This window comes from Coffea arabica, chromosome 1c (genome assembly GCF_036785885.1).
Source record: "Coffea arabica cultivar ET-39 chromosome 1c, Coffea Arabica ET-39 HiFi, whole genome shotgun sequence".
NCBI lineage: Eukaryota > Viridiplantae > Streptophyta > Magnoliopsida > Gentianales > Rubiaceae > Coffea > Coffea arabica.
The window spans coordinates 5317573-5461751 of record NC_092310.1 but is presented as its reverse complement, the minus strand read 5'-3'; the positions used below and the strand labels follow the sequence as shown (position 1 = coordinate 5461751).

General features: G+C 35.0%; 3 protein-coding genes and 2 long non-coding RNA genes across 31 annotated transcripts; 3 read left to right on the top strand and 2 right to left on the bottom strand.

Annotated features, from left to right (window-relative positions):
• The first annotated feature begins 43703 nt into the window (after window positions 1-43703).
• On the top strand, window positions 43704-87893 carry LOC113708559 (callose synthase 9-like). 2 transcript variants are annotated; one of them, XM_027231067.2, is made up of 52 exons: window positions 43704-43922; window positions 44550-44754; window positions 47900-47997; window positions 48636-48799; window positions 49710-49833; window positions 51028-51138; window positions 51218-51343; window positions 54367-54456; window positions 55665-55762; window positions 55890-56007; window positions 56243-56368; window positions 57712-57788; window positions 57862-57940; window positions 59402-59524; window positions 61177-61279; window positions 62092-62215; window positions 62332-62521; window positions 62621-62673; window positions 64911-64971; window positions 65061-65142; window positions 65460-65509; window positions 66463-66549; window positions 66666-66751; window positions 66832-66856; window positions 68927-69021; window positions 69114-69195; window positions 69303-69475; window positions 70316-70436; window positions 71893-71990; window positions 72083-72173; window positions 72248-72408; window positions 72491-72600; window positions 74019-74153; window positions 75071-75139; window positions 75218-75395; window positions 75662-75776; window positions 76684-76803; window positions 77766-77881; window positions 77965-78048; window positions 78153-78265; window positions 79720-79772; window positions 79854-80030; window positions 81359-81406; window positions 81756-81914; window positions 82489-82602; window positions 82684-82772; window positions 82882-83040; window positions 83121-83223; window positions 84325-84444; window positions 86073-86123; window positions 86204-86386; window positions 87450-87893. In XM_027231067.2, the coding sequence occupies exons 2-52, from the start codon at window positions 44553-44555 to the stop codon at window positions 87684-87686; spliced, it is 5751 nt and encodes a 1916-aa protein (XP_027086868.2). In that variant the 5' UTR covers window positions 43704-43922; window positions 44550-44552; the 3' UTR covers window positions 87687-87893. The 2 variants fall into 2 exon arrangements, with proteins under 2 accessions (XP_027086868.2, XP_071908299.1); XM_072052198.1 differs by lacking the exon at window positions 82489-82602.
• Window positions 87894-90354: 2461 nt separating this feature from the next.
• Window positions 90355-94984, top strand: LOC113707757 (uncharacterized). 23 transcript variants are annotated; one of them, XM_072051720.1, is made up of 6 exons: window positions 90355-90859; window positions 90989-92448; window positions 93050-93114; window positions 94049-94108; window positions 94184-94266; window positions 94382-94984. In XM_072051720.1, the coding sequence occupies exons 1-3, from the start codon at window positions 90746-90748 to the stop codon at window positions 93087-93089; spliced, it is 1614 nt and encodes a 537-aa protein (XP_071907821.1). In that variant the 5' UTR covers window positions 90355-90745; the 3' UTR covers window positions 93090-93114; window positions 94049-94108; window positions 94184-94266; window positions 94382-94984. The 23 variants fall into 23 exon arrangements, with proteins under 23 accessions (XP_071907821.1, XP_071907773.1, XP_027086062.1 ...); XM_072051672.1 differs by having other exon boundaries at window positions 94180-94266; XM_027230261.2 differs by having other exon boundaries at window positions 94049-94266; window positions 94382-94488; window positions 94661-94984.
• Window positions 94985-97850: 2866 nt separating this feature from the next.
• LOC140006154 (uncharacterized) lies at window positions 97851-99017 on the bottom strand. The gene is made up of 2 exons (XR_011813799.1): window positions 98618-99017; window positions 97851-98186 (listed from the first exon to the last, which is right to left on the bottom strand). It is a non-coding gene; the product is annotated as an uncharacterized lncRNA (long non-coding RNA).
• A 19330-nt stretch (window positions 99018-118347) lies between these two features.
• On the bottom strand, window positions 118348-122019 carry LOC113707673 (DEAD-box ATP-dependent RNA helicase 41-like). 4 transcript variants are annotated; one of them, XM_027229991.2, is made up of 4 exons: window positions 121881-122019; window positions 121590-121672; window positions 119384-121001; window positions 118348-119076 (listed from the first exon to the last, which is right to left on the bottom strand). In XM_027229991.2, exons 2-3 carry the CDS (start codon window positions 121627-121629, stop codon window positions 119449-119451), a joined length of 1593 nt encoding a protein of 530 aa, XP_027085792.2. In that variant the 5' UTR covers window positions 121630-121672; window positions 121881-122019; the 3' UTR covers window positions 118348-119076; window positions 119384-119448. The 4 variants fall into 4 exon arrangements, with proteins under 4 accessions (XP_027085792.2, XP_071907339.1, XP_071907313.1 ...); XM_072051238.1 differs by having other exon boundaries at window positions 121831-121968; XM_072051212.1 differs by having other exon boundaries at window positions 121748-121961.
• Window positions 122020-130439: 8420 nt separating this feature from the next.
• On the top strand, window positions 130440-131088 carry LOC140006153 (uncharacterized). The gene is made up of 2 exons (XR_011813798.1): window positions 130440-130587; window positions 130672-131088. It is a non-coding gene; the product is annotated as an uncharacterized lncRNA (long non-coding RNA).
• Window positions 131089-144179: the final 13091 nt, after the last annotated feature.

The following is a 144179-nucleotide window of genomic DNA, read 5'->3' as shown; positions in this document are numbered from 1 at the left end:
ATTTCAAAAAAAATATTTGAAGTAAAAGTTTTTTATATATACTACTATAGTCAAAGTTTTCAAAAATACCTCAAACAACAGGTAATTCAAACGGAGCCTCATTTATCGAGTCTTTCTACATTTTTAAAAATCAGTTTCAAGAAATTCATTAAGTTTTGCTGTATTGTAACACAAAAAGGATGTAAAAGGGTAATATTTTAAGACGTCTTTAACTACTATTGATCTCCTTCATCAGCATTTATGAATACTATTACCAAATTAGTAGAGACAATTACGTATAAATAAATTGGTAAGGTTTATATATGGAACATCATTTAAACCTTTTACGTAGATTGTATGATATTTCAATGCATGAGGATGTCTCAAATGACTTTATTAACCTTTTAGCAAGTTTTCATTATTACATTATTAACCTTATAGTGACTTTATGGTCTTAAAATTTGTCTAAAGAAGCTGCCTTTATTACAAACTTAATCAATCATTACCTGCTCAAATTACGGAATCAATGGGAGTTAGTGGCCTTTGCCTTTACCAGAGTAACCTCCGTCTACTCGAATTCTTGTCATTAATTTAAAATTTCTCAGGATCAAAATTATGCAGCTTATTAAATTAGCATTTTTGCTTGTTCAGCCACTCATCTTCTCTATTTTGCAATAGTGGTTGTTTTCTTGAGGCAATCCATTTCTTTAGTTATCTGCAATAAATCATTTATGTTTTTATTTCTTTCAAGCAATTTGTAACTTTAATAGTTGTAAATATTATCATGGTGGTTCAATGTTTGAATTAAGTTGTTCGTGTTAGATTTCTAAAATTGAAAAATTAAAGAATTGGAATTGTCAAGTCATCCATAACTTTTTATTTTATTTTTGTGTTAATTTTAGTTGCATTGAGATGTCCATGTTAGATTTCTAAAATCAAAGAATTGATTCTATTTTAGTTTTAGTTGCAGGTTCGATACGGTAATAATCTTATTCATCAGTTGTAATTTTTTTTAAATCAAGATATACGTCAGCTTTATTAAAGTCAATAATACCACTTTTTTTATGTGGATATTGATTGGAATTGTTTTTCTATCTCTTTAATTATGTGGTTTAAATGGAATAAATTAGTGTGCAAAATATGTTCATATGAAATAACTTCATGTATATCAATCTGTTCTTGATTTAAATTTAAATCTTGTTAGATATGTCGAGTTTCTTTATATGGATATTGTTTGGTTTGGCTACTATTATACTTATGGTTTTGTAACAATTTAGAGTTTTTTCTGTATAAATTAAAGTGACATAGAAAAGAAATTGTATTCCAATATGTTGCTGTAATGGCAGAACATTACAAATTTAGAATGCTTCTATTATGGAATTCTTTTAACTGCATTTTTTTCTTCTGCAAGTAGGTTTAAGTTTCAGTTCATGACATCTTTGTCTTGTAATATGCTACTTAAGGTATGTAACAGGTCTCTTTATGAGTTTTTAAACAAGGTTGTATTGGAAATGCTCAGAAGCTTTTATTTTTTGTATTCTTTTGTTCTTGGAAAGAAGACAATTCACTTACTGCTATTGAAGATCAGAGAATTAATATATATCACTAAATTCTGTGCTATAATTCTCGTGCAACAAGGTATACAAAAGCAAAAACTATAGGTAAGCATCAGATTTGAAAGAAAACAAAAAAGGGATTTTTTTTTTGTAGGATTGCTATTTTAGGATTTTTTTTTTTGTAGGAAAATGTTCTGTAGCGACTTGATGTATATGAGATGAAAAAGTGATTGAAAAATGTGTTCATGAAAAATGTAAAAATATTTTGGCAAAAAATCACAATCCAAACATGGTGTTGAGTCATGTTGGCTAGTTGAGCATCATTGCCACATGTTTGGTAGTTTTAGCATGGTTTGAAATTTCTCATATCAGTTGTGGTAAAAATGTTAAGATACAGAAGATTAGCTGGAAGAAAATTTGTATTAGGATTGAAGATTTCTCATTTTTCTATTTATAGAAATAAAATTTCTTATTTTTAGAAGTAGTTAGTAATGAAACTTGTTTGATATTTCAAAGTTTTAATAAAGAAATTTTAAGTTCATATTTTGTGACTTCATAGGACTCTCTACAAGTATACAACCTTTATTTGGTATCTTTTGTCGAAAGTTTTCTTTGAATTTGATTGAATTTTACCTTGCTAAAATTGTTATACATGTTGACTTTATATACTTTTTTCCATGCTGATGATATATCATCAATATGAAATTAAAGTCTAAGGTTCTATATCAACAACAATTTTGATAACATTTCCTTTATTTTGTAAGAGATAACTTTTTGTAAACAAATCCAAAAGGCAAAATTATATTACAATTAATGTATTTACATGTATCCACTCTCGCACATTGTACGGGCTTTAACCCTAGTATTATACATAGAAACTCCATTTTATTGTCTACTATTAGTCATCTTTCTTTTTTTCTAGTAGAGGACAGGTGGGATCTTTTACTTCTATTTTTTTTTTTTTCAGTAGACGAATGGCAGAATTTAAGAAGTGAGGAAGAGATAGGGGAATTCGAACTCAAAACCTTTACGTTCTGAGATCTCAACTTTAACCACTAGATCAAAACTTTCTCAACTACTGTTAATCACTTATAACTTGGTATATGTTGTCAAGTAAACCACATTCAACTTTCTTAAGTTTCAGAATAATAGAAAGAGCTCATTTGATTTTGTAGATAATTTGAATTCCCTTAAAATAATGTAGATTCACAAAGTAGTTTATAATGTATATTTGACATGGTCTCACTTTCTTGGAAGAACGTGCAATTATTTGCATTTAAGAACTCTGGCTAGTGGTAGCCACTTTTCTATTTGCTATGGTCACAACCAATATTATTTTTAACTAATCTACCTTTTTGTCTTGAAAGATCACATAATATCTCAATCTTTAATTAATCTTAGTGAAAAATTAGTCCATTTTTTCCCTATTTGTGATTAAATTAGAGTTACTAGTGACTCTAGACCTAATAGAATGGTCGCCTTAAATATTTCCTACATAGGTTCTTTCAATTATTTTCATAGTCATTTGCCAGAAGGATTGTCTCATTTTCATCACATAAGTTTTATGGCTTTAACCTACAACAATTCATGGGAGAAATTTTATGATGATTTGATTTTTTTGACAGACTTTAAAAGTTGTGCCTGAGAAACAATTCTTTTAGTGGTATTCTTCCTGTTTCTCTTTTTAATTTATCAAATGCTGGATTTAACTTGCACATTCAGATCTAATGCACAATTACTTTGGTGAAAAGATTTTTAAGATTCGTAATCTTTCTAAATTTGAGGAGTTGGATAAAATATCTACAATCTTTAAAAATCCTTACATACGAGTTTATTGATTTCACAAGGAGCTAATCTTGCAATCTTTGAGCCGACACATGCCACAATCTTCCAAATCTAAAAGAGTTTCATCTATTTTAGAATCAGTTAAATGACCAATTATTATCAGGTTCATCAGTAATCAGAATTTTCAAGCCTCGAAAGTATTATTGTTGGCTATATACCTAAAGAAGTTGGGGACTTCAACATGCTTCAGATGCTATATCTTGGCATTAATATTTTAAAGGTTACTTTACTTATTCTTTATTCATTGTTATATGTGAATTTTATTGATTAATACCAAAAAACACATACACACGCACACATATATGTGTGTGTGTGTGTGAAACAATTGAGAAATATTACTTAGAAAAGTATTATAATACAACTATTTAAAGGTAAAAAAATGACAAGTATTTCTTTCTATTTTTTAAGATAATAGCTAGTATATTTTTTGAATTGACTCATTTGCCGCTCTAAATAATAGTTAGTGTGTTTGGGTAGAGTATTATTTGAAATATTATTTAGAATAATTAATTTTTGAAGATGTAATGTATATGAGATAAAAAAGATAGTTGGGTATATAAAAAGATGAATTGAGAAATGTGCTTATAATGCAAATGAAATATTATTTGGATAGAGTACTAACATAAGTCAATATTAATTAGTCAAGCTTCTACTATGTTGCCGATGTGTGATATAGGCAAGGTGTAAATACTAAATCAAATAACATAAAAGGTAGAACTTGTTATATTTGTTATGCAAATAGAACACAGAGAGGGGTTAAAAACTGCATGCTAAACATAGCAAATTAGATTTTTATAAAAAGTTAGGTAGCTCCTATTAAACTTTGCATATGATCTAAAGTTAAAAGAAGAGGACATCAATTAAACAAATGTTGACAAAAACCTTAAAATTTAAGGGGCCAAGACGACGAAAATTTGTCATTTAGATCATCCATCATGTTAGAAAATTGGTTTAATTACTTTTAGTCAAATTTTTTATTTTGTATTAAAGTAACTAATTTTCTAATTGAGTTTAGTTACTTGAAATAGTACTCGAGAAATTTTTTATTTGTATGAGTTTAGAAATTATAAATTATTTCCTATTTCGTATGAGATTAGAAATTAGCAGTTATTTCCTATTATTACTTGAATGTTAGCCAAGTAATGTAGCTTATGAATAGATGGAGTTGGCATACTGCAAGATGGCACACAAGGGCGACATGTAGCCTTATACATAAGGTGAGAGAGGGTTCTTGGTAGATGAGAGATAGTATATAAGGGTTGTACTTGGGTTCAAGTTGTATTCTTGTATCGAGTTTTCTTCTCATAATAAAAAACGAATTTTCTCTCTGTGAACGTAGGCTCAATGATGGAGTCGAATCACGTTAAATTTTGTGTGTTATTTATCTTTCATGTTCATGGCTTGTTTGTTATTAAATTATTGTATGTTTGATGTCTCAATAGTCATTTTATCCGTACTTGAATCCAAACACATCATACTTATTTATCATAAAGTAATAGCCTCAAATCCTGATATTGTTAGGATAACGGTGAAGAAGTATGGAACGGATCAATTAAAATCTCAAAGCAATTGGGATGACATACGACATAATAAATCTTGTTACACTTAAACAAACTTGTAATAAGAGATATTGTAATTACTTTTTAATATTTGAGAAATATCCAATTAACTGGAAATTTTAGAAGAGTGAATAGTTAACAAAGTATTTTTTTTCACTTAGGCACTTCTTTTACATAAAAAGATGGTATTGCAAATGGATATTAAACCATCTTTAGCTAGTCAAATTATTTGGAAAATATTTTCAAAAAATTAAGTTAAATTTAAAAAAGATGGATTGTAACTAATAAATCGAAGTCAAATTCAAGTAGGATGGCTCATTTAAGGATAATTAGGTTTTAAAAAATAAGAATATTATGTAAATATAGAAAGACCTGTAGCTTTTAGTTTGAATTACATATATTAATTTTTGGTATGTAACTTACACAAAAAATAAGAATGTACAATATGAATTATGCAATCTAGGGCTTATTTGGCAAATGAGTTTTTTGCCAAATTTTTCTCCAGTAAGTTTTTTAACAATATTTCTTATATTAACTTCAAAAAACTTAGAATTTTTAAAATACACATCTCAAAATACCCAAAAAAAAAAAATTTTCCTCCTTTCCTTTCTTTTTCTTCCTTTCCCCTACCTGAACTTACCTTCATCATTGCCGACATCGATACTAGCACCTCCATCACTGTCGACACCGACGACTGGCACCAACAGTTTCTTTTTTTTTTTTTCTACTTTCCCTTTCTCCCTCATCTCTCTCTCTTCTCTTTCCCCTCTTCTCCTTCTCTATCTTTTCTCTTCATCCTTTCTTTCTTTCCTCATCCTCCTCTCTCTCTCTCTCCCTCTACTCCTCTCCTTTCCCTTACCTTGCCACCCTTCCCTCCCCTGCCCTCCTCTCCTCTCCCTAACCTTGCCACCCTTCTACTCCCCCTCCCTTCTGATCGCATGACCAAGGAGAAGGGGAAGGGAAAGGAGGTGGAAGAAGAAAGATGGAGGAGGAGGAGAGGAAGGAAGAGAGAGAGGAAGGAGGAAAAGGAGAAGGAGGGAGGAGAGAGAGAGGAAAAAAAGAAAAGACTGTTAGCGTTAGTTGCCAACCGCTGGTAGTGGGGAGGAAGGGAATAGGCAGAACAATAGTAGGGTGTGGGAGAACAAGAAAAGGAAAAAGAAAAAAAAAAGAGGAAAGTTTTGCACAACTAAAAAAAAATTTTCTACAAATTTTACAGTAAATTACAATAAAATTTTATAGAAATACCCAAAAAAGTTACTTACCAAATAGGGTTCTATTTTGCATGAATGCTTTCGCAGCCTCACAGAGGAACTTAGATTCTCTTGAAAATAATAAAAAGCTAAAGAATATTCCCTTTTCTATTTGATTACAATAAACATTGAATTTGTTTTGAACATGTTGTTAGTAGTTCAATAAATTACCTGAATATGACGTAGTCAAATATCAATTGTACAACACTAATCATACTTTTCGTGATTCATTTTTCTTCTTGATTTGGAAAAAAAGAGTCTTATAAAAAAAGATAAATTATCCGTTATTACATAGTTCCTGTTAAATTTATTTCAATTTCTCATTATTTCTATCCTTTTATGCTTCTATTTTAACAGAATTATTTAAACTTATATCTATATATCATAAAAGAGTATAAAAATGAGAAGTATATGTTATAACTAGTGATGTTGGTCCCGAACGGGCACTTTAGTAGGTAGAGTTGATAGTTTGAATTAGAATTTTATTGATATGAAAATAGGTGCAATGGATTGGAATTGTGGAATATTCGATATACGTGGAGAATTTGAACATATAAGTTTATGTTTTACTTTAGAATAGAATTGTGGAGCAAATAATCCGGATGGCCACTAAACTTTTACAATCGTCGAATGTTGGCCACAAAACTATTAAAACTCTAGTTTTGGTCACTGAAATGTCAAAAGTTAAAACTCAAGGCCATTCTATTAGATTTAGTCATTAAGTATGCAGATCTGATTGCCCGTGTGATTCTCAAGACAAAACAAACAATTTAGGAAGTTGAAAAGAGTGCATGTACAACTTCTTTCTCTCTTATGCATCTGGTTCTTCGTCTTTCTTTTATTTTTTCTTAAACCCAAATATCAAACCTTAAACATTTGAGAAAAGAAGAAAAACGAAACAACAAAGTGAATGGAGGGATTGAGAGACAACAGTAAGGGTTGATGAACAAGATTTTCATTTCCTGGAATGAGGGATTGGGTGATTAGACCAAGAGGCTTTGATCCTTACAGAGTGTATCATAAAGTTTTAAAATCCCTAACTTTGAATAATATATGTATAGCTATTAGTGTTAATTAAGAGTTATAGGAAGATGATTATTGTTTAGTTATGGTGGTCCAGAGTAGATTGTCCCTTTCCTGTATGGTCCTACCTTTTACCGCTGTTTTGGCTTTTTGGAATAAAGTATACAAGTATATATAGCATATTGATGAAAGTATACGTCAATGCTAGCTTAAGGGTTTAAATAATAATTAATTCATTCATTATGGATTTATTAGGGTTGACTGAAATTTTTCTAACTAATCGCATATCATGCAGTGCCAAATTCTTCTCTTTTCACCATACGGATGTATCATGGGATAAATTCAATTAGGAAAATTACAGATACATTAATGGGCATATAGATTATGTTGATCTGTGTAATGTTGAAACAATGTTTGTGCATGAAATAAGCTACATGGTGGATAAATTAGGGCATTATAAATGTATGATGTATTACTATCTTGAGCCTGGAAAAGATTTCTGAAGTGGGTTGAAGGAATTATCTACTGATAAAGCCATTAATGCATTTTGCAACTGGGCTTATAAACATACTAACATGGAAATGTTCTGTGACCAAAAGACAAAGAAAGAAATCAAGAGGATGGCAATGAAGTCCCTTCCTTCTAATCTGGAATTGATTAAAAAACCCAAAGTGACCATTGAGGAACTTGATAAAAATAGAAATGTTATTAGGGAAAGTAGCCTTGAACCTAGTGGCATTGACAAGATTATTTGACAAGAAAGATGCTAGGAACTGTTCGAGAGAGAATGCCTTCAATAATAGGGATGATGGGGATGAAAATGATAGAGGAAATGTAGATGGGCAAGTGGAGACCAATACTGATTCGGATGGAGACTGTGATCGCTTTAGTAATGACAGGAATTTTTATAGAGATGAAGAAATGTTGGAAGAATTGATTGTTAGGGGTCCAAAATCTGGTGTAGATCACGAGGCATTCGATTCTTCTAATGCAGAGCAACCTAGATCTTCAAATATAGATAAAGAGTAGTATCCCATTTCTAATGATAATTCACAACAGCTAGGATCAGTTGCAGATGAACAATGCTCACAATGGCAACCAACAGGGGTGGATCAATGGTCACAACAATCAGGAATTTGAACAGCAGCAGCACCTTGAGACAAATGAAGAAGAACCTATACATTTGGGAACTGGAAACTAGCAACCTCGGAGGAAGAAGTAAGTTAGAGGGAGAAGAAACACCTCTACAGCACATACTAAAGAGGTAGACCCCCAACGTAGCTGATGTCCATGCATTAGAGGAAGATACAGTGGTGACAGAGTTGCATAGTGATGCTAGCTCCTCGGAAGAAGAGAACAATGATGATTGGAAGAATAGGTGTGTTGACTTCAATCCGAAAAGAGATCTGAAAGACCCTAATTTTGAGTTTCACATGTGAATGAAGTTTGAGCCAGCTGAGCAGCTAAGATTAGCTATAACTGTAAGAACCTATTCCATCATGAAAGGAAAACCAGTGAAGCCATAAACAAATGAAAAAAAAAAGGTTTGGAGCAAAATGTAAGACTCCTAGCCAATCGTTTGTTTATGCATCAGTTGAGACTGCTCTTAGGACAGATGATTTGGTTGTTAAGACCATGAATAATGAGCACACAAACTATAACCATACAAGGAAGAACAAGAATATTTCTGCTAAGTGGCTTGCAAACAAGTACATAGAGAGGTTTAGATGCAATGTTGATATGCCTCCAAGGTTGTTGAGACAAACAGTTGATGATGACTTCAAAGCTGAAATTTCAAAATGGATGGCATACAATGCAAGGGCAATAGATAGAAAGGAGATTCAAGGGACTGCAAAGCAGTAATATAAGGACATATGGAGATATTGTGCAGAAATTAAGAAGACACACCCATATACCACAATGAAAGTCATGTTTATCCTTTTAGATAGCCTGGTTGCAACCCAAAGTTCATGAGACTGTAATGCTATTTGGGACCACTAAAACACGACCTTAAGGACGGTTATAGGTCCATTATTAGGGTTGATAGATATCATATAAAGGCCTAGTATCATGGTCAACTGTTGACTGCTATTGGAGCAGACCCCAAAAATGGATGGTAGCCCATTGCTTGGGCAGTAGTTGAGAGAGAAGCAATTGAATAATGGAGATGGTTTTTTGAGCTGCCAAAGAATGATTTAGAGATTGAAAATGGATACAGCTACACCTTTATTTCTGACCAGTAGAATGTATTAACTCTATTCTTTTCTACATGTACTATATATAATCTAAATCGGTTTACTAAGGGACTTTGTTTTGGTAACTGTATGGGGGCTTGATTGAGCATTGTCTGAGGTGTTACCTAATAGTGAGCACAGGTATTGTGTGCAGCACCTATATAATAACTTTAAGAAGAAACATCCTAGACTTGCCTTGAAGACAAAACTGTGGAACATTGCAGCAAGCACCACTGAAGAATTACACAAGAAAGCACTCGAGGATCTTGAAAATTTTGACAAAGAAGTATATGAATGCGTGAAGAAAGCCCAGTATATAGGGGCTTGATTGAGCATTGTCTGAGGTGTTACCTAATAGTGAGCACAGGTATTGTGTGCAGCACCTGTATAATAACTTTAAGAAGAAACATCCTAGACTTGCCTTAAAGACAAAACTGGGGAACATTGTAGCAAGCACCACTGAAGAATTACACAAGAAAGCACTCGAGGATCTTGAAAATTTTGACAAAGAAGTATATGAATGCGTGAAGAAAGCGCCACATCCCAACCATTGGTGTAAGACTTTTGTTTAGAACATATTCGATGTGATATGTTGGTTAACAATCTATGTGAGAGTTTTAATCGTTATATTCTTGGAGTTAGGTAGCAGTCAATTATCTTGTGGTTCTATTTGGATTCAAGAGTTTTTTAAAAATTAGTTTTTCAAATATTATAAAAATTTTTAAAAAGTAGTCTAAATTTTTTTTTTATGTTTAAAAAAATTTCAAAATATAATCTAAAAACTCTTTTTTTTTAACCCCAGTGGGTCTTAACTTTTATTAGAAAATGAGAAGGTTATAAGAGTAAGAACAGGCCAAAAGATGGAGTAAGCGGGAAAAACGGTAATCAAGCCCTAACGGGCACTATAAAAACTCTTCTATTCTTAAATATTCCAAAATATTTTCTAAAAATATCCCAAAATATACTAAAAAAACTCTATTACAGTAAAATTTTTAAAAACACCTCCAAAAATAACTAATCCATATGGAGCCTGTGGATGATATTTTTGAGTCCATTAGGGTATTTCTGATGAAGAGAATACAGACAAGAAGAATTACAATGCAGAAGTTTGAGTTGCTCATTGACCCACTAACTCGAAAGATAATTGATGATAGAGTGATAGAATCAAGGCAGTGAAGGACCATTTGGAATACTATTGATAGATACCAAGTTAGAGGACCAAGAGGGGCCAGTTTGCTGTTTATTTAATATGCAAACCATGAGACCTATCAGGTATTCGTTGTTGCCTTGCTATTGTAGCAATTCATAGAAATAATGGTGACCCTGATAAAGAAGTTTATGACCACTACAGCAAAGATCTATTTTTTAAAATTTATGACAATGTTTTGTATCCAATCAATGGACAAATCATGTGGCCTGAAATTGATGAGATGGATCTTGACCCACCAGAAAAGATTATGAACCCGGCAAACCTAAAAAGGCCAAGAGAAGAGATCCAATTGAAACTGAAAAGAGTAGAAATACGTTGCAGAGAAGGATAGTCATCTATTGCAGAAAATGTGGTATCGTAGGCCATAATGCAGCTAGTTGCAAGGTGCACCAGCAAAATAATCTGTAGTAGCAACAACAAGGTAGCAGGGAGGTAGAAACTAAGCATCAACAATACTAGCAGCAGACCCAGGAGCAAAATTAGCAACAGAACTAGCAGCAGTAGTAGCACAATCACTAGCAATAGCAGAAAAATCAGTAGCAGCAGCAACGGCGGCACCAATACTAGCACTAGCAACAGGAGGTTTAGTAGCAGAATGAAGAAATTTTATGAGACCAACAACAAATAAGTCGAAGGGCTTGTCAACCCAAAAAATATAGGAAGAGAAAATTAACAAATATGAAAAAAGGTTGGATCAATGCAAATTATGCATATTTAGGTAAAAAAAAATCCCCTTTCATAGTGAAAATTTGGAGAAGAAGATGGAGTAAAGAAATAGCTACGAGAGGAGGAACTTCAGCTGCATGTGCTAGAGAACAACCAAGAGCCAAAAAAGGATCAAGATCTGGAAATGGAAGAGGAAATACAATTAGAGGTGGATTGGGACAAAATTGAACTACATTTTGCTTTCTTTGTCTTATTTGTTTTGGGTTTAAAGAACAATATAAGTAACCTTTTTTTTGATCTGTGGATCTATTAGGAATATGGTCCATCTGTACAAACAATTTATTTTATCTATTTTGTTGGAGATTAGTCTATATTAATTGACTTGTCTGAGATTGCTCTTATATCCTTGTCATTACAAAAATTAGCAGCGTTGGAATGTGTTGTTTGAAGTCTTTTTAACAACAAATTATATTTAATTCCACATGAACAAGTCAAGTTTTATATATCATATAAATAGTTGAAGGTACAAAAGTGGACTTATTAAGCCATATGCCCTATCAATATGTTGCCACTACATCCAATACATCTTCATTCTTCAATGATTTTCAATGACCCCAACAATTTGCAGCATGCCACCAGATTTATCTATTTTTCTAATAAACTTTGCTAAGACCACTATTAGCTAAGACAACAATGCACATCGAATAAGTCTCTTATTGGCTAATCTGTACTTGTAAATTTTAGTTTCAAGTGGTTTCATTTTGGCCTCCAATGTTGTAGCTTTTGCTTCCCACTTTCTTGCAACTTTTCAAATTCAGCCATTTTTGTCTCCATTCTATTAATCTTTCTTAGCAGACCTAGTATAATCACGGTAGATTGAGCGCACATTTCATTATCTATCCAATCCTAATAACCATATTCATCCTTCAAAAACAAACAAATTCGTTATGTTTCTTACATAATAATAAATTAAACATCTAGAAAGATATTACAAACCGGAACCAAACATGTATGAAGTGGCGATACTATTCGAGTATGCCAAGCAAAATCTCAAAAGATCAAGTTATAAAATTTTTCATGGTTCACCAAACTTCTCGACTAAACCCTTACCGGTTTGAGTTATGAGATTAGCCAATGAGTTGGAGCGTCCCCACAAGTATAAGTGGTCAATGAGACAATGTTCCAATCGACTTAGAATCGATCGTAGCACTGAGTCAAGATAAGTGGTACCTCCCACCCCAAATAAGGCGTGATACATCTAACCGCTCAGTGCTCACAAGTTATTTGGGGTGATACATCTAACCGCTCAGTGCTCACAAGTTATTTGGGGTGATACATCTAACCGCTCAGTGCTCACGAGTTAAAACAAGTCAAGTACAAGTGCAAGTCATATATTCATTTAACAAGTATCATTTAATCACAAGAAAGAGAGGACGAGAGCGATAAAGTACACCCTCGCTTCTGCAAGTTCACGTATCATATATCACTTGTACAAATATCAATTTAATCACATTAACATTAAACATGCACTTGACACTCACCACAAGTCAAGGGCAAAACAAGAGCAAAACGAGAAGTCAGACGAGCTCTTCAGCGTTCTCGTGACCACTTGAGACTTGCACAATCACAATTACCCAGGTGCTCGACCAAGGTTAATAAGAAAGACATTCTCGCTACCCACTCTCAAGGTCACAAGTTCGAGTCAAGTTAAAGAAACTTTTCTCACCAAATCATAGAAATAATGTTCAAAGAGAGTTCAAAGGTCGTTTTTGGATTCAAATCATGGTAAATAATTCCAATTCCAAAAGAAATACCACTTTCACTTTTGGCACGAAAATTGAGAAAAAAGGGTAGATGGTTCCCATCTCTCAAACTTCAAATCTCATGTCTAAACTTTGGAATATAAAGGGTATTTACGTTTTCCAAACTAATGGAGTCAAAACTCCTCCGAAACTCCACCCATTTTCAAAGTAAATGTCAAGGTTAAGAGTTCCAAGATTCGAGTATAAAACTAGTAAAATTCTCCATGTATTATTCAAGTTAAAACGCTCCCTTTTTAGAATTCAAACTCATGAAAATCGAGAGCATAAGGCTAGGGGTTGAAATCCATTTCTCAAGTATGAAAAGGGGTGCCATCAACTAAGAAAGTTAAACAACCAAAAAATGCATCAAGAGAGGTTTAACTCTTTGGAAACCAAGATTCAAAATGAAAGTTTAAAGTTCAAAAGTGACCTTGTGTCCAACCATGAAATTAAACTTAAAACGGACTACAATCTCAAAGGAAGCTTGAAAATGTTTAAAAGAGTACTTTTGTTGAAGCCAGAAAATTTCCAATTTGGTGCGACACTACTTGGAAAAATCGTATCTCGAGTTTTGAAAATCCAAAAATTAAAAATTTTATACTGTTGGAAACTAGATTCAATGGAATAAAACTTTCTAGAAGACATTTTTCTCAGACTCCAAATTGAAATCATTCAAATTTTAGTTCAAAATCACTGTTCTAGACAGGATAGAGCAAAACAGGCTTTCAATTTCAGCAATGTTTGGAAATTTGGCTAAATTCGTAGAAATAGAATCAGCCCATGAAATTTATATGACTATAGAAATCCAAATCTAGTTTCAAATTCAATAAACGGTACTCAATTCGGATCTTGCTACTCGAAGATACAACAGTTTCAAGAAAACTGAATTTTGGAACCTGTTGCACGAAATTTCCAATTTTGAATGCTTGACCGAGTTTCAAAATCTGGTTATAACTAAAGCTACACAACTCAAAATTTAGCGTGGTTTACGGCGTTAAAAATTAGATTCAAAATGCTACAAATCATTAGAAGGAACTGTCTTAAAATTCATTTTACAAGATAGGCAAAATTGAGTTACAAACTGCAGTTAGGACTGTTTCTCGGATGAAAACAGTGAGAAAATTCAGTTATTTTTGCCAATTCACTACGGCTCATAGGAAATGAATTAAGAGGTGCATTTTAAACCAACAAAAAGATCTCGGAATCTAGTTTCAGATACCATAAACGACACTTGATTTCAACTCCCAGACAAAAAATTATGACCCAAAACGTGAGCACTGGTCGGGTCTCCTGGTCAGAAAATTTTCTAGATTTCTTCCTCACTTAAACCCTACTTTAACTCAATCAATTGTAAAGCTTTTTGGGGAGATATTTAACACACATAAACATCATCATATAACAACCATTATAGCACCAAAACAACAACAAAATTCGAAATTAACATGAGGGTTTCATCCAGCCAAAATTCTGATAGCAAGAATTCTTCATCTTCTAGTTTTCTTTTCCAACTTTCCAACTAAAACTAAACCATATCTTCTAAAAATAAGCATGAAACAAGCAAGTAAACATACAAAATCCTTAAGGCCACTGCCTATAAAGTCACCTCAAGTCCTCTACTTAATATCAAGGTTCTTGTGAACCCATCAATAACCCAACAACTAACTAACTATAACTAACTAACTACTAATAGTTAAGAGGAAAAAGATGAGAACTTGGAGGATTACCTTTGCTTCCAAGAATAAAGAACAACCACTAGTATATAAGTTCTTAAATCACCAAAGTTTCTTCCTTGTTCAAGTCACCTTCCAAGCTTGTATGAAGAACCAAGAAAAGAAACAAATTTGGAGAGTCTTCTTAAACGAAAATGGAAGACAAGGGAGCGGAAATTTTGTCGGGAAATGAGGGAGGGGGAGTCGGCCAAGGGAGAGAGGAGGAAGAAAGGTTTTGGGTGGTGGTTGGGTGATTTGATTGAGTGACAAGAAGAATGACATAAAGGTGTTTTTGGTGCCCAAACGTCTGTAAGCACAAATTTTGTTGCCTAAAATAAAAGACAAGAAAACTTGCACAAGTATCAAATTGATTAAATCAAATAATAAGCAGGTTACAATCTCTGAAAATTCTTAAATCAAAGAAATTAATCCCCTGATTCTTTTTTTCGAATAGCTTCAATTGAAGGGCCGAAAAGACTTGTTCTCCAATTGAAAGGATGTTTCCTACAATTTCGGCGTAGAAAACAATTGATTTGATGATGGCGTCAAACACTTGGAACTTCAAGTCTTCAACACCGATAGCAGGAGGATTTGTTCGACTTGATTTGGACTTGGATTTGAGGAAGAAAGCTCTTGAGGGAATTTGACAGAGTTTCTCCGGATGTTAGGGATTTTTCTATCCCTTTGCCTTGAGGGAAGACCTCTATTTATAACCAAAATATATAGGTTAGGTCTTCAAGAAAACCCTCAGAATCTTCCTGCATTTTGGATCACTTGTTATCCAAGAAATCCATTTAACTTGGGCTTGAATATTGGGCCAACCCAAATAGTCCATTGTGAATTTAATAAATCAATTAAATCACTCTAACTTAAACGGACATTATGGATTTAATTTGATTTAATAGCCCATATAATATTGGCCCGATTTGCCAGTCCAAAATATGATGGACTTCTATAATTTAATTTAATTTAATCAAGATCGATTTAGTATAAATAAATCTTGACTAAAATAAATTAAATAAATTTTATTTGTCTACAAATGCCCCCACTTCAAGACTCAATTGAAAGCTTGCTTGTCAAAGATTGAAATTGAGACTTGAAGTATTTGATGATGACTTTTTTTTTTTTTTTAATAAAAGGAGGCTGATTTCCCTTGAATCACGTGTGGTCTACACCAAGGTGCAATGTGTAGGATCATTACCCAAGTGATTACAATGAATCTGTTGCTTGCAATTAGTCTCGTGAAACTTCTATGACCATTGCACCGCCCAACATCCAATAATCAAAGGATGGCTATCACTTTGTTCGGTGGAATACTTATCATGAAACTTCCACCTTAGAGAGCCGAGACGTGGTGCAAGGATTAGGAAATGTCTTCACACTTCGGCACTCAGAATTATATGCGGCAGACTTGCTAAATCGAACCGATAATTTCCAATTCGCATCTCAGCTAATTGGAAGTTACTCGAATTTAGCAGCTTTCCAAGTTCATGATCTTGTTATAATCAGCCCTTGCAAATTCCAGCCGGCCATTGGTACCTTGCATGAGGTTTCAAACCAGGAAGCAAAATCGATGGCTGCCGAATCCTGTAGCTTCCAAATTGGAATTGATTTCTTAAGCTTGATTTAAAGAAGCACAATTGCCGAAACTTGTAGCTTCCAATTGATTCATGTATAGAATCATACTGCCGTGGCTTCAATGCTTTAAAGAATCACGAGCCCACTTTCCCTTTTATTTGCAATTGATTCCTAGAGAATTAGAAACACACCACTTTCAATCATTTCCCTTTTTTTTTTTCATGATGCATCAATTCGGCAGGTACTAAATTGCGCACTTGCAATGAATTGATAATTGCCAAAACCAACCACCAAGCGATGAAGAATTAGGCAATCTTCTTGGACATTGGACTGCTCACATTCCTTATGACCTTTAATTGCTTCCAAGACCATGTGCCAATCAAAATTGGTCTACTGCCTAGACCGAACATTCAACCAAGCACCATTATAGCAAACTAACAACTGCTAAAATCAACTTGTAAACAATTGGAAGCTATCAACTAGCCGGCTTTTGGAAACCAATTCCGTGATACTCAATTCCCGCAATTTCCAAATGAACTTTGATTTCCTTTTTTTTTTATTGCATGGCTTGAGCTCTATAAAAGAAACCAATGGGATCCCTTACGGCTTCAAGTACAACTAAACAATAAGATCCCTTACGGTTTGAGCACTCTAATTTCTCCTTGCGGCTTCAAATATAGCTAAACGAATCGCAGCATCGTGGGGAGAGAAAAATTCTCTACACCTCCGAGGTAATCGTTGAGCCTTCCTTTAGTTTCGATTTCATTTTTTTTTTTCAGCTTAACATTCACACAATGCTTGCCAAATTTGCTGTGTTGTTCATCACATATTACCAAAGAATCGATAGCTTTCTTGCTAGCTGCCTAGACATATTGCATGTCACAATCTTTTGTTCTCATTGGTGCTGCAGATTTGATTTTTTTTTTTCTTTACGCTTGATACTGCTGCAGGAAAATTGCATGCGTCCTTCAAGTATTTCAAGTACTTGCCGAATAGCTCCAAGTAACTCGGGTTGCAAGCACCAAGACGTTAGCCTTCACCACAAGTAGGCCTCGCATTACTCAGGTATCACCCATCTTCACTCCTGCTTAAATGTTGAGTCTTTATAACTCACTTTGCCGAATCGGAATTTGCCGAATTGAGCCGTGAACCAAACTGAAATTTTGTCTTCCAGTGAGACTAGGCGACAGTTTGTTGCCTCAAATTAAGCGGACAAACTTTCATGAAATAATCAATGATTGCTATGCTTGTAGGATTGAAATTTTCAAACTCGGGTTTTATTAGTGTCCCCAAATTGTTGACATCTGAATGCTCTTTTGAAATTTAATGGGCATAGATTAACAATTGAATTCCGGGCCAAGAAACCTGAAGCTCTGTACTCTCTTGCATGCAAAGTGCACGCGTTTTCTTTCCGTTGCTGCATACCATGGCCTTCTTTATTCATGGCCAGGTCCATATTGCTTCTTTATTTAAATTGCAATTGAAGTTATTTGCATGCAATTTTGCTGATGTTAATTGGTTAGAGCAACACATGCCCCGCGCCACGTTTTTTTCTTGAATGTCCCCTCTTAGGAAGCAAGGCAAAATTTTGTTCTTGATGGACTTCCTTCTTTTTTTTTTTTTTTTTTTTTTTCAAGTTGCAGCTGACATTGGCACTTCTTACTGGAGCAAATTCACGTCCCAATTGTGTCTACAATTTTAGGACCATAGCTCTTGGACTTCAAAACGCTAAGGTAATTCACATACCTTATGGCATTTATTTCTTGTCAATGTCATTTTCCCCTCCTTTTTTTTTTCTTTTTGCCTTTTTTTTTTAAGGGATGATCTCAAAGAGATTTTTTTCTCTTTCTTTTTTTTTTTTCCTCTTTTTTTTTTTTTTTCAGGTTGCATCTCGTGCTCATACCTTTCATTTGAAGCAAATTGGTGCTCTAATTTTGTCCACAATTTGAGGACCACAGCTCTTGGAATTCACAACACCAGGGTAATTTGCATACTCCATGACCTTTACTTCTTGTCAATACCTTTTTTTTTTTTTTTTTTTATGAAGGGGAGGATCCATCATTACAACATACACAGTGGACACAAAATTTGAAGAAGGCGCAACCGCAAACTCCCACGAGAGCCATGTTATGGCTTGAGGAGTACATGAAGAAGGTGTGGCCAAAATTTGAAGAAGGCGCAACCGCAAACTCCCACGAGAGCCTATTATGGCTTGAGGAATACATGAAGGAGATGGCGCAGCCAAAATTTGAAGAAGGTGCAACCGCAAACTCCCACGAAAGCCTATTATGGCTTGAGGAGTACATGAAGGAGATGCCGCAGCCAAAATTTGAAGAAGGCGCAACCGCAAACTCCCACGAGAGCCTATTATGGCTTGAGGAGTACATGATGGAGATGGCGCAACCAAAATTTGAAGAAGGTGCAACCGCAAACTCCCACGAGAGCCTATTATGGCTTGAGGAGTACATGAAGGGGATATGATTACCCACTTCAATAAAAACTCACCCAAAATTCAAGAAGCCTTTTACTGTTTTCGACCATGTCATTTTAACCAAACTTTCCTTTTTTCTTGCTTTTGTTGCAGGTTAGTCTTGATACAATGGTGGTATTCAAGGAAGTCATATCTTCAAACGAAAAGCATCTCCTTATCGCTGATAGTGATGGTGACTCTGGTGACAAAGGAACAAAATTATTGGTGCATCCCCCCATACAAGGAACTTACTCTGGTAAGTGGCCTTCTCACCAGTACCCAGAATTGAAGGACTGGTCACTTGAACTTTCTCAGGATGACGGCACGAAAGTCCACTCCTTGAGATCCCTTATTCACAGTAAGGAGCCAAGGACAACTCCCTTTCAGACCCTTGGCAGGCGGATCATAGACGGAGATGCACACTGGGGTCCTTCCTTGAGACTCAATGGTGCATTTGGTTACATCGAGAATTACTGGGAGTGGTTGGAGGATATCCTTGGCAGAAGCAAACAAGTGCTCCGTGAAAATTACTTGTTTGACGCCTTATATGCTTCACTTTTCACATATGACAGGAATCCCCATGTACTTAGGGCATTCTGCGAGGCGTGGTGTTCGGATACTAATACCTTGCATACATCTGTCGGGGAATTGTCTCTCTCACTTTGGGACTTGCACAAGTTAGGAGGACTTCCAATCATTGGGGGTATCTATGAAGAGGTAATTCCATGCGCGGAGGAGTTGACTGGAATAAATAAAAAGAAATTAAGGCATATTCCACAAAGCTGTGAGTATTTGTTCGCAGCCTTACATCATCTTCAACATGGAGAATCCAACAAAGCTGGAGTTTCTGCTGCCCAATGGATTAAGTTCTGGTTTAAAGGCAAAAGCAGGTACTCAAAGCCAAAGCAGAGAAGGATAAAGAGGGCATCTCGTGCTCAAGCGACCCAAAATCCGGATGGCGAAATTGGACAACCACGCAAATTTTCAAGTCAAGACAATGGCGTATTTGACACCATCGGAGTTAAACTTCACTTGCGGGAAGAGACCTATCTTGCAGCATTTATATCTTGCTGGCTCTGTGTCTTTGCTTTACCTGATGAGGACCTCCATTATATTAGACCATCTACTTTTAAAATGGCTAGTATGATGGCTGCCGGTCGTAAGACTTGCCTTGCTGTTCCTGTCCTGCTAAACATATACCGTGGGCTTGATAAAATTTCAAACTCAGCTACCCCAGGGTGTGCACGCGTGGCTTTTCCGGTGCACTATGTATATGCTTGGTTAGCGAGTTATTTCTCCACCCATTATTCGACTCCCAATACCATGCCTGGACCCACCATGACCAACTTTTCTGGAGAGGGTAGTGCACGATATTTTGATGAAAATAGTGCTCGCGACCTCATTCATCAGGGAGACAAAGCAACTTGGGGAATCACTTCTCTTGTGAAGAATCGCAATGAACTTTTTATTGACAATGGCAAATTAGTGAATCTCGAACTAAGTTATTTTGTAAGCGCATGCTCAAATTACTTAGTTTCGCATGTTGAAGGGGATTTCCTTGTTGAGCCATACAGTCCATACAGATTCGCGCGACAATTCGGATTTTATCAAGTTCCTCCACAGGAACTCGGAGCAGATGTTCGTTCCACAAGTCATGACTTGAGTCGAATACTCTGGCGCACTGCCATTCGCAATAAAACAGAGTCAAAGGTACTTTTCCCTAGCTATCCCTTGAATGCTAGCAAATACACATCTTCGGGCTTTCGGACATGGTGGGCTATGGTGCATGATGATCATCTCCTCAAAGGGCGTGACGCTTTGATTAAGAGTGTCCAATCAAATGGGGAGCAGAAGAAGTCGAAAGGGAAGGAACTTGCAAATCTGAACAATGCTTCCAAGGTTGGCAATAGTCTTGAGATGAAGCAAAAGACTATGAGAAGCGAGAAGGAGATTTTGACGAGTTCAAACAACAAGACTACTTCCCCTGAAAACCTTACTCCTAATGAAGGATTTTCGAAGGGTACTTCATTTCATCTTCCTTCAAACATTGTGGAAGCTGTTGATCATGATTCTTGCAATTCACATGAGATGAAGAGGAGCGAACCTTTTAATGAGGAGGATGAGCAATCCACCAGTACGGACCAGCATTGGAAGCGCAAGAAGTCCAAGGTAATAACTCTCCCCTTGGATGACATTGGTTTAGATCCTAAAGAACTTTTTAAAGACATTCCAGATATATCCGTGCCCGGTATAAGCCGTGCCAATATTGTAAGGACCCACCTTGCCTTCTTTAATCTAGCATTTGAAATTTGCTTGTTAACTTCATATTCATGATTTGTCTCACAACGTTTTTCCCTACGGTTGGATGATCAAGACTTGATCTTCATTGATGATGGAGAACCAAGTCAAGTATCAGTTGAAGGACCTACTGCATTTGAACTTTTGGCCAAACAAGTGGTCAGTTCTACCCAAAAAAAGGATGCAAGTGAGAACTCCAAAAAGGCAGTAGAGGATGAAAATGTGATTCAGCAGGTCATACCACAGCAGGCGGAGCATATGACTCCATCGGCCAAAAGGAAACTCAAAATTTTTGATCCACCGTCGTGGCCAAGGGCACCCCAAGTGTCTGAATTTTGCCCCCAAAGCGTGATCTCAACATGCCGTCGAGACTATATCCAAATGTTGTGGAATAACTTGAGGGTGATGATATCTCAAACAGCCTTAGAGCGCATGCCTGCACTTGAAATGAAAGCCAACGAAATCATGGAGGAAATGCAAAGCTTCAATGCCGCGGATATCTCAAATTTGCAAGGCCTTTTAAAAGCTTTCTTTGCAAATGCAACTCGTTACGTTGCAGTGAAATCTTCTCTCTCAAATAAAATTTCAGCTGAATCATATGATGAGTTGCTTTCTACGGCTACCCAATATCTTAGAGACGCTCAGAGTAAGGAGAGACAACAGGCGGAGAAGATCTCAACACACATGTTGAAGCTTAAGGAGATTGATCGCGAGGAAGTGGAGTTGAGGAAGCGACTTGAGTTCTTGGATACTCACAGGAAGGAGACGCTTTCACTGCTACGAGAAGAGCAAGATGAGCTTACCCGAGTGCAAGGCGTGATGGTCGACTTACAAAATGAAGTTCGAAAGATTGAGAATTCTCCACCCCTACTTGCTGAGGAGAGTCAAACTTTGGACAAAATGCAAGCATTACTTGAAAACAACCGAAAGGAGCTGTCGTCATTTGAATTCTAGGAATAGTCGCCATCTTTTGTTTTGTTTCAAATTTCATCTCTTGTTAATTACTCAAAGCGTACAGCTATGAGTACAAGCACTTCGTAATGAAACTTTTTTTTTTTTTCCTTTTCGTCACATTCTTGCAGACGTTCTCGTCTTTACTTGCTCTCCCGATAGTCACCATTTTAGGTTATCAACCATAGTATGAACAATTCTATCTTTGCATAATTTTGAATACACTTGAAAAGGTAATTATCCAAATAATTTGGTAATCTGAATAATACACTTTCAAGTATATGCCACAAAATAATTTGAACTGTTCTAAAGATGAATGTTCTTTTTTTTTTTTTCAAAAGAATCATTCGAACAAAGACTTTAGTTTTATAGGGTTGTAACTGAACTTAGAAGTTGTCCTCTAAGCTGCCTACGTATCCCCAAAAGAGAATCAAGTCACACGTAGTTCCTACCATTCACAGTTTAAACTCTTGCGGGTCAGGAGTATCCTTTTGTTTACCACCTTAGATTTGGTGGAGTGTTTCAGCAGTTTAACCACGTGCTACACTATTGGTGGTTGTTATCCACAGTTTTAGCTCATGCGGGTCTGGAGCAACAGGCAGTTTAGACTCATGCGTCGTGGAGTACTTCATTTTTTTTTTTATGGCATGTATAGCTTCATGAATTTTCCATTTATAGGACCAACTTTCACGCCATCTTTGTCCACCAATTTGTACGCACCATTCGTATAGACTTCTCGAACAATGTATGGCCCATCCCATTTAGAGACGAATTTGTCTTTAGTGCGATGAGTCATAACTATTGGCCTTCGAACGGCAAGTACCATGTCCCCGACTTGAAAGGAACGACGTCGAACTTTTTTATTAAAAGCTCTAGAGAGACGGGCTTGATAGCACTCCAGATTTTGTTGTGCCTCCAATCTCTTTTCATCCAAAGCTTCCAATTCTTCAAGGCGCAGGCGAACATTTTCTTCCTCCGTGAGCCCTTCTTGAATAGCAATTCTCAAAGAAGGAATTTGTTGCTCAAGGGGCAGAACAGCTTCTACACCATAGACTAAGGCATATGGTGTGGCTTGCGTTGGAGTTCGATATGTGGTGCGGTAAGCCCAAAGAGTTTCGCCTATCTTTTCGTGCCAATCTTTCTTTGATTTGGTCACACTTTCTTCAACAAGTTGCACAAGGTTTTGTTAAATGCCTCGGCGAGACCATTGGCGGGGGCATTATACATGGAGGACTTGCGTTGCTTGAGATTAAATTTCTCACATAACTTATCCATCAAACCATTGGAGAAGGATTTTCCATTATCAGTTATAATGTACCGGGGAACTCCATAACGGTAAATAATATTCACACGAATAAAATTCACCACATCTTCTTTTCTAACTTGCTTGAGCGGTATGGCTTCAACCCATTTAGAAAAGTAGTCGGTCGCAGCCAATATATATAAGTGTTGACCGGACGACTTTGGTAATGGCCCCACAACATCAAGACCCCAAGCATCGAAAGGCCAAGAAGCAACGGTCGGGTGTAACGGCTCAGGTGGTTGATGAATGTAATTTGCATGAAACTGGCAAGCTTGACATCTTTGAGCATATTCTATGCAATCTTTGACCATAGTAGGCCAATAGTAGCCCATCCTTTTAATCCGAAAGTGCAACTTGGGACCAGACTGGTGAGCTCCACATATTCCAGAATGTGCCTCGTGCATCGCCTGATATGCCTCGTCTTCGCTCAAACAGCGCAACAGTACACCTTCAAATGATCTTCGGTACAGTGTGTCCTTGTACAAGATAAAACGAGGGGCACGGCGACGGATGTCAGTTCTCCTACGTTGCTCCTCAGGTAATTTTTGACACTTGAGATAATCAACGAGGGGTTGTCTCCAATCTTCTTTGTCAATTTCATAGGTTGAGACCACATGAGCGTCGTCTCCTTCAATACCTTCATCATCAATTAGTGATGGGACTACCCACTTTTGGCATACACGAACTTGTATCTCATGATCCGGCATGGCAAGTGAAAAGGCTAGCACAGCTAATGCATCAGCTTGCTTATTTTCCCTTCTAGGAACATGCTTAATACTTGCACCTCCAAGCCGCTTCATAAGTCGCGTTGCATATTTGTGAAACGGAATTAATTCGGACTTTTTGACTTCATAACTCCCCAAGAGTTGGTTGACCACCAATAGAGAATCACCATAGATTTGAATGTCCAACTGTTCCATGTCGACAGCTATTTCAAGTCCGAGTATGAGCGCTTGGTACTCAACGACATTGTTTGAACAATGTTGACTTAGAGTAAAGGAGTATAGCAATATCCCTCCATCAGGAGTTATGAATACAATCCCTGCTCCAACTCCATGACGATGAGCCGCACCATCAAAATACATCTTCCATGGTGGACGAATCTCAATAAGGAGTACATCCTCATCTGGTAGGTCATCACTTAGTTCCCATTCAGCAGGTATAGGGTGATCAGCAAGAAAATCTGCCAGAACTTGTCCTTTCACAGCTTTTTGAGGCACATAAATAATCTCAAACTGTTGTAGCTGAAGATACCATCTAGCTAGACGGTCAGACAGCACTGGCCTGCTCATCACATATTTTATAGGATTCGCCTTGGAAATGAGCCTCACACTATGCGCTTGAAAGTAGTGCTTTAACTTCTGTATTACAAAAATAAGGGCTAAACACAACTTTTCAATTGGCGAGTAATTCAGTTCGTTGGGGGTCATCATTCTGCTTAAATAATAAAGTGCAACCTCCTTTCCTTCATTATTTTCTTGAGCGAGCAATGCCCCCACTGACCGTTCTTGGGCAGCAATATAAAGGAGTAATGGCTTTCCATGAATAGGTGCAGCCAACACAGGTGCTTTCATAAGATAAGACTTAATGCTATTGAATGCATTACTACATGCCTCATCCCATTGAAACGGCACATCTTTCTTCATCAAACGACTAAATGGTTGACACCTTCCTGCTAAATTTGAGATAAATCTCCTCAGATAAGCTAATCGCCCTTGAAGACTTTTCAATTCATGAATGTCACGAGGTTCAGGCATCCTCAATATAGCATCAATTTTGGCCTGATCAATTTCAATGCCTCGATGGCGAACCACAAAACCAAGAAATTTCCCCGACGTGACTCCAAATGCACACTTGAGAGGGTTCATTTTGAGTTGATACCTTCTCAACCGATCGAAAACTTGTCTCAAATCCTCCAAGTGATTACTCCTTTTCTTTGATTTCACAACTAAATCGTCCACATAACACTCGATATTCTTATGAAGCATGTCATCAAAGATACTTTGCATTGCTCTTTGATATGTGGCACCAGCATTTTTGAGACCAAAGGGCATCATTTTATAACAATAAATACCCTTAGGAGTACGAAATGCAGTGAGCTCCTCATCCTCCGGTGCCAATCGAATTTGATTATATCCAGAAGAGCCATCCATAAATGACAGAACTTCATGCCCAATAGTTGCATCAATCATGAGTTCAGTGATCGGTAAAGGAAAGTCATCTTTGGGACAAGCATTGTTAACATCCCTGAAATCGACGCAGATGCGGATTTGTCCATTTTTCTTTCGCACAGGCACGATACTCGAAATCCATGTGGGATATTTAACTTCCCGAATAAACCCGGCTTCAATGAGTTTATTGACTTCCATTTCGATCAACGGAATCAAATCAGGTCTAAATCGCCGCTGTGCTTGCTTCACAGGTCGAACTCCCTTTTTAACAGCCAAATGGTGGACGGCCACTTTTGGATCTAAACCCGGCATTTCTTTATAAGTCCATGCAAAAACATCTTGATATTCCTGCAAGAGTTCAATATATGCCTTCTCTTCGTCAGGACTCAATGAAGCACTTATGTATATTGGACGCGGGTCCTCTGAAGTACCAAGATTGATCTCCTTTAGATCATCCACCGTAGCCTTAACACCTTCCTCCAATTCAGGTGGAGCGTCTTCAGCATCATCATCTTCTTCAGGCGAGTCACCGTCAATTATGGTTATATGATTACATGAAGCAACACTCTCTTCATCATTCTCTTTTGGTCTTGTATACACCACGGTATGCTCCCTGACCCTCAATTCAGTCCCACACTTTATTACAAGGTCTGTGCATCTTCTCATTCTCGAAGGAATGATGCTACCAAATTTATGAGGACAATCAGAAGGTTCTTCAAGATTTTGCAATGACTTTGCCATTTTTCCTTTACTCTTATGAGAGTTTTGAGATTTTTGTCTTTTTTGTGGCCCTAATCTCTTAAAGACTGATACCCGTGGAATTTTATTCTCCTTTTCATGAAAAGCTTGAGATTTACCAACTATTTGAGAAGACTCATCCTCTACAGCAATATATTGGCTACTAACTCTATTGATCTTGATGCGGATTGGTGTAGGAGAGGAGTAGCCAAGGCCAAATTTGGGATTTTCAACGGCGTATCCCTTTTCCTTCAACATCTTTTGGGTAGGATTCAACCCATGAATCATGTCACTGGTAGATTGACGGGATAAAACATTTAACACCGCAGATTCTTTGAGATCGTATCCAGCCTTAGCGAGAAGCTTATAAGCGATAGGATCAAAACCTTCTTTAGTTCTTGACTTTGGTATGGCGTCTTGTTCAACTTCAGATTTTTTGCTTAAAAAGTTAGACATTTTAAGTTGAGAAGATGACGCCCTTTTTGTATCAAGATGAGCTATCGGAAGAGTCAAATCTTTTAGAGTTTCATGCTGAATTGCAGGTGACTGTCCATGTTCCACTCTTGATTTGGGAGGGCAGCGAAAGACAACTGATTCATTGTTTGGCAATGAAACATCAGTTTCTTCATGAATTTCCTCTTTTGATTTCGAAGTCATCACTTTCTCCCCTTTTGCATTTGGAGATTCGGGGTTCTGGATTTTATACTCAAATAGAGGTTGTTCAGTTTTATCCTTCGCAATGTGCCTTTTGATGTAAAATTTGGCATCTGCGATGTATGCTTCCGCCTCAGTGAAAGGATTATCATCAGCTTTCACACTTCTTGCCACCCCGTTTTGACAGTACTTGAAGCATTGATGAAGAGTTGAAGGTACAACTCCATTTTCATGAATCCAGGGCCTCCCCAACAATACATTGTATGTTGTTTTAGCATCTATCACATACAACAGTGCTCTGGACGTCATGTCATCAATGACTATCTCCAAATTTAGTGATCCAAGAGCTCTTTGCCCTCCTTGATTGAAGCCTTGAATCATCAGTCGGCTATTGGAGAGTTCATCAACCGGGGTACCAAGCTCCTTCAGAGTTTTTAAAGGGAGAATATTGACTGCGGAACCTCCATCTATCAACATTCTATTCACTTTTTGCTCCTTTGCATAACCGGTCACAAACAAAGGACGGTTATGCGGTGTTGACCCAAGCAACAAGTCTTCACTAGTAAAAGTGATACTTGTGACATTCACCTCTTCATTGCTGGTAGGCACACGACCTTTTTCATTGCCAATGGACGCACGGGCCATCTCACAGAGAGATTCGCGAGCATTATCTTTTTGTTCCTCGATATGATCTACTCGCGTTGTGTGACTTGCGACCACATCAACATCAAAGAATTCTTTTGGCAAAAATTCTTTTAAAGTGATAGGAGTTCGCGACTTTTGCTTGAAGATTCGACCTCCTTGAAGATTACGACAGTCATTAGTTTTCTTCATGTCCTTCTCTTTTTTCTTCCAGGTCACCATACTTCTTGTTAAAACCTTGCTCGCCTTACTGGATGGATAAGACTTTCTCCTCCTTCTTCGCGTGACTAGAGTCCACCCTTCATCATCCACATCAGGCTGTAGCGCCTTTTCATCTTCATATACATGTTCCTGAAGAGTTGAATGAGTACCTTCTTGTTTGATTTCTATAGGATCAAGTGATCCAAATTGAATTATTGGCAATACAGGCACCATGACCCTTTTATCCTCCATGGACTGCAGGGAACCAATGGACGTTTGATTCACACTCGCCTTGTCTTCTTCAAGGAGAATTTTTCCTTGTCTTGCCAACTCCATTACTTTGTCTTTGAAGACAAAGCATTTTTGAATGGGATGCCCGACCAATCGGTGATACTTACAGTAATTTGGATCGCCAGTATTCCTAGCTTCATCGGGTCGCTTCATCTCAGGAAGCGTGATCAAGTTTATACTTAACAGATCATCAAACATACCAGAGACATCAGAATCAAGAAAAGGGTATTCCTTATCCTGCATCTCCTTGAGAGTTGGTTTCCTCTTTCCTTGTTCTTGATGTGCATTGATCTTGTTGTCTTCTCTCCCGGCAGTTTTGGGAACAACCTTAAAGGGCATTACACTCGTAGCCATAGCCTCCTTCTTTTCATTTTTAAATGGTGGCTTGCCCCCTTTCCTCGCTTCTTGTCTCTCTTTGGCCTTGTGAGGGTCAGGAACTGGCGGTTCTTGTCCATCAAGATTAATCTCCAACTTATGGGCTTTTGTGGACAATTCATCAAATGTTTCTGGTTGTACACCTTGTAAGATGTATCTAAGTCCCCAGTGCATACCTTGAATGCACATCTCGATCGCAGAAGATTCAGAAATACGATCTTTGCAATTTAAGCTTAGATTCCTCCAACGGTCGATAAAATCAATGATAGGTTCACTCTTCCATTGACGTGTATTAGAGAGCTCAGTCATGCTGACAGTTCTCTTTGTGCTATAGAAGCGACTAAGGAATTCATGCTCTAGCTGCTCCCAACTGTCAATGGTTCCAGACTCCAGATCCGTGTACCAATCAAAGGCATTACCCTTCAGCGAGCGAACAAACTGCTTAACGAGCAAGTCACCATCAGTGCCCGCATTGTTACAAGTTTCCACGAAGTGTGCTATATGTTGCTTAGGGTTGCCCTTGCCATCAAATTGTTGAAATTTTGGAGGTTGATACCCCACAGGCATTTTCAAACTTTCCACTCTGGCGGTATAAGGTTTGGTGTAACCGCTATATGACTTGGCACTTCCACCAATTTTGTCCTTGATGGTGCCTTCGATAAACTCCTTCAAATTATCAACATGAATAGTGCCATCGGGGGAGATTGAAAATTCCTTCGTGACTTGTGACTTCGTATCCTCTTTCTCCTTCTCCCTTGATGATGAGTCACCTTCATCTTGCACTTTGGATTTCTGTTTGGACGTACTAAGGCTATTTTCGCCTATATTTTCCACCATAGTCATTAATTTGACTATTTTGGCATCTTGACTTTGCGCATGCACTACTAGCCCTTCGACAATTTTGACTAGATTTGAAATCTGATCTTCCACTGTGGTGGTGTTAGTCATCATGACGGGCATCACCACGGAGGCAGCCGAATCACCTGGGCTATCAATGGATTCATCATTGGCTCCTTTCTTGTTGGGAAGCATCTTGAGGTTTGCTTCTTCAGTCACAACGTTCGCCTTGGCCTTCTCTGCTAACTTCTTGGCCTTACTCCTTGTCAGAGGTGCAGTATACTGCGTCTCTTGAGTGGTTGAGACATCAGCAACTAAACCTTCGAGAGAAAAGTTCACCTTCTTGAACTCCATTGAATTTTGAGACTGGTAAGTTGTTGGAAGAAAAGAGATGAGAGGCAGAGATTGTCCCACTGGGCGTGCCAGAAATTTGTAAGCACAAATTTTGTTGCCTAAAATAAAAGACAAGAAAACTTGCACAAGTATCAAATTGATTAAATCAAATAATAAGCAGGTTACAATCTCTGAAAATTCTTAAATCAAAGAAATTAATCCCCTGATTCTTTTTTTCGAATAGCTTCAATTGAAGGGCCGAAAAGACTTGTTCTCCAATTGAAAGGATGTTTCCTACAATTTCGGCGTAGAAAACAATTGATTTGATGATGGCGTCAAACACTTGGAACTTCAAGTCTTCAACACCGATAGCAGGAGGATTTGTTCGACTTGATTTGGACTTGGATTTAAGGAAGAAAGCTCTTGAGGGAATTTGACAGAGTTTCTCCGGATGTTAGGGATTTTTCTATCCCTTTGCCTTGAGGGAAGACCTCTATTTATAGCCAAAATATGTAGGTTAGGTCTTCAAGAAAACCCTCAGAATCTTCCTACATTTTGGATCACTTGTTATCCAAGAAATCCATTTAACTTGGGTTTGAATATTGGGCCAACCCAAATAGTCCATTGTGAATTTAATAAATCAATTAAATCACTCTAACTTAAACGGACATTATGGATTTAATTTGATTTAATAGCCCATATAATATTGGCCCGATTTGCCAGTCCAAAATATGATGGACTTCTATAATTTAATTTAATTTAATCAAGATCGATTTAGTATAAATAAATCTTGACTAAAATAAATTAAATAAATTTTATTTGTCTACAACGTCAACAATCGATTAGTGAGCAATTAATGCTCCAAATTGAGTTTAATTTAACTCACTCACCTCTAATTCCTCAGTTAACTTTTCTTAGTCTACTATTGATCATTCTTAATTCTCCAAGATTGATGTACTCTTGGATCGAATTTGCCTTGAAAAACGTGCATTCACTATTTCTCGCTAAACAAGTCGCAGAAAAATTAAATTCTCTAACGAAACGTTTTAAAAATATAAATGAAATATTGTTCCATACAAATGGATTTAAAATGGATGAAATAAATTATTTGGAGTAAACGGATAAATAAATAATTTAAAAAAGCTAAAAAATAAAATAAAAGTAAGAAAAATAAAAATTCGGGTCCTCACAAAAAATTAGATATGTATCATTTGAATTTGTGCCATTTGTCACATGGGCAACCAAAGTTTTGACCAAGAATCCAAATGAATTAGTCTTTCTTCTTCTTGGAAGACCAAGTCAAATCCATTTTCTCTACTACTTCTTCCAACCGTGAGGGAGAGAAAAGAGTTGAGGAGCCTTCTTGACCTTTCCTATAGCTCAACCGAGAGAGAGAGAGAGAGAGAGAAGAAATGAGCAAAAGTCTTCCCTTGTCTTGCCTCTACTCCAGCAGAAGGAAAATTCAAGAGAAAACCAAGAAATTTCTCTTGTCTTGCTTCCACACCAGCTGAGAGGAACTAGAAAGAGAAAATTAAAAGACAGCTTGAGTCTTGCTTCTATTTCCAGCTTGCTTGACCTCTTCTAGCTTGTTTTAAACGTAACATGACTTGAAAACTTCATTTCTTTTCATATACTTTAGAGGGGCTTTGATGTATGTTTGGTTGAGATTGAATTGAAGAAGAAACTGGTAGTAGAAACTTGTTTTATAGCTAGAAATTTTTCAACTTGGACCAAACTAGAGATGACCTTTCTTTTCCAGATTTTGGCTCTTGTTTTGCTGCAAGTTTGTAGGGAATGAGTTATTCCTTTGATAGATAAAGCTTTAACTCCTTTGATAGATAAAGCTTGACAGAAATATGGCATGTATGCAAGGTTTTTGGCTGCTTAAATTTTTAGGAGGAAGGTGAGAGAGTCGAGCTGTGAATTTTCAGCACTTAGTTGCAGCTTTTGTTGAGTTTTGCTACGAAATACTTGATTAATACCTCACTTTATATTATAAACATGTTATTGTGTGATTTATGGATGAAAGTAAGTAAGAAAGGTATTGCATTTGGTGTTTTTAAACAAGTGAAAGGTTGAAATTTCGGATGACAACCACCCCTGGATAGGTTTAGTAAAATGATCATAACTTAGTGTATAAAAATCAAAATTGGGTGCGGTCAATTGCATTTGAAACTAGACTCAGAAATCTTTCTAATGGTATAAAATTTGGATTGTGGTTCATTTTATACATATACTAGAAAATCAGTAAAGTTGACTGAAAATTCTGCTTTGCACAAGTAAAAACTGGAATGTTGTAGTAGATTGCGGCTTAATCTAGACCAATTTATGAACTGAATCTGTTTGAGGAGTCTTCTGATGATTGTTAGTGCTTCAAGTCTAGTTTTGAATGGGGTAAGTCTTATAATTTTTTGACATTTGTAACTCAAGTTATGATTTTTCAAACAAGCGGTGCTTGTTGAAAATTTTTCCCCAGGAGACTCTGAGCAATTTTGGGAAACCTGTTATATCTTGGTGCAGAAAAATTCGAATTGAGTCTTGTTTATTGCATTTGAAACTATACTCATAGATCTTTTAATTGTGTAAAATTCATGGTTTGGTTCACTTTCTATAAATACTAGCAAAAATTTCAAAGTAGGCTAAAAATCTAAGATTGTCTTATTTTTGCACTTAGTTGAGCAGTGAATTGAGGTTGAGATTTGACTAATTTATGGGTTGAATTTTATGAATGTGTCTTCTAGAGAGATGCAGTCTCTTGAATCTATTTTCTAATGGTATAAGATTTATGATTTTTGGAAGTACGAAACTCAAATTATGACTTTTCCAAGAGCGTTACAAAAACTGAAATTTTTCTTATGAAATGACAAAAAAAGCTTGGAAGGGTCTTGGAATCATTTTTTGGTTTTTAAACCTAACTTTCTCGATTACTTCCACTCCATTTCATACTTGGATCTTGGATTTATTATGTATATGAGTTTTCTCTCGACTTGAACAAGAAAACTTGACGTTTTGGATCAAGAACTAGAGGTTTAAATCTTGAAAGTTATTAGCCGTTCTAAATGTGTTTTCAGTGGTGAACTCTCATGGTTCACTCAAGCACCAAATTTGATCTCAAAATTTGGAAGTGATAATTTTGCATTTTAAAAATGAAATGAGGAGTTTTTCTTGAACCTTGTTTGATGGAAATTTTGGAAGGTTTGGCTGAATCTTGGATCGGAATTTGTCTCATTCTCTCTATCTTTAAAGTAAAATTTTACTCAACATAGCTTGCTAATCAATTGCTCTCGAATGTGCTTTTAAAAGGAGCAACAAGTTGAATTAAAAAGGGGTGAAAAGTGGAGCGTCTTGCCAAGAGATTTGTGAAAAAATTTCACTTGCTTGATGTTTAAAACTTGGAGGATTTGTTGGTGTCTTTGCTAAGAAATAAATGGTGATTTTGGTGAAGTTTTGACTTCATAAGTTTTAGTAAACTTGAACACTCATTTATATATCAAAACTTGGGCAAAAGATTAGGAGTTAAGGCAGTGAAAGTGGTTTTCCCTCCCACGTGTGTTTTGTTAAACTCTTGAGCAGTTTGCTAACTTTTGAATCGAAAACTCTTGCCACATTTTGACTTACAAATGGAGCACTTTTGAATCTTCCCTTGAGTGTTATGTTAGTAGTTAAGTGAAGAGAGTTTCTCCTTGAATTTGACAAGAAATTGAGCATGCTTGAATGAAGGGTTAAGGGAAAATTGTTTGGCCTTGGTTGAACGATTATAGGTAATCGTTGATTGTATATGTCTCAAGTATTCAAGAGGAATTCGAGGGAAACTCTGAGGAGAACTTGTGGAATCTTTCTCTTGTCTTGCTTACTTGACTATTGGTGAGTGTCAAGTACATGTTTTTTGATATCTTGATTTAAATGATACATGTTGCGACGTGTTATGTATTTGAATATTGAATTTAATGAGGTGAGGGTGTACTTTATCACACTCATCCTCTCCTTCTTGGATGATCATGTACTTGCTTGAATTTGATTGACTTGTAAGTGCTGCGCGACAGCATGTACTACACTCAATTCGAGTGGGAGGTGCCTCTTATTCCGTCTCAATATCATTATTTTGATTAAGTCGATTAGAGAGTTATCTCATCGACCCTAGTGCTGAGCGATAGCATGTACTATACTCAATCCGAATGGGAGGTGCTTCTTATCCCGTCTCAGTACCTTTATCTTGATTAAGTCGATTGGAAAGTTATCTCATCGACCATACTTGTTCTTGCGTGGGTATACTTGAGTATTACCAAAATTCTTATGGATGTTTGGGCCCAGTAAAGGATAAAACGGTGGATTGGGATTCTTGTCAAGTGAATTCTACAGACTTGTTACTTGTGTGGTTGGCGGAGTGTCAACAAAAGAAAATGATACCCAAGATCGTGAATTGGCAAGTTTGTGGATTAGCTCCTGAGAGTTCCTGTATCCTCTTAATGAACGTGATTTAGTTCTTTTGTGGTTTTATGTGAAACTATTATTGTTATTCTGTACATGTGCTACTTGAGTTGATTTATGGTACTTGCTTTACTGCTTGCTTGCTTTCTTGGCCTCACTGAGCGTGCGCTCATCCCTTTAAATTTGTTATTCCTTAACAGAAATTTGAAGTGAAGAATTGGCAGCGCTAGACTAGCTAGCTTTTGTTTAGAGCTAGTGTAATTCCCTGAGTGACTTTTGGATATTTGGAAGTGTAGATTCCATTTGAATTTGAAATATTATGGCTGTAATAGTTAACACTATTGCCTTAGGATTGTGGATGTTGTTATCCAAGTACTTTCTTGGTTTTAAAAAATTGTTTGATTTGAAAATCTTGATTGGGTTCGAGTAAGTACATCAATTCTGACGAGAGTTGGGCAGGCGCCCCACTAAACCCTCTGGTTAGCCTTAGGGGGCGGTGGGGGCGTCACATAGTAGCCATCCAAATAATTGGCTCTAGAATTATGGAGTGTTTGACGTATGTAGAGAATCGGCGTATATAGGTGTACTTTTTTTATTTTAGTCCCTTATATACTAGTTTTATCTTCTAACTTATAAATCACATATGCACCTTTTGTCTTCATGTAAGCACTGTAAATGTTAGTGCTTCTAGTGTTAGTTGCCTACTGTTCATTTGAGTATCGTATTTTTTATTACTACTAAAATTGGAACTATAAAAAGCACCATTGCATCCAACTCTTGAGTTTGTATCCTGGGTTATATATATGAGGTAAAAAGTTGTAGTAGCTTTCGAACTTTTATCCATGTAAAGTTTTAGTTCTCAAACAATTACTAAGAAACTTTTGATTCTCGATCTAAGTGTAAACCATTGGTTCTTCTATCAATTTCATCCATTATATATGACAGGAACACCATGATGTGTGACACATGAGAAAAAAAACAAAGGCAATCTAGTCCTGGTCAAACAAATTTTTTTTCTTCTTAATTTTATCACTAATATTTGTTTATTACATTTTTCCTATAAAACTAAGAGGAGCAAAACTTTAGTGGGTCGAAGTGTAAAATTGAAATATATCATTTTCTCAACCACTCCTCTAATTTGTAACTGCTTCACAATTATAAAGAATAACACCATCATAGGTTCCGTTTGATAAAACTGAATCTGAATTCTGAAGTTTGAATTCTGAATTTTAAATATTAAAACAATTAATTTGCTGAATTTTAAGCACTGAAAAGAAATATATGAATGTCTGAATTTTAATACTAACCCTATTTATACTGTTTGATAAATGTTTATAACTGAATGCTTAATAAATTAAATTTGACAATTTTGCCCTTATATCATTTCATCCAAAAAAGAAATAGAACCTATGATTTAATTAACTAAAAATGTTAGGTATGAAAATGACAATATTTATTTTTAAATCAGATTAATATAAAAGATGAAATATATTATATGAGAAGTATGCAGAAGATGTGAAAATCATTCAAAAGGGAGAAAAGAGAAATAGAAAATCATTAGATAGAAAATATTAGATTGTTTAATTATATAAGAATTTTGAACACAATTAACAAACAAGAATAAATTTGGTAGATAAGATAAGATAAATAAAGTAATTTTATTGATTCTTATCAGAATTAAGCATTCGATTAGGATTTTTGTGCTAAACAAATACACATAAGTTCAGCACTATTTAACAAGTTCAGCATATGGATTTTCATTTATTAAACATTCAAAAGATCTGAATTTCTAAAAAAGTTCAGATTCATCATTTTATTATGTTATCAAACAGACCCATAATCCAAAAAGTCAATAAATATAAGAGAGTGGTATTCTAAGAAAAACAAAAAGACCCAAACAACACTCCTGAATCTACGTTTAACTTCAGGTAGGATTCAAATAATTCCCACTGATAAAGGAATCAAAATGGTTTTTTTTTTAAAAAAAAAAGGCAACTTGATCCTTGATGTTGCCTATTGTTACCAAATACATATCTTCAACATTGTTGCAAAGATTATTCTGCAAACTACAATCAGACTGTGAAAAAACAAAAAATTAAAAAAACTTATAAAGGAAAAAGAAGAAAAAAGAAATTAGAAGACCGGAAAGAATTGATGCAAACCTTTCTAGAGATTATAATCGAGATGTCCGCCTTTATTGTGCTTTGCAACCTCTTTAAAAACAAACTTTAGGATCAGTCATTACATCCAAAGATTAGGAGTCTCACATAAAATGGATAGCCCAGAAAGATTAGGTAGTAAGGGTTTTTATTACCTTTTAGTCAGTAAGTATTTTTGGATGGACTAGATTGCCCTTGATTTTTTTCTCGTGCATTGCAAGTGATGATGTTTTCATCACACATAATGGCTAAAATTAATAGAAGAACCAATAGTTTGCACTTTCGATAGATCAGGGGGCTAAAAGTATTCTAATAGTTGTTTGAGGGTTAAAACTTTTCATGGAAACAAATTTGAGTTGTTTGAGTTGTAACATTCAAACTTAAAAAGGATTAATGTGTTGTTACTTTCTTTATTCTTGCTTTTATTCTCTTCCATTCTTTAATGTTTAATATGATTTTTATAGTCATCGATTTTACAATAATTAGAAATTGTTCAATAGAAGCGTGGTGAGTTTTGAAGATAAATTCTTGCTTAAATAAGAGATTTTGCTATTACTTGTGCATATTTTGTTTTAATTTCAAGTATTTACTTGAAATTTATGTCATTCAAGACAAAGTAGCTATAGCGTATGACTTGACAGCCTTAGAGTACAAAGGTCCTAATGCAATAACCAACTTTGATATAAGTAGATATGCTGACAAGGTGAAGACACTCCAAGAAATGCAATGAGAAAATCCTAAATCCTCCACTAAAAAACAAGTGAATGAGCCATTAAGAACAAGTACAAGAGGAAAAATTAGTGGTTGAGCTAAACGTTCCAAATATAGCCACTATTGAGTTTGAGTCACAAGATGACTTTAGGCAACATCTACAAGAGGAAAAACTAGTGATTGAATAAAAAGTTTCAATCATAGCTACTACTATGTCAAAAAAAATTGTCGTGATGGACCCTACTAATGAGCATGAGAATCCTATTGAGTCAATAATGTATTTGAAATTGACATTGATTTGTTGTAACGAGGGATGAGAAAGAGTCATAAGCAACCACTTCTCCTTTTCAGTCACCATCATCATCAATCACATCTGCTGGTAGCACCATTTAATCTACTTCATTGGTTTAGCAGTTTAAAAATCTAGAGCCATTCTTAATCAATATCAGAGTTGTTGTATCATTGTGAAAGCTTCGATTTTATCTTAGGAATAATTGCAGAAACCCTGAGGTTTCTGACACTTGCACTGACTTTCCCTGTGGTTTGAAAAATTGCACTGACTTCTCCTGTTACTAATCCTTTGCAAATTCAGTCCAAACGATTAAAATATTATTTTAGGGAGTGAAATTAGAATTTTGTACTAGATTTATCCTTTGTACTACATGTCCAATGAATGATAAAGTACTACAAATCAATTAACAATTAATAAACTTTAAGGGGTATAGTTTATGGACAAATACGCATTACCTATTTAAAGTACCGGTTCTTTATGTGTATTTTACTTTCAAACATTTAATTTATGATAAATATATCAATGTTTGTAAGTAAAATTCAAAAAGTATTACAGTAATATTCTTACAAAAAGAAAATCGGTAGGTTATCTATTTAATATAAAATAAATATTTTTTAAAAAAAGAAATGACCCATAAAGTATTAATTTTTTATGACTTTCATCCATTAGATAAGTAAAGTTGCTTCTTTATGGGCATTTTATTCTGAATTATTTAATTTATGTTAAATATATAAATATTTGTAACTAAAATTGAAAAAGTGTTACATTAATATTTTTACGGAAGGAAAATTGATAGGTTTTGTATTTAATAAAAATTAAATATTTGAGACTTTGTCATTCATTGGATATGTAGCACAAAGGGCAAATCTGGTACAAAATTCTAATTTCACTCTTTAAAACAATATTTTAATCGTTTGAATTGAATTTGCAAAGAATTAGTAAGTTCAGGGGAGATCAGTGCAATTTTTCAAACCATAAGGGAGGTCAATGCAAGTGTCAGAAACCTCAGGGGAGGTTTTTGCAATTATCCTTTTATCTTATGATTTGACACAGACTGATAGATAAATATAGCATGTCCTCCTTAGTTTATGCTTTTCAGATACATAAGGGATAGAATGACAGTTGTTGACTATGTTTTTAACTTTCTCTAACAATATATGAGGTGTATGAATTAGGTTTGTTGGAGTTATTTTTCAAAAATTTTATTGTAACATTGTGTATAAGAAAATTGTACTGTAATTGTTTGTTGGGGTGTTTTTAAAATTTAAAATTTTATTAGAATTTTCTTAAAATAAAATAACCCACCACTGCCACCCCTCCTCCCTTCCTCCATTAACTACCACAATAGCTGTATTTTGCAACTAGAACCATCCAAAAATGAAAATTGAAGAATGAATGAAAGAACACTACATGGACAGAACTGGCACCACCAAAGATGTAATAGCGGATGAGATTATCGTGGACCCAACTCTTAGTAGCCTTAAGAGATGAGTTCAAGCAATGAAACATAAAATTGGGAATGCCAATGGTATGCAAATATTAGAGCCCCGTAAGAGCCTGAAGGACATATGGGTCAGTATCAAACAACTTCACTTTAGTGACATTATTGGCCTTCAACAGTTGCACTAGATGCGCAGATGGTAGACGGTGCGACGCCAAGGTGTCCCAAGTAACCTCCTTTTGGTTGCGACTTGCAAGTCGCAACTAGATCTTAGATTTGGTCGTGATTGGAAATGAGGGAGAGGAAAGGGGTTTGGTGGGAGGAAGGGAAGGAAGGGAAGAAAGGAGAGGAAGAGAGAGGAGGAAGGGGTGGCAGTGGTGTTAGAGGAGGAGAGGGCGATGATATGTAATGGTGTAGAAGAGGTTTGGTTGGAGGAAGGGAAGAAAGGGAAAAAAAGAGAGGAAGAGGGAGAAGGAAGGGATGGCAATGGCATTGGAGGAGGAGGGAGGCAATGGTGTGTGATGGTGTATATTAGTGGTAAGTGGTGAGTAATAGAAGATAGAAGTTGTAGTTTATTTTATTTGTTGTATTTAAAATATTATATGGATTAAATGTTTTTGAAATTATTTTTGTTTATGTGTTACTGTAATATTGCAGTTGAAAAACTTGTTTCTGAAAAATAGTCAAATCCAAACAGAGCCATAGGTTCCAAAAAAAAAAAAAAAGAATTTGTTTGATTTTGTGCCTCCATAGATCAACTTCATGGTTTCAGCAGTAGAACAGTAGATGTATGCTTTTTGATCATAATAATTGTATTTGGATGGAAGATTATTTAGAAAAATTATTTGGAACAATACCATTATATTTTTTGTGATGTGATATATATAAGAACAATTGTAAATTGTGCTTAAGCTTAAGATTTGGATTGCTAAGGTGGAGGGAAAACCTTAAGTTGATCGTATCTCAAAGTTCTTCGTATCTCTTACATAACTTCTCAGATCTACCTATCTAAAACACTGATTTGCTTCTTCTGAACAACTAATCGAGCTTTTTCTTATCACCCATTTTTTCTTTTCATCCTTTGATTGTTGGCAAAAAATTATTGGGATTTACATTCGGCCAAAGTTCAAGAGACATGTGAACTAAAATCAGGCCTACCACATGTTTGACAAAATGTCTAAGTGAAAACAAAACTTTTCCTCCGTTATCCGCACCTGAAGTGTCAACTGCCACAACTGCCCAGCGGATCACCTCACACCTGCCGCTCGCTATTGACTACGACACCACTCCCAATAACGTCTCCAAGTGCAAGAAAACTGTTTGAATAAATGTCCCTAATTTAGAGGGATTACATAGAGTTTGTGCTTCTCTATGACCGGAGCGGCTACGACGCCCGATCTGCCCTTAAGGGTGGCAAGAAAACCTCCTGTGGTGAAGTCTTTTGCTGCTACTTTAACAGGCAATGCAACTGCTTCGTCATGCAATGGCATTATTCCGGATTTTGGCCAGCTTTCAACCTTTTGTGGGGAGCCGGCACTTTTGATATCTCGCGAAGAAATTTTAACTCTTTCTAAACCATTTAAGAATTTTTTTGTGGGCAGGTTTGCATATAGCAGGCCTCCTATGGAGCTTATCAGAAAATTTCTTGTTTCGTTTGGATTGAAAGGGGATTGCCCAGTCGGTTTATTAGATAACAATCATGTGCTTTTTCGGCCATATCTGGAAGAGGATTACATGCGTCTTTTTGTCCGAAGATCATGGTTCGTCCAGAATTCTCCCATGACCATCTCCAAATGGACTATCTATTTCAAGGCAGATCATAAAGCATCAATTGCTCCTATATGGGTATCTTTTCCTGAGCTTCCTCTTCCGTCCTTTAATATGAAGTATTTGAATAAGATGCATCGCTCCTTAGGAGGCCATTGAAGGTTGATGCTGCAACTTCAGATTTTCATAGGTCATCCGTAGCTAGAGTGTTAATAGAGTTAGATGTATCGAAGGCGCCTACTCGACGTATTTGGATCGGTGATGACTCTAAGAGTGCATGGCAAAATACTGATTATGAGTTTTGGCCAGAATTCTGCCATCATTGTGCAAAGATTGGGCATACTCAAGATCAATGTTTTAAAAAAATCCTATTCTTCATCCTTTGAAGGCTGACAGAACAGTAAACAATCGTGAACCAGCACAGATTTATGCTCCAAAGAAGGTTAAGTCAGGTGTGACAGTCGAGACTCATGTTCAGACAATTCCGGAGGCTGCCATTTTAGGGAATAATTCGTATTTTGTTTTGGATACTATTAATCCTGATGATCTCCAACCGAATATTGGGCAAATTCATAAGGAAGAAGCTGCAAAGTCTACTATTGTCGCAGATCAGGTTGTGGAGCCGGAGCATGGAGTAGATGTGAGGCTGCAGACTTCGATTTCGAATCCACTTCATGATAGGGAATTCGCTGATCCAGAGTTTGAGGATGACCATTCTATTCAACCAGCAAATGGCGCATCCAGAGAGGCTGCATCGAAAGAGAAGGCGATGGAGACTGGCGACTCCTCATAGCAAAGTACTGGAATTACATCTGTTGTGGCAAACGGTACGCTCGCGAAGGTAGACCAAATTCATGATCCACGTGATGTTGTGTCAGTTGGAGACACACCCTTTGTGGGTACAAGTACAAGAACAGAAACAAAATCCTCTATGCCTTAAAAGCCACATATTAAAGATGTGCCACAATTTAAAAATGTGTTCGAAGAGTTTAAATGGAAGAAAATACATGGTAAGATCCCCCTCATGTATCAAAAGCCTTTTCGTCATTCAAGAACAATATGCAAGGATGACAAAAATGAAAAAAAAAAAGATGATTCACAACGCGATAAAAGACAGAGATCAAGACCAAAACCTAGTTCACGAGCAATTTACCCAAGTTATTTCAAAGAAAGTGAGGAAGCAGCTCTCAAAAATAGGTAAAACAATGCAAACACATCAAGATGTTAAACCAAATTTCCATGCTCACTCAAAATCCCACAAATGGTGGGGCACCTTCATGTGGATGATTTCTTTCAATTCATCTGTTATGTGTTTAGAATAGCAGTTTTTTCCATATGTGCGTATTACCTTAGCTATCTCTTTTACTTTAATAGAAGTCAGGTTTGGCCCCCCTCAAATTCGCCGTACTCTTTCTCTATATAAATAAATTAAGGGATAGCATCCCGACCAATTTGGGGTTGTGCCAAAAAAAAAAAATTCAAGCTAAATAATATTCGAAAATATTTTTTTTGGCAAATCATTCTATATGCCTCTAAAACAAAAATATACCAAGTTAAAAGAGTGGTATCAAGAAAAAAATTGACACCGCACAAGAAACTTGCAAAGAAAAAACTGACATCACATAAAGAGAGAGCCATCAAGCAACATTGACAACTAAACAAAGGACTCGTAGACTGAGTGAGTCCTAGTAATGTAGCATTAGCAAATCACCAATCTTTCCTCATATCAATACCATCTGCTATGCAAATATAATACACACATCTAAAACTGCATAATCTTTTTGCTTGTACATCTATCTGAAGTAGATACTAACATATCATAGTTAATTGGAACTCCTTATGTCATATTCCCTTACTAATATTGAAGTACTAAAAATATATGGCTCCATTTAATATTTTTTGTAACTACATGGACAACATTATAGTCTATGTTACTAATGTTTGTCTATAAACACCTAGCACACTATTTACACTAATGTCAAATGCACACTCAATATGTGTGTGATGAGCAATCTAGAGTTTTGAGTTGAGAAAACATAGCAAATCAACTATTCAATTTGATGTAATATCTAAGGAAGAAAAATGAAAAAATGAATTAAAAAAAAAGATGTACCTTATTGTTAGCACTATTTACACTAATGTCAAATGCACACTCAATATGTGTGTGATGAGCAATCTAGAGTTTTGAGTTGAGAAAACATAGCAAATCAACTATTCAATTTGATGTAATATCTAAGGAAGAAAAATGAAAAAATGAATTAAAAAAAAAGATGTACCTTATTGTTAGTGAAGGAAATCTACAATCAAACACAAAGTTATTGTATGCAACAATAAAAGCATGAAAATCTTATCGTAAGAGAAGTTTTTTATTGAAATGGAGGGGTTGAATGAGAAAGTTTAGTAGTTTGTAGTTGTGTAGGAGGAGGAGTAAAGGGAATAAACATGATACATTAGTTATTGGGTAATATTGAAAGTGGAGTTTGTACGATGTACGTGATTGCGTGACATTAAAAGGGAAATTTATATGACACGTGATTATTGAACAGTTATCACTGGGATAAACATGAAATAATATGAGAAGAGTAAACATGAAATGATATATAGCGATATTGGATTGTTTATCCCAAGTGCCGCTCCTTTAGCAATATATATTGTATAGATAATTTGGACTAGGTTAAACAATTTCAACCTGGACTAATAAATAATTGGCAACCTCACATAATGTACAAGGTCCTACAACTATGATTTCAAAATTTATCACATATTGCAACAATGTCAAATAATTAGAAAGTGAATATTTACCTTAGCTTTTTAATTGTCATCATTTAAGCCTTTTTTTTTTCTCATTTATCAAAAGTGAAAATCCTTTTGCCAAAATCTTGTACCATAATAAATTTTTTTTTGGGTAAAATTTAAAAAGTTCCACATGGTTACTCCATTCATCATAGTTTTCTTTTTTCAAGCTTCAAAAGATAACAAAATAAATACATAAAAAAAGAGAAAAAAATTCAAAGACAGAAGACGTTTTCATTTCCAGCAAAACGAGCTTCCTTTACCGCGTCTACCGGCTCTACCCAAATCAAAGCTCAAAACACACATAAAAATAAAAAGAAAAATTCTAACAGGAGCCAATCATCACTAGCCACGTTATCTTCGGTTGTACCCGGTAAAGCCGGTCAACCATCTTTCCTTCTTCCAATTAAGATATCATAAAATTGAATCCTAGATTCGTGTCCCCTGACCCCTTCACTTTCCCCATTTTCAAACCCCTCCTCCAAAATTTCCCCCACATTTCCCATCCCAAATCTTCTCATTTCAACTTTATATAAATCTAGGGTTTATCTATACCCTTCCCTAGATTCCAGGTGCATATATATATACACAGCTCGCAATTTTACGTATAATTATCCACACAGCTCCTCTGATTTTCCTGCGAGATCTCCGATTCGGTGAGCTTGCACTTCTTCTGTGTAATTACGCATATTTCTTGTTTTAGAAAATTTTCAGTTTCTTTATTGTTCGAACTGGGTAATTTGTGCGTCGAAATATATGCTTGAAATTTGATGAATTTTTTGTAAAATTTATCTACTGGTTGTCAAGTGGTGTAATTTTGGTCTGGAAATTCAGGAAAAGTGGAACGTTATTTTGATTTTTTCCATTTAATTATTGGTTTTTGTTTTGGTTCTGCTAGAAGCAGAGCTTACCTCAAGTGTATTGTAACCTTGTTCGAGTTCACTTAGTTTTTTCATCTATGTTGTAGTGTTTATAGTTGGTATTACAAAATTCAAGTGAGAATTTCGGTGTTGCTGCTTAAAGAAATATTAAAAATGTACATTTAATATATTTGCCTCCTAAAGTATGATTGTAGTTATTTGGTCGTGTGTTTCTGTTTGTCTATTTCTGCTCGACTAATTTGAAATTCTGAGAATCTTCTTGAGCTTGAATGCTTGAAAAGACTAGTTAATTCTCTTTGATTTTTTAATGTGTTTTTTAGGCTTCTGCTAGTGGTTTCTTAGAATAGTCTAGAATGAATGAGTTATGTGATTTTTGAGTTGCTTATTTTCTGTTCAATTTAGGAGATGTCTCGAGCTGAGGAGTTGTGGGAGCGGTTGGTGCGTGCAGCACTACGGAGACAAAGGAGTGGTGCAGATGCATATGGTCGGGTGGATGGTGGCATTGCTGCAAATGTCCCATCATCTCTTGCAAATAACAGGGACATAGATGACATTTTAAGAGCTGCCGATGAGATTCAAGATCAAGATCCTAATGTTGCAAGAATCTGTGAGTGTTTTCCATCTGTGTGTGCATGTCAATTTGCATTCCCTTTTAATTCTTAACAGTGAAATTTTGATGGTGATTGATAATTAGCAAACAAAGTGTTGCAGTGGCATTGTTACTGATAGACTGAAGTACAGGCTGATATATGTGTAATTTGATTTCTAAATTATTTTAGGACTCCAACTTTGTAGTTAAAAATTTGAGTGCTAAATGATAGTTCATGATAAATAGTGGATCACTGTTCCTTTTCAAGGATCATAAACCAGATTATTGCTAGCTAGAATCCAAAAGTTGATCAACTTAAATGAACTTTGACCTGAAAAGCAGAAGTAGAATTGACCTGCTACTGACTGAATGGAGCTAAGCATTGTTTACTGCCTAAATGTCGAACTTAGGAAGTTGCCTCCCCCCGCCAACCTCTTCTTTTATGTCCTATTTAGTAGAGCAAACATTTACTATGTTCTACTCCATTATCGCATTTTTTTTCGTTAATAGAAAAACCACCTTGAGATGGTGTAGGCCATCGGGTGGTTCCCAATTGTTTTATGATATATACAATCAGACATATGAGGCATGTGGAGACATGTTTCTAAATGAAAAAACCTAGAGTTGCTAAACTGAAATATGAGCAATTTTACTTATATATTCCAAAATTTGCTGGGTGAACGATGTGGAATGATGATAATTATTATGCCTCATTTTGTTGGCGCAACCATCCATAGTAGGAAGAGCAATTAGCATGCACTGAATGTGAAGAAATGGTAACCTGGTAATCAGCTTGCAGGAAATCTAAAGAAATATTATTATCTCTTAATACTTTTAAGGAGATGTCTGCCTGTGTAAGTACCATGAATAGTAAAATAGAATCGCTTAGGTAAAAGAGTAAAGCTATTGCTAGCCCTTTTCAGATTAAAATAGAAGGCAAAGGCATAGATGCTAAGAAGTTTAATTCTGCATATGGGTTTCATTGACCTTGGCCTTTATGGATATAGTTGCCATTTGATTGAAGAATGAACAGTATTAAAAATATTTTGTGGACATAAATGTTCAAAAAGTCATGATAAATAATAAAAATCTCTTATGCAAAGAGATATAAATGTTATGAAAGTGAAATCATCTTGAATAGTTTTCTTCCTTCCAAGTAACTCACGCAAGCACATCTGCTTTACAGTAAAAGAACTGCAGAACTTGTTACTTAATTGCCGCGTATAACCTTATTGTTCCAAATTCCTTCCGAGTCCAGACTACATATGTAGTTAAGAAATGGAGGATGCATCATGGGATTGACAAAACTTTCTCTGTCCAACCTTAGTTCTTGAGTGAGACAAAGCTCAAAAATACCAAGATTAATACTTGATATCATAGCTACTAACAAAGAAAAGAGGTTATCAATTGTGATCAGGGTATGCTGTAAGTTATGATGGCAGAAGTTTTGGAAAGAGTTACCTTTGGTACTGGGTTCATTTGTTTCAGGTGCAAAATTTTTTTAAGCAATGATTAGTCCAAGACAGCCAAAAGTGGTTTTCTTCCAGAAATTTTAGGGGGTGCTTGGTTCAAGCTTAGGAATCGGGATTGTAATTGGAATCATACAAAAAAAGTTATTATGTTTGGCCAAAGGTATGATTACAAAATTGGGTGCTTGGTAAATATTGGTGAGGAATGAGTATCAAATTTAATAATCAATTTTTTAGCTATAATTTCTTTTTTTTTCTTTTCATATATTTCTTCTTCCTCATTCGGATCCTTATCCCACATACATATCCACCATAACGTCGTTGAACCAGCACCCAACCATGACAACACCCATTGAACCAGCACCTAACCACCACCAATTAGTATCTATATTCAATTTTTGGTAGAGACAAGGGAGCAGCAGAAGCAACAGTCCCAGTGATGCAGTGATAGCTGAAGCAGATCTGGATTTGATTTTGTCAAAGTTTATGACCAGAAATTGGAGTATACCTGCATAATTTCAATTTCCCAATCATCAATACAAAGGGAGGCTCCCACAGCAGCTATATTTCAGCAAAAATAAAGGGGGCAAGTGGGTTGGTAGTCAAGAGGAAGAGCCTTGAGGACCTTGGTGCTGCCATAAGAGGATTAGAAAAGTGATTCACGAGAATAGGAGGGTGACAGCTATGGATGATGGGGAGAATGAGTGACAAGGGGAGGTAAAGAGATAGAGAGAGATTGGGGCCATAGAGAGCAAGAAGAGAGAGCTACGTGAAGAAGGGACCAGAAGCTATTTTTTTGTTTTTCTGATTTTGGAATCAAATGTGGGATTCATCAAAACCCCCCAATCTAGTTGAGGATTGCGAGTGGCTGCTTTTTTAGAATTCATTCCAAGATTTCAAAACCCATACCCATTAGCCAAGCAACAGTTGTGGAACTCAATCCAATTCTTGATTCCTATACGCTCCAACCAAGTAGCCCCTTACTATTAAAATCCTGGCCTTTGAATAATCTGACTGTGAGATTCTTTTTTAGTACTTGGACTGCCTTTTCCATTTAGCGTCCTTGCCAACCTAAGCAAGGCTTATTTTCTTGAGTTCAAACTGGACCTCCAAGACTATGTGTAAGTATATTAGCTATGCAGAAAATATTGGAGAAATTGAGTGCTTTCCTTAAATGGGCAAACTGACATCTTTCATGATGCTGTCAATCCTCTATGGTGAAGCGGCAATACAAGTGATAATAAATTCAAATTCAACGGTTTTTAATAAGGCACTGTTTGGAACTTGTGCAAATGTAATAAGCATGTTTAGCAATTCAATTTCTTGCTTTCTAAGTGACATTTCGGTGAAAATTACGAGAACATATATGCTTGTTGAATCTTTCAAGGAAGCGTAGCATGCTGCCAGAGATAAGCCAAGGAAGTTTTAAGGAGAAGCTACGTTGAAAATTGACATTTAAAGTAGAACTTATTTTACGTAATCTTTTAGTGGTGAAAATAAAGGTACACCAAAAGGTGCTTTCTGAATCTCTCTCTCTCTCTCTCTCTGGTCTACACGTAAAGGATAACGTCTCAAGTCAAATTTTACATTTGATATAACTGGGATAGCTGTACTTATCTGAATGATGAGAGGCCTTTAAAGATCTTTATATAGTTGATTATGTCGGGAAAATCTGATTTGTTCTTTAAATGCAGTGTGTGAGCATGCATACTCACTGGCACAAAATCTGGATCCAAACAGCGAGGGAAGAGGTGTATTACAATTTAAAACTGGCCTGATGTCTGTGATCAAGGTACCTTTTCCATGGCTAGATTGTTGGATAATATGTGCTATCACATTCATTTGGTAACATGTGGAAGTCGTGGTTTTTTATAAATTCTTGCAGTGTTGCTAAGTATTTTTTCTTTGTTTTGACCATTTGGTGACAGGTGGGATCCCATGTAGTTGGTTTTTTTCTTCTTAGCATCAACTATTACAAATTAACTTTCTCCATTTCCAGAGTACTATTAGCTATAGAACATTAATCTTTTAGTTTCTGTACTTGGAATTTATTTATAAGCAGTCTATTGGAGTTTCTGATAATAGACAATAGCACTTTGCAGTCACTGATATCTGAAATTACTTGAGAAGGGTGGAACCTTGCTCCACCTAGGGTCTCACTTTAGTTTCTTTCATACTACTAACCTCAGTTATGCCAAGTCAATAAAATACAGACTTTATTTTGTGTAATTATTTTAGTGCTCTACTATGTCTGACCGTGTGGGAATGTGCTGCTGCTTTTGGTGATATGTTTTTTGAATGTATTTTTGTTTTAATATATAAGTGATGCTGATTGTTCATTACTTGTAGTAGAATTTTATTTAATTTCTACTTAGTTTGCGGTATTGGATATGTTAAATATGCATCCCTGTAATACTGCTGGTTGTGCAGCAAAAACTGGCAAAAAGGGAAGGTGGAACTATTGATAGAAGCCAGGATATTGCTCGCTTGCAAGAGTTCTATAAACAATACCGAGAGAAAAATAATGTGGACAAGCTGCGGGAAGAGGAAATGCAGCTGAGGGACACTGGTGTTTTCAGTGGTAAACTTGGAGAGTAAGTGCAGTTTGACTGGATGCTGCATCTAATAATCTGTGCTTTCATGCTAGATCTAAAACTCTATATGTTTCATTTGTTCTTATTGTTGCTTTTCTTTTAGAAGATGAGCTTCATATCTCTGCATACACGTCTATTGTGCTGTTGTTTCATTATATGAAGCCAACTGTTTATTAGATTCATTATTCCTGTAAATGATGAATGTTAAGATTTACTTTTGGGAAAATAGAGAATTCTGGAGGTAAGTAATGGCTTCTAGGACATTGTTTTCTCTTAAAGCCCAAATTTATGATGTAGTTTTGCTGTTGAGTCGTATTTATTTTTATGAATTGCTTATGCAGGTCAAGAATTCATAATCGAAATGGCAGCTTTTTAGATTTTCTTGCATGCTGGCTAGAAGTCTAATATGGTTCCCATGCCTGCAATTTTTTGGAGTCTCTGTTTTCTTTTGAGGACCTGTCTTCCCATACGTGTGTGTGTGTGTTTTCCCGGGGTCAGTGGTGTCATCGGCACATTCATGTCTTCTGATTTAGATGCTGATAACAAAGTATCACATGCCTTGTATAGTGGATACTTATGGTTGTCTTTCGTGGTGATTGAGTGCAAGGGTATCGTTTTCCTAAAGATCAATTGAGCAATGCTTTTTGGAGGAATTGCAATAACGAGTGATACTTGTGGGCGCTATTTATGTTAGAATAATTCACTATGGAATGTACTCAGAGGCTTGTTGTTCCTAAACACTGAATCTTGTCACCAAAATGGATGTACTTTCAGCCACACAATAATTATTTTTGGATGCTTGAATGTCAAGTACAGATTTTTTACGTGATTGAAGCCATTTTACAATATTTTCTTGATTTTAAATTTTATCCTCATCCAAATATGTCTTTTCTGCTTTATCGGTAATTAGGTTGGAGCGTAAAACTGTGAAAAGGAAAAGGGTTTTTGCAACTCTTAAAGTTTTAGGGAATGTTTTAGCGCAGCTTACAAAGGAAGTCTCTCCTGAAGAAGCAGAAAGATTGATTCCAGAAGAGGTTTGAAATCTTTGTCTTATACATTATTTTGTTTTTGATTTTGGAGTTCAATTTTGGGTGCATTTGATGGCTTTTAATATGTCTGGCTTATCTTTGGTTCTTATGACTATAATCTGTTCTTTCGTGGATATTATAGTATTATTTCCTATGGAACCCGGAAGTTATGGTTAATATTGCTTTCTGGGTGTTGGTTGGATGGAGATTCATTGGATTACTATTCTAGAATCCTCACCGAAATTTAGTGCAAGAAATTTATTTTTCTTTTTCATCACCTTTAATGCAACAAGGTCTATTCCAAAGATGTAAGAAAGTTGGGGAAAATTTTTCAAGATTATTTTGGTTATACTTTCTTCAAAAATTATTAACTCTGTTCAATTCTTTTCCGGAATTGATTCCACAATCGACTCATTTTGGATGCAATCTTGTACCATAATATCCTTTAGGAAGTTGGAAAAGTTGCCATATACTTATTATTCTTGTGTTTGTTATGTTGTAAAAGGATGAAATGCGTGAGAATGGTGATGTACTCAAAATTATCATAAAACTTCGTTTTATCCTTGTATTTGTTATACTTGGAAAAGTTGAAAAGTTGCTATATACTTATTATCCTTGTGTTTGTTATGTTATAGAAGGATGAAATGCGTGAGAACGGTGATGTACTAAAAATTATCATAAAATTTCGTTTTATCTATTAGATATTATAATTCTAATATGTACTAAATTTATGAAATCGGTTTGATTATTGGATGAAATGTGTGAGAATGGTGATGCATGGATTTTGATTATAATATATCTACCAATGTTAATTGGAAAGCATACTTTTTTTTATTGGAAAACATGTTGATATTAAGTGAAACATATTTTTTTATTGGAAAATAGTTTTATTTTTTTAGGGGTGGGTACCCTATGACCCTCCCCTTTTTTTTGGGTACCCGAATAGCGGGTACCCGAAAACATTAGGAGCGGGTTAGGGTCGCAAAATGGCTGATCCGATATTTTAGGGTCGGGTCAGCCATATCTTGTTAGGGGCGGGTACCCGACCGGTGCCCACCCCTTATGCACCTGCAAAAGTTTCTTAATGTTCTTTCATTGTCATTGTCATTTCTTCAGTCAAGCCTTCTTGTGGTGTTTTATTTCCTTGCCATTTTTCTTGTGGTCAATTATCTCAAATACAAACAATCGCTTTCTTTTCAGCTGAAACGTGTTATAGAATCAGATGCAGCTATGACAGAGGATCTTGTTGCATACAACATTATCCCGTTGGATGCTCCTGCTAGAACAAATGCTATTGGGTTTTTCCCTGAGGTTGTACTAATTTCTATGGTTACATGAAGTTTTTGCCCTTGTTGGTATTGCTATTATTTATTGATTCTACTCAGTACAGGTCCGAGCTGCATCTTCTGCAATAAAGTACTTCAGGGGTCTACCAAAGTTGCCAGCAGATTTTTCTATACCCCCCACAAGGAGTGCAGACATGTTTGATTTTCTGCATTACACATTTGGATTTCAGGTTGGTTTGTTTATAATAATTTTCATAGTGCGACATGTTTTCTAGTTGTGCATTGAAGTGTTCCGGTCTCTAAGTTTGTGAACACTCTTTATGATCTAGGTGTTGAGTCATTGCTTAACTCTGATCTAATAGAAAGTAACATGTTACATGCTATTATGACCTCTTCAATATGTTGTGATATGTCTTCCTTCTTTTGGATGGTAATCCGCAAGGTGTTTTTCTGATTTTTTACTTTGGAAGTTGAAATATGGATTGCCTTGTACAGTGACAAACAAGAGGAACAATGAGTTCTAACCCTTCAGTAATTTCTAGCTCTAGCTGCTAAGGCGGAATTAATTGCTTTAGCTGTGTTAGCTACAGGAGATGCTTTTAATATTGAGATTGCTGCAGAATGGAATGGGAATGCTTGACTGAGTCAGTTGGAAGCTTTCCTGAAGCTTCCTTCCTGGCTTCTTGTCTCATGTTCGTCTTTGTAGATCTAGAGAGATGAGCAAATTGATATTTGGATACCATATTTGTTTCTCTAAGATAACTGCCAATATTTTGTCAGTTTTGTTCTATAATAAGTTTGTAATTATTATTTAGTCAGCATAGGATTTTGAATGTGGAAACCTCGAGGATGATGAGTCCAAAAATGACTGATCTGAAGTTAATCTGAGGAGGAATGCTATCTCAAGGACATAATATGTGCTTTGGATGGTTTTTCCATCTTTATTGAGATGAATTTTAAATTCTTTCTTGAATTAGCTCTTTGACTTGGGATATCAATGTAATAACTGTAGGCCTGTGGAATGTGAATCTCGAGTCCAGATTTAGAATAATATTGTCGTTTCTAGCTTCAAGCTTTTACTTGTAATTTTTCCAGTATATTTACTCATGCCCTTAGGTTCCTAGGCTCAAAAACCGTTTGTCAAGAGTTTTCCGATTCACAGGCTTGAGTTCATCTTTTGGTGAAAATTTTTACAACATTTTGCCTTTGCTTTATGTTCCTTTCGCAGAAAGTCTTATGTTTCTCATGTGTGTTATGATGTTGTGCTTGGCTTGTCATTCTAAGTGAGAGTGGCAAATATAGTTTTGTTAAAAATCAAATTTAGATGCTGTCATATCATGGATTTGATTCTCTTTGGTTCATATAAGCATGTGAATTGGTTGGTCATTACTTAGACCCAATCTTGATCCATCATTTTTTTTCTTAGGTTTGGGTCCAAACTTTTAAATCCAATCCCCACCCAAATCCAAATCTTGAGAAATAATCATGGGTCTGGGTAGGTTCTGATTTTACATGATCCATGCCTGGAACCTACCCATACCCATATACATATATGGAAAAAAAGAAAATGGAGGACGTTTGAACACATGGAGCCTTGAAATTTTGAATATATAATAATTTTCATACAAGCAAAATTATTTGATAATATTTCATGCTATCAGTTCAATAAAAATTGTTATATTTAACCAGGCATATCAATGGGTAGGGTCTGGATTAGATCTCTTTGATCCAAAGACAGACCCATTAAATTTAGTTAGACCCAAACCCAGAGCCAGACCCTTATGGGTCTGAAAAAAAGGTCCAAACCCAGACTGTCCTGGATCTGGGTATCCAATGGATATCCATTATATTTTTGTAAATGCACTAAAATAAAAATATATAGATTTCAAAAATATATGTAAACACCATCCAATTTTTATTTTCAAATAATAAAACTAATATTCAAGAAGTTGAATGCAATATTATGAACTCAAAAAAAAAACTACTATCGACTGCTTCTATTTATTTTTAAAATTTCAACTGTATCTACATCAAATCTTTCATTTAGGTGTCTTTACTTTTTCTTCTTTTTCTGAAAAAAATTGTACTATACAATGACAATTAGGATTAGGATGAAAAAAGAAAACAATCATAAAGTCTTACTATATTTGATTCAATAAGGATAGAATATTAGAATATTTTATAAATTTACTAATATATATATCTATATTATTTAATTATATATACATGGGTCTGGATAGGGATTGGTATGGGTTTGGATTTGGATACGAATTATAGAAAATTAGACCCTATCTAGACCTGTAACTCTTTTACAAGGTCTGGGTTTGGGTAGGGTTTGGATTTGAGAAATTAAATCCTAACCCTGCCCAAGTACATTAGATCTAGGTTGGATTTGGGTAAAGATCAGATCCATTGACATGCCTACATTTAACATTCTTGAACGTTGTTTGATTTTGTTAATTTGTTATTTGAAATGGTAGTTGGCTAATATTTTTGTTATCTTTGAATTACATGTTTATATTAGTTTTTATTTAATTTTTAATTGCACGTTTGGAAATACCTATAGATATCCATTGTATACCTGGCTTTTGATTTTCTTTTTTTCAAACCAGATCTAGATATTAATAAAATTCATTGGGTCTGGGTCTGGGTCTGGATCTGGATCAAGTGGATACAACCCAAACCCTATCCATTGAGATGCCTAGGTAGATAAACACTGAAAAAAGTTTCTTTAACATGAAACTTGAAACATTCATCATAAAAGAAGGTTCTGTAATTAAGTGTACTTTAAAGAGGATTCTATGGTACTTGAGGTTTATTAATAGATATTAGAGGCTTTTCATCTTAGGTTGATATTAGCTATAAGTTACTCTGATCTGTTGTTTTTTGTTTATACCTTTGCTTTAATAGATGTTGGGCTGAAAAAAGCCATATGTTAAAGTACCATTAGAATGGAGGTGCTTTTGTTTAACAATCTTTGCTTTTCAGGTTATTTATAGCAAAATGGCATCAAGTCTTTTAAAGAATTATGTTGAGGAATCACTTTTTTCAGTACTATTTTAAAGGCTTAAGTAAAGAAGAAGCTATCAGCAGTGGAACAATATCTTTTTGACACTGGTCTAAACTTTTTCCTCTTGGAAATTCCACCATAAGTTTGCTGGCTGTTTTGTTTTTGAACTGATGCCTTTTTCGTTTGTTTGTGGTTTAGGCCAACTAACGTGGTTTAAATTGTGAATATTGTATCTTTTGGCAGAAAGATAATGTTTCTAGTCAACGTGAACATGTTGTTCATCTCCTAGCTAATGAGCAAAGTCGGCTTCGAATTCTTGAAGAACCTGAGCCGGTAAGTTTGGCTTTTCGCTCTCTTCATCTTCTTTTTTATTTATTTATTTTTTAATTTTAATTTTTTAGTGTTTTTAATATTTTCGCAGTTTCTTGTGCTTGTGAGCAATTTTGGACCTATATGGGGGCAAGTGGGGGCTGCTGCCTGCCAAGTTTTTGAATTTAGTTTTTTTTCGTTGTTGAAAAATTAACTATTTTCGAATAGAATCTAAGAAGATTAGAATTTATCAGCACAATATATTCCCAAAACTGTCAACTGAACTGAGATTCTGGATATAAGGTGGATTAGATGCTGGTTGCATTGTCCTGCAACTTTTGGCTGGCTAGGGACAAGGTTGAGCTCTAGTTTTTATTCCAGCAGGAAAGTAGTAGCTGCTTCCTTTTAAGGCTTAATCTTCCAGCTCTGTCATTATCCTGCTCTTAAAGTTTCATTCTTTCTTGTATTCTTAGGTTTTGCTAGTCCTTCATAAGTGCTTTTAGGCTGGAACATGAAGTCCTGAGTCTACTGCTCATTTATTTTACTGGTCTGCACCTGATGTTCTTAATGATTTAGGGAAAATTGGCAGTGGCTCAACTATGCTATGCAATACTTAAAATTTTTCTAATCTGTAGCTTTGCTGAAGCTGCTCTTTCAATTGTCCATATGCACTCTAATATGCGTTCTTCTTGATGATTTTTGTTTGCCCTCTGTCTTTAATAATTCATCGTAGCTCCAGAATTGTTTAGTTGCTGTAGGACCTTGTAGATTTTAATGCCACTTTAGGACTTGAACCTTCCACCCATAAGCTTAGGATACATGGATCTTTGTTGGTCACCTGAACCTTGTGAAATCTTGTTTGCCAGGATGTTTACCTAGCTGCTCCTGGTCTGTGTCATTAGGATCAGAATTGGCGTTTTTTGGCGAAACGAGTAAGAGCGGTAGAAAACTGTAACCACAACCATTGATCTGTACATAAGCATGCGGTGTAGTGACATAGTAATCATCTTATGTTAAAAGAATGTGATGGTTTTCTTTAAATCATCTGTATAAAGTTAAATATCTTTATTGACTCATTTTATTTCTTTCAATCCTAGGTGTAGACAGTTACTTTGTCTGGGTTTTATTATTTCAATTCTAGAAACCAACTCTTGCTAGGTTTTGATTTCTAGGTATATGTTTTAGGGAATCTTATGTTTATCTTGAGGTTCTCTATTGTGCTTTTGCTTCAGATTTTGGATGAAGCTGCAGTTCAAAATGTGTTTATGAAGTCACTTGAGAACTACATTAACTGGAGCAGATATCTTGCCATCCTTCCTGTATGGAACAAGTATGTTGGAATCCATCTGAATGTTTTATGATTAGCAGAGAGTTTAATTTATTGGTGGGGAGGGGGCAGTATTGATGTTTCTTCAACCTGGATGCTGTATGTCTGAGAATATGCCTGTCTTTTGCAGTTCGGAAGATGTGAGCAAGGAGAAAAAGTTATTGTTCATTTCGTTATATTTTCTAATATGGGGTGAAGCCTCCAACGTTCGCTTTCTTCCGGAATGCCTATGCTACATCTTTCATCATGTAGGTTACCTTGCACCAACAAGTTACTTTTTTTTTTTTGCCTCTTGTTTTATATTGTTGTTTTGGCAGAAAAAGGATTGGTGGGATTGAGATTGTGTTTTTGTGCCTTGCGTGTTGCTATGTAGTGTCTAATCTACTTAAGGACAAGTCTTTGTTCTTTCTGCATTTGTGATTATGGTGTTTGGTTTTGTTCGGAATTCTTAATGTGTATTACAACTGTGAACTGGATAAACAGATGGGACGGGAATTGGAAGAAATACTGCGCCAGCAGGTTTTACAGCCTGCAAATAGTTGTGTTTTGGAGAATGGCGTGTCATTTCTTGATCGAGTAATTCGTCCTCTGTATGATGTGGTTGCTGCGGTATGTTTTCGATGTTTTTCTTGAAGTTTCTGTCTTCCCCTTCTTTCTGTTTGTAACAAGCTATCAGAATTTAGCCGAACCACTATGCTGTTTCCATTAGTGATATATGATGATGATAAGATAATGATAATGATGGTCACTAAAGATTTTTTTTTTTCTACTTTTTCTACCAATTATTTGAAACTTGGACTGGATGGTATCATGGTGATCTGTTTCAAAAAGGTAGCAAAATTTGTCAAAAAAGGAAAATAAAAGTTGAAAACCCTGTCCATAGGGGATTACCTTGCTCAAGAGACAAGAATCTCAATGGAGAATGCTGGAATGGCATCCTAGTGTACGTTTGGGTCCACCTGCTAGGAAATAGTAATGTTATACATTTTGGTCTGGACTACTATGAAAATGGCATATTATCTTGCCCAGGTAGTTGCATTGTCAGTTTCAATGATGTTTTTGTTCATGTTATAAGTTGGACATGTTGTATTGTATTTCCTTTTGAGTCCACCTACAAAATGCAACTGAAAAGCACGACATTCCTAAGCGATAGACACGAACATGGGAATCCCCAAAATCAAGGAGGTGGGCAATCTTTTAGTTTGTTTGTCACTTGTCATATGTCGCTTAGTATGGGATTGTCCTTTCCTTTTTAGTTGATATTGTGGAGTAGAAGTTTTGGTTTTGATTGTGCATTTGTGAAAAATTTATCTCAAGTGGCAATGAATTTCTTCAAAAATGTCTTGTTTTCAGAGTTGTAGAGGTGTTGAGATAGGTTAAAAGTGTGGGCCTTTTGTATGGAAATAAGATCTGTTAAAGTGCTATTTGGACACCAGAAGCATCTCTTGAGCAGCTATTCACTTAGTTTATGCATAAAATATCCTTCAGTTTTGGCTGACAAATTTCTAAGGCTGGGACAAGATCTGCTCTCCAATGTATCCAAGTTTTCTTGTTTCAAGCCGAAGAAACTATAACAATGTTATAGCTTTCTCTCCCATTTTTTGGGGACCCCCAGGGGGGAAACACAAAGTTCTGCCCACCGATTGTCTTAAAAATTTTCTCTCATGAATAGGAAATAAAGAATATTTTAATAGATACAGGAGTCAGTGGAAGGGGGGGTTGCGGGGCAGGGATTTCAGCTACTATTAATGAATAATTTCATTACTGTGCCGTGAATAATTTCGGCTACTATAACACACTATTATGCTTTTTGGTGTTTAATGTGGGAAAAAGAAAAACATGTTTTGAACACTTTCAAGACCTGATGACTGATAATGGATTACAAGAAACAAAGGATTTTATGAAATGCATTACCTTTTTTTTAAGATGCATATCAACCATTTGTTTTACAGGAAGCTGCTAACAATGACAATGGGCGAGCAGCACATTCAGCCTGGAGAAACTATGATGATTTTAATGAATACTTTTGGTATGCTTGATATTGAGCCCTTTATTTATTTATTTATTTTTATAAATTCCTGCTAACTTTTATTCTTTTTTAGGTCTCTCCGTTGTTTTGAGCTTAGCTGGCCCTGGCGCACGAGTGCTTCATTCTTTGTGAAACCTACACCTAGGTCAATGGTCAGTAATGTTTATTTTTCTATTGCTAAAAAACGACTCCAAAGGTTTAGGCCTTGTTTGGTTTTCAGTGTTCTAAGGAAAAATATTTACGTTTTCCATGAACACAATTCTTAATCACCTTTTTATCTCACATACATCAAATTGCTATGGTATATTTCTACAAAAACTCCAAAAAATAGCAATCCAAATGGGACCTTGTGTTTTTATGAGGTGTGACATGGAAAATAGTAATGCATGGCTTTTACTTCTGTGAGGCTTTCATATGACTTGATTCCTTGTGTGTGCAAGTGATGCCACAAATTGTTTGAGCTTTTGTCAGCATATTTGTGAATAAGTAAAAATGTAATATGACTGCTTATTGAACAGTTTTGGCTTCACTGTAGTTCAAAAAAATACCAAATTTAAGCTTGAGGGTGGAGCCTATTTAGTTTTCTTATTTTTTGAGGTCAAAATCAGCAAGGACATAATTGGCTCACAGGTTTGCAAGCTAGACCCCACTTAGTCTCCGTATTTTGGATGAAGGCGTTTTATGATTTTGAAACAGTAAATAGGATGCTGATAGATAAATTATTTCGAATGAGTAATATTGTGAAATGTCTAGTGTTTGCAAACATACAAAGTTGGCTCGCATTTTGATAAGTTGAATTTGGGAGGTTTTGAATAAAAATTTTTTGGAAAATAGTGCCTAACAGGCAACTTAGATCGTAGAAAATAGGCATGATTTTGACCTAACTCGATACTAACTGGTGCCAAGCAAATTTGTAGCAGAGCATGAAATAGAATTTTGTGTTCATTATCAAGTGAACTAGTATTTGAGCCTGACATAAATGATCTAATCAAGTTCGAATCCAACCATTTTGGGGTCACTTCAATGGTGATTAGATTTGTTTATAGCACTATGTGTAAGTAAGCATTTGCAGCATAATTTTAGTTGATTAATCTTTAGTTGTTGTTCTGCTTCTGTATGGGGATATTAAACTTCCGGAAGGTGCATGAGTTGAGAGTTTTTGGAGAACCCAACATATTGTAGCTATTTTCTAAGCTGCACCTTAAGTTGCGTGAAATGCTTGTATTTAAAGAGTGATAAGTTGGCTGGGGTTGCCATGGTTGAATTTTCCTGAAGAATGATATTATATCTTTACCAAACTGGAAAGGGTGTTCCCTTTGTTTTTCGGCGAGGAGTTACTGTTGGGCATAGTTAATTGTATTTTGAACAGATACATTATTTGTCACGTTGGCCAAGAATTCTAGCTTATTATTTATTTGCGAGTAAAAGTGCTTTTTTCTTTTCTTGTTTATTTTTTTGGAGCGTTTTAATAGATTGCTCTGTTTGTGCTCGTAATGAATAATGAATGTCATGCTTTCTGTATTTTTGCTTTATTTGTTGAGTTGTACTTAAATTAGATTATGAAAAATTATTGGTGGTAACCTATGTTTTGTTTCCTATGTTGATTTTTTCAGAATGTTTTAAAATCTGGAGGAAGTAAACATCGAGGAAAAACTTCTTTTGTGGAGCACAGGACATTTCTTCATCTTTATCACAGTTTTCACCGCCTGTGGATATTTCTTATTATGATGTTTCAGGTTAATGATGCAATAGCCAAATTTGTGCTTGATTATATCTTCGAAAAATATGTTTTGCGCTTCAATTTGCATTTGTAGTCGCAGTTGTATTGGATGTTGGAGTTTCTGCCTATGTATTCCTTGAAAAAGTTGGGTCTTTGCATGTTATGTTGTTTGTTGTGTGTGCATGGTTCATTCTCTTTTTTTGTGGTGGGTTTGCATTGTTTGTGTTAATTACTTGTTGGAGCCTTTCTCATTTTTTCTCTTTCCTAGTTTTGAGGTCTGGGTGCTGCGTGTAGGGCTGCAAACGAGTCGAGTCGAGTCGAGTTTTGGCCTAATCGAGTCGAGCCTTGACTTAATTATATTGAACTCGAGCTCCAGCTCGACGAGCTGACAATTTAAAGCTTGAGTTCGAGCTCGAGTTCGAAAAAAATAAAAATAATTATTTTATTTTTTTAAAAAATAAATAAAATAAATATTTTTGCTTAATAAATAATAAAATATTAAGGATATATATGTAATTTTACTATTAAAATAAAAAAATACTTAAAATAAAAAAATAAAAAAAATATATATACTTAAAAATATATATATATATATACACACACATACTCGAGCTCGCGAGCCGGCTTTCGAGCTAACGAGCTTAATATTTTGAGCTCGAGTTCGAGCTCGATTTCAACTCGAGCCAGCTCGATCGATATTGATCAAGCTCAAGCTCGACTCGAGCCGCTCGCGAGCGACTCGGTTCGTTTGCAGCCCTAGCTGCGTGCATTCTAGACTTGATTTCTCTTTTTGCTATCCATGTCATATGTATTCTATTTGAGTTCAAAATGGATCCCTTTGGCTTTGAGTCTGTTGCTTTTCTTCTTTTTTTGGGTTGAGTTGTTAAAATAAGTAATTCCTAGACAGGTGATTTTGAAAATTGATTGGCCATATTTGCCTGAAATGCTTCTGTAAGCGCAAATATACTGTGCCTGTTCTCAGTTGCTTACAAAAGCTGATTATAGCTTTTTCTTAGCTAAAAGCTGTTGTTCAATGTGGTCCTTTGCCCTTAACTACTTCGTTTAGCTCATTTGAAAATGCAAAATGCTCATTCTTGGGAGCAGTCCTTTTGATGTTCTGAAATAGCTTTGGCTTTGTCAAATTTGCAATGACATGCTTCAATTTTTGCTTTTCTTTTTCTCAAGAGCTTTATTGATAATTACATTTCCATGATGAACTTTAGAATGTTGAGAGAAACAAGAATAAGGCCATTAAAATAGCATCCCTTAGAGTGTTTCTCAGAAGTAATTTCTTTTTGATCTAAAGATAATTTAATAGGTAAGAAGTGAAGGAGACCTTGTCAAAAGCCCAGTTTAGTTTTAAAAAGCTGGAATTAGCTTTGTTTAGCAAAGGAGCAGACCCTTGTTGTCCATTGCAATAATGAATTCTATTTCCCATGGTTTAAATAGGTAACTGGAATTAATAATCTGGTTCTCTCTCTCTCTCTCTCTCTCTCTTTTACAGGGACTTGTCAAAAGCTCAATTTTGTTTTAAAAAGCTGGAATTAGCTTTGTTTAGCAAAGGAGCAGACCTTCTTCTCTATTGCAATAATGTATTCTATTTCCCATGGTTTAAATGGGTAACTGGAATTAATAATCTGGTTCTTGCTCTCTCTCTCTCTCATACAGGGACTTGCTGTTATTGGCTTCAATGATGGGCAATTTGACTCCAAGACGATACGCGAACTTCTTAGTCTTGGACCAACATATGTTGTGATGAAGTTTATTCAGAGTTAGTTTTCTATTCTTGGAAGTTTCTACTTAATGCTGTTTAAGGGTCCATTTGGTTGGATGTAAAATGATTTCCAGGAATTAGGGTTTCACAGGAAATAGTTTTAATGAATCTTTTCTCATAATTTTCTCATGCATGGTTTAACTTGAAGAAAATACTTTTTCACACAATCAGAGGTCACTATCAACCATCAGATGCACACGTATCTCAACACTTAGTACCAAGCATAGCTTGTATTCTTTTACTGGTCAACACCAGCAAAGTCATGCCACCTGCACCACCATCTCTACATTTCCCAGCCATGGCACTACTCAATCTAACCCTATTTGACTGTCGCCGCTAAAAGCCTTCACCCTCCCAAGGAAAAAAAAACAATTGTGGGATTATGGGGTTGCAAAGGGAAGGAAGGGCGTTTAATATGAAGGATTTGCAAAGGTTACTGGTGAAGTTGCTCTCAAAGACAGCGGAACAATTTTCAGTTAAGGTCTCCCTCAGCATTTTTTGTTGCATGATATTCTTCTGAGGAAGACATGTGATTTATCATAGACTCAACCATTAACTAGCATGCTTTGAATAAGAGAAAACAAACTTCGGTAAATCTTTTATGGAAGTTGTTTGACATTGGATTGGGGAAAACAGCTTATAATGGTAATTTTTTTTACTGAATTCAGTGCACCCATGCACCAGAAGTTCTGGAAAATATTTTTAGAAAAAATTCAGTCCAAACAAATGGACCCTAAGTGTAGCTTGGGCAGACCTTCATGTTTCGTTGGCTTCTTCTGTGGCTGCTGAAGTTGTTTTCACTGTTGCAGGTGTCTTGGACATTCTAATGATGTATGGTGCTTATTCTACATCAAGGCGTGTAGCTGTTAGCCGAATTTTTCTCCGTTTTATCTGCTTTAGTTTAGCTTCCGTGTTCATATGTTTTCTCTATGTGTATGTTCCTCCTTTTCTCATTTATTTTATTTTTTAAACTTCTGACCACTGTGCATTTCTCCATATTCTGGTAAAGTAAGTGCATTTACTATTAGTTTTATGTGGTTTGATTGCAGGAAAGCTCTTCAGGAGGAGAATAAACCCAATTCTGAGTCAATTCTTTTCAAAATTTATGTTGTTATCCTAGCTATTTATGCCGGACTTCATGTTTCTCTCAGTATTGTTATGAGAATACCTGCCTGTCATCATTTGGGCAGCTTATTTGACAATTGGCCTCTAGTACGTTTCATTAAATGGATGCATCAGGTTTGGCCAATGCACCAGATGTTTAGTTATCCTTCATTCTTTCCTTGCTTTGGTTAAAGGTGATTTTTTGAACTAATATACTTGTTGCATTGTTTTAAGGAACATTACTATGTTGGTCGGGGAATGTATGAGAGGACATCAGACTTTCTCAAGTAAGCACTTCAATTTGATTATCCAGTTAAAAATCCTCTTCAAAGCTAGGATGTCTTTTATTCTAGGAGTTCAGCATGTTTAGGAATCTTATCTGATCTGACTCGTTTCTTTTTGGTGCCCAACATATTGAGATGCAGCAGTGAATCTACCTAGAGTTTCTTTAAGATTGAAGTGTAGATTAGTCATTTATCCTTCCCAGAGGCTGTATATTTGAATGCATATAATTTGCTTTCTCAGAAATAAACTGAAATTTTTTTGAGGGGAGGGGGTTGGGTTTCTCTTTATTGAACCATTACTTTGAAGAAAGTGTGTACTGGGAAGTGTTTGTACTTCATTGCCTCTCCCTTTACCCTTTGTGTGAATGCAAAGCCTGATTTCTTGTGCCTTTTTTGCAAAAATTCATGAAAGAAGAGGATTAAAGAACCAGTAGAACTTGGCTGTCTGGATAATCTTGTTTATGCTTTGTTCAATTTGTTGTGCTTGTGTGAGATTGGGACTTGACTAACTGCATGGAGATGTTGGTAATTATTGCTTTTGTATGGAAGTAGTTCCTGTTCAATCCACATTGCCACTTTGGTTAACTTTATTAAATATATTGGACTTAGTTAAGCGTGTGGTTTACCTCGTAGACTTTGATTTATTTATAGTTATTTTGTGTTTGTTTAATTTCTCTTTTACATCTATCAATCTTTAACCTACTACTTTTTAATGTTGAGTTTTATTAGATTTTGGTGATTGCGTCCACAGCTGTCTCCATCATGTTTTTCTTCTTAGTTTCTTCTTTAAATGCCCCCATTAGTGGTTTGATGGATGTTTTTTCTTTTTCCTTAATTACTCTTTATTTTACTCTTAGCATCTTCCGGTACTTGGGGGTTTATATTTATATCTGTTGTTTTCTTGTTATCATTCCTGGAGGATACAGTTGTTATTTTCACTTTACATAATCTTTTTGTTTTTCCTAATTTTGTAAGTTACCATCTATTAATCACTGATAAATCAGAATCAATCATTAATCTGAAACGAAATGATTGATGTCTATTTACTCAAATTACTTTGATTGATGTGTATTTAGGCCATTTCAGTTTCTGGTCAGTTGAAATGAAATGATTGATGCCTATGTATTCAAGTTGTTTATTTTCTTTGGTTTTTGATGTATGAATTCTAGTTTTTAATAAGTCTTTTTCTTGATTTTCTTCTTGGCTTTCTAATTCTTAGAATACACTATGCATGGCTATTTGCTATAGAATTATCTTCACAGAATATTCTACAAGTGGCACGGTTTTGTCAGGGAAGTATTGTTGTTGAATGAGTTTAGGGAAATTCTCCTATGACTAGTTGAGAAAATTAGACTTTTGGGCTGTCTGGGCAATCAGAGGTAATGGTTAGGTTGAAGGTGGGGAGAAGAAAAATTAGAGAAGTAAAAGAGGAAAAAATGAGAAAGATTCAGTAAAGATTCTAATCAATATAATCTCTTAAAAAAAGAAGCTGATTATTTGAAAAATCAAGATTTTGAAAGTACCTTAAAGCTAATTCTATTGTCTTTAGGCATAAGAGATCCATAATTTGTTGTCTAAAATCTTCCAAGACATCTAGGAACCCAAATGAATGTCTAATAGGTATCATGGTGTTCAGGACTCACTAGCTTTAAGTTTTTTAAGTTTCCTGCAATTATGAAATGGAGCTTATTCTCCTTGACTCCAACGTTTTCGAGCAAACAGCTTCTATGTTAACTAGCTGTACAATATCAACCTATGATCCCAAAGACTCGTTAAATTGCATGCCCTTAAAGGCAGTCCTATTGCTTTTTTATTAGGCTTCATAAGGTCAGCATCTTCTCCAACTAGCTTGTAGCCATTGCATTGACTGCATCATTTTTACCTTTTTTTCCTGTATATCACTACTAAGAATATGCAATGAAAGCAGATTGAAGTTAATGATTTACTGTCATGATTAATCAGTTATACTATTTTTTTGGAATATGTGCAGCTTTTATTCTCATAATCATATTTCCTGTAGCTTAGGTGTCTGAATTTTTGGGATTTTCTGTTCGACTTGTATAACTGCTTTTCTAAATTTTTTGGGTTAAAATGATTTGACTCTATTATTCATGTCTTTAACTTTGTAGTTATGTGAAATTATAGTTGAGGTGAGAATAGTTTGTCAAATATTGAATTGGCTGATAATGTAGCTTCATTGTATGTTGCTTTTCTTTGCTTACTAACTTGTTGGATTACAGGTACATGATTTTCTGGCTGCTTGTCCTGGGGTGCAAATTTTCCTTTGCCTATTTCATACAGGTAATTTTTTATTGCTCCTTTCTAATTTGTGGTTAGTTACCTTAGCAGTGAGCTGTAGTTTTATTGAATACTTTTGTTATCATATGCAGATTAAGCCCTTGGTTAAGCCGACAAGGCAAGTAATAGATATGGAGATAACGAACTATTCATGGCATGATTTTGTATCCAAACGTAAGTTAGTTGACTATTTCCATTGCCTCATTGATTAGTGCATTCTGCGTTTGGTTGGGATCAAGCGTTTGTATTGGTTCACCAAGCAGTTAGATCGAATATTGCATATTATCCTTTCAGTAACCTTTATGTGATTATGTGATTGGGATACTCCCTGCCTTCTGTTTGTTCTTCTCTCTCTCTCCTCGCTTTTCTTTTCTTTTCTTTTTACAAAATCAGCTTGCATTTTCCTAAATTATGCATTGTGTTGGCTTTATCTCATTTACTGTTTGTTAAGCCCTCAATTTGCTTAATTAATGCCTAGGAACTTCTTGCAGATAATCATAATGCTCTGACAGTTGCAAGCTTGTGGGCACCAGTGTTTGCTGTAAGTCCTTTCCTAACGTATTCTTTCCTCTGGTTTTGCAAATGAAAACATGGTTACACATGAAAATAGTTAGGTAAACCTGAATACCAAAGTATATTTGGTCATATTGCAATACGGACTATCCGGAGTTCATTGAGCATTAAATATTAAGTTCGTTTTTCTGTTGTAAGTCTGTTTTAATCATTACTTGTGTTGTTCAATGTTCATAGGAACTACTTCTGTTGACATAATAAAACCCCTGTGCTTTATGTGCTTTTTTCCTTGCTTTTATCTTCATGGGGTCCTCCAACTGTATCTGCCATCAAAGTAAACATTTTTAATAGACAGTAGGATTTGTTTTTTAATATTTTTTAGCTTAAAGATGCTGTAGAAAATTCCTGAGATTATGGTACTGGACTTAAAGCACTTGACCTGAGGTCAGTCATGCAGGCTTCTCGCCTGTTACATCTATTGGACGGTTATATGGAGAGAAATGAAGATCTCCTGTTTTCTTGGCTTCTATGGGAGATGTTAGAAATAGTTAAGGAATTAAGTACTTTATACAAGAAGATCTCTATTGTATACTTGAAGATTTTTATTTTGTCCTTGGCACTTTATTTACTGGCTCATACAAAGTTGTTGTCTGTCCTTTTTACAAACTTCAACTCTATTTTTAATCCACTTTAGAAGGATTAAATTTGTTGTTCATGTTAAGCATATAATTCAGAAGTTTGCTGGGAAAATCAATAGCACAGTTTTTTGAACTCTGTCGATTTCGTTTTAACCTGATGATAAAAGGTTTTACTTTCTCTTTGAGTTTGATAATCTTGTGACGAAGCACATATGCTTGAGATGTGTGCGTTATCTTGGCACCAATATGTCATGCTATTTATTTGGGAACCAAACTTAATTGTTGGTTGGCTTTCACAAGTTATATAGCTTTTTAACTAACCACAGCTCCATGTTGTTTGCAGATGTACCTCTTGGATATCTACATATTTTACACAGTTATATCAGCTGTGTTGGGATTCTTACTTGGTGCAAGAGATCGTCTTGGAGAGGTAAATACTTGTTTATGTCGATTGTTTACTGTGGATTGTACCTTGAGAAGATACTTTACAGATAGCTTATTAGATAAATTGCTTCTTCAATCCAACTATTTCTTGATACTGTTCAGATTAGATCTTTGGATGCCGTTCATAAACTTTTCGAGGGGTTCCCTGAGGCCTTTATGGATACTCTTCATGTACCTCTTCCTAACAGGTACTTTCCTTTTGATGTAGAAAGTTTGAATTCTGGATACCTTTCTTTGTGGTCTATTAAATGTTAGTTTTGCTTTGCAGGGCCTCTCTCCGGTCATCTGGTCAGGTGAACCTTTTTGTTCTTGTGTCCTTGGAAATATTTTCTTTGTTTCTACTTTAAAGCTTGATGAGTTGTATGCACCCAAGCAGTATCCATCTTTACAGCTTGATTTCAACTTGGGAATCTGGAGAAAGTTTTTGTTGACCTCACTTAAATTTTTGAAATGATGTTAAGAGGCAGTATTCATAGTTTACAGTTCTTCTATCATTGGTTTCTAATTTTCTTTTTGGAATAATACCAACACACTTGGAAGGGTATTGGGTTCACAGCATGCTACTGCCTTGTATGAGGTGCAGTAGAGGCATATCTAAACCACAGAATCAGTACAGCTTGAAAACTGCAAAATGAATGCTGCAGATCTGCAGTTGCAGCAATGCAGATTTTTTTTTTTATTATTTTGACTTGGAGGAATATGCCTATATTGTTTAAAAAATGTGGACATGATGACCGAAGGCGAAAGCATTTCCTATCTTGTTATTATTTTTATTTTATTTTATTTTTTATATATCATCTATTTGATATAATAATAACTGGCTAAAGTTGACGATCCAAAATTACTAGTTTACCAAATTTACAAAAGTTTTCTCGACTCAAGGAAGGCCCGTAGTGGCTTGCACTAGCAGCAATTGGTCTAAAATATGCCAAATTCAATTCACGACGTGAATTCCAGATTGACTTATGATCGTTACTAATGATTTGAAGCCCCTTTCCAAAATATGGTAATTCATCTAGATTTTGTTCTGAGAAAGGATAGTTTTTTTCAAGAAACATCCTCTCAGGTCCATTTTCTGTGTGAGATTGAATTGTGTTTTCTCTATGATTGTTTACTTTTACTGTGTCTCCTTGTTTATCTTTGGGACTAAGATTACGAGGGTGAATTAGTGCTTTGGGCTTCACTTTTCAACCTTTTTTGGGGTAAATTGCCTGATCTCCTGCTCTTGGCTAAGGATCATATGGAGATATGGTGAACAGACATGACATCTTTCCAAGGTTGATGCAAAATATTATGGATATGTAAAATTAGTATATTTGGAGTCTTTCTTTGAAGTTGAATTTTATTTGCAACAAGGTTTATGTGTACTGAATACCTTCTAGGTAGCATTTAACACTGTTGTATTAATACATTGTACTTTTATTTCGAGAAAGTACTGTAGGTTTAAGGAGGTTGTGTACCCATTATTTCCTTAAGTGACATACTAGAATCAAGACATTCTTTTTCTTGGTAATGTTACTTTTTGTAACAAACACACTTTTTACGTGTTCATCATGAGCTACTACTTGCTGTTGTATGCTTTTTTATGGTATGCAATTGTCAATACATAATTAAATGGTTTTGTATCCCCTTTTTTGGTGGGGAATGCAAGTATTTGATAACTATTAGATGGATGGTTGAGAATTATCAGAGCAATGTATGGTAAGCTGTGACTCACAGTCGAAAGTTGTTGAGCCTTATTTACCTGACATGATGAAGGGTGTTGGATGTGTCTGAGTATTGATGTTATGTAATTGTCTATATATAATAAAGTGTTGGATGTGTCTGCAAGTTGTTAAGCCTTGTGTTATGAAATTCTCAATAAATAATAGTTCCTTTTTTTTATCCTTTTTTTTTTGGGAATGCAAGTATTTCATAACTATCTGGTTTTGATTGATAGAAGTAATTATCAGGCAGGTTTTTGGTTGATCGGAGTAATTTTCAGGCATATATGATAAGCTGTGGCTCACTGTTAAAGTTGTTCGGCCTTATTTGCCTGACATGACGAAGGGTGTCAGATGTGTCTGAGAGTGTTGATGTCATGCAATTGTCAACAAATAACACACACACACACACACATATTTGCTTCTGGAATGCAAGTATTTCATAACTATCAGGTGTTTGGTTGATGATTATCAGTGGCATGTATTGTAAGCTGTGGTTCACTGTTAAAAAGTTGTTAAGCCTTATTTACCTGTAACAATGAAGGGCATTGGAAGTGTCTGAGATTGTTGATGTTGGTCAAGGACTTCTAGAAATCTTGATAATGTAGTGCTTCATTGCTTGGTTCTGTTTTAGAAATTAACTCCTGCTGTCATTTGAAGGCTCTGGAGAAAAATAAAGAGGATGCTGCTCATTTTGCTCCCTTTTGGAATGAAATTATAAAGAATCTGAGAGAGGAAGATTACATTACAAATTTGTGAGTACTGTATTGGATTTTTTATTCCCTTTTTAAATCACATGAAGCTTCTATTGCTTGGATCTGTTGACTTGATGTTTCACTTTTTGTAGGGAGATGGAGTTGCTTCAAATGCCTCAAACATCTGGGAATATTCCATTGGTTCAATGGCCGCTATTCCTCCTGGCCAGCAAGGTTGTGCTTATTATGTGAATTGATGCCATTGCCAGATGGATTATTGATATCCACCGATGCTTCTTTACTATTTTGCCTAATTTAATTCCTTCTCCTGTCTGTTATAGGTATTTCTTGCCAAAGATATTGCTATTGAAAGTCGGGATTCTCATGAGGAGTTGTGGGATAGGATCTCAAGGGATGATTACATGAAATATGCAGTTCAAGAGTGCTATTATACCATCGAGGTCATACTTACAGCAATATTGGATGATGAAGGAAATGATGAAGGAAGGAAATGGTAAATTTATGATAAGCCTTCAGAGTGCCTTTAGTGTTTTTGCTTTTAGATTGTTAATGCTTGCTCCATTTGTTTTTCTTGTTTGTCATTGGTGAGAGGTCAACCTGGGTAGCTGGGGTGGGGGAAGGGAATTCATGTTCATGGAATGTCAATTTCGGAGAACATTGAACATGCTCATTGGGGTTGTCTAATCAATTAAGTTTGGTTTGAACAATGGTAACTTGATTGGCCCTTCTCTTTGTTGCATGCATTGCATCTTTTAACATTTTAAACAGATGAATTATATTTCATGTTCGACTGGATTTATCAAATGTATTGTCATCAACTAGTTTCAATATTTTCTTTGTTTTATGTATTGCATCTTTTAATATTATAGAGCACACAAATCATGCTTGCATGATTGATTAATCTATCATATGGATTGTCATGAACTATGCTTTTTAAATAAACTTTCTTGGTTGGTTATATTGAGACTTCCTTTAATAGGTTGTTCCTATCTGCTAGTTTAAAATGTAAGATAAGATAACATATAGGGCAATGATTTTGGAGCTCCACAATAATTTCCAGGCAATCAATCACCCTTTTTATTTAATTAAAATGATTTAAATACCCATCCCATTTAATTTAAAAATCGAAACTATCCAGAGACATGGCAGACAAACTTTGTGAATATTTGCCAAAGAAAACAAAAAATCTAGAGTAAAAAGTTTCAAAACTTAGAAAAGAGCATCAAATAGCTTGAAGTCAACATTTGATGAGAACGTATTAACTGCATAGAAGTTCCTTTCATGGTCTGTTATCATTGATGCAGTCCTCTGCTGTTTGTGTCTTCAATGTCAGGGTTGAAAGGATTTATGAAGATATTCGAGGAAGCATTGCCATCAAAAATATTCACAATGACTTCCAACTGGAAAAGTTGGCACTAGTCATTCAGAAAGTTACTGCTCTAATGGGAGTATTGGTATGTATTTATATGGTTTCAGCATTAATAGAGATGTGCATCACAAGCCAGCTCATAATTTGTTATATATATGCATATGTATATATATATATGTGTATGTATATGCACATGAATATATATATGTGTATATATATGTATATGTATATACATATTTTATTGCTGGATGCAAGAGTAAGTTTTGGTGACTAGTTTCCATATTTGGGCACTTCCTGGAGCTCCTTATATCTCCTTTTTTCTTTTACAGTAGGAGTCATGCATTTAACTTTTTCATCAAGCATATTGCTGTTGCACCCTGTGGTTAATCACTTAATCCTGCTTGATATTAAAGAGATGACTGCTGGAGCAGATTGGATTAACAGATACATATATCCCATCATACAATCAATTGGGTTTTTAGAACAAACCTTGTCTCAGTGAAGCAGTATTCAAGCTATGTAGGGATGCAAAATGTTGTACGTCCTTAGTCCTACTTTATGTTTTTTCCTTAAATTTTTGAGATTTGAAAGAACATATTCTTCAGAAATGATAATTATTTTGTGTCAGTCAACTTTTTGAGATTACTGTCTCATGGCAGGTCTTATTTCCGGTTCTGTTGAGGATTAAACAACATATTAGGAATATTGGCCGAAAAATGAGTTATTTTGACTTAAAAAGTCGAGGAAACTGATATTGGATTCATTCTTAAGTGTGACTGTGGTACAGTAGTATTATTAACACCTTTGTCTTTTACAGCAACAATCTTGTGGACACATGGATAATTTTTTGACTGTGAATATAGTTGGAGCTATGAGTGTAGAAGTTTGATCTAAGAGGGGAACTAGTTTAGTTTTGCATTTTTTGGGGACTAATCTGTCACCTTCAACTTGCATTCAGTGTATATGAATTGGCACAGTGTTACTATCTCAAATATTAAGTTCAGATTTCTCCACCATTGTACTGATTGCCCCTCTTGTTGATGGGAAAAGAAGAATTGACAGTGACCTTGGACAAGACCAGTAAACTCCTGTAGTTTGGTTCCTAACTAGTTTTTCAATGCTTGGTGCTACTTTGATGCTTAAGGATATAGTACATTAATTGATGAAATAGCTGGTGAGTGGGTTTGTTGTTGAAAATTGTAATTGTGTGGAAAGAGTTTATCAGCATGCAATGTCAAACTGTAGCTTATGTTTCAGATCTTATCCAGACAGATGGTTGTTTCAATGCTGTTCTGACTTAGCTGTGCAATTAATATTGTAATTACTGGCTGGAAACTAGAATGTGTTGTTCTCGTCCGTTCAAGACTCTTGGATATGCTTGGAAACTGGCCCATAACCCTTAACATTTTTTGACTTCAGGACACTAATCTACTAGTGAATTCTGTTTCGTATGGTTGTCCCTCAATTTCGCGTTGCAATCTTTTGGACTTTTTTTGCTTCCTAAAGCTGTGATCATACTATCTTGAATTCTTTTCATGCAGAGAGAGGATCATACACCAGAATTGGAAAGTGGAGCTATCAAAGCTGTCCAAGATCTTTATGATGTTATGCATTATGATGTCCTTAACATTAACATGAGGTTTGCTACCCAGTTAGATTTTTTTTCCTTGACTTTTGGCCCTTTTTCAGTATGCTATAGTTGTTCTATGATTTCCTTATTTTCATTCTCAGAGACAACTATGAGACGTGGAATGTTTTGTCAAGAGCAAGGAATCAGGGTCGCCTCTTTCAAAAATTGAAGTGGCCTCGCGATGTTAAGTTGGTAAGTAGTCAGTACATATAGTTCTGGACTGAGTTTTATGTCTTCACGAACCTCTTAATTCTTGATATCCACAGAGATTGCAAATCCGAAGATTATATTCCCTTCTCACTATCAAAGATTCAGCTGCAAATATTCCAGAAAACCTCGAGGCTAGACGCCGGTTGCAGTTCTTTACAAATTCGCTTTTCATGGAGATGCCAGTAGCCAAGCCTGTCCGTGAAATGTTATCCTTCAGGTATTATAAGGAGCCTTTTGTTAGTGTCCTGGGTTCAAAAGTTGCATCCACTGACTAAACCCCTCATTTCATTTATGAGCAGCGTGTTCACACCTTATTACTCGGAGATTGTGCTTTACAGCATGTCTGACCTCCTTAAGAAGAATGAAGATGGGATTTCCACTTTGTTTTACCTTCAGAAGATATATCCAGGTAATGTTCCATTTGTAGTGTGCTCTATTGTAAAATTCCCCTACCATCTCAGATTCAAGACGTTTATTAGGGAAATTTTTAAATATGGTGAATCTCAGTGTATTCATGGCCTCTTTTACAAGGTGTATTGGTATGTTGGATGAGAGGATAGTAGTTGGTGTCATGATGCTGGACAGAAAAGTTACTTTAGCACTTTTAATAATTCTAACTGGAAATTTATAACTTTTAGAATGAATGCGTGCCAGCACTATAGCATCTTGGTCCTAGTCCATCTCTGCTTTGGCTTCTAAGGTGGGAAGCATTATTTAGACCCTAGTTATTATGTTAGAGCATGTATGAAATTTCTGAGGTGGAATGGCTCTTGTATCTGCAGCAAGTAGGTTTATGTTCATCAGCAGAAAGAGTCTGAGTAATTTGCTTAATGCATTGTTGGATTTTTATTTAGCCTTGGTTGGAAAGACGAAAATCTAGGATGTAATTATGCAATAACTGCCACTAGTATACTGACCTTTACTAATGCTTACCAATACTAAATTGTCCCAAAAAAATGCTTGGTCTTAGTTTGTGGATAGTTCTTTGAGCTCATTATGGTCCAAAAGCCCCACATAAGCCAACATATACTAGTGATTTTTTACCAGATGCGAGACATCTCATACCATACCAATTGCATACCTTGCCAGTCAATCATATGAAGAAGAAAGGAAAATCTAGAACTTCAATAATTAACCCCTGAGCTTTTCAGTTCTTCAGTTTTTTCCTCAATTATTTGTATATCTCTTCACTCTGATGGTAATTTAAAATGTAATTTTAGTGATGTTATATCCATTGATTCAAAGTCTTTCCTTAAACGTATATATCCATAAATCCAACAGACCCCAATAGTGTTGCATGAGTATTTGAAGTTATGTCTGTATACCTGTCCATCGGTCGAAAGTTTCCACTCGTCATTTTCTCATATAGTCTGTCAACAAGTAGTTTGCTGCATTTTCCCATCCTATAGTGGTTTGCTCCTCCTGCACTAGGTTTTCGGAATGCCTGTCATTAATTTAACCAATTTTGTGCCAACAAACAAAATAAATTGGATTATGAGTGAATCATTAGATAACTTCGTAATTATTCTTGTTGCAAAAGTATTTGTGGGTATCAGGACTTTTCAAGTTTAAAAACTTTTAGGTTCTGAAGACTTCTAAGCCCATTTTTTATGATGAAACTTGTTTTGCAAATTCTGTTTTTGATTGTAGTTTCCTTAAGAGTCCTTGCTATACTTGTTATGCAGAAATCCTTAAAACATACTCTGGTTTTTTTTCTTTATTGATCTTTAAATGCCATATGGTTTAAATTTGTGTCCAGTTGCTTTGCTTTTTGTGGGTCTTCTAGCCTGCTCTACTTTTTACAAATTTCTAAATTATTGAATGCAGATGAATGGAAAAACTTTCTTGCTCGGATTGGCCGTGATGAAAATGCTTCTGAGTCAGAACTTAATGATAATACAAATGACATCCTTGAACTTCGTTTTTGGGCTTCTTACCGAGGACAAACATTGGCTAGAACTGGTACTTTCTCCCTTCAAATCTAGAATTTTTTATTCTTTCTTATTGGTCTACGACTTTCCTCATGGCTTGTGAACATTTTGGCTAGTTGGTTTGCGATGGAGCATTTTTCTTTCAAAGCACCCATGACCAGTAATTGGGTTGGAAAGAAGATAAAATGGTTGGAGAGATTATAGGATTGAACTTCATGTATGTGAAACAGAAATCAAGTGAATACAAATGAAGCAGAGATTTTATTACCAATTCTAATATCAATATCTCCAATAAGCAGTTATTGTGTTGCAGACAAAGAAGCAAGTAAATTGAAAAGAGTAAAATTAAAATTCAAAAGGTGAAAGCGAGCTCATTTGAGCTTAACGTTTTTATGAAGGAGAAAATTTGAAAGAAAGAGGCACTAGAAAGATGGGGGGCTTGGTGTCCCCAATGCCTTATTATTATTTTTTTGGGGGGGGGGGGGGGGTGGGGTGCAAAGAAACTGGAAATACTTAATCCAGTATACTACTGAAAGATTTTAAGAGTAAGAGGGAGGACTGGGAAAGGTTCAGACTGGGTGTTTTAGGAGTTCAGGAATAAAATGATCTCTAATTGAAGAGATTTTAGAAGGAAAACAGAGGCATTATGGAATTAGATTGATAAGATTAACATCCAGTGTATAGCCTCATGGAGAACGAAGAAGCTATCCAATTCACTGTTGTTTTGAACATCCTTATTGTTACTTGCACATATATGTTTCAGATGTTCTTGCTTTCTGCATGAAATTTCTATAAATGTATGTGGACAGTTGTTTTTATTTGAAGGTCATAATTGTCTTCCAGAACATGGTCCTGGGTATGCTCTCATAACTTCTTGGATAAGGAATGCTTATTTCTCTTCTATTTGTTGACGTCCTTGTTTGATGTTTGCTCATTGTCCAATTGCAGTACGGGGGATGATGTACTACAGAAAGGCTCTCATGCTTCAAGCCTATTTGGAAAGAATGATGGCTGGAGGTTGGCCAATCTAAGAACACTAGATTTGTTGTTTTTGGCTGCTTGGATAGATCTTTATTGTCTGTTAGTTGTGCTCAGATTTGGAATCTGCAATCTCCAAATATGAAGTTATGGATATTCAAGGCTTTGAGTTGTCTCCCGAAGCAAGAGCTCAGGCAGATTTGAAGTTCACATATGTAGTTACATGTCAAATATACGGAAAGCAGAAAGAAGAGCGAAAGCCTGAGGCTGCTGATATTGCATTATTAATGCAAAGGTAGAGTATTGTGTGTATAGCATGTGATGCATCTACTACTGATTGCATGCTGTAACTTTTTCTCTATGATTTGGTACATCATTGTCTTGGCCTTTTGGTCCTCAAAAGAGCCACTTGGATATTCTTGCAACTTCCTCCTTTGGCTCTTTCCTTCCACCCAAAAACATGAATAATATCTGTATCTACATAATGCATTATATCGCATATGCTAGTTCTTAGTTTGTTCGCTTATCAGTTTGTTCTTCTTTTGCATACCTTTGATATAGAAATGAAGCTCTTCGAGTTGCCTTCATTGATGTGGTCGAGACCCTGAAGGATGGTAAAGTGCATACCGAATATTACTCAAAACTTGTAAAGGCTGATATCAACGGGAAGGATCAGGTTTTCAACTGTTTCTCTTTTCTTTTTCTTTTTTTTTTTTTTAAATTTCTGGGCATTTACAAGTGAAAAATTGTTCTCTTCCTTTTTTTCTTTGTATTTTATTGATTTTTAGCTTATTTTTCTGTTTGAACTAAAAAGGTTTAGATGAAATTATTTGGTTGGAAACTGAATAGTGGAGAAAAGCACTGGGTTATTTTGATTGCTGATAAGAAACTCCAAAAACTGTTATGAGTGTTAGAATTTATTTTCATTGGAGAACTGTTAACAGTATCGTTGTTGGTTCTTTTTGTCAGCAACTTGGATATGGTGGCTTTGACATATGGTTTATTCTTGTACTTTAAAAAGTTAGAAACATGATTTGAATGTACGTTTAATTTCATTAATCAATGTATCATCATATTAAGACATCTACTCCATGGGTGAATATTTTACCATCCAATCTGTATGTAATATTTGGATGATGCAGGGTGGTGAAAATTGTGAAGAGATTAAAGTGCTGAATCAGATTGAGTAATAGTGGTGTTAACAATTTTAAGGTTTACAGTTGCAACCATGAAGTGAATTATATTTTTTTGGTCAAATGTCAAATTTCTGATATTAATTGGTAACTGCAAGAGCCTTCATTTACCCCTAGATGTAGAGGATCCTAATACAGGAGGTGATGACTATGGTATATTAATTATGTCTATGCGTATGTATTGTTATTACTCTAAGTTGCTGTGTTTTCTTAGTCAGCTTCTCATTTACATGACTTGTTTCTGCAGTCTCTCCTGGAAACCAGTGATTCTTATCTTGTGGCTCTTTAGCTGCACTATGATAGTATGATCAGCTAAAATGCTTTATAACAAAATTCTGTAATGTAAATTTTTAAATTCTAAGGTGGGGTTTCCTTCTAATGAAAATGCAGGAAATCTATTCTGTAAAATTGCCAGGGAATCCAAAACTTGGTGAAGGGAAGCCTGAAAATCAAAATCATGCAGTTATATTCACACGTGGAAATGCAATGCAGACGATTGACATGAATCAGGTAAGAGGTATCTGTTTCAACAGCTGCTGATAATATCTCACCAGGCCCTTCAAATTAACCTCTGTTTCAGAAGCATAAGTTGCAGATATAACTGCAGATGATTTTGCCACGTGATGTTAGTATGTCTGGATATCCTTGGAAAATCTTAACAATGCAGAGTCATGCATAAATTTGTAGTGCAAAATGAAAATATGCACAGACTCTTATTTGGGTTTGAGGATTAATTGTTCCTACCTCTGGTCCATGTGGTTGTGTAACAGAGCAATATTGTTTTGAAATCAGGAGAAGAAATTAAATAAGCTCCAGTTTGACTTTGGATGATACTCCTCTCCTGCATGCATTTCTCTCTGCTGACTTCGCCCCTTTCTTCCTTGTGCTCAATCTCCTCATTCTCCCGCTCCACCGTCTTCCTCTTGGGATCGCTCTGAGCATACAGCTAAACCATTTCTCCTCCCTCTTGACCTAGCTCTGTCCTTCCTTCTGCCCTGTCTTCTACTCACCCTCATATCCACCCTTCTCAAAATATTAATTACCGGGGTGTTCATCAATATTGGTTTTGACCATGAGCACATGCACTGTTGGATGGAGGTGAATTAGGATCAGTACAAGCTGGCTGTATGTTTGTTCCGTGCCTGAAGAAGTGGGCACTAAGTTTTTTGCGTGTCTCTGTACCTTTGTTGTGTCAGCAGATTATGAGATATATGCCTGATTAGGGAGGTAAGCATAATGAGCGAAACTGTAGGAGAGGAGCCTGTAAATTTGACAAAACTTAGGTGCCCAAATTGCCCTTAATTTAGGGTAATTCGTGGTTCAGGGCAATTCATAATGTGGATGGAAAGCAGCAGCCAACATGCTTATTGCTTTGTTTTCTCCCATTCATGTCATTGCCTTTTATCTTCTTTTGCTTGGTCGTTTCTTAATGTTGCCTTGTTTTTCGAGAGCTCATTTATTTTTTTTAATAGGATAATTATTTCGAGGAAGCTTTGAAAATGAGAAATCTTTTAGAAGAATTCCATCGTGATCATGGGATTCATGCTCCTACTATTCTTGGTGTTAGGGAGCATGTATTTACGGGAAGGTATTTCTCAATTCAATATTTATATGGTGGTGATCTCCTATGTTGCTAACAATCAGTTACTAATTCTTCAGCAAATGATGCAGTGTCTCTTCTTTGGCGTCATTCATGTCCAACCAAGAAACTAGCTTTGTGACACTTGGTCAGCGTGTTCTGGCCAAGCCCTTGAAGTAAGATCCTGTTTGTTATAAAATTTGCTATTGTTCGTGTGTATGATTTCCTGCTTTTTCTTATATCTGATCCTACTTTATTGAAATTTCAATTTGTCTTATAGGGTTCGAATGCACTATGGCCATCCAGATGTCTTTGATAGAGTTTTCCATATAACTCGAGGTGGTATCAGCAAGGCGTCTCGTGTAATTAACATCAGTGAAGACATATATGCGGGTACAACTAACTATGCTAGGCAAATTGCCATTATATAGTTTTTTTTTTTAATGTTTCCCTATACTGCAGATGACTACTTTTGAATGGGAATTACAATGTCAAACTTGCATTCCCACTCTTTTATCTTCCATCCAATTCTATTACAAACATTTGCTATATTTTGTGTAGGAGTATGATTTAGTTTTAGAATGTTCAACCGCCGTATCAGCTGTCAATTCAAGAAAGATTTGACGATGCAAGATGCCTAGCATCTTTTTCTAAGTGCTAGCTTCCATGGCTTAAGGAGTTGGAGACTTAAGAAATATTAGATTAGCTAGTTAATGGAAACTTTCCGGATGATGTTTATATTTAATTTTCGACCTATGAGTGTTGTAGTAATTCCAAATTCTGCATAATTGAGCATGTAACAATAAAATATTCTTTTATGATTTCTAGTCCATATTTGTATTATACCTGTGAATTTCAGCGGGATCCTTCGAGCATATCAAAATTTTGCATTCCATTTACTGATTTTTTTCCTTTTTGCATATGCGTTGAAGTTTAGTATTGTATAAAGATGGTTGATTTATTGCTTCTTGGTGTCTGAACAGTCTTGGTTATTTCTTTCACGCTTTTGAAGAGATATCTGTTATACATGCATTTCAAATGCATTTGTTCTTTCAACTGTGTCAAGCATCTTGCTTTGCTTACACTGATACCAGATTGCATTTGTCTCCCTTTGGACATGGCTCAGAAGGCACCACTGAATTCTTCTTGACAAACTAGTTGCATGTTTTTTCTTCATCTTGCTTATTGAATGTGAAGATCTCAAGCACTTCGATTACAGCCAATCTTACACCGATACCAGGTTGCATTTGTCTCCCTTGGGACATGGCTCAGAAGGCACCGCTGAATTCTTCTTGACAAAATGGTTGCTTGTTTTTTCTTCATGTTGCTTATTGCATGTTGAAGAACTCGAGCACTTCGATTACAGACAATTTCTGCAGTTGTTTTTGTCTATTTATGTTTATGTTATGGACTTGATTCTGAATTTTCTGCTCCAAGCTGACAGGAGCTATTCATTATTTCCTTTGGTTACCCCCATAAGTGGGATGGGATATGTTGATTCACTCGGTTTGCGGTATTTATATATACTGGTCTGATCTCAACAAACTACTATACCAATTTGATGAGTGAGGGTCTAGATATATGTAATCATTGTGAGTACTTCATATTTCAGCATTACAAAAATATGGTGTTAACGTTTTTCTGTGTTAGTATATGCCACATTGCCTGATTGCATTAACTCATCATGTTTCTGTGTTGTCTGTCTTTTGCTCTATGATTTGTGAGCCTATTTAAGATTTGACTATCTAGTTGTATGTTAGGGCATAAGAATGTCTTCTATAACACGAGCAGAACAAGACAAAAAATTCCCTTTTTGTCCTTTTTTTTTAATTTGTTGTAATATGCAGGATTCAATTCAACCTTGCGTCAAGGAAATATTACCCACCATGAGTACATTCAGGTGATATTGTGTCTTTTTAAAATTTTTTTAAAGATGAAAAGTAGTAGAGTGATGAATAAATCTAAACTGAGATTTATATAGGTTGGCAAAGGAAGAGATGTTGGGCTCAATCAGATTGCTTTATTTGAAGGCAAGGTAGCTGGTGGTAATGGTGAACAAGTTCTTAGCAGGGATGTCTACAGACTTGGGCAGCTCTTTGATTTCTTCAGAATGATATCGTTCTTTTTCACCACTGTGGGCTATTACTTTTGTACCATGGTAAGCCCATTGCGTTGTTGCACCTCAGCCTAGTTTTTGAGCTCATTGGTTCAAGTTTTAATTGGTACCTGAGCCAATCACCAAAGTGGTGCTTAATCTTTAGGCCAATTTGGGGTTTGGGAGGGAACAAGAATGGTGCTTTTAACCTTTAACTTTGCAAGTTACTTTTAATGGAGTTTGGAATCCAGATATGAAGTGTATGAAATATATAAATATACGGTTTTGTTTCCTATCTGCTTAACTGGAACATCAACGACGAAAAGCAGCAAAATGGGTCTCTTTGTCCATTATGACTCTTTTAATTCAGCAGTGCGCTTTTTTGTGTAGCGGCTACACAACAATACCCTCTAAGCCTGCGAAAGTATAAGCAAAATTACAGGTGTATAGTACACTCTTAATTGGGGTTGTAACACTGTCAGTCATGTATCTTGTTAGTTCTTGCTTGCATGCTTCATCTTTTTTTTTGTTGAATAGTTGCCCATAGGATACTCAGAAGTACTGGTTACAGAAAAAATTACTCATTGTGCAAAATAATTTTATTAGTGCTGTAAATCCTATTATGGAGTACCAATTTGTTATATTAATCCCTTTTTATGGGCCAGGCAATTGGTTACATAATGACCTTCACATCTTTGTAGCAATATGGGTTATATTGTCTACCACTTTTAGGTTTGTCGTGCAAAAGATGTCAAACTTATGACATTTAAAACCTTGTAGCTATCCAAAGTGAACGCTAAAATTTGGTTGTCTTGAAAATTGGCGATTATGTCCTTGTTTATAGTAGAGGCTTCTAGGAAGTATGCTAATGACTTGGGCTTGTGCTTAAGAATGATGTTTGGCACTGCATGAGTATATGTGATTTGGGCTTCCTTTAGTGGACTGCTTCAGTTTGTTTGTTTATTTAAAACATGGCAATGGAGGAGTGACAGCAATTAATTGTATTTTTGTCCCAAACTTGCACGTCTGAGAATCTGATGTCTAAAACCGAAAGTAAAAATTGAATTGTTAAATAGATGTGAAAAAGGTTTCTGTGCCTTTTACTTTTCCAAATGGCTCATTTGAAGCAACAAGATATTTCCAGCTTCTGCTTGACTCAATTCATTTACCTGTCATGTTGATCCTTTCCAAGCTTCGGAACCTCTATTCACTCCCCTCTGGTCCATCTTCACTTTGATTTCTACATCTGTTCCCAACTAAAACGCACCTAAGAGCAATGAAATTTGCTTTCTTTTTAGGAGTCTGCTCTAAGCTGGAATGTAATGTTTACATTATTAGCCAAATTATGATTCGCACTACATCTTATCTAACTGATCTGTAATTCTGTGCAGCTGACAGTGTTGACTGTGTACATTTTTCTGTATGGGAGAGCATACTTGGTAAGCCCTATGAGATGATGAATTAAGTTTGCATATTGCTTAATGGATATCAAGCAATGAACTGTGGACAGTCCTTTTTTATGTATATTTGGTATGCTGGAATTTTACTGTATGTATATATGCATGTTGTTACATAGAAAATAATTTGCATGGATGTTTTAGCTTCAGGGAGTCCTTGATCAGGGAAGTTGACGTTGCTTTTCACAAATTTTCAGGAGAAGTTCTTAAAAGTTTCCTCTTTCCTATCAACTTAATTGTTTTTTATGGTCTTTATGGTACTGTTGACTTTTTTCTTTCAGGCTATTGTTTTTTATGGTCTTTATGGTACTGTTTGAATTTTTTCTTTCAGGCTCTTTCCGGCGTTGGTGAAACCATTCAAATTAGAGCCAGGATATTAAACAACACAGCTTTGAGTGCTGCCCTCAATGCTCAGTTTTTGTTTCAGATTGGTGTTTTTACTGCTGTGCCAATGGTTTTGGGCTTCATCTTGGAACAGGGTTTCTTAAGGGTATGCTACTGAAGTTTGTCAATCACACCTAATACCCAAAACTCTTCCTCCAAAAATGTGATTCTTTGCAGGATGGTGAATGCACTCTGGTAACCTGATAGGCACTTTTAGGAATATGAAATACAAAATTAGGTCTTCTATTGGATCTCCTGTGGAGACAGGAAGAGAAGTACAATAAAGTTTTTATTTGATGTCGTGGTGCAGATGGCATCAGCACTCTTCTACGGATAGTCGTACTCTTGCATTAGCCCTGTTCTATCTTTTCAGTACTCCTTTTTTCTTTCCATGGGCTGTGCTTGGTTTCTGTTCATATCAAATGGGTGGAGAGTTGGAAGATGGTTCCCTTTTTCCTTTCTTATAATGCTCTTCCCTCACTTGGATGGTATATCATTTTCCTTAGTTCTTGTGATGCTTGAATGACTAGCCTTGCTCTGCCTTGGTGCTGGCATGCTTCATTTATCTGTTTATATAGATCGTTTGTTGCTTGAATACCTCAATTTTATCCCAGCTATGTTTCTGGTATTGTATTTACAACCTCGAATATTACAATTTTCTTTTGTTCTCATCATCACAGGCCCTTGTGAGTTTTGTCACTATGCAATTTCAGCTTTGTACAGTCTTTTTCACATTTTCATTGGGCACAAGAACCCACTACTTTGGCCGCACTATTCTCCATGGTGGTGCTAGAGTATGTTCTACTAAGAATATTCTCTGCTTGTTTGTTGTCTCTGGTTATATTTCCTTTGAAGTCATCTATACTTCTGAACAGTATCAAGCAACTGGGAGAGGATTCGTTGTTCGGCACATCAAATTCTCAGAAAATTACAGGCTATACTCCCGTAGTCATTTTGTCAAAGGGTCTCTCTCTCTTTCTCCCCCTCTTCCATACATAAATTGATGTCTGCTTGTGTTTATGCGTTCATTTAGTAACCTAAGTGGTGGTTTTTGTATTTTTTTTCCTTCTCAGAATGGAGGTGGTGCTTTTGTTGGTGGTATATCTTGCATATGGATATAATGAAGGAGGTGCAATAGGATATATTCTTCTTACTGTTAGCAGCTGGTTTTTGGCTATTTCTTGGCTTTTTGCTCCATATTTATTCAATCCATCAGGATTCGAGTGGCAGAAGTAAGTATTTGCTCACTTTGCTTCACAAATGGGTTTAATTCCTCTTATATTAAGCCACTGCTTTTTTATATGGTTTGCAGAACAGTAGAAGACTTTCGAGATTGGACAAACTGGCTTCTTTACAGAGGTGGAATTGGGGTTAAAGGGGAAGAGAGTTGGGAGGCTTGGTGGGATGAGGAGCTGGTAAGATATCTGACTTGGGACCCTTGTGGTGAATATTCTTTATATGTTGGCCATTTATGGACTTAATATGGTTGGTCATTGAAGACAATATATATTGGGAGTTATGCTATGTCAAACATTAACTTTTTTATCTTGTCTGGTATTGTTCCTTGTGGTACCTTACCAATTGTAATATATTCCTTTTGAGGAAGGAAATGAAGTCAGGCTAATTCTCATATTTCACGCATCTCTGGAAAGCATTTTTTGTGCTTATCAAACTTGCTTTTTGTCAAAAATGGATGTTAGATGTTTTTTGCATATTGTTCAATGCATTATTATTGTTACCTTGTTAGCTAGTAAACTTACTGGGAGCACTAATAAATTAGGTTTTTGGTCTGTTGATAAACTAAACCATTCAATAGTTTTAAACCTATATAAAGCTGCTGTGTGCTACAGATTTAGCAGTAGAATTGTAAAAAGTACATGAAAATCACATTTGTGATGCAAATTTAGAATATAGTCAAATCTTATTCAGAATCTGGAGTACTCCTTGCCAAAGAATAAACTAGAATGATAGAGTAATTAATTAAGCTACATCTGGTAACATGATCAGATTACTTTCTTTTTCCAGTTCTTAGCATCTGATTTCTACCATTTCATTATAGTTACACTTCTACTTTCTTTTGAAGACCCTAGAAAGTGAAATAAGAAGAAATAAATAAAATTTCCTGAACTCATGTTTCCAAAACAAATGCTTGGTGCCTGTGAGCATAATGTACAAGGAGGAGAACTCCAATGTGATGGTAAAGGATAGAAGTTTTCGTCATGTTAGGAAAACTTCCCCATGTGTTGGGAGGTGCAAAAAAAAGGAAAGTAGATATTTGAATGCTTTTACCTTGGCTGTTCTGTTTCAATGCTCTTGTTCTGGTGGATGTAGACTTGAGAGCTTTGGTAGATACAACTTTCTTCCTCTTCTGTGTCGTTCAATTCTCTGGATGATCTCTTTTCTGCACATTTACATTTTCTAACTCCATGTAACAAAATCTTTTGTTTCATCATAAATTTTGCCTGTGTTCTCATTCTCCTCTGACCTTGTGTCTAACACTTATTTTGTCCTTGCAGGCTCATATCCGAACCTTAAGGGGGAGGCTACTGGAGTCAATTCTTAGTTTGCGCTTCTTCATGTTCCAATTTGGCATTGTTTACAAGTTGCACATACAAGGATCAAATACATCATTGACGGTAACATTCTTCAATTGGTATTGGATTGCGTCAAGATATTCACTTGTTGATTCTCTTTTTCAACTAAGGTTTTCACTCTTTAACAAATTGGATCTTGATGCGCTCAGAAATAGTTTACACAAATAAAAGATTGGCAGGATGCATATCTTTGTAGGGGACACACATTTATTGGATATATATATATATATATATATATTACTTAAGGAAACAATGTCAGATATGTGTTTTGGCATACGAGTGGTGTAGGCCCTGTTTGGGGTTTGTGGTGTTTTTGCTAAAAAGGTACTTTTGGAAGATGAAAGCACTTTGTTTTTGTTTGGTGGGCATCATTCCTAGAATTTAGGAATAGAGCTTTTGGCCATTAAAGCACTTTTGGCGGTTAGCTCAAAGTTGGTGCTTTTATACTAACTTTTATGTTTCAAAAAATTAAAAAAATTTTGACTTTAAAAATTTTATTATAAACTTTGAACTCGATAAAGAGATAAATATGCTTTAGAATTTCAAAATTATATAGTATCAAATAGAAAAATTACTTATGCAAGTAAGCATCCAAATATGATTAAGCACTTATTAAGTACTTTGGCCAAAAGCTTTATCAATAGAAGTGCTTCTTGTAAGCCACCACGGGCCCTTAAGCGGTGGCTAGCAGATACTGGGTTGTGTAAATTAAGTCATGTAGAACTGTGGATGGTGGTTGTATCTCGTGCATTGGGAAAAGTCCACTAAAATTTTGGTTGAGCTTTTCTTCATCTGTATTGGATTATAGTACATCATAAAGTATTAAAACCTGTATGGAATTTACTTTTGTTGTAACTCTTGGTACATGACAGTTTATTTATTTATTTAGAGGGCTGCTGTCGTTGTTGGGAACTGACGAGAGAAGGTTTTTTTTTTTTTGTTTTCTTTTTTGTATCTTAGCTTTAAATCTAAGCAGTAATAAAGTGGAAAAAGAGATCTATTTGTGATTTTTCCCTAATTAACTTTTTGTAAACCATATTTCTATGTGTTTTGATACATTTTGTCAAAATTGAGGGGTGCATTTGTTGTTTGGCAAAAGCATGGTGGGCAATATAGCTAATCCCCCTATTTGCAAAACATTTATCAACTTTTTTAAGAAAAATGTTAAACATGGAAACAGGGGCTAATGGAACTGTAAAGGTTTTAGTGCAACAGATTCTGACCCTAAGAATTACCAGCCAAATGGCGCTAAATAAAGAGTGTGTGTGTTTACTGCCCCTACAGTTTGGTGAGTGTAGTTCAGAACCAACTAGTCGATGCAAAAGATCTTCGGACATTTTTATGAGGAAAATACACATGCGAATTATTTGCAAAAAAAAAATAAAATTTGCTCACTGGTTGGTTTAGGGGAAGAATTGTTGATGTTTTTATGATGTTCATGAATTCTAACAATTGTGGTCCAGGCAAGATGCATGGTGGTTGTGTTTTTACTGTTTGGGAAACTAATACTTTAGTAAAGGCAATTTGGACTTCTAAGAGAATAAGTTCCATTTACATAGCTTTTGTGACTTACTTTCTTGGTGTTGTTTTTGATAGAAAATAGTCCTTTGCACTCTACCCTATATTAATTCACTTCCAGTTTCACCTCATGAATTTGTGACTTTTTGTAGGTATATGGGTTTTCGTGGGCTGTGTTTGCATTGCTGATAATTCTTTTCAAGGTCTGCTACTGAACCTGAATGGCTAATTATTGAACCTCTTAAATATATTCTTAGTTTCTGCTGTTCACGGGGTTGTGCAGGTATTCACCTTCAGTCAGAAGATATCAGTTAATTTCCAGCTGGTGCTGCGCTTTATCCAGGGTGTCTCCTTTTTACTTGCATTGGCTGGTTTAGCTGCTGCAGTTGTGTTTACCAAACTGTCTGTTTCGGATATATTTGCTTGCATTTTAGCTTTTCTGCCCACTGGCTGGGGAATTCTTTGTGTAAGTCCTATATTACATATGGGTCCTTCATATTTCATTTCTTACTCAATTATCTAGCTCAATTCTTTTCTGCCTATTGCTGCATTCCATTAAAAAAATCATTGGATGGTAAAAGCATCCTCATCATTGGCAGTTTAAGTTGAATAGTGGATAGAGACGGACCTCTATTAAGTTGATTCCCAGAAATACAAGATGAATAGAAGAAACTTAGCCTACTTATCGGAAGGAGCAACATGATATGTGGTAGTAGAAAAATTTTATTGGAGGGTATAAATTTCCTTCTCTGATATACTTTCTTAATTTAAGATGTTGGGAATTTCATGCCTCAGTTTCTACAGCCTTCAACTGTTCACCTTGGCAGACATTATTTATGATCCCCTTAGCATTTCAGTCTTGTTAGCACATCTATACACCATTCACAATAAACAAACTAGATGTTACCTTTATGACGTACTGTACACGGAATGTGATTTTGAATTCCCAAGTCATTAGCTTGATGCAAATCTCAAATTCAGAGTATGAACAGTTAAAGAGTCATTTCCGCTAGAGGGGATTTGTTATGGTCTCATGTAGAGTAGAAGTGGAAAAAAATAATAGTGCCTCTTTGTCTCTATTCCCTTGAATTTGGATGGCACTTTTAGGTTCTATTCGATTATATATCATATATCTCTTTGGGGGCTATCTGATTGTCTATTTGGATGGTAAACACATCCTTGTCATCAGTAATGTGAAGATGGTCCAGACAGCAATTGAATAGAAGCTAGACATCAGTACTTACAGATCGGCGATATCATCTTTGGAAATCGATAAATTTTGTTGCCTACATCTATTCAGTATTAAGACTATCAGCTGACTCCAATGGGATATGCGATAGAAAATGAACCTTAGTATTGGTGAAAGTGGAGATGTCTGTTTATGTTGGTTGTTTTTGAGGTTGTGCTGGAACTTTTGGGAACTTTTTTTCCTCCAAGAACTTCAGCAACGGGAACCTCATCTAAAATTCTTCTCTGTGTTAATCAGAATTATGTCTTTGATGTTCTAACTTATTCTGCTGCTTTACCAGATTGCTGTAGCATGGAAGCCTGTGGTGAAGAAGATGGGACTGTGGAAGTCTGTTCGTTCAATTGGCCGTTTATATGATGCTGGGATGGGGATGCTGATTTTCATTCCTATCGCCCTATTTTCATGGTTCCCGTTCATTTCAACATTTCAAACCCGACTTATGTTCAACCAAGCCTTCAGTCGAGGGTTGGAAATCTCTCTTATCCTTGCTGGAAACAATCCAAACTCAGGCCTGTGATGGTGTTCTCGTGCTGTCTGACATTGGAGCATAGTCATGTACATCGAAGACGACTGCTGTGGGCATTTTCTATTCCCCAAAATTCTGTAGGTACTTTTTTGTTTTTTTCTGGCTTTTAGCAGGAGCTTTCCTATTTAGTGAAATCCATTGTAAATTTATGCAGTGAACTTTTGCCAAATGAGATCCAATTCAGCTGCATTTTCTGTATGGTAGCCGTCTAAATCATTACGTCTTACTTTTCTTCGGCTACCTCAGGCATCTAATTGCTCCCATTACTATGTAACTGACTGCGCAGGTCTACCGACTCTTCAAATCTAACCATTGCAACTTCACTTCTCGAATTCTTTCTGCAAACGAGCCTTGTAGATTTAAAACTATCACAGGCTCTCTGAACCGTTGCTAGCATATAAACAAAACTAAAAGCTCAAACATGCGATTTTATTGTAAGCCGGAAAAGGTTGGTTGCATTTTCTATTCACTCTTGTTCGCTATCATTCAACTGTGGTGGCATTAGAAAACAAACGGTCGAATGCCGAAGTACTCGTATGTAGATGACAGGGTACCCCTGAGTTCAACCGTCGAGAAAATTGAGCAAGTAGTTGTTCTACGTTACCCAATAACAGTGGAAGAAATCTCAAATTTGAATTGGCTAAGTTATTGAATTGTTAAATATCAATATGATATGCTAAATAATCTATTACATATTTTTTTCAAGTAAGTTTTGTTTAGAAAATTTAATGCTACTTAATTAATTAAAAAAATAAGATGTTCTATTTTTTCTTATCAAATACAAATGATAAGTGAATGACTTATTATTTGTTTATTAATATGTTAAGATTTGAATTAATTATTTTTAAATATTAAATTAGATTATCAATATATTTTTTAATACGTTAAAATCTGAATCAATTAATTTTAAGTATTAAATTAGATTATCAAATATACTTTTAAATATGTTAAGATCTGAATCAATTAAATTTAAGTATTGAATTAAATTATTAAATACAGTGTAAAATTTGCCTAACCGTGACATGGGTACATAGTTTATCAATGCTGTACCTTATACGGTACGATAATGCCTTCTTTCCTTTTTGCGAAGTTGTAAGTATTGATGTGCCCTGTGCGTGTGGCCATGCACATTTTTTAACTTCTTGGGTGTCTTTAATTGGTAAAATTTATTCCTTTTTACTCCAAAAGATTATTCCTTTTGCATAGTTTAATAGAATAAAGCTTTAGTTGTTTCTGCAAACTTTTCTGAATATGAATTGGACTAAATCAACGTGATAGCTTCGTAAATAGTTGGAAGTGAGAGCTTAGAGGAAACTTCAGAAACTTGAATCTCGCTTTAACTAATTTGAATGATTGGTTGGACAAGATTATTATTTATTTAACCAATGAATTTTATATCTAGCCATACAAACATAGGATGATGGAAGTGCACTACATAGTTTCTTCTTACTTTATAAGATCTCTCCGCTAATTTCGCAATTGATAAATAACGGTGTGTTTCATCGTCCTCTCTTCATTTTATAGATCAATAGCTTAGTAGAGAAATTAAAAATAAAATTGAAACCATGGACCATAATGCTAAAAAAAAAAAAAGATTCCTCTCATCCATACAATTTTTAAATCCAAATCTTTTTAAACAACTTAGGGCTTTTGTATGAGAATTTGATATCCAAAATTAACGAAAACCCTTTATCAAATGCACCATTGATTTGTCTTTGATATATGAAGTTTTTGAAATAAACTTCTAAAAACAAATACTACTACTAAATATTTGCATATATACATTTTGCAAGTGTTGATGACCTAAAAGACTTAACAATTATCACACAATTTTAAAGAGTGAAAAATCTACTTCTAGCAGTATTATCCATCTATCACTTTTTCTTAGTTGCTTCGTTTTCTTTCTTTCTTTACTGCTTTATTATTTACCTTTGGAAAGTGTTCAGAATAGGGTTAATTATTAAAGCTCCCCCTAAGGTTTAATCAGCTTTGCACTTTACCCCTTAACGTTATTTTTTTTCTCACATTACCCTTTAAACTGTTAGTCAACTTTAACATTGCATAACATAAATATCAAATAAACATTGATACACCTAAGGGTTAATTATAGTAAATCCCATTAAGGTATAACCATTTTGCATTTTACCCTCTAATATCATTTTTCTTTTAATTTGTTTATTTGTCCCAAAAACCATTAGTAACAAACAAATAAATTGATAAAAAAAGATATTAGGGGATAAAATGCAAAAAATCTATACTTTTAAGGGAATTTACTATAGGTAACTCTTAGGGGTATAAATATCTTTTTGACACCATTATTACACAATATTAAAGTTGACTAACAGTTTAGAGGATAAAGTGAAAAAGAAATAACGTCAGGGGCCGAACTGTAAAAGTGGCTATTCGTTAGGCGGAGCTTTTGTGATTAACCCTTAAGAATACATCCAAAAAAAAGAACCAAAAGAATGGCCCTTACGTAAATACTAGGAATTCGGAGGGCGTTTCCGATTCCCGAACCTAATCCGATACCTTTTCCGAATGCCACCCGGAACTTTGCTTGCAGACCACGCGTCCTTTTAATCTTAACCGTTCATTCCGAATCCTTACATCTTAACCGTCCAATCAACCTTTTCACCGCACATAAGTAACCCCTCTCCCCCTCAAATCGCCACCACAAAAGCGCCTATCGACGAAGAAATCGAAACTTTTTAGAGATACAAACTAAGCAAATCTAAAAACCCAGAGAAAATTCCAGAGAGAGAAACGAGGAAATTTCAAAAATTAAAGTAAAATATTTTGGGAAAAGTTCCTTGATTTGCACGAGCAGAGAAGGATATTACGATTTTAATCTGTCAATTTAAGTTGTTCGTTGGTTTGTGCCGGAGTTTTTCGATTTTGCCCCAAGTTTCTGTTTTTTTTTTTTAAAAAAAAATCTGCCAAATTAATTTCGAATTTCGCAATTCAAACGGTTAATTTTCGATCTTTAGTTCGTTTTTGGTTGTGCTTTTGTTTGGATATTTTTGTTATAGAAAATTTTTGGTTTAAAAAAAATGAATGAGCAAGGATCGATAATGAATCAGCAGCAGATGGTGAATCCACCGCCACCGATGATGAGTGCACCGCCGCCGCAATTGATGAATCCGCAGCAACCACAAGCGCCGCAGGTAATTTTTTCATCAGCATTGAGATTTAATTCCCGTACATTACCACGAAAGTCCCATGATCGATTTGTAAGGAGGAATTGTGCTAGTGGTTTTAGTAGAAGGTCTCAAAATTTTCGGTCACATTCACAGATGCTCATGAATCCACCTCAACAACAGCAGCAGCCGATGATGAATCGGAGCTATGGAATGTGGGGCCCACATACGCAGCCCATGGATCTTCAGCTGAAATTCCAAAACCCTAACCCTAATTCTATGAAAACTCAAGGTGCTGGGTTTGTTTCTGGGAATAAGGGTCAGTCTAAGCATCCGTTTGGGCCGCGGAATAATTGGAAGGGGAAAAAGGTGAATAAACCTGACAAGAGAAAGGATTCGGGTAGGAGAATGGATAACCCTCTTTCAATGGTTGGTGGTAGTAGTAGTGCTGTTGGGGGTATTCTTGGTAGTGTTCCTGGAAATGTCGGTGGTGGATATCAGCCTCCTAATTTGAAGGATTTGCAGCATCAGAATAGGGTGAAGGCCCGGAAGTTTTTTCCCAAGAAGTATTATAACTACAATAACAACAAGAATAGTTACAATAGGGGTAAATTTGCTCCAAGGAACACAACATCCTACATAATTCGTGCAAAAAAGAGTGGAGGAATTGCAGAATTGGTTTCACCATGCCCTGTAACTCCAGCTGTTCTGCCTACTCCAATATTTTCACCTTCAAGGGAGGTCTTGGTTGACATGGCCAAGGAGGAATGGGGTGTTGATGGCTATGGATCCATGAAGGGTCTGATTAGGCTTAGGTCTCCAGGGCACGAGGGTGAGGGACATGAGGAGGAGGAGGAGGAGGAGGGAGGATCCAGTGAGAGTGATGTGGAGGAGCATGTGGAGGTAGAAAGGAGGTTGGATCATGATTTGAGCCGGTTTGAGATGATTTATCCAAATTATGGGACTGCTGGTGGGGTGGAATATAATAATGTTTTGGAGAACCGGGTGGATGATCAGGATACCCACATAGCACAACTTGAAGAAGAGAATTTAATTTTGAAGGAGAGGCTGTTTCTGATGGAGAGCGAGCTGGGGGATCTGAGGAGGAGGTTGCAATGTTTGGAGAGACAGAGTCGTAGTGAAGATATTAATGAGGAGGTGGTAGAGAATTCGTCTGAGAATGAGAGTGAGAGCCGTGGTGGAGCACATTCACTTGAGGACAATAATGAGGAAATGGTAGAAGTAAATGTGGAAGGAGGCATGGATGCAAAAGTCAAGGAACATTTTATTCTGGATGGGAAGGATGAAGTCTGTAAGAATGAGGATAGCATTACAGAAATAAGACTTCAAGAAGAGAAAAAAGGCGAAATCAAAGTTAAGTGTGTGCCAGAGGATGAACAGAGTAGTGATGAGCTTCAGGTTGATGTATTGAAGGACTATCATGTTTGTGCTGAAGCACCAGAAAATATCCCTGCCGGAGATGTTTGTATGGTTGAGGTTGCACACACTGGGAAAGGATTTGTTGAAGAGAAGCAGTCTAAGCAAGAAGCAGGTGAAAGGGAAGGCTTGGAGAAGAGCATTGACGAAGGGGACTTGACTGATTGTCCCTCGTTAATGTAAGTCTCTTCCCTGTAGCGTTCTTTCGTCTGCTTGCTCTGGACATATGAGCTTCTGGAAAAATGGTTGTAAATAATCCTTGACTGTTTTTGTTCAGTGGACTGACGTGTAATGATAGGAATAACTGCTTTGATCTGTGTTTTGTAGCAGCTTCAAAACTCTTTCTTAGTGCACAGGTCTAGTGCTTCCCATGTGTTCGTTCTCTTCCCCCTTTACTAGCTTTTAGGTTCTCTTATCTGCTTCCTTTTGTTTTAAGGTAGATGGTAGTATGAGGTTCACAAGTAAATTTGTAATATCTACTGTTGGACATATTCATGTTCTGTACCTTCACTAATTTTATTTTTCTAAGGTATTTGTATTAACTGATATTGTTTAATTTATCATTCAACAATTTAACTCACACGTGTTATATATGTTACCATAATTTTTTGATTTTTGTTTTGCCTTTGCCTGATTGTTTTTGGTTATTTTATTTGTAGCAAAGACAGGATAATTCTTTCAAATGGCAGTTGAATGTGATTTATGTTATGCGACGCTTATTTGTGTCATTTGGGTTTCTCCACACTAAGCTTCGATAACTTGTATTTGACTTGATTGTAGAATTGAACTGGAGGAAGGTTCAAATTGCCAGCAATACTGATGCTTGGCCAGGCAGAGAATGCCAGGTAAAGAGCTTGGTCAGCATTTGCTGTCTAACAGAGCCTTTGCTTTACACGCAGTGGCCTTTGCTTACGGAGAGCATGAATGAATGCTTTTAGTTACAGCTTACCTGGATGAGAAATTGTGGTGTTAATGATAGTGCAATTTATCAGCCAATTGAAATAGGAAATTTCCTTGTGTCAAAATGTTGTCGAAAATTATTAGTAAATGCTATTGTTAGACTTGATTTACTGGTGAATTTATACTTTTCTATGGATAAGAGCTGTTCTTTTTAAAACTCTTTTTATGGATAAAAAGCTCTTCCACCACCCCCCACCCGCCTCCACCCCCCGGCCCCGGCGGGGTGTTTGTTTGGTAGTTTTATGGAAGTCCTTTCATCTAATGTAATATATGTTGGCCGTTTTAGTTGATTCTTTCATGTTTTGAAGAGTTCATGCTGTGAAAGAGTTTCTACTTATCAAATGAAGGGGATGGTATTGTAATCAGTGAGATACATGTTGCAAATGTGTTACTGTGTATGTTTTTTAGCGTCTCCTGAAACTCAGGAAACCACCATGTTTCTACATGACATGTGCTGTTTAAAAGGAAAAGAGGTTTGAGTATGATTAATAAACATCAGCAAACTACTTGTTTAACAGTTGTCTGATGTGAAAATTGATCTGTCTAATGTAGCAATTAAGCTACTAGTCAATTTCCAAGTATAGAAATCGATAAAAGAGCGCATTTGAAAAGCACTGGGGGACTTTTTGAATTATTTATAAAGCATGTGCCTCTATGCATGTGCCTCTATATGCAAAGCATATATTTGCTGTTTAAAAAAAAAGGTTCATAAAAGCATCCAAATATTGGAGTTCATTTTGCGGTATATTGCAAACCGACTAGCCTAGTAGACAGGATCACATCCTAATACCTCTGTTGTTGGTTCTGTTGCTATAGCAGATCTCGTCTGATGAGTTACCCTGGAGGGCTGGATATCGTCGTACCTCCTTTCTTTTACCGGTATACTTTCAATTCCTGTAGATGTCAGTTCTTAACTTGTTTTAACACGCGTCCTTGTTTGGTACTGATAGCCAGTTGGAACAAGATTGGATTTATGCAAAACTAGTCGACGGGAAGAGAGGTCGAAGGTAAACATCAGCACGATGCTATTGCAGAAGGTGTGGCATAAAGTAAAGCACTGAGTACTATTACAACTAAGTAATTAACCAAGTCCTCTTTGTATATAGATGTTTGTGCAGTTTACTGATGGTTGTAGTATGCCCTCTTTTTCAGGTAATTTCTTTTTCAAGTTGGGTGCAGGTCTAGCCCTCCTGTACATACTGGTACTCAGATTTATTGGAAACACAATGTAGAGTTAAAGCCTCTCGAAAGGAAAAAAGGTAGTGTTGAGTTTGTGGTGGAATTGATAGGAAATGTCTCCTTGTACATGGATGGAACTGATAGGGAGTGTCTCCTTGAACATTGGAAGTGGCATTTCGCCCGCAATCTCCTCTTGTTTTTGTGGTGGTGGAAAATTGCCTAGGTAGGTTGTAACGTGGATTATTATTTCAGGTTTTCAGCGTTGGATGAATTTGGCCTTTTGCCTGAAAGAGCAGAACTCGGATATATCATCATAATACACAGCTGAAGATTAGAAACTGTTGGCGAGATTACTAAGTTTGATTGTACCATTTATAGCTCTAGGATATAAGAGGTGTCCTAGATTTAGGATATTTGTTAATGGTAGGTTGGCTGCCCGCCTCCTGTTTGATTTTTTTCATCCTAAGGGGCCCTTTCTCTTTCATTAGCAAGGTTTGCTGGCCTTTGGTATCGTGAGAAATTTTTAGTGCAAATTTTTAGGTGTTTCGCAAAAGTAAACAGTTGCACCCTGTCCTAGATCTTTTTCTATTTGGTTTCACTATGTCCTAAATTTCTCCTTTGAATTAACAGAAAAGATGATACACTGTGACATATTCGCCTGTTGAAAGTCAAGAAGGTGAGGGCCATTTAAGGGCAGATGTTGTCGTTGGAAGTCAAAATCTTCAAATATCAGTATTCTCCGTTGCGACCTAAACTACTGTATCGTATGCTCGCCGCGGACTGGCTTTCATATTGTGCAGGAGTGATTCTTTAGGTTGGAAGGGTGCTTTTTTGGCAAGAAAAAAAAGGCTTTAGTGCGGAGGCTACGCAACTTGTTTCAAGTTTGCTACTTTTTGCAACACAAAGAACTTTGTTTATCAGTATGAAACAATCAAATCCATAGGAGGCCACGTTTGTTTTTTTAAGGGTTTAAAGAATCATTTATTATTATTATTATTATTATTATGATGGGTCACTTACAATAAAATATGCTGGATAAGAACGAAGGACAAAAGGGGATCACATTGTGAAGCCACAAATTCTGGATGAAAATGATGAAGAGAACATGCTAATTAATTCTTTACAACAACAAAGCCTCATGCAATGCAAGGATCGTAATTCTACTACAAAAAATGATCTTCGTTTTGAGTCAAGATCGAAAGAACTTGTCATTCAAGACAAAAAATGATCTTCGTTTCGAGTCAAGATCGAAAGAATTTGTCATTCAAGAAGTGTTCGACAATTAGGAGCGTAAACGAGTCATATCGAGTTTTGCTCTAATCGAATCGAGTTTTAACATAATTTTACGAAACTCGAAACTTGAGACCAACGAAGTCAAAATGTCAAGCTCAAACGCGAGGTCAAAAAAATAAAAAAATATTTATTTTATTTCTAAAAAATGAATAAAATAATAATTTTTCTTAACAAATAATAAAATATTAAAAATATATATGTAATTTTACTATTAAAATAAATAAATAAATAAATATATATATATATATATAATCGATCTCGAGTCGATTCGCGAGTTAACGAATTTAGTATTTTTTATCTTGAGTTCTACTTGCTCAGTTCGATCTCGATGTTGATTGGACTCGAGTCAAACTCAGACGCTACCCTAACGACAATACAAGCAAGCAATTTGAGATTCTCACATCAACCATTTGCAATTTCTAAGCTTCCACCTCCTTGTTGATCCACCATTGTCTATGCACCAAATATAGGCTAGGTTCACCCGTCACGATACTCACTACCGTCCAACTAATTTTCTTGTTTTTAACAATACTCATCGGTTTGGTCTTTGCTTTTTCCATTTTGCATGCTTCCCTCTTGCCGTGTGGGACTTATTTGTCTTGGATGTCGTGTACATTCATCTGGAAGTCCAGAAAATCAAGGCCACCTGAACAGCTCTTGTGCCCCTTAATTGTTATGTGGAAACAAGCAGATAATAATTCTTTACTCAAAAAAGAAAAAAAATTCTTCAGCAGTAATTCCTTACTCAAAAAAGGAAAAAAAAAAATCTTCAGCCAGGTTTTAGAGAGTTTTCTGCTCTTGATGCAAATTAATATTGGATTAAGACAAGCTTCAGCATACTTTATTTTTAATTATGCAAATGAATATTCTTAAAAATAAACAAAGGTTTAAGATCCCACACTAGTAGTATACATTACCCAGAGAGGATGAAATATCTCTAATAAAATATGGACAACATCCACATCACATAAAATTTATTTGCCAAAAAAAAAATCATCAAAAGACCCATCAGCAGCCACTGAAGGGTAAGGTAGGAGTTATTGAAGGATGTTCTCATCATCTTGTCATGTAATGTGTTCTGCATATTGTTCTAGGACAGAATCTGTAAGAAAATGGCAACAAGTTTACATGCACTGCGATGCTTACGTAGGTATGACAGTGGATAGGATAAAACTCGATATCCGCAAGTATTCGATTCGATGGTTAATTCGATTAGATGATAGATAGATAATCCGTTAAATTACTTTTGGCATTAATGAGGGATTACCGAATAACCTCATAGGGTTTGATAAGAAAATCCTAAAAATTCAATACTTGACAACTCTTTGTTGAATTCATATTAGTGAATCTAGAGTGTCTATGGATAATTCAAATCTGAAACAAGAGGATTTGGTAACGAAATTTAAAATCCACAGGATTAATCCATAGAATTTAGTAAAAGATTTAGATATGGAGGTTAGGATTTGATAAGAGAGATTTTTTAAAATAACCGTTTCGCTGCTGCTATTGCTATGTTTATTAGTTCACCAACATCAAGAGTTGAATCCTTTAAACCTATATAGAGGTGGCAACCAGCATGTGAAGAATGGTTAGGTTAGGGTACTAGAGAATGAAATTCCTGGCCGAACCATCAGTAGTACTAGTAGTCGGGGTATGGTTAGAAGCAAGTGCCATGGTAGGCTTACCAGTAATGCTACCAGAAACCACTTTGGTGCAGATGAGATGGCTGCCTAATGATTGGCCACCAACAACGGCTGGTCTGTCTGTCAAAACTGAATATAGTGATGACAGTTGAGGTAGATTGAGTCATGATAATTATGCAGTAAAACTTAATTGCATTACTACCATCATTGTTTTCGACATGAGATCTAAATTTGCAGAAAAATACTTTACCATTTCATCTAAAAAAAAAAAAAAGCATTTCGTCTAAAACAAGCAGCAACTTTTACATATTTTTTTAGTAGAACTAGAAGGCATAAACCGAGCGAAGTGTGGTGGAAAGATAGCATGCCCTGCCCAGTTTGCAATCATACAAAGTAAGTTTAGTTGCTGACAAAAACCTAGAAGAATAAAGTTTGGATCATGCAGCCTTGGGTAGGAGTTTATTTGGTGACTACTATCTGGTGCAGAAAACAATTGCGAACCCAACTTAGATTAAAAAAAAAAAAAAAAAAAAAAAAAGAGGACATCAAGGCGAAGAAGGAAACACTGGAAACATTCATTATCTTAAGTTTTTACAGCGTCCAAATTTGTAGTGCCATGGAGACATTCTTTCAACCGCACCATGTCCGAAAATTACAACAGCAGAAGAAATAGAAGATTGTGGAATGAAAAGAAGCACTTCTCCTTCTTGAAGACCATGTTCAACTGCAAAGTTGTTCCAGTTTTGATGGAATTTTTTGTTAGCCAAATCCAACATGATAAGTTTTAGTTCCACTTATAAGAAGAACTGATGGAGTTCTACTCTCTTCTAGTTTGAAATTTCCTGAAAACAAACATTTTGTAAGATTTGATCAGTAAAACAATAACTTGATCATTGGGGAAATTTTTTCTTCTAGTTAAAGGTACTTGAAAGACAAACATTCCTTACAAAAGGTACTTGAAAAACAGTGATTAAAATTGCATAAAGAACTTCATAAAAGAAAAGGACTGAAAAGTTCAGTAACAGAAAACTTGCTGCTGATTGAGAGTAACATGTATTCGCAAAGAAGAATAAAAGGCCTGTGGTGTAGAAGTATCAGTGTATGTTAATCCTAATAGAAGGTAGATATATAAATGTAGTGAGAAATTGTAAAGATTTGTTTGAACTGTGCACAACTGCGAGAAGATCATCAACAATCAATGAATGATAAAACAGCATAGCTTCATATAAACAGGTTTTGAGAATGGTTGGCAAATACAAGAGGATATCGTTACCCTCAGAAAGCATTCTCGCAGTCAAAAAGGAATAAAAAACGTGCTTTCTGAATTTACGTAAATTTCCCCGAAAGACAGAAGAAAAAACTTCCACCATTAACTTACAAATGCTTTTTCTATATAGGTAGGAAAAGAATAGGTTAAGTTCTGGAATATGACAACTTTACTGCAGGATATTTAAAAAAGTCATACATTCAAAAAGTCATACATTCAAAAAGAAAAAACAAAACATGGAGAGATACAGAAGACAGCTCCCCATACATAGACATACAATAGAGAATATCGACCGCATCATTTAATCAATCATTCCCTTCACACACCAACACCACCCTACCCCCGATGGGCCCCAAAATGAAGGGAGAACTAAGATTTATTATTCGTAAGTCACATAAAATTACCCAACCACATATAAGGGGAAGAAGCGAGAGGAAATGGAGAGTGGGTAGAGAAACAAATACCTCGATTTTCTTTGCGAAAGAATGGTAGTTTTTCATGCAGATGACAATCTTATATCCAGTTTTAAGATCACCAGATGCAAGCTTGCTAGCCCACCAGTTCCTGACTACTCACATCCACACTGCCAAGTGTAAGATGGTTCCTGCATTGTAACATCAGCGTAAGAATCAAGATTGCATAACAGAAAAGTATGAAGCACAAGATATACTCTTCTTTTTGAGGTAATTAAATACATTTCTCGGACAAGAGGATACAACCTATCTATTACAATTTGATACTTAAATGACTTCCAAACCAAACATCAAAATTAAGCAAAATAAATGAAAACTTAAAATTAATAAAAATGAATAAATAAAAATAAAAAAGAAAAGCACATAAAACATGTAATCACACATAAAAAATAAAAAAATAAAAAAATAAACACATAGAAGCATATAAGAAGATCTTAAAGAATAATAGAGGGTACCTCTCTTGAAGTGGTGGCTAAATGAGAAGGATAGAAAATAGTCACTTTTTCAAAAAATCAACAAACGAGGTCAAGATACCAATTTAATTAACAATTAAAGAATAAGAACCAAAAACTTAATCTAATAATACAGCATTCCAAACAAAGCACAAGGAATCACGAAATCAAGAGAAATTTCAGAAAAAAAAATAGAAAAAATTTTGGGGACTAAAATGCAAAAATTAAAAGCTTTTAGGGCAATAGTACAAATTTATTTAAAATTAGGGGCCAAAATGCATTTTCCACAAAAAATGATTTTCACTAGTCTATTTTTATGACACAATCAGATTTACACTAATTAACTATCCCAAAACAACTTTAAACCATTTAAACAAAACCATTCACATTAATTTCTAAATTTGCGAAAATTGAATATCTAAACTAATTCATGTTATTTAATCCCCAATTTTACTTGAAAAATCAGAATTAATTTACCAACAATATGCATGAAACATAGGAAGGAGGCCAAGACTTAAAAGGGAGTGATGTGTTCATTTACACAATTTTTAGGGCCATGTTATAATTATGCAAAAATTGGGGGCTAAATCATAAATATATTTTTACATGGGCGCAAATCAGCAAGCAACATTCCATTGAGTTCAACCGATTTCCAGAAAAAGAAAGAAAAAAATGCATAAAATGTCTAAAATTACCAAGGAAATAATAAACAAAAGAGAAAGAAAAAGGAAAAAAGGAAAACAAACTTTTGATCTATATTACAAAGCCCATCCCTTATTAACTAGGCAAGTTCTGGGCTTTAATGCCTAAGCCCAAACCAAAATTCATGAATAATTTTATATAAAAGGATGAGGCTTCAAACCAAAAGTCCAAACACAAATCCAATAGTTTTAACTATAAGTCCAATAACAAAATAATTCTTCTGGCCCAATCTTTAGCCCACAAATACAAAAAAATATTACCCAAATAGTTTTGAAAGATCAAATCACAACAAACAAAACAAAGAAAAATGAAAAAAAAATAAGAGAAGAAAGAGAATGAAGATTCCGGTGGATCAACCTGCCTGAATTCATAAAAACTCTGGCCAATATGGTCGAATCTTTCCGGAATCCACTTTTAAGTGCATTTAAGGTCGGATTTGACATAGACATGTTCCTTACAGCCTCATGAGTTCATTTAAACATCAAACAAACCCATTAAATATCATAAATCATGAAAAGAATGAGATCTAAGATGTAAACCTATGAAAACCATGGTTCGAAGACTCGGCCGAGACGATACCGCGACGAATCGAGACCGAGATACTCGTCTCGCCGAGAAATCGGCCGAGACGTCACCGCAACGGGTTGTCACGGTTGAGTCACCCCGAGTCATCCCGAGTCAAGGTGAATTTAACAAAAAATCTAGAGAAAAAAAGCAAAAAAAGAATTAAAAAAGGAAAATTCGAGGACCTCTCTACTGCCTATATCGAACCATGGCTAGTACTGATGATCCTTCATACAGGGAAAGAAATGCGAGTGATAGGAAATAGAAACAAATTTGCCACAGTACTATCACGTGAAAAGATGCGTTTTCTTTTCCACCTTGGAGGTGTACTACCTTCACTTTACTTTGAAGGTACTACCTTGAATGGTCCACGTTAAACATACTAACTTCACTTTACTAAATTATTGGACTAGTAGTGTTGCAGAACGTAGTAGTCCTTTCCGTTTCCTTCAATTCTTCTTCATGGTAACTTAACTCTGTCTTCTTGCCGAGCTTTGGAATTCCGCCCTCTGAAACAAAGTAGAATGTTGCAAAAAGATAGTGCCCAATGGAGTCATTTGGCCATACCTTCACAGAGATAACCCAGATGGTTGTGATTCATGTCCTTTTTGCCTTGTTCTCCCTTGCCTTGTCAAGCTTCAGCAGGTAATTGATTTTCTTATTGTACCTTCAGATATTCTGCTTGTAAGGTGCTCTAAGACATTAGAGTTATTAAAAGAAACTGATCCATTACAAGGGCCAACTGTAGCTTTCCCAGACAGTCGTTTCACTTATGATATGAATATACAGATTGGTTTAGGATAGAGTGTTCATCAATTAATAACAAAAGTAGTGGTAGCTTCAGGATTCATCAAGTGAATAGAATAATAGAAAAACCTCCCATCGTACTCAGTCTTCATGTGAGTGGGGGCATAAGTACTGATGGTTTTGCAATGTGTAGACTAAATAGCAGTAAAGAGATGAATAAAGCGAGGGAGGGGAAATGGGAGGTGAGTCCCAAGGTTTTGGGTGAAAGGGAAGCAGAAAGAAATGGAGTGGATTTGTTTACAGCTAGAATGAGGTGGTGGATTCTCATCTGAGGGCAATCACAACATTATTGCTTTGCTCATGTGTTGTTCAGTTGATGCCAGTAGGGAATTCTTGGGGGCCTAGGTTGTTGAATAGCTGGCCGTCCTGCTTTTCCCTCCTGCTGACAGGTATCTCCAGGTGGAAATTAGCAATCTGCATTCACAAGTGACTCCAAAGCGTGAGTAAATCGCGTCTTTTTACCGGCTTTTTAATGGTTAGCAATCTTGGAGGTTGGATTTGTACTTTGCTTACTAATCCATTGCGATGCTTACTAAATTATTCTTTTTTTCAAGAATAATTTTTCCTCTATAAATTTAGTAATCCTTATGTATAAAACAAAAACTTTTGTAATTCTTGGACGACTAGGTTGCAAAGTGAGTGAAAAATCATGTGTAGTTATATATATATATATATGATGGTTAACAAAGAAATTGAAGAGATATGAGAATTGCTTCCACTGTACGTGAATTTTTGTGCTAATAGAGAGGGACATTTAGTATTATCTTCCAACTTATTATAATACATAATCATCCTGGTGATCATGATCATGAACTAAAAACTATAGGAAGATGGAGAGCTAAATTATATGTTTAAGTTAATCACCCATCAACAAACAAAATGCCGAAGTTCTTATAATAAATGAAAAAATGATCATTGTTGCAGGTTTACATTATAGATTAGATGTTTAACTTACTAATATAATAGAAATAAATTAGTATAATTATAAAATGTTAGAAACTGCTTGTTGTATTTTTTTTTCATATATCTTTAATTATTTTGTGATGTATTAACCATTTATATTGATATGTGTAATAGTTACAATGACGAGCAAGGATATTGGTTGGGAACATGGTAAACCCGTGGGAGGGAATAGAAAAATTGTGAGATGCAATTATTGTGGAAAAATAATGCATGGTGGCATTACAAGGTTGAAAGAACATGTCGGTCATGTCATAGGACAAGTTGAGCCTTGTCCAAGGGCCTCAAGTGAAGTTAGAGATTTAATGAAAATGCATCTAAAGATTGGTAAGATTCAAAGAGCTACAATAAAACAGAAAAAAGAAGAAATATTGAATTCTTTCCAACAAGAAAGTATGCATGGTAATTTCAACATGGTTGGCGACGAGGAGGACGAAGTCTTTTTTAAAATTGATGAAGAAAGTCGGATGGCGTTGGAAAAAAAACAAATGAAGCAAGCAATTAGAGAGAGCCAATACTTGCAATTTTTAGACAAACAACGAAGGCATTCGGTATCTGGGAGTCGACCTTCTATGTTTATGTCAGGTATGATTTGTAAACTAAAATATTATAACAAATTTGATACTATTTTATTAAATATAATTACATAAAGTTGCAATTTAGTCATTCATTTTTTATTTGTTAAATATTGTGAATTTTAGGGAATATGGGTGTTGGCACTTCAAACCCAACGACTTCTGAAAATAAAAGAGGATTGTCGAGTAATTTCAGTGTCAGACAAGCAGATGAAATGACAAGCAGAGGAATTGACTCACATATGTTTCCTTCGAAACAAAAATCAGTCAAATCAATGTTTGTGAAGGAAAATATAAAAAGAGTTGGTAAGGCAGTTTCAAAGTTTTTTCATTTCAATGCTATACCATTTCATACAGCTGACAATCCTTATTATCAATCGATGATTGATGAAATTGCCAAAGCTGGTTCTGGTATTAAAGGCCCTTCAGCTTATCAAATTGGAAATGAATATTTAGATGAAGAATTTGAAGAGCTTGAGAAATATCTTGGAGATATTTATGATAAATTTTCAACTTTTGGTTGTACACTTATGTGTAATGGGTGGAGCACTCGTACAAAACATCCAATAATAAATTTTATGGTATACTGTGATAGGCACATGATATACCATAGTTCAGTTGATTGTACCAATATTAAGAAAATTGCTGAATATATTTTCAAGTTAATGGATGAGGTAGTAGAGGTTGTGGGGGAAAAAATGTTGTGCAAGTTGTGACAGATAGTGAATCTAGTATGAAAGCTGTTGGACAACTGTTGATGAAAAAAAGAAAAAATCTTTTCTGGTCATCTTGCGCTGCGCATTGTATAGATTTGATGTTGGAGGATATTGGCAAAATGGATAATGTAAAAGAAACTATTGCTCAGGGGAAGAAGATAACAAGTTTCATAAATAACAGTGACAAAGTAGTGAATCTGATGAAGACATATACAAAAAAAAGGGAACTGCTACGTCCAGGTATCACTAGATTTGCAACTGAATTCATTTCTATGGAAAGTCTTCTTCGGCATTGTACAGAACTGAAAAGAATGTGCACCTCAGATGAATGGGCAGAGTTTAATAACACTACCAAGAGAAAAGCAGAAGCTATTAAAGTAGCTGAGTTGATATTGTCAGAGAAGTTTTGGAAAAAAGTTAGAAATGTGTGTGCAATAATGGAGCCTCTGGTCAAAGTTTTAAAAACTATTGATCAAGATAATAAGCCAACATTGCCAATTATTTATGAGGCAATGGATAGAGCAAAATTGGCTATTCAAAAGTTGGTGAAATCTTGGAAAACAATTTGGGAAGTGATTGATAATAGATGGTACAATCAATTTCATCGGGATTTACATGCGGCAGGTAATTTAAAATATTACATCCAATTTAAATATGTAATATTTATTTATTTATTTATTTATTTATTTATTTTCTAATTTTGTTATTTTATTGTATTTAGCATATTTTTTGAACCCGATCCTTCAATATTCTGGAACTTGTGAGTTTAATCTGGATGAAGTTCGAAGAGGGTTAAAGAACGTCATTGCAAAGTTGGAGCCAAATTTAGATGCACAAGTTGATTCAATAAATGAGGTATTCTTTTGATTATTTTATTTATTTATATTAATCAACAAATTTTAAAATTTTAACACTTGTGTATACATTATTTTTGTAGATCAAAATTTTTGCAGACAAAAAGGGAGGCTTTGGAAGTGCTATTGCAGCAAGAGCATTACCAAAATCTTTACCAGGTTTCAACTTAATTCATACTTACATAAACATCCAAATCATATAAATGAAGTTAATATTTTTATAATATTAAAATAATAATAATAAATGAATGTTATTATTACTTTGTTTGTTTAGCTGAATGGTGGCTTAACTACGGTGAAGATGCGCCAAATTTAAGGAATATTGCAGTGAAAATATTGAGTCAAACCTGCACATCCTCTGGTTGTGAGCGAAATTGGAGTATATGGTCATTAATTCATACAAAACTACGCAACCGTTTGGCAGTTAAAAAATTGCATAAATTAGTTTTTGTGCATTACAATATGCGATTGAAGGTGAAAATTTGATGCATCAAAGAGATACTGATGATTTTTACAACCCAATTGACTTGAATCACATTTTTCACCAAGATGATATATTGGATGATTGGATAAGAGAAAATGAACAACCCACATTGCCTGAAGATAATCTGGATTGGTTGGATAAGGGCATTCATCAAACTGAATCAGAAAGTAGTGAATATCAAGAACATGACAACGATGGTTTTGGTGATACATTGTCCCAATATATTACCAAAAGAAATAAGAAAGGTCTTGCTGCATCCTCAAGTAGGAAACAAAAAAGTAAGACTAAACAAACCAGTAAGCAGACTGTTCCGTCATCTTCAAATAAAAGTGACAGCAGTAATGATGATGATGACAATGGTGACAATGGAGATGGAGGGAACAATTCTTCCAGGCATAGTGGTTACAATCGAGATAGCCAACAAGCAGGAGGTATGTCATGGGCTCAAGGACAAGATAATTATTATGCCACTCAAGATACTGATCATGGCTATCGTCCTGGTATAGAAGCACAACGTCAATTCCTCAATGATTTAACTCAATTTTCAAGTGAGGATACTTTCTCTCACCATTCAGGGTCACAAAGATATAGAGGAGTCAATGATCAGATGCAAAATTTGGGTATATACTCAACTTATGAGCATGAATCTAATCAAAACCGTAGTACTAGTCAATTGGGATATGGCTATGACCAATCATATGGAATCACTCCTGACTATTACGGTGGATATCGGCCATTTGACAGACCTGGACAGGTTGAAAGGTCTACTAGCATTCATGGTAGTGGATACTATGAAAAAGAAATAGATAAGTCTCATGATGGTTCTTCTTTTGATTCCAATAACATTGGATTTTATGGTCATGATTCTACTGCATCATATGGCACCAGCGATAGTGTTAACTATCGAGGGTTTGGATACTACCATCAACAAATCATCTCCAATCCAGAAGTTCTTCCGTCCAATGATTATGGAACATCTAGTCAATCCTCACATCCAGTAAATACACCAGATAACTCGTTTACACTATCTACTCAAGGTCCTATGCCACTTCCACATCTGTTTTACCATTCATCGACCAATCAGGATGATTTTGAACCACATCGTCATTCTACTTGGTATTAACAGGTACGAAAATATAAAGTACTAGTATATCTTTTTACATATTTACCTTTTATCTAATATGATTTCTTTTTATTTTTGGCAGGAAATTGATCAAAATATTCCAACTTTATGCTATAAATAAATCTTTAGTTTGTATTGTTAATGGTTGATATTACTTTTGCAATTATTAGTTTTAAAATTATGGTCTATGTTATTTTGATTTTATTTGTGATGCCATTGTTTTAAATAATTAAAAGTACTTATCGTGTGTAATATGTATAAAAATAGTACATTTTACAAATTTTCTTTTGTTATTTTTTATTATTTTTGTTTAGCATACTTTTTTTTATATTATTAACAATTTTTAGAATATTAAATGCTTTAAAATTTGCGTCTCACCGAGACCGTGACCGATATGCCGAGACCGATGTGGAACGTTTCGGGCCGCGACCACGACCGCGACTTTGAACCATGATGAAAACTCATGTAATGACTTAAAATCACATGTAAAATGCTAAATCAACTAAGGAAGGAAGCTATAGTTATCTATGGAAGCTGGTGAACTCAAATAGATGTGGAAAAGCACACCCAAATTCCAAAAACATAAAGAAGTTCGTGTTGCAGAAGTTCAAGTACTGGTGATCTAGCAGTTTCGAGCCTTAATTACAGGGACATAGGGATGTTTTGTTGGGAAATTTTCGCAACAAAAATTTCTCTCCTATAGTCATAGATTGTGCAGAAACAAAGATCTCACAAAACGGACTCATATGAAGTCAGAAAATGCAGACGAATAGGGTTGGTTTGTCAGCCTTGTTTTTGTTTCTGCAGAAAAGTTTTTCATGAGGACATAATTGGGTTTCGATTTGAGGAGTTTCTAATGGTTATCAGAGAAACTTTTTAACATGAAAGTTATTACCCTATGTCTCACGAAAACTTCAGAAGAAGAATCACCTAAAAATGACATATATCGAAAGATCAAATTGCCTCTGAACTAGGCTGGTTCATCAACCTTGTTTCCAAAAAAAAAAAAAATTCCTCTCCCTGTTTCTCTTTTTTCTGGGTTTTATTGCTTTTGCCGCTTTCCTCCTTCTCTCCCCTCGCCCTGAGGACTCATTTTCGATCTTTTTAAATGAAACAAACAAGCTAAAACCCTAAGAATAATGGCTGAGATGAAATCAGGGTTTTGTGGCAATATTTGGTCCTATTGATTGATTTTGCTAGCTATTCTAGCTAGATTTTGGATGGAATTTCGAGTGATGAGTTGTCCCTGTAAGAACTAAATTTTTTTTGGGGGGGGGAGAAAAAAGAAGCGAATAAGAATTTGAATTGCCTCAAAGAACCAGCTGTTCTTGTACAATCATTGATGGAAATTTTGAGGAAGAAGAAATGCGCGCGTGCATCACATGCATGTGTGAAGCTGAATTTTTTTTTCGAAAATGGGCTTATGGTCCCCTTTCTTCCGAGCTTTTGTTTTAGGTTTTGCCTTGGGTTTTTGGGAGTTTTGGTTTGGATTTTGTTTGCCTTTTTGTGTAGCTTTGGCTTGGGTTTTTTGTTTGGATTGTTGGGTAGATTTTTGCATAGATTTTGTTTGGATTTTGAAATCACAAGAAAAAATCTCTACCAAAAAATTTCTAATTTTGAGCCACCATTTTTCTTTAAATTTTCTTTCTTTTTGCACAAACCTGCAAAACAAAATTAGAATAATTATCCAAGCAATTTATGTGAAAAATAGCACACTTGAAATTAAGAAAAATTTGGTGTCTACTTAAATGAATATTTTTTTCCTACATTTCTGCCTCTATTAGTAGAAAAAATTCGGAATGGATTTGATGGCGGAAATCCTCGAGCAGAAGTCGGAGAGGGCAGCCAATGGGCTTCATGAATTAGTAGGATTTAGCAGTGATTCTGATGATCCTAAGCCTATTTTGCCTGATCTTGATTTTACGCCTACTGATGACCACATCGTCATGTTTAACTCTATTGATTTTAAGCCTATTGGTGAGCGCATCCATGAGACGGCTACTTGTTTAGAGTAAGAATCCATCCCTTTCCATCCCTGAAGCATCCAACAACCATCCTCATCAACCATGAAATCTTTGTGGTAGCCTTCCATCCTTGAACGCATTCATTAACTTGTTTGGAGTAAGTATCCATGACTTTTCACCTTATTATCACCGATCACACGCACCTGCTCGGGTCGGCCAGACATGGAGGCTTCTCCAACATCATTAGAAGCATATAGACTCTTAAAGGCTTCCGAAATGTTCTAGGCTGTTCAAGAGTCTTGAAGAATAACCTAGAACTTGTACATAAGAATCTTGTCTTGTATAAAAGATTTTAGGGACTAAGTGTAAGAAGACTTAGTATAGAATTCTCTAAAAACTTGTAAAGTTTGGCTTGCCTATAAATAAGCCTAAGCCCCCTCATTTGTAAATCACCTTGTAATCTGGTAGAATTGTTTTCAAGTGTAATACAAATTTTCCTTTAACCTTCAACATTTCTCTTCTTTGCTCATTAATTTTAGCTTCCATACAATTCCGCGCACTTAAAGGCTACACTAAACTAGAAAAGACTAATCTAGAATGGCATTCATAGTTCAAATCTTGAACAATTGTAGACACTAAAATTTTACATTTTATTTTCTTCTTTTTTTTTTTGTGAGCACCAGTGGCGGTTGATATTCTGGTAGGTTCAATTGTCAGTCAACATTCCATATACACTTCTCTAGCAAAATATCTCATTCTCATATGGGATATGCAAATCATATCTTCACCGTAGGAAAGCCAAGTATCTATCATCAGCTTACAAAAAAAAAAAAAAAAAACACTACAAAAGTTCCTAGATCAGGAAGCTTAGTTTAGCACCGCCATCACCAATATTCGCTGGCTCGCACACTACTTCAACTTGATTTTCATATAAACCCTAGACCTACTTGAAAAATCCAATTTTTCCATCCATATTGGATGACACAAGAGGAGAATAACCATTTGACTGCCAATCTTCGACACATTTCTTCATCACATTCATCAACTTAGCTCCCTGCATCGCAACCACAATCAAAAGTCCAACTTCAATTGTGCGACATACTGCATTACCTAGTGCACCTATCCACCAATTGCGGCGGCCTCTATCCCAATTCCGACGCATTTTGCCTTTCAAATCTTTGATATCTTTCTACATATGGTCTAATTGTTTCTTGATCGCTTCATGCTCCGACAGGTTGCCATTCACACACCTAGTACCCTCAATAGACCCGTCCAATTGTTTCTTGATCGTTTCATGCTCCAACGGGTTGCCATTCACTCTTCCCAGAGACATAGTACCCTCAACAGACCATTCCTCAGTATCATCCTTCAATCTCTCGATGATTAACTCGCGATGGCGAATCACATCCATTTGAACAAATTTGATCATCCTTCATTTTATTCCTATTTTTGTTCATTTTTGTTAAATTTTTATTTGTTTTGTTTTTGTTTCATTTTTATTTCTTGAGAAAAATCATTTTTTTAGAAAAATTAGAAAGAAAAGAAAAACAGAAAAACAGAAATGAAATGAAAAAGAAATGAAAATCAGTTTTTTGTGTAAAAAAAAAAAATAGAAGGGCCACGCACGCGCGCGCTGTTCATGGCTTTGTACCAGAAGCCATGAATGAGGCCATTTGTACCAGAAATTGCAGCAGCATTTCTTGGCCTTTTTCCATTCTTTTTTCTTCGTTTTTTACCTCCATTGGATCACTCCAGTATCAATCCACCTGGCTCTAATCCAAACATCAGGAAAATTCCAAATTAAGAGCCATCTAATGGCTCAAAGTATGCCAAAAAAATGCAGCAAAACCTCCACCTTTGATCCCAGGTTTGGGAGGATTTTGTCTCTATAAAAAGCTTCAAATGCAGCCCTAAAGAGAGAACAAGTGAGAGGGGCGGCGGAGATTGGAAAAGGAAAGAAAGAGGGAAGCAAAAGAGAGAAAAAAGGAGAGGAAAAGAAGAAAGTTTTTTGCAGAAATTTTGCAGAAAATGGCTGATTTTCAGCCATATTGCAACTCGATTATCTCCTTCTTTGAATGCTTTTTCAATTAAATCTTGATTTCTGCTCAATATAAGAAGTGGGTAGAGCGATTTTTGTTCACAAACTTGGTGGAAAAAAAGGCTGAAAATCCCTTGAATTTGGCTCCAAAATCACTGCTTCAACATACCTGGCTCCATCTGCAACTTTGATTAGAGTTCGTCAACTCCGTTTCCACATGTGTTTTGCTGATCTCAATCCAGTCCAAAAGCATTCTTAGGTATCCCCGCAGCTTTTTCTCGTTCGATTCAACATTCATGTAAAGATTTGGATGTATTCATGGAAGTTTTTATGTTCATAAACTTTGAAACTTAATTTTGCATGATTTACAGTGTTTGTGGACCAAGTTAGATGGAGTATTTTTGTTGGCTTGTCAAACCAGCAAAAATAAAAGTTCGTACTCTAAAAATATGAATTCGAGTGTAGCGGTGAGTAGGGTCGTATCCACAGGGACTGGATGATTTATTTCGTTGTGAAAAATGGGGGATTAGGAGAAATTAACTAAATAGCTCACTTGAATAAAAATAAAGACAGTATCACAAAATGAAGTAAAACTAAACCAAGAATAGGCAACACTCTAGTCGAAGGTCTAATTTCCACTTTGGTTCATTTAACTGATCATCGATGCAAAGGTGAAATCACTTATTCACAAATAAACTGATTATGGTTGTTAACACGCTCTGACACCCTGCCTCTCCTTACTGTTTCGATAACCACAACACGCTCTGTGGTTATTTCTTTTGCCAATTAAGCAACCCTAAACAAGCTCTTAGGATTTAACCTTTTGACAGCATTAATAATTAGAGAAGCTACCAATTCTAACCAACAAACACACAAGCTCGGTTCATTTAAGTTAGATTATATATTCCCGTGACACAGATTCGAAAGTCTCTTTTACAATCAAATTATATTACACGCCACAGATACTAAAACCATCAAACAATTACGGATTTGATATTTTAGATGACACTAGACTATTTCGACAATAAAATATTGATCAGGTATTGAACTGTAGAAATTAATCATAATCATGAATGAACAGAGAATATATAAATACTCATAAATAAATGAAGCAAACAAATCAAATTAGATCTCACAATATAGTCGAACCAAAGCTTCAATTATCCTTCAACTAGAAAAGAAATTAGCCGCTCCTTATGGTGGATTCGCGACCAAGACTAAAATAGGATTTTTTTTCTTGTCTTTTCAAAGAGAGAAAGAGGAAAAGGAATCGAAGAGAGAAAAAGGAATCAGCCCCCCTTCTCACGTCTGTTTTCTCCCCTATTAATAAGGATAGGCTTCCCGTTTCCTTCTAAGACTCCTACTTAAACTAAACTAATCAACCAAGACCTATTAATTGGTTTCCCAAAATAAATTACATCGAGTCATGGCCCCTCAAGATCTTCAATCCCGTGACTAATGTGTAAATCCATGGGATGCAACCGGCTTCTTGATCAATTGACAGATTGATCTCATGTCCTTGTCAAATAAGGCGTGGGCAGGTTTAACAGACTGGAGTGTCCACCACTTCGCGTTTGACAAAGCGTGGGCACGTCTTATAACAAGACGTCTTCTGGAAAGTTGGCTTTTAATGCGCCTTTTACTTCATTCTCACCAACAATTCCAAAAAACAACACCAAAATTCAAATATGAGTGAAATATATCGATTAACACCATATTTTAGCAAAATAAAGCGGAAAATAGTTACCAATTATATGCACAATTAGCCACTTAACAATTTTGTTGTTAAATTTTGTTAAGAAAATAGGTTGAAGCCTTTGTGTTGTTTTGGTTAACAAGTTGATGGTTTTCTGTTTGAGTTTGGTGCATGGAATTAGTTGCAAAGTTGCAGAAAAAAGGATGAGAAAGAAAGTTACGGGCATGCATGAATAAACTGGAAAATTTCATTTGACCCCCCCAACTTTGGCATAATTTCACTATGGCCCCAAAATTTGAAAAAATCAATCAATTTTACCCTTTTAAAATCCACTCATTTTTCTTATCTTTTGAGCATGTTTTGGGTAGATTAGTTCTGGATTGTAGGACATAATTATGGTTAAGTAATTTTTAGTTGATTTTTTATCATGTTGGATTTTTAATAAAATAGGTTAGTTTGGGTTTTTGGAAGTGGGTTTAGTTAAATTTGGTTGGGTCTTTGACATGGGCTTGAAGGGTTAAAGTCCACTGTTTCAGTTGGGCTTGATTACAAAAAGAAGTAAGTTTGGCCCGCTCTTTTCTCATGGACTTCGTTTGGGCTAAGATGTTCTGGCCCACAAAAGAAAAAAGATGGCCCAATGGCCCAAAGAAACTCTGACGCATAAATTGTAGAATGGTCCCTGTACTTTTCATTAATTGTAGTAGATCCTTAAAAACTTTAGCTTTATTTCCATTAGGCCGTAATTTAATTGCAATTTGGTCTCTAAACTTTATTTTTATTTGATTTTGACCCCTAATCTTTGCAATAATAACAATTCGACCCCCAAAACTTTATCATTTTTTGCAATTAGATCCCTAGCAGTTTTGATTTCTTAAATATAAGTTACTTTTCTTCCTTAATTTTAATTACACTTCATTTAAGTGCTTTAATTGGTAGATTTCATGATTATTTCCATTTCTTTATAATTAAATTAGTGTCTTGATCATTTTGTTTATTTTGGAGTATAAATATGATAAATTTCACCACATTTAATCACCACTTCCAGGGAGGTAATCTCTTTTATTATTTTAAATTCTTTTACGTGCTCCAACATGTTTTTTATGTGTAATTGCATATTTTGAGTGCTTTTATTTTAATTATTTATTTTATTTAATTTTGATGATTATTTGAGAGGCATTAAAATGCCAAATTGTAATAGAGAGGTGCTCAAGACATGTATTTAGCTAACTTATATAATATATAGGTTTTAATTTTTGCTAAAAATGCATTTAGTTAGATAAATATAATAATTAGGTTATTATTGCCCTCTTAGATTGTAGTTAGGGCCCCGCATGTAATAGTTAGACTTTTATTTGCATTTATTTGCTTATGTGCTTGCATGCTTATGTGTTTACGTGTTTATTCGCTTTTATTTAGATTTTGCATCTAGATATCATGCCTATGTGTTATGTGATTTATGTGTTTTACGTGTTTACTTGCTTTAATTATATTTTATATGATTTATTTAGTTCTAATAAATGCATGACGTCACCACACTAGTCTAACGCTAGTTGTGGCATTTCTTCCCTATTTCTCACTAGTTCAACGCTAGTGGAGACTTGTAAAAATGGAATAATCCAATGCTAGACCCCTTAAGCCGTTTTCGTGCTAGAATTCATACTTTGCTTGACATTTATTACACTTCATGCATACTTTTCACTTTTAGGATCTTTTCTCATCCTGCATGATATTTCCTTTATATATTACCCCTCCTTTTATCCCTATGTGCGCGAAACATGACATTTAGACTTGCATCCCATTTAGAAAAATAGAAATAGGTTAGCCCATTTGCTTGATTACGTTAGGAGAGTCGCCCTTCAAATATAGGAAATGGACAAGTATGGCTTCTTAGTTTTAGCACGCTTGTATCTTCTCTATAAGAAGGAAAATTGAGTGACGAATCTTAGTCCTCTATACCCGTTATGTTGCATTCCTCTTTTTTAGGTCACGTATATTTATATATTATAATTTTTCTTTGAGTCTCATTTTTGTATATTCGTGATCTCTTCTAAGAATAATTCTTGGGCATCACAATTAATATGATTTACACCAATTAATCTCTGAAGAGATATTTCGACTCTCCCGATATCCATTAGATCTAGGTTTGCATCCATATAGTAACATCCAAATGTAATAAGTTTTGTAAGTTAAAATAAGAAAATTTTCGATTAAATCATGCAACTAGTCTTGACTAAGTTGAAAAGGTACCTTAGATCAAATCTTTGCCTTCCCTTTCTTCAACCATGACTCCCGAACTCTTTTCTCTTATTTTTGAAGACCTGGAGTCATCTAAAAAAGGTTTTATTTATTTATTTATTTGATTAAAAATACATTTTTAGATGACTTGGTACACCTTAAATTCAATACCAAGTGACGACTCCTGTTTTTCTTAAAAACACTTTTTAGACTACTATTTTGGGCCAAAATCGTTGCACTTTTTAAGTCTCATTTTAGGCTCTTTTTCTTTTGTTTATTTTCTAAAACTCATTTTCCAAATCAAAATTTCATTTTATCAACATCTAAATACCATAGATTTTATTATTTTTTCAAAAAAATGGGGTGTGACAACACTTTCTAGTGCTACACGGCGTGTGTGCTTATAGGATATTAAGCAGCCCATGACAAGTGGTATTAGAGCACATCGACTGTGTGTGATGGAAGGATAATAAGGTGAAAGGTCATGGATACTTACTCCAAACAACTTAATGAATGTCGTAAGGAATCTGATAGGAAGCATATGCCGCATGCAGATATGCAAGTAAAGCCAAGCGTTGTGGTAGTCTAAGCTCAATCTACAATACCGAAATGCATAACTATTTTATGATTGAAAATTCTCTACTTAAGAGATTAATAAAGGCTACAAAAAGAAAACAAAGAAAAAAAACCCTAAGATTCTTCTTTACATTTGTGAATAAGCAAATAAGGCGAAAATTGGCAATGTGATTTGATTTGAGAAGCATGTATTTGGGAGGCGCATGTGCGGATGCACTCACCAATAGGCTTAAAATCAATAGACTTAAACTTGACGATGTGTTCATCAGCAGGCAAAAAATCAAGATCAGGTAAAACAAGTTTAGGATCATTAGAATCGCTGCCGAATCCTGTTAATTCATAAAGCGCATTGGCTACGCTCTCCTACTTCCTCCCGAGGATTTCCGCCGACTTCTTCCGGTAGTGGCACACCGTCGACTCCATTCTGAATTCATTCTACTGATAGAAGCTGAAATGTAGGGAAAAAAAAAATTCATTTAAGTAGAGAGAGGGGAAAAATTGAATTATGTTGAAGCAGAGGCAAAGAGAGGGAGAAAGGGCCGGTGGATTGATGGTGGGAGAGTGAGAGATTTTGGCGGAGAAGGCTTTATTAATAAGAGAAGAAAGGTTTGTTCATGAGAGATTACTACGGATTCCAAAGTAAAAAATTAAACAATTTAAGATGCGATCAAAAATTATGTGAAGAATGAAAATTAGCATTCGAAAATAGAATAACAATAAAAAAAATGAAAATAGAGACAAATTTATCAGCTTCTCTATCTTCTGTCTATATTATACTATACATAAAAAGGAAGGAAGCTTTTGGTATAAATAAATTTGCTTTATGTTTTTTCTAAACTATCCTTATTAACTATCTAATATAATCAACTACCATTTACGGTTATGAATTGTTTCTAAATAACTATTTATTTATATAATTTATTTTGATGAATTTTTTATTATCTGTTCTAAAAAATATAAAACTAATTCCTATGAAAATGATACAAATTTCCTCAAAAAATTTAATAATATTTTCCTATTAGTTGCACGCACATTAGTGTGTGCCCTGAACACTACTTTACCATTATTTATTCATATATTACCTAAAAAACTTCTCACTCATACATAACTATTTCTACACTCCGCCGCGATTAACTAATCCAGTAATGAATATTGCATTGCCTCCCAAAAGTTTGGCAAGGAACACATCTATTTAAAATTTGACATGTCAATTACTAGTAAAGAAAAGGGACAACAAGTATTTATTAACAATTTGGTGTAGTAATAGAACAATGGCAGATATATTGTTTTTGCTTACCATTTGCCCATGAAAAGGAAATTTTATATTTTAGTCAGCACAACAAGCACTAGAGGCAGGCAAACAATTACTCCCTCCGTCCCATTGAAACTGTCATACTTTCCATTTTGATCTGTCCCAAAATGTTTGTCACATACTCAAAATGGAAAACAAAAATTCTCTTGTTTCAATTTTTACCCTTCAAGATTCCCTCATTCTTTACTTTTATTAGTAGGGCCCCTTGATTTTCATTTGCTCTCAACTCAAGTTGCAAGACAGCCGTGAGATACACACAAGGTTTAAAGTGATGCGTGAGAATCACTCTCTGTTGGCGGATTGCATTTCTTGTAAGTAGCTTTGGCCCCACATGTCATTTTTGTCTTCTTGACCACTAATGACCACACATTCTAGTGGCAAAATCGAAAAACAAATCTGAAACTTAATACTGTGCATAAAAAGTTCAGCTCCCAAAGCACGACAAGGTTTTCGGGACAGAGGGAGTAATTGAATCAAACCCATGAAGTAACTAATCGTTATCAATGAATAACTACTATGCATGTTTCGAGACAACTCAGTTGAAATGGTTGTGAAAGTTTGCCATTGAAGACCTAGCTAGATCATTATGTGTTTCCCGTTTGGATTGCATTTTCCATCATTTTTCATGAAAAAATTACTGTAGCGATTTGATGTATGTAAGAAAAAAAGATAATAGGGAAATATGATCACTGAAAATGATGCAATTTTCTGGCAGAAAATAGCAATCCAAACAGGGCTGTGAAAACCATTTAAACAATAAAAAAAAACCTCCATACAGAATAATGAAAATTTTCAGCTTCTCTTGGCTCCATACAAGAGTGCTCAAGGCAATTTTGTCTAGCAATGTAAGCTGACTATAGTTAGTTAAAATCAGACACCATATGCTTGTAAACAATAGAAGAGGGAAAAACATAGATACTAGGTTGCGAAGACTATAGCAAGCATAAAGCTTCAATTACCAAACTCACCATTGAATTACTCCAATTAGCAAATTGAACAAGTATTCCTACAATAAAGGAAAGAATCGCAAGCTCAAATTATATCTAAATGTTGGATACTACAGAACAAAGCAATACGTTGCAAGGTGGCCTTCTAATTAATGGTACAACTACCAATGTGGAAAAAAATCTTAAGCAACTTTCAATAGTCATACTAAAAGATTCAAGCATGAGTACTTGCCTAGACCCTCCAAATTGAGAAGAGAAAATCCAGGTCCGTGTGAAAAAAACAAAAAAGAATCAAGTATATTGTTCAGTTCGAGCAGACAACATTCCTAAACAACTTGCAAACGTCTCAACTTAAAAATATACCCTAAAATTTAAGTTCGCAAAACAAGAAACCCCAACATTCAGTATTCGTATTGCACAGAGAAGCCAATTACAACTATATACATCTAACAACAAATTTCTCAGCAGAAAGGCGAAATCAAATCCCAAGGACACCGGCGGAAAGATAATTTATAGCAAAACTGCTGAAATTTCTTAAACCATCAATCAATTCATACAAAAACAACCATGCAAGCCCAAACCCTTGCCTTTATAAGAACCGTCAGAAAAGGGGAACAGTGGATTTTGCCAAAAAACCAAAAAAAAAAAAAAAATTTAGAACAAGACCCTAAATCCTCAATGAAATTAGTGCCGCAATTCTCAAGAATTATAGCAACAAAATAAACAATTGATAGAATCCTGACGGGAGCAACCAATTTTATCAGATTTTTTTTGGGAAAAAATTGTACAAGGTATTCAGGATAAAGCCCTAAATTAGAATCTCACCCAAGGCACATCGCCGGAGTTGGAGATGGTTGCCGAACACTGAAAAATTTGGAAAACATTTTACATTGACACAAACACACCCTTAGTTAACAGGATAATCCATTGCAGGAGTCATCCATCCCAAGACATGCTCATCTTTTCCGATAATGTACAATAAAACCTTTAAATCAAGAAATTCAGAAACAAGAAACATCAGCTTTTATTATTATTATTTTTTAATCACGGCATTTGCTACCTGATCTATCACCAGCTCTGTAGTCTAAATAAACTATGGTATGTTTGATTTTTATACAAATGTATCTGCATGTGGCGGTGATAATGGTAGTAAAATGAAGCAATAGAGATATTTATGGTAACAAACACTAATATTCTGAAGATAGATGTGAAAAAGAGCTAGTAGCATGGAGAGGCTATCAGGGTTGCACCAGTATAATTCATGGCAATGGTCACAACTTTGGCTTTGATGCTCCTTGGAGCAATAAGTATAATACTTTTTCAGGAAGTTCAATGGTTTCAAAATTTACACACAGTGGAATAACCAAATCCACAAACATTAGCAATGCCCTATGCCTACCAATAAACAACTTATTGCATTCGCTCCATGTCCAGCTCAAGATAGCCACCAAACATCAAGCACCTAGCACATTCTTACCACAACTTGTCCACATAAGAAATTACAATCTCTAAATAAAGAAAGCTTCCAGCATAGTAGCCACACCTTTGCACTAGAAAAATAGACAGAACAAAGAAAGCTTTGACATTGCCATAGCACTAACTAATTTTCCAGTTTTTTTTTCCTCAAAAGATGCAGGTTGACATGGTTTGAATGGTAAAAAAATTGGTTGGAAATGACAACTAGAAATATGAACCTTTGTATGCTGCATTACTTATGCTAGTGTACTGTACAAAGAAAGCCAAAAAAAAAAAAAGTTCCTTTGGGTAGAGTTCGGCATTTAGAACTTTTCTACTGAGGATCTAGTACTTTCGACTTTGTCACAGCTTGAATATGTAAACTCTCCAGAGCCCAAAATCGTGCATGTTTACCATTAAAGAATCAAAGAGTGATAGTATTGTTAAGGGCTACTCTCCCAAGGAATATCGCCAAGAAAGTGCAATTCCCTAATCAAATCAGGCTGGCAACTCAGTTCTCTGATCTTCTACCCTGTCATTTGTATATACGAACCAAGATTAGCTTCTAAATTTTTTTTAAAAGAAAAAGGCCAGGAAAGGAAGAAATTGTAGTCACATGAATGCAATGATATAAGCATGAGAATGTTTAGATAGAACACTTTGCAAGAAATGCAATGAAAGAAAAACTATGAATATTAATTCCTGGGCAAATCTGCCCTTCCTGAAAAAAAAATGGCAGCAGACCAGCATATAATCCACTATAGAATACTTGAACAAGGATCCAAGTATGTGTGTGTGTGTGTGTGTGTGTGAGAGAGAGAGAGAGAGAGAGAGAGAACCTTCAGCAGAAACAATAAGAACCAGCAGTCCTTTGATCAATCTATACATATGCTCTACAGCAGCTTCAAAGACCATACTTCCTTTTCTTCTGGCCTTTATTGGTAGAAGAACCAAAAGTATACCGTGAATTTGCAAGCTCTCGTGGAACAGCTGCACCAGATGATTTCAGGATTTGAACCAAATCTCTAAATAAGTTTTTGTTCTCCTCATTTACAAATGCCATGGCAGAACCCTCCTCTCCCAATCTAGATGCCCTTCCAATCTGGTGGACATACTCCTTAATGGAATTTGGCATGTCAAAAACTATAACTTGCTTCACATGCAAGAGATCAATCCCTCGGCCCAATACCCCTGTGGCCACAATCACAAGGACTTCTCCAACCAAGAATGATTTCAAAATTTCTCTTCTTTCCTTCATTGATTTTTCTCCATGAATTGATACAGCTTTTATTCCAGTGGTGATTCCTATTGCTTCAGAGAGGAGATCCGCACCAATTCGTGAACTTACAAACACCACAACTGGTGGCTTAAAGTGTTGCTTGCTTGTCAGTATATCAAAAAGTTTTTGCTTCTTCTGCTTTGAATCCACCCATATCACCACCTGCTTCACAGCTCCAGTTGGTTTATTTGGCTTTCCAACTGCAATTATGGTCAAATCTTTCACCATTGAGTTTGCCATCTTCTGCACATCTTTCGGAATTGTTGCAGAATACATCAATACTTGGGGTTGAGATAGAGCCCTAAAAATCTGCATTACCTGCTCGTGAAATCCCCTTTCTAGCATGCTATCTACTTCATCAAGAACAAGAATTGAGACACTGTCTAATTCGATATCATGCTTAGCTAGAAGATCAATTAGTCTTCCTGGAGTTCCAACAATCAATGAAATACCCTGCTGGATGCGATAGAGTTGCCCTGCCATGGCATCACCACCAACCACCAATGCAGTTTTAAAAGGCAAACCTTTCCCAAGCAACTTAGCTTGTTCCTCAACCTGTATGCAGAGCTCTCTAGTTGGTGTAAGAACCATTGCCAACGGTTTTCTCTCACCATGAGGCTTGTCGGCATTAAATTTTGCACAATAAGAAACTATTGGAACCAGGAAAGAACCACTTTTGCCAGAACCAGTCTCAGCTGAAACTAGCAAGTTTTGGCCGATCAATGCAGATGGAATTGCTTGCATTTGGACAGGAGTTGGCATTTCAAATCCTGCAACTTCCAAGTTTTGAAGGAGCTTCTCAGGAAGATTACACGAAGGAAAAGACAGGATTGGTGCAGGAACAAGGTCTCCCCTGATGGAAATTTCAAGTTTTCTCCTTAGCAGTTCAACTTGGTCACTAGATAGAGAACCAGCTTCAGATTTATCATTACCTTCTCGAACATAATAACATTCATCAGTTGCTGGCAGTTTAACAGGAGATGGGCGGGGAACAGCTGGTTGCGATTTTGCAATCCGATCAAGAAGAATCCTCTTACATTCAACGCTGCAAATATCATCATTAGTCTCATCACATATGTATTCACCATATCTACCACAGATTACACATCGCGGTTCCCCTGGCAGAGCTTCTCTTTGGTCCCAACACCGCTGCTTCACATCATTTCCAGCAGCAGAGGCTAAACGGCAAATGAATGAGCTGTCAGGCCTGATTATTCCATCAAGAACTTTACTTGAACCAAGAAAAAAAATGCAGCAGCAAAAGTTTTACAAATATTCACAAGAAGTACTTTGTATTCCACAAGAATATTCACAGCCTAACCAGAAAACTAGCACGAATCCAAAAACCCCACAAAATTGTAGTTACTATTACAAAAAAAGCTGCAACCAAACTAGAATCATACAAGCAAAAATACAAAACAACTGCAAGATATTCTTACCAAAAGGAATTCTAATCCTGCCCAATATAGTTTCTTTCTTAGGCAAAAATTTCGATCAATAATTTCTCTGATAAATTATATGTCCTGTACCAAACTTGCCAAAAAGCATTTCACATACTCAAAATACAAAAAATTACCAACAAACCTTTTCTCCTTTCTTTATTAAGACAGCTATTTGGTCACTAATTTCTCAAATAAAGTTTTGATCTCGGCAAAAATATTAAATACGGAGAAAACTAAATAATATTCAGAAATTTAAAAAAAAAGACAGTAAAAACAATTTGAGCATAAACAAGTTCAATTGCATAAGGGATTATGTTCATATACCTGAAGGTTCACTGCAATTCGCTGATTCTCTATTTTCCATCCCTGAATCTTCTTTTCCTTTTTTGGTTTATACTAAAGAAGACCTGCAAAAGTAGCCGCTAATTAGGGATTTTGAACTCGACCCAATTGAGTTGTAGCTGAGAACTACAGACCCGCACCGGGAAAGATAAAAAGGAAAATTTGGCTGATTCAAACAAGGGGTTACTCTTCCAAACATCCTGTGAAAGAGGGATCATATTACCACAGGGATACTACCACAAGATCATTCAGAGAAAGCGTGATATTACTCACTCAAGATATAAGCACCACAAGCTGTCTTGGAATCTCCAGAAAGATGCCAGATTTATGAGGATGCTCAAAAATTCTTTTCTCACCATTTACAAATGGTTAGACAGTAGGAATGCGTTGGAAGGATCTTAATATTTTTTTTAAAAAATTACTGTTGCTGTGTTATGAAACAATTTAAAGTGTGAATGTCCTTTGTATTCAAAGATGATTAATTCATGATTTATGGCTATATTATATATAGAAGTTATAATTCATAAATCTACTCATATAGTGGAGAAATCGTTTCATAAGTTTTTTCATATTCTTGTAATAGTAGATATTTAATAGGATTGATGTTTCTTTAATCTTGCAGTACTTATGTATAGAGGTACATTGACATTCTTTAGTAGGACTTTTGGTATTGGTTGAAATATAAGAATATCATTTTCCCTTTATCTACTTCTTTCTTTAATATCTCCAATATTTCACTTGATATTATAGTAGTTTATTAGTTTTACAACACGTTATCAGTACGAGTCTCTACTTTTGAGCAAAAGGTGAAAACGGGGGCTCTACTTTGAACAAAAGTGAAACAGGAGATTTTGCTAAAATTCTGCCTACATTTCTTCAAGTAGCTTCTAAGGTAAATTTCTGACCCACAAACTTATTTCAATTTCTTATGGTTAATATTTGAATTATGGCAAAATAAAAGTACCTGCTATTGAGCAACCACTAAACACAAATATATATTGTTTGACATATTTGAGGTAATATTTCTCCTTTTAATTTTACTTATTTATCTTTATAATTATTTGTTATAAATACTTATATTCTGATGCATTGAGTTTTAGAAATGCTATTATAGAAAATCAATTACATTTGAGGATTCACTTGTCCCTTGAAATACTTAAAGAAAAAGATTCGACTACCTGAAGATGGTCGTTCTTTAACGAAAATATTTGACTACTAGAAGATGGTCATTATTTCAAAAGCCTGGTATGATAAATTTACCTGTTGCTCCAAGAACATAATTATGCAATTTTCAGAATTACTTCTCAGTTGAAATTGTGTCGAGAAAATTTTACTCATAAGATATATTGAAAATGATATTCTCCACAATTGATTTCTCGAATATGCTCATGTAGTAGCAATATTAAAAGAAATTTTAGGAAGTATTTTGTACTTATTGCATGCTAATACTAGTTCATTCCCAGAAGTGAATGCGACTAAATTTTAATTTATTAGTTATGGTTGCTGCCATAGTTATGATTTTGCTAAATATATATTTTACCATGACAAGAGAAAAAGTTACCATTTAAAGTGGGATAATATCATAATAATGATAAGAATAAGAAAATAAGAATCCTGAAGATAGATGTCTCGAAGTACATTTGACGAATCAAAATTGTAATATTATCTTCACATGACCAATTTCTTTAAACACCCTGAAGGTGTATGATGATTGATTTAATTAGCTTTTCTTTCTGAAGAAGAAATGGATGTTAAACATTTGGGATCAAAGGATTATGGTGATGATATTTGTCCCATAAGAATTATGGTGACAATGATATGTGTCTCGCTAATAAATGCTACTATATACACTATTTTCCAACAAAAGAAACAAACACAATCAGTAGTAGTGTTTAAGTGATTGAAAACTCCTGAAGAGCCACTGTTATATTTCTCTTCGTAGGAGAAAAGTTTATGATAAATAAAGTACTACTTTTTATCATGTTTCAGAAAATTTATTGAATTTGAATATCCATCGAAATGGATATCAAATTGAGCCACTAAATGAGACAATAATAGAAATCATGTTTAGAAATCAAGTGAGATAAATGTTAATTATATCATAATAATCATTCGAGAGAGAAATGGTTATCGATATAGTTGTTTTCATTCTCATTTTAATTTATAATCATTAATTGCAGTAAACCAGAAGTTTACTGATCCCAATGGATATACAATTTGGTAAAAGTGAAAATATGTAAGAGTCAACAAGTATTTATACATATCCTCTTTATATTATATGTGGCTCCGAAAGAAATTTAAAATTTATATTGGGTATGAATCACTTTTCACGATTAAATATCGTAAAATATTGATGGGTAATCTATTGAATGATTTATTTATTCTGATGAACTACGATTCCTGACATAGGGGGTGGAAAAAATCAACCGAAAGGAAATCACCTGAAAAATTGAATTTTCTCGATTCTCATACAAAATAATGTGAACTAGAAGTTCAAGAAATTTTTCATTTGTAGAAAGTTATATTTATCGACTCCAGAATAGTCATTAAATCAACTATTCCTGCAGGAAATACTCTGGTTAAAATTGATGTTCCTGAAGGATATGCACAAGTGCTACAAATAAATTTAAGGCCGGCCTACCTAAATAAGGTATAAATTGTTTTTGAATAATTCTGGAGATTAAATAAATGTCATGACAAAATTCAACCTCTTGAAGAAGGTACCTCCCGAAGAGCCAACTCCTGAAGAGAATGAAATCATAGAAAATTTAATTGGAGTCTAATAAAATGTAGCACTTGATATTTTAGAAGTTGATGAGGATTATGAATCTAAATCGATTGATGAATATCGGTATAGAAATGATTAGCCAAAATGGAAAGATGTGATCCAATCTGAATTAGACTCACTAGTTAAAAGAAAAGTTTTGGACTTGTAGTCCAAACACCTGAAGGTGTAAAGCCAATAGGATATAAATAGGTATTTGTGATAAAGAGAAATGAGAAAAAAGAAATTGTGAAATATAAAGCAAGACTTGTAGACCAAGAATTTTCACAAAGGTTTGGATTTGATTATAATGAAACGTGTTCATCTGTAGTGGATGCTATCACATTTAGATATCTTATGAGTTTTGCAGTACATGAAAAATTAGATATGCATCTAATGGACGTCGTTATTGCATATTTATATGGAAATATTGAAAATGATATTTATATGAGAATCCCCGAAAGATTCAATATGCCTGAAGCCATAGTTATTAAACCCAACCCGGGAAGGAACCCGGCGAAAGAGGTGGGTCAACGGGTTACTGGTTGAACCGGTGGGTGAGTGGTTGAACTGGTGGGTCACTACATATATTTAAATATTATATTTCATAATTATTTATATAAGATATATGATATAAATTGTAATAAATAATGCCATAACAAAAGCTCATTTAATTTAATTTGTTATAAAATAATTAATTCATATAAGAATCAATCAAATATAAAGTTATTTATTAATATACTAAACTTCAAGTGTAAAATTTTATCTATATTTAGTGTAATTATCTAGCTTATTTATGAATTTTAAGTATAAAAATTTATTAAAAATAATATTTGTCTTTAAATGAATTATGTAATATGTTATTTTTGGAATTCATTTTATAACTTATAGAGTTTGGAGGGTAATAAATTTTTGGGTTACCTAATACACAGAAAAGCTCCCCATGATTTCAAAATATACAACACGACCCCTCATGCTTTGAACTAAATTGTAAAGGTGACGGAATCCGTTAAACTTAACGGAAATGACTTATTGGAACCTAAAAAAATTTTTTTATACCTAATTTTTATCAAATATACCTATTCTACCCCTTAACTCTCAATTCTCTCTACTTAAAAAATAAAACAAATGATTTTTTTGAGCTGTCTTTTGTTTAATTATGTAAGGGTATTTTGGTCATTTTGATAATTTCCGTTAAGTTTAATGGATTCCGTCACCTTTACAATTTAGTTCAAAGCATGAGGGGTCGTGTTGTATATTTTGAAACCATGGGAGGCTTTTCTGTATATTAGACTTATCACAGGGGGCTTTTTTGTTTTTAACCCTAAATTTTTATTAAAAGATTCCAAATAAATTTGTTTTAGAGAAAAAAAGATAGAATTGAAAAAACATTTATATATCATGATAAAGCTACTATATCAACATATTTGGAAGTAGTTTGGTGGTAAGCAGGCGGTAGTGTTGGGGCAGAGGTTCGAAGTTTGAGTTCCAACAATAGCAATATAATTTTTTCACAAAATCCGGTTAGTGACAAAACCGGCCAAAATCGGCCGGATTTCCGGTTTAACCCGGTTCGACCGCCGGGTCATTAACTAAGTCAACGGTCTCTTTGCACAAACGATCTGATTCCAAACCCGGCCCGGTCCAATGACCGGTCCACCGGTTTGACCGGTTCGACCTTCGGGCCGGGTCGGGTTTAATAACTATGCCTGAAGCATGCAAATCAAATTCTAAAGATATTTATTGTATTAAATTACAAAGGTCTTTGTATGGCCTCAAACAATCTGGACGTATGTGGTATAACCGCCTCAATAAATGTCTAACTAAAGAAGGTTATACTAATGATCCAATATGTCCATATGTTTTTATCAAGAAAAATTGTTCAAATTTTGTGATAATTGCTGTATATGTTGATGATCTAAATTTGATTAGAACTCCTGAAGAGATTCAAAATAATGTTAAATATTTGAATAAGGATTTTGAGATCAAGAATTTTGGAAAAACAAAATTCTACCTTGATTTACAAATTGAGCATTTAAAAAGTGAAATTTTTGTCCACCAAACTACTTATACCCGAAAGGTATTAAAATAGTTTTATATGGATAAAATATATACATTAAGTACTCCAATGGTCGTCAGATCATTAAATCCTAATAAGGATCCTTTTAGACCGCAAGGGGAAGATGAAAAGACACTTGGTCTTGAAGTACTATATCTCAGTGCAATTGAAGAATATTGGAATGCGACGATTAAAAGATCTCAAATGATGTTTGCATCAGGGGAAAAAATTAATACACAGGAATAGTGTACTCTTTTTCCTTCAATAGGGTTTTTGTCCCGATGGATTTTTCTCTAGTAAGGTTTTAACGAGACATATTCTTTGTGTAATGGACATCCAAGGGGGAGTGTTATGAAACAATTTAAAGTGTGGATGTCCCTTTGTATTCCCAAGAGGATTAATTCATGATTTATGGATATATTATGTATAGAAGTTACAATCCATAAATCTACTCATGTAGTGGAAAAACCGTTTCATAAGTTTTTTCATATTCTTGTAATAGTGGGTGTTTAATAGGATTGATGTTTCTTTAATCTTGTAGTACCTATATATAGAGGTACATTGACATCCTTTAGTAGGACTTTTGGTATTGGTTGGAATATAAGAATATCATTTTCCCTTTTTCTATTTCTTTCTCTAATATCTCTATTCATATTATAGTAGTTTATTAGTTTTACAACATGCTGAATATAAACGCTTACTCTAAACTCTTTCCAGTCCAGCGGTTTACGATGGGACTTCTAGAACTAATATGTTTGTATAGGAGTTGATTTGAAATATTATTTACAATAATTATTGTATCATTTTTTATGATGTGAAGTATGTGAGATAAAAAAAAGTCATTAGAAAATAAAAAGTGTGTTGAAAAATATATTTGTAATGCAAACAAATAATTTTTGTGCAAAAAACTTTATTTGAGATAATTATATGTTTGGATAGTAGATTATTTGAGATAATTTTATGCAAAACACACGGTAACACTTTTTGATATGATGTATATGAGATAAAAAAGTGATTGAAAAATATGTTGATGATACAAGCAAATCAGTGTATGTAAATAAGGTGGAAATAATGTATAATCCAAACGCATCAAATGACTATCCAAACACACATACTTTTTGTTTTTCTGTCAATCGGAAGACCGATGGGGACAGAATCACCACCGGATCAAACGAATGCACTACACACCCGTTTGAATTTTTTGAAGAATCACATAATGTGACAATTGATGGGAGATAATATTCGAACCCTTCACTCCCATCCCACCAAAATCTTAATGGTTTGGTGGTAGTCAGCAGCCTTTAGGTTGGTGGTCAACACACATACTATTTTTTGATTTGTTATTTTTAATGAATTAGTCACTTTCTGACCATCTTTTCCTAGCGACGATAGGAATAGGGAGTTTCCAAATGTAGTTAAAAGATACTAGGTGGAGAACACCACGTATAAAATATCTAGATATGCCTTACCCAATGTACATAATCCATTTTTTATGTTCCAACAACGACGTGTATACATTTATCATAAGTAGCATAAAAAGCGGAGTTGGTTGATATGAATGGAATAGTGATGGTCCCGTATGGGCACCATGAGTAAGTGGTTAATTATGGAATTTCACTTTTATGTATTGGTGTTGTACAGATTGACTTGCTTAACATATATGGTAGTTTTGTTAGCTTACGTGGAAGCAATTGGGAGCTCGTGAAGTTTCATGTCTTGCATGTCTCTCTTAAAAATGGTGCAAATGTGTTTTAGACATTCCTTAGTTCATATATAAAGTACAAAATCGCTCTGTTTTGCAGTCTTCTTGCTTAGTTCTTTTGTCGCAGCTTTGAAAACTACCGGTGAGTTCCTTCTTATTCCTTTTTGTCACGATTCCATCTCTTTTATTGCATGCATGAAGCTATTTTCATGTTAAATGTCTCCCTTATGCATTATATTGTAGCAGCTGTGGTGTATGAGTTCATGATGTTTTCTGGATTAGGTTGTAGCTGTGGTATATGAGTTCAGTTCGAGGTTAGATGATTATGGATAAGTAGTTTGTAGCTTTAACTTACAGAATTGTTATGCATTCTGCACTGCATGTGTGGATTCTATACATGTATGGGTCAAAATTAAAGTGTAGAAACAGAGAACCATTCAAAATCTGCAAATAAGTTCAAGTGTATACGTATTGTACTCTATAAGTTTGATTCCTATGTGCTCTACAAGTTTGATTCCTATAAAATGAGCTCTTCATCTCTCATTTATGTGTTTTTTTTTTTTATCTATGTATCGAATTGTAGATGGCTGTTTAAGTCTGGTTCTTGTGCAAATTCTTGAGGGATCATCATCAATGACTAATCGGTTAGTTTCGTTTTCTTATTTGAGTTATTGTATTTGATATGGATTAAAATTGCTATATTTTATTAATAAGAAAATAAAGGTGCTTATATTAAAGCTTTTGACCGATGTCTTTGGTTATGATCAATTTTGATTATTCCTACCTATATGCTTATTTCTATTAATTTTACATTTTCTTAGACCGGAGCTATCTAAGTTTCCTGCATAATTGTAGTTCTAATAATTGCTTAACAAATAAACAATGCCACCAAAAAGAAAATATGCTACTCTTGAAGAATGATACCAAGAAAGGAATAGATGACGGTGAGAGCGTCGTACTATTATTAGATCAAAAGAGGTTGGTGATTCTAGCAAAGGCATTTGTACTGTAGCATTAATGGCAGTGCAAATGTCTCCTGAGTATACTCAATCAGCATCTGGTGTTTCAGAGCAACCAGGAAAATGTAATCAGCAGAAAAGAAGAAAAGGTGATTTTTCAAGTTCAAAAGCTGCTACGATTAACTTGGATAAGAATTCTGATAATATCTTCACCTCTACAAAGTTAGAATCAATACATGTTGAATACATTGAATCAGCATCTGGTATTCTAGAACAAGCAAGAAAATGTAACCAGAAAAAAGGAAGAAAATATGATCTTTCAAATTCAAAGCCTGCTATAATTAGTCTGGATCAAAATTCTGATAATATCTTCACCTCTGGCAAGTTAGAATCTCTTGTCAGCCACTCTCCCATACTCCACAGATTGCAAGGTTGATTGGTGATGGTCAGTTGGTGTTTCAATAGAAATTGGTGAAGCATGAATACTTAAAAGGTGGGAAGAAGGAAGTAGGAAAAGGTAAAGAAGAAAAAAACAAAGATAAGAAAATGAAAAATAAGTTGATTCCAAAACCTCATAAATATATACCAAACACTAATCATTATAATGCTACTCTTGATCAAGCCCATACTGAATTTTTGGACATGATTCCAATTACAATTTCGATTCCTAAACTTGAACCAAACAGCTTCTGAGTGTTTGCCTATGCCAATTTTTTTTCTTTTTTATGGTTTCCTTTGTCAACATATGTGGAATTAGAGCCAAAGAGCTCTTTGGTTGGGTTTCATCTTAACCGTCTTCTCACATGCCGCTCACATAAGTCACCAGCCTTTTTTTATCGCGCGATTGCTAGACGTCTACATATACTTGCAGGCGTCTACATATGATGCTTAATCACTTGCTCTAGAATACTTTTCATTGTTGATGTGATCACCTTTGACAAAGCACTTTTCTTCATCCGGGCTTTGTTGTTTAGTGAAGGTTTCAGGCTGTGATGATAGAGTTATTTTCTTGAGTTGTTGGCACAGAGTTAAATTCGACCTGTATCTTGGCCGGGCAACCCTGATGGCATGTGATCTGAGAACGGGGGGCTTCAATTAGCTCCTCCTTTCTCTTTCACATATGCAACTGGGAAACTGTAGCCATGTCTTTGGCCTCGTCTTGTTACAGATCTGAGCCTCCTTCGGTACACACACAGTGCATGATGATGATGCTTTAGCATGTTCTTTATATACTGTACCAATAATTTGATCCATGAGAATGACATGGCCTTCTTGAGAATCAAGGAAAATTTATCCTATGATTTCATGGCGTTCTGCACTTTCCTTTGCCTGTGTTTTCAAGCATTGCATTCAATGTTGAAGCATGTGATTTTTTGTTCAGACATCAGCCCAATTTATGTACTATCACCTCCTCCATAAATCAGTTTCTGCAGCACGATTGGACATCATTTGTTTCTTTCTATCAGTTTTATACAAGTGGTTCTAAGGTCTGCTTGGTAAGTGCTTTCCTTTATACAATTTGTTCATAACTACATTCTTTAGTGATCTAACAAACATTTTTTTTTTATTTTTTTAAATAGGCCTTTCCACAATATGCTGATATTTGACTACGTGAAGGCACAACACCAACAGTGATTTTTACAAGTGGCTATAAAACGTATTGCATTGGCATGAAACAAAGATCCTTCGACAAGAATTGGGCCACTTTTGCAGCCGAACATGTTTTTTGCCCTGGAGACATATTGCTTTTTATTCCACAATCGCTCATCTCTTTTGGTGTTATCATATTCAACAAAAAGGGCATTGAAAAACTATATTCATGGCATTTTAATTTCACTATTCATCTAACTTAGTCCATATTACCAAGTACTGCGATAGTCTTAGAGAACAAATTGTAGTTGATAAGTACTAGAACTAAACTCTTATGTCGCTTCCCATTATGTATCTTGCTCCATTCAATTAGGAGCTTTCTTTATATGAAAAGTGTTTTCATTGTATATCTTGTTCTGTTCGATTCCTTTCCTTCTTTGTATGAAAAGTAGTATATGTTCCTGTTTATATTGTGCTCCTGTGTACCTCATCTACCACCAAAAAAAAAAACCCATTCACCTAAGCTACTATATTCTCCTCTGATATTTTCCTTTCACATCATATGCTTGTCTGGGCATCTTCTCTTTCTATACCACCGCGCACCGCGCGGTTTATGCCTCCTAGTTGTTATATATACAGGACTAAGACACTGTCTCACATGGGAATTGGGTGCCTGGGTTACAAATTCATCTTTGGTAGAAAATCAAACTGTTGTTCAACGTAACAATTTTTACAAGGAAACTGTTTCTTCATACATACTAAAAGAGCTGCAAGGTTCATGACAAGTTAGCAGTCTATAAATGAATATGAAAGTATGAAAATATCATTAAAAAATGTTTAGCTAAAGCTATCAATCTGAAATTTTGAAGTTATAATATCTTTAGGCTCCCCAGCAAGACCATTTTGCAGTCTCTTCTAGGTGTCTTTATTAATTTGACTAAGATAGGATACCAAATCCTGTAATCAGCAAGCTGATAAAGCCATACTTGAGCTAAAGGCCTAGTCAACTTTCTCACGTTTTGGTTTTACAAGGCTAGAGATAATAGCAAGCAAAGAATGTATTAGTTCAAAATGGTAGAAGAACTCTACTGTAAATTAAACTATCTCCTCATCCAAACATAAGAAAATGAAAAAGGGAAAAGGAAGTAATCTTATTTGTTAAATATCAAGAAACTGGATAAAATGATTAATTAAAAAGAAACTGCCAAAAGAAAAAAATTTAACCACATAGAAATAAAAACTGAAGCGCAAAGTTTTTTGCTTGAAATGAATATAACAAAATCGGTTTATATGCTTATTCCGAAGTTATGTTCACTTAACATCCTCTCATACCGTAAGAATGACCTAAGAAGAATGATACTGTGTTGTTTCAATTCTCAATTTGCATTCTAACACTCTTCAATTTACACATAAAACTGGATCTCTCACTCTGCCAAACTAGCATGAGATTTCAAACTTCTTTAGAAAACTTATTTCATCAGTCACACATAAAGCTATTGGGACTTAGTTGTGTATAGGTTGACTGTAACAAAGTCATAATCTTCAACTAAGTTGCCTTATACCAACAAAGTCGGCTCCAAACTGTCACACTTTTTCCAATTGGAAAATGCAAAAATTAAGATTCTAAAATGTTAATAATGATCCATATGTTCTAGTTTTTCTTTGTCTTTACACAAGACAAATTTGTATCATCTGCAAATCAGATAATGATAGTTGGCTTAGTATTCATTCAGCTACTTCAACTGCATTACTGCCCCTCATATTGGTAGTTTCTTGTATGTTAAACGATGTGAGAAATAAAAAATAACAAAAAACAGTCACATCATGAAGTTAAGACAGAAATTAGTACAGTAAAGTTTTAGCAAATGCAACAACACATATTGTGTTTAGTTCAAAGGCTTTTTCCCCCTTTTCTGTGGGACTATGACATAAAACTATCTTAAACTTTCAAAATTTTGAAGTGTTACCCTACATTGTTTAAGTCTAGTAAATTCATCTTAATGAATCATGTCATAATAGCATATATTTTATTTAAATCTTCAAAAAATGTGATTTTCTATTAGCTTAGTTTATAAAAATTGCATTCGACAAGACATATAAAAAAATACTTAGCATCCATCTCGAATAAAATGCATACACAAAGTTTGATAGGTTGCGCATATAAAAATAATATCATAGTGTATGCGTATAATAGATCAGCATTACACTTTTTCTTTGAAAATTTTATTGTAAATAACATACTAGATGGACAAATAAAAAAATATGTTCTTTTAATCCCATTTATTGATAGCTAATAACAATAAGTATCTGATCTAACATCTATATAAAACCATGCGCAAATTATCTCCATGGTCACCAAATTTTTGGAATCATTAAGTTTTGACCATTGAATTATTAAAAGTATGGCTTTGGCTACTGAACTACCTAAGGTTTAGATTTCGGGTCATTCTGTTAGATTTAATCACTAAATATGATGTATTTGAGTACTCGCATGATTCACAAGATAAAAGAAAGGAGCATAATTAACGATTAAATTTGATAGAATGGTCCGAAATCTAAACTTTAGATAGTTCAGTAGTCAAAACTAGACTTTTAATAGTTCAGTGGCCAAAATTTGACGATTCCAAAAGTTTAGTGACCATCCGGATAATTGGCTCTAAAACCTTGCCCATTTCACTATTGGCTTTTAGTAAATGGAGCCAAGTGCCAAAGAATTGTGTGTTTGAGTGAGAATTTAGTGCTTTAATGTTGTCAAATCCCCATGTTGCCCTTCATGTTTATAAAGGAATAACACACGCAAGTCACTGTTAAATGCTATTGTGGTAATTTGGGAACCAAAGTTATGCATGTTCCCTTTGCCACATCATTGCGGTTGCTAACAGTTGGCCACTGTTAGAGGAATAGAACGTTAATGGCAACATTCGCTAGTATGAATGTGGTTTTGCTTGGCTCTTTCACCGCCATTGCCGGCGTTGCTAGCGACGAACTTGCAGGTTGGGTGGTTGATTGTCACGTTCTTCTGTCTGCCGTCAGTTGCCGCTCAGCCATTTTGACAATGGAGGCCAATTGTTAGTACAATGTAGTTGATCTTACAGCAGTATACTCTATATAATTGTTCTGTACAATTGGAGATTAGGTTTGAATCCTGATTTTTAGGCTTTTGAAGCTTGAATTTTGGCCTTTTGCCTCACTGATTTTACCCAGTATATATTTCTTTGTACTTGATGCAGCTTTGGTCCGTTGGATTGCACTAGAAAATCAGCTTTGAGCTCTAATTGCTACTCCCTGTCAAAACAATATCACGCTTCGTTTCTTGAATTTGGAGGCCTTGGCCCAGTGATTTGCACGATGAGATTATTTCTTTTGTGCTTTTTGATAATTTCAGCAGTGAGGTTGCACTAGATATTTGTTCTTTGAAGAAAAAAAAAAAAAAAAAAAAAAAAAAAAACGCCATGGCTTACATTTTTTTTTTCTTTTTGTGTAAGTTGAGAGGAGCCAAAAGGGTTAACATGTAAGAGCTTCCTTTCATTTGCTTTCTCCTTGGTCACACAAAATCCAGCAACAGGAAAAGCTCTCCTCAGCTTTGTCAAGCGCTTGGTGGATGATTCCTTCTTCCTCTCTTTTCTTGCTTTGTAAAATTTTGCATCTAGCACCATTTAATTGTTAGTTCATTGTTTTTGCTCTTTTTTTTTCTGCTACAGATCAATAGTTTACAACTTCACTTTTTATTTTTGTAATCTACGCCATTTTTTATGTCCCTGAAAATGAGAAAAAAAAAAAAGGGACACATGATCAGTATGATACAGTGATTACATTACTTGGTGAACCATATAATAACAAATTATTCATTCAAGGTAAAACAAATAATATTGCTGTGCAATCCATAGATTGAGGCTACAATATCTGCATATCCCTATGCTAGCAGAACGAATGATCAGATAACTCATCCTCTCAATGCTCATCTTCCTTCATGAAAAATTCAATTCAAAGCAATTACTGTTGAGTTATATAATGCATCGGTCTTTACTTGATAGCACAACACTATCTGTTATTATGGTCATCCCTCAAATTCAGGAAGTAATGCATCTCAATCACTAGTGACTATACAAAAGCATTCATCTCTTATACTTTTACATATAAGAATAAAACTTACATTCCTATACAAGAAATGAAATACATTTGACAAAGATTTAACTTTGTTCTGTTTAAAAACACACAATTATTAGTTTAGAAGATTTAGCATTGTTCTGATAAAAACTAATGCCCTAGATTCAATTGACAGAACTTGCATTGCTATAACAATAAGTGATCCAACTGGCCACATCCATGGATGCTATAGCCTTTTCTGACGTGAGGAATTTCCAAAAATTCTGAGAGAGATGAAGTTGAGAGGTTGATGTTCTTAAGTGCTTTTCAACTGGAAAGAGCTGATAATCAAGTAGAATATAAATAAATACTATACTGTTTCAATCGAACACGAATCAGATTCATCTAATAACCCAAACTCTTCAAGGCAAAATATTATTATGTCATGTGAAGAAATCCACTCCAAGAGTCAAAGCAATGAGAGGAACAAGGCACACCCTTGTCACTGCCTATACAACGGAGGAGGAAGTTGCAGCTATCTAGCGAGTTGAAATGTTCCTCTTACAAATTAAGAAGCTCTGCAGCTAAAGAAAGAATGGGCAAAACTAGAAATGCTAAGCAATGCAGGTCCATCAAATAAATATTATATTTTTGTAATTTGTCTTAAGACTTTGATGACTATCTGGTGTAAGTCTTTATTACTTGTATTTTTGTTGTATCAAGCCTGCTTTTTCTGTCTTTTTGTTATACCAGGTCTGCTTTCTCTAGCTATAATTATATTCTATTAAGATACCATATTATTGTGATCACAAATAGGAATGCAAATGTTATCAAATTGTTAATCAAAATACTCAGATGAAGGTATACAGGTCATATGGAGGCAATCATCATTCTACTAGATGCCGTTTTGGCTGTTTGTTCTCTGTTTTACAACTTCATTACCAATTGTTCAACAAGTTTAGCTTTGCAAAATGCTCTAGGTTAAAGATAAAGAAATGTTATTATCATGTAGGTATCAAACTTTATTGTAAATATTTTTAAATTTTAGTACATTCTATAGTTGCATTATAAAGAAGATTTAAAAGACCATCCAGACTTCCTAGCTTTTCTTCTTTTTTTTTTTTTTCATTTTAGGGGTCATTGACTGTAAAAAATTAGTTACCACTTTTATCTGCTCTCTCCTTTTACTGTTAAATGCGCAAATAATTCCACAAGCACGTTACATTTAGTACCTCAAACCAATGACTCATATATTCCACCAAAGGTTTTTAAATTGAACCACAAAGTGAATAAACTTTGTAAAATTTTATTGAAAAGTCTCTAATATGAATTTTCCTTCTCAATTAAAACTTTAAATCCTTGGCCTAAAAGGATGTACAATAGTTTTAAAAACTATTGATTTTTGAACAAAAAGAAATACGACGTGGTAATTCACACATACAATTTAATTATCAAAATTGATTTGAATTGTTAAAATTAATATTTCTTCACTTTTATTGAGTGGCACAGCCAGCCCCACCTAGTATCATATGGGATCCTCAGTGCCACTTTTTCAGTAGCAATCTAGTATCACTTCTATATTTATGTCAAGTGTCCTGTTTATTTAATTTGTCATGTGCTATTTATTTAAATTTTTTCTACCATCAGGTGATAAATGAGATTGACACTGAATTTGGTACCGAATAGTGGCGTAGAGAATCCCAACTACACCTAGTATAGTGCACAAGAACATGTCGTATAAAAGGTACACCATGTAAGTTCTTTTTTTTTTTTTTGTACAAATAGTGATACATTTTATACACTATATAAGTACTTTTGTATAGCAAGCGACACATTTCATACATGAAGCAAATTTTCTTCTCCAAAAATGTACTAACATTTGACAAAAATACATTATGCATCACTTAATTAGGCTTTATACAACTAATCATATGGATTAAATACATACACGGTGACAAAAAACACAAACACATTAAGAACCCAACCTGAATAAAATGTTCACACAGATTTGGTAGGTTGTACACATAAGAGCAACATTATTGTGCACATCTATAATATCAATAGCATCTTTTTTTTTGGGATAAATTTATTGTATGCAACATCCTACCTGAGCCTCATCCTACCTTGCATCTTCACTCCAACGGAAGACATCGAATGATCGTCATTGTGTCAACTTCATGAGACGTCGCAATGCTTCTACGGATTATAAATAAGTAAGATTATAGCAGTACTCAACCCACAGATACTTAAGGGAATGGATGTTACCCCGCCATTCTGAGGGAATTTCAATGCTGTCACATTTGCAAATGTTGAGTTTGATAGGTGTAACAAGAGAAATTTGCACTGCCAGAGATGTCAATTTTGGCCAGCACCAAATCTTCTGTCTAACTTTGCCTCTCTAACCCTCTGTCTAATGTCAAACGGTGCCTTGTGTAGTCCAAGAATTGACGACGTACCTTCTTTCAATACTTGCCCTACATAGGCAGAATCATACCTTCCTCAGCACTATTGTCGCCTTCTACGCCAACCCAGTTTTTGCTATCCAATACTCCAACCAATCCCACTCGACGATTTCCTGCAATTATGCGTTAGATCCTTGATTTAATGTTGGACTTATATATGAATAATTATGTGTTGTAATTTGTCAAAAAAGGTTAAGTCCAATTAAAGTGATCAATTATTGTTTGGACTTTAATGTGTCTAATAGAATGTGATCTTTAATGTGTAGGGACTTAAAGGTAATTCCTGTATCTATGATAGATTGAAATAGGAATTCAAAAGATAATGGGAAAGATATCTATAAATAGGGTTATGGTCTCCAAATCACACATATTCTTATTGTCTATTTTTAGTACCATTCAATCATCATGAATCCAGGTACACGTTTATATTGCGGTTGTATTTAAATATCTGATATTGGGACCCTGAAAATTACCATGTTATGTCCTTTCATTCTTCAACTTCATTGACCAAAACTACCAAATAAATTCATTAGTACTGTCAATGGCGGATAATTTGGTCTCCCACACGAGGATTTCCTGCAATTATGTCCTTTCATTCTTCAACTTCACTGACCAAAACTACCAAATAAATTTTGTACTGTCAATGGTGGATGATTTGGTCTCGTTAATTCTCTTCTATATCCAACTTTTTCATCTAATCCTCCTTTCTCCTCTATCATTCTCCATCTCCTTCACTTGGAGGACTCACTGACTATATGCAAATAATTTACCAAATATTTCAACTCCTTGACCACCAACAGGCTTCTTGGTGTACTTTACTGCTCCAAATCAAATTGATAATAGTTGCTTTGGAAAACCAATTATATCATATCATTGATTTTATTTTATTTTCTTAGATTCGAAATTGTAATTCAAATTAATAAGTATGTTCAAAATCTAGACTTTTTGTGAGGAAAAATTAAATAAATAAACAATGGGCTTCTATAGGATAATATAGGCTAAGGAAGGTGAAGGATGAAGTATTAGGCCTTGTGGGTTGTGGTTGAAAGGGGGAACCAAGGGCAAGAAATTAAGAAGGTTTGATGGTTGGCACTTGGCACAGTAAAGGGAGGTGCATTCCACAATGTGAAAAAGAACTAAAAACCAGTGCATCATTGAATTTTGGACCCAAAAAACATCGTTTGGACTTTGACAGAGTTAGATGGCGGATCCAATGCCTTTTTTGGCCGCTCACGTAGTGTAAGAATTTCCACAAGGGCGAAAAATGGACGCTGCACTTGATTGTTCTCATAGTCTACAACAATAAAATTGCTCGAGATGCTGCAGGTTGGCCAAGGGAAACAATCAAGATCGTTTGAAAAGCCACATATAAACAATCCCTAGTCCTAGAGGCTGATTGGGCAGAAACGGAACAAATCATCTGTATGAAAAATCTGGCAATCCATGATGGATAAGATATTCAGTGATGCAAATGTTTCTAATTGTACGATAGAAAAAATTAAATTATACAAATGTTATCGTTGTCGAAAAAGAAAAGAATATTTTTAATCCTCTTGGTAAAGCAAATAACTTATGGGAATGACAGATTTCCTAGTCATGTAGACATGTTAGGGCATGTATATTTGGAATCGTGACTAGATTCTGGCAATCGGATATCGTCAATTCCCCAAAGGACACAACCATTCAACACAAACTTCTTGGTAATTTGAAAAACTTTGACAAGTTTCATTTGATTTTCCTTGAAAAACTTTTTTTGACTATATATACACCCAGCATTTCTTTCCAAATCCAGCCTTTTCTTTCCTTTTTGGTCATGAAAAAAACTCTCAAATGACTGAAAATCCATCTTTCTATGATGCTCATTTCTTTTCTTGTCAAATCTATATTCAAAACTAGTTATAGACTACATATATTGCTATGCACATGGATCATACAATTTTTAAGAACAAGGCTAATGTAATAAACTATGGTATAGAACTTGTGGAACATAATTATTCTATGAGAACATTAGCATTTTTCGGTGGCATCACAGGTTTTCACAAATATGTGCTCTTTCATCCATTAACACGGCCAATATTACAGCTGCCACCTATATTAGGAAATGCATTAAATTCAGTCCCTAAATAAGGTTTATCATATCCCAATAAGTGTTTATAGATTTTCATTGGACAAATAAATTAAACCCTGAATGTTGAGTGCTACTATTGAAATTGTCATTGATTATTTCTTAAGAATTAGAAATTATTATATTTCTATAGTATAATATTTATTTTGTATGTATAACTATATGTTTAGTAACATATCAAGAGCAAAAAGAATTACAATTACAATCAACAAGCAAATATTAAAACTAAAAAAACATGAATACAGAATACAAAACACAAGAGTAAATTGCCTTGTACCATATTCAATGCTCTTCATTACATGTAAAATTTAATACACCAAGTTTGTGCTGACTATTTCACTTAGTTGGTCCAGGCATGCACCTTCTTATAATCACTAGGGTTGGGATTGTAACGTTTGGCAGCATAGAACCCATCTTCCTTTATTAACCAATAGCAGCATAAATTTTTTCTAAGTGGTCTATGTTCTTCACAGTGACTGCGCCAAATCGTCACTAAAAACATCAAAACTTATATCTTGTTTTCCCACCAAAAGTGACAAAAGAACAGAGTAGTTCTGAAAGGATTGGGTACAAAACGCCAATGAAAGTCCTCATTTCTGCGAAGGATATGAAATCCTAAATCATCATCTTTTGATTGACAATGAATGACTAATTCATCGTTTGGGAGGCCACTAATCACATGAATATTATAATGTTGCAAAGCTTCAACCATAGATGATGTTTGAACAAGGTGAAATGACAACAGAAGTAAAGGAAACTTATACATGTTTCCAATGGTAACCATTTTTGTTGGTAATGTATGTTATTCTTCAATTTTGTCAAATTACCTCTTCATATAGAGACCAAGTAACATCGGTTATAGTCGGTGCATTAATGAAACAACAGCACTAGATTTAAAAGGTTTGACCGTTTTTTGCCAATAATACAAGATCTTTTGATTATTTAATCAACCATATTTATTCAATTAATGACATCATAACATTAAAATAGCAAGATTTCACTTTTGTTTTCAAAAGAAATACAGGTACTTTTTCATCTTTACATGATGATACAATATAACGTTACTCGAGAAAAATGGGAATGAGTTAAATCTACATCCCTTTATCCTTAATGTACATATTTGATGCATTGATGACTTGTACTATTACTACTAAATCTTGTACAAGGTGTTGATTAAGATTGAGAGATGTCAATTGTGTCCCTCGCTTTTGCATACACGTCACATTGGAGGGGAAAGGGAATGATATCTATCCAAACTCCTCATAGATATTAAGATAAACTACTTAATAGTATCCACATTATATTTGACAAATAAGTAGAGTTTGTACTACAAAACTAATTTACAATGTGTGTAGTTGCACAAAATCTTATTGACTCGTGTTTTCGACACCATTCTCATATTATTTTATCAAATATATATACACATACATACATATGTAGATACATATACAAAATTTAAGTACAAGGATTCGTATTTTCAATATATGCGTGTTTGTGTGTATATATATATATATATCGAAATATGTGTGTGTATCTATATAAATATATACATATGTATGTATATGTATAAATTCATATATATATATATACATATATATACACACACACACATGCCGCAGGATGTTTTTAAAATATTTTTTTGTTTAAGAGTATCAAATAAAACTTTGTGAAATAATTGTAAAAAGTTATTTCCAAGTAAAATATCAGTACTGGTATCATAGGAATAAAATGGTAGACATTTCATTAAAAATCCTCCAAATAATATTTGTGGTGAAGAGATTCCCTCCATTGATCTAATTTTATTATTAGATATATCTAATTCAATAATATCATTTAACTTTCCTATATATTGTTCAGGGAAACAAGTTCTTCTACCGAGACAAGACTCCGATCTACCATTTATATCCATTTTTCTTTATACCCTATTTGACCACGCTGGGCTGTGCGAGGTAGAAGCATGGTTGTCAAAATTGTGATCCGGATCGTAAGAACGTATGATCCTCTGATCCAGATTAGCAAAATCGATCCGAATCATGTATAAAATCGAAAATTACCTTAATATGCATAGAATCGTGTGGGATCATAGAATCGTATGTAGGATCGTATGATTCTAAAATCCCATTGTGATCCTATGAATTTTTGAAAATTTTATAAATATGGGACTAAATTTTGAAACTAAATGAGAACATTTTGAGCCGATTTGTCAATAATTTTTGTCTAAAAGACAAAAGGTGCAACAAAAAAGGATCCGGGAACAAATGAATGAAACAAGCAGAGACAAAGTCACAATGGACAAAGAGAGAGAAAGCTTCTTTGGTTCTTTCCAATCTCCATTCCAAACTTTTTCCCTATCTAGATTCCAATAAAATTTCACAAAATTTTGCTAATCTCCCATTTCTAATTCTCTATTGTCTTTGTATCCTTGTCCAAGCTCAAGGGATTTCTGGCAAAAGAAGTCGCCCAACGAAAATAACCGCGAGTACCCGTAACCCCTAATTTGATTGTTTCTTTTAATTATGTCTATCAGCTGTATATGTGTACTAAATGCTTTTACTATCAAGTGTTAAGATGAGTTGTATTCTTATTTCTAATTAGACAAGACGCCCGGACTGTTTCTTTTCATTTTGGGGTTCCGTTGCTTTATTTCTTGTCAAACTATGGGTAAAAAATACTATATGTTTATAAATAATTTACTTATTTGATATTTTTTAAATTGTATAAACTGTATATGAATTTCAAATTAATTAATTTAGTTAATTTGAGAGTTTTTGGTGAAATCTTACTATCCTACGATCCGATCCTGTGAAACTAAAATCGATCATACATAGGATCCCGATTTTGTAAACCTTGGGTAGAAGTATAATAGATGTTTTGTATGGACTTTTATCAGGCATTTCAACCCCAACCTTCTTCCTGTTCATGAATCTAAACAGGAGACAAGGTAACTTCCCTTACATTCCTTCAGCTGCTACCAGTATAACCTCGTTTCGTTTTATATCTCGAGGTGTAGTCTAATGGTCTTAGTAGGAATGAGAAAGGATTGTTATATTATTAAGAAAAAGAATTTAAAAATGAACAAGGATTTTTCTTCTTCAAACGTAAAATTTTATTTCATGGTAGGGAGTACAAAGATAAAGAGTTTATATAGTACAAAAACCACTAGGAAGTTTACATAGTATTTGTGGTGAAGAAATTCCTTCCGTTAATCTAATTTTATTATTAGATATATCTAATCCAATAATATCCTTTATCTTTTTCTAATTGTTCAGGGAAACAAGATACCATTATTATCTAAAAAAAAGATTTAATTAATAAATTAAACCAAATAGATAAGAAAATTAGAGATAAAATAGGATGGATCCATATCAAGTCAATCCAAATGGTAATAAGATCTACTTTTCAAGAAAGAGTAGATAGTCCAATAAGTCTAGTTGTATTAGATATAAGAATAAAAAATAGTGAAGAAGCTTGTTTAGATATCCTGAGAGGAAATCTAAAATATCAAAATTACTATTCAACATTTATCCTAAGATAGCATATAATTCAATAATGATATACACACACACATGTATATACATGCATACATATATATACATTATGTGTATATGTGTATGTGTGTGTATATCCAATTTGGTAGATAACTAAGTTGGCTAGTCCAACTTTTTGCTATGTGGATTATCTATCTTTTCATCTCAAAATGTATTTAATGTTTATGTGTTTTGGTGTTTTATTTATGCTTTCTCTAATTTGTTGGTATCAATTAATCCTCTTCCCTTTTTCACTTCCTTATTTTTAACAACCTTTAATTAAATTATTGATTTGCACTTTATATTAATTTATTGGTTTCCACTTTATATACGTTTCTATTAATTACACTTTATATACATTTGTATTTTTTGCTGTCGAGTTCCCGTTTTGTTAGTTGCTCACTTCACTATTCCATTAATTACACTTTATATACATTTGTATTTTTTGCTGTCGAGTTCCCGTTTTGTTAGTTGCTCACTTCACTATTCCAATCTTTAGGCCAAGTCCAAGTGGATTATATATCTTTTCGCCACGTTGACATATTTAACATTTGTGTTTTCTTTATTTTTTAATTCGTTTTCTATTCTATTGTAACAATTAACCGATTTAATTTCTTTACTTTTTGACTTCTTTATAAACTTTCAATCAATTTGTTATTTTCCACCTTTTATACATTTGTATTAATTATGCCTTTCTAAATCTTTTTATTAATCAGCTTATAGTTTTTTTTTAATATTTCTCTGCAATCATGTTTTGTATTCTTAGTATTTTGTTTGATTATATATTGTAAGTTACTATTAGTCAAATTTGGACAATTTCTATTTTTTCCTATAATTCAGTACTTCCTTACTTATTACTCCTTCCATCCCATTTTGATAGTTTGTTTTCCTTTTTTATCCGTCCTAAATTATAATCTACCTTCCAATTTAAGAATATAATATAGTTAACTTTTAACTTATTTCAAATACCCTTATTTAATATACTTCATTTGTGAATATAGCCTACCTTATTTAATACAGTCAACTTTTTCCCCAATAATTGCTTTGATATATGTTTTGAATGGTGCAATATACCATCATTATTGTTGTTATAATTAATGTTAAGGTATAGTGATTAGTGATACTGTTAATATTAATGTACGAGTATTTTAGAAAAATATTAGACTACATTTATTTTTCCAACAAAGTTAACTAACTTTTCTTAAACTGTGTGAGGAAAAAATCAAAATTATCAAAGTGGGAAGGAGGGAGCACAAATTTCAATCAATGTATTAATTTCTTATTTTATATTCTTTTTC

Excerpts from the sequence above, each read along its gene's own strand:
- LOC113708559 (XM_027231067.2), top strand. The coding sequence starts at position 44,553 with ATGTCTCGAGCTGAGGAGTTGTGGGAGCGGTTGGTGCGTGCAGCACTA. Across the intron at positions 51,139-51,217 it reads CTATTGGGTTTTTCCCTGAG|GTCCGAGCTGCATCTTCTGC; the intron begins GTTGTACTAATT and ends TACTCAGTACAG. Across the intron at positions 57,941-59,401 it reads AACCTACACCTAGGTCAATG|AATGTTTTAAAATCTGGAGG; the intron begins GTCAGTAATGTT and ends TGATTTTTTCAG.
- LOC113707757 (XM_072052028.1), top strand. The coding sequence starts at position 90,746 with ATGAATGAGCAAGGATCGATAATGAATCAGCAGCAGATGGTGAATCCA. Across the intron at positions 90,860-90,988 it reads AGCAACCACAAGCGCCGCAG|ATGCTCATGAATCCACCTCA; the intron begins GTAATTTTTTCA and ends TCACATTCACAG. Across the intron at positions 92,449-93,049 it reads ACTGATTGTCCCTCGTTAAT|AATTGAACTGGAGGAAGGTT; the intron begins GTAAGTCTCTTC and ends ACTTGATTGTAG.
- LOC113707673 (XM_027229991.2), bottom strand. The coding sequence starts at position 121,629 with ATGGAAAATAGAGAATCAGCGAATTGCAGTGAACCTTCAG. Across the intron at positions 121,002-121,589 it reads GAATTGCAGTGAACCTTCAG|CCTCTGCTGCTGGAAATGAT; the intron begins GTATATGAACAT and ends TTTGCCGTTTAG.